General features: G+C 51.3%; 1 protein-coding gene across 3 annotated transcripts; it reads left to right on the top strand.

Moving 5' to 3' along the window:
- Positions 1-31,424: 31,424 nt before the first annotated feature.
- On the top strand, positions 31,425-127,120 carry HDAC4 (histone deacetylase 4). 3 transcript variants are annotated; one of them, XM_049782541.1, is made up of 27 exons: positions 31,425-31,525; positions 48,397-48,585; positions 79,998-80,069; positions 87,446-87,690; positions 89,697-89,847; positions 91,701-91,821; positions 91,921-92,042; positions 95,217-95,348; positions 96,391-96,503; positions 97,446-97,562; positions 97,698-97,869; positions 98,357-98,577; positions 98,966-99,223; positions 100,553-100,739; positions 101,212-101,345; positions 103,379-103,499; positions 106,848-106,894; positions 108,594-108,701; positions 112,425-112,480; positions 113,398-113,485; positions 113,884-114,003; positions 115,097-115,194; positions 118,246-118,364; positions 119,055-119,188; positions 123,514-123,598; positions 123,773-123,914; positions 123,987-127,120. In XM_049782541.1, the coding sequence occupies exons 2-27, from the start codon at positions 48,480-48,482 to the stop codon at positions 124,024-124,026; spliced, it is 3,309 nt and encodes a 1,102-aa protein (XP_049638498.1). In that variant the 5' UTR covers positions 31,425-31,525; positions 48,397-48,479; the 3' UTR covers positions 124,027-127,120. The 3 variants fall into 3 exon arrangements, with proteins under 3 accessions (XP_049638498.1, XP_049638499.1, XP_049638497.1); XM_049782542.1 differs by lacking the exon at positions 31,425-31,525 and adding an exon at positions 31,997-32,244 and having other exon boundaries at positions 103,379-103,484; XM_049782540.1 differs by lacking the exon at positions 31,425-31,525 and adding an exon at positions 31,997-32,244.
- The last annotated feature ends 15,291 nt before the right edge of the window (positions 127,121-142,411 follow it).

Below are 142,411 nucleotides of genomic sequence, written 5' to 3'. Positions count from 1 at the left end.
AAAAAAGAAGATGGGAGGCAACTCCTTCCCCAACTTTAAATTGTTATATAAAGCAATAGTCATTAAACTAGCAAGATATAGAATAAAGACAAACCCTCTGTCTATCAGTAAAGTATACTTGAATATTTGAGACATACCCACAGGTATATGATCAATTAATCTTTGATAAAGGGGGAAGAAATACAAAGTGGAGCAAAGAAAGTATCTTTAACAAGAGTAGTGTTGGGAAAACTGGTCAACTGCATGCAAAAAAGTGAACTCAGACTTCTTTTTAATACCATTCATAAAGGTCAAATCAAAATGGATTAAAGACCTTGATATCAGACCTGAAACCAGAAGGTACATAGAGGAAAATGTAGGCAGAACACTTCATGATATTGAAGTTAAAGGCATCTTCAAAGATGCAACACTACTGTCCAAGCAATTGGAAGCAAGTATAAACAAATGGGACTACATTAAACTAAGAAGCATCTGTACCTCAAAGGAGATACAAAGACTACCCACAGAATGTAACTATTCACTAGTACCCATCAAATAAGGGGTTAATATCTAAGATGTACAAGGCACTGATAGACCTTAATAAGAAGAAAAAACATCTTACACCATCCAGAAATGAAGAGAAGAAATAAACAAACACTTCCTCAAAGAAGAAATACAGATGGCCAAAAAGCACATGAAAAAATGCTCCACATCACTAATCATCAGGGAGATGCAAATCAAAACAACAATGAGGTATCATCTCACATCACAGAGACTGGTACATATCACAGAGAACAAGAACAACCAGTGCTGGCACAGATGTGGGAGAAAGGAACTCTTATTCGCTGGGAATGCCAACTGGTCCAGTCTTTTTTGAAAACAAAATATGAAAAAATTTTCCCAAAAAACTAGAAGTTGATCTTTCAGCTCAATTTTTCCAGCAATACCATTCCTACAGATATACCCTAGGAACCCAAAATCACTATACATAAAAACCCTCTGTATTCCTATGTTCATTGCAACACTATTTACAATAGCCAGAATATGGAAACAACTCAGGAGTCCAACAACTGAGTGGTTAAAGAAACTGTGGTACATCTACACAGTGGAATATGATGCAACTGTTAGAAAAAATGAAGTCATGAATTTGTTTATATGTGGATGGATATGGAGATTATTTTGCTGAGTTAAATGAGTCAGGGGGAAAGGAATAGATATAAAATAATTTACTCATTGTGTTATATAAGAAAAATAAAAGAGGACCGAAGAAATAGTATGGAGGTGGGGCATTTGCCTTTGCATGCAGAAGGGTGGTTCGAATCCTGGCATCCCATATGGTCCCCCAAGCCTGCCAGGAGCGATTTCTGAGCATAGAGCCAGGAGTAATCCCTGAGCACTGCCGGATGTGACCCCCCCAAAAAAAATAAAAAGAAAAGAAAAGATAGTATGATAATAATATCCAGAGACAATAGAGATGAATATCAGGAGGATGCTTGCCACAAAGAGTGATAAATGCAGTTAGAGTAGTGACTGGTCCATTTTTTTTTGTTTTTGTTTTTTTTTTGTTTGTTTGTTTTTGGGCCACACCCGGCAGTGCTCAGGGGTTACTCCTGGCTGTCTGCTCAGAAATAGCTCCTGGCAGGCACGGGGGACCATATGGGACACCGGGATTCGAACCAACCACCTTTGGTCCTGGATCGGCTGCTTGCAAGGCAAACGCCACTGTGCTATCTCTCTGGGCCCGACTGGTCCATTTTGACAATGATAGTTGGAATTAATCACTCTGGACAAAACTGGGTGATAAAAGGGGATAAAGTAATATGCATGGAACCCTTTCATTAACAATAGTGAAAATCATAGTGTCAGAAAAGAAGAGAGAGAGAGGGGCCCGGAGAGATAGCACAGCGGTGTTTGCCTTGCAAGCAGCCGATCCAGGACCAAAGGTGGTTGGTTTGAATCCCGGTGTCCCATATGGTCCCCCGTGCCTGCCAGGAGCTATTTCTGAGCAGCCAGCCAGGAGTAACCCCTGAGCACCACCGGGTGTGGCCCAAAACTAAAAAACAAACAAACAAACAAACAAACAAAAGAAGAGAGAGAAAGAGAGAAGTAAAATGTAAAAAGTAAAAGTAAACACTAAGGGGCCAGTGAGGTGGCGCTAGAGGTAAAGTGTCTGCCTTGCAAGCGCTAGCCAAGGAAGGACCGCGGTTCGATCCCCCAGCGTGCTATATGGTCCCCCCAAGCCAGGGGCAATTTCTGAGCGCTTAGCCAGGAGTAACCCCTGAGCATCAAATGGGTGTGGCCCGAAAAACCAAAAAACAAACAAACAAAAAAAAGTAAATACTAAAAAAGGAGAAAAAGACGGGTTTTCTTCCTTCAAGGGAAGGAGGATGAGAGGAAACTGGGAACACTGGTGGTGGGAAATTTGCACTGGTGAAGGGTGGTGTACATTCTATGACTGAGATTCAACCATGGTTCTTAAATAAAATAATTATATTAAAAATAGGCCTTATTGATAGATTGCTTTCTTTTGTTATGCTATGTGGGCTACCCCCGGCTATTTTCATAGGTTACCTGTGACTCTGCACTCAATTCTGACAGGTCTCGGGATTCCTTTGAGATGACAGGGATCAAACCCTAGTAGGCCATATGCAAGGCAAGTGCCCCCCTCCCCACACTGTACTATCACTTTGACCCCAAGGATAGATTTTTAAACCAAACCAAGGCTGGAGAGATAGGCTGTACAGGGTTAACACTCTTCCTTTGCTCATATAGACACCTGTCTGGTTCCTATCACAAGCATTTCTGGGAGCAGGACAGAGCCAGAAGTAGGCTCTGAGTAGTGCTGGGTGTATCCTCAACTTCCTCTCCTCAAAAAACAAACAAACAAAAAACCTAAATAGCTGGACTTCATGACAGCTTAAAAAGCAAAGCAGCAAAAATATAAATACCTAAAATAAAGTATGAAGCCCAAAGGAAAATAAAGGAGAATTTCAGATTTATGGAGAATTAAATTAGAAATGTAACACACATCACGTTTAAACACTAAAAAAGGAGAAAAAGACAGATTTTCTTTAACCAATAAAAGGCATTGACTGATGACTCACAAAGCTTATTAAGCTCCAAAGGAGATAAATAAAATGTAAATCAAAGCCAGTGACTTCACCCTAAACATGCCGAAACACAGATAAGAAAAATCATTTTAGAAACAACCAGAGGGGAGAGAAAAATGTCTCAAAGAAGCACAGCTCAGGTTTTTGGACTGAGGCAAAGGCCACGCACAAAGAGATCCCGGTCATCCAAGTAAGCACTGAGTTGTAGTGGGAACCTTTCAAAAATGGGAATGGGGGGCTGGAGCTGTAGCACAGTGGGGAGGACACTTGCTTAACACTCAGTGACCTGAGTTCAATTCCAACATCCCATATGGTTCCCTGAGCACCACCAGGAGTGATCCTCTGAGCATCACCAGGTGTGACCTAAATACAAAACAAAAACAAAAGTGGGGAAGGACATGGCCAGAGGCTGGTAGCCATAAACACCCAGACGCCTCCTCACTGCCAAGCCTGAGGAAACCAGGAGAGCTGGAAGTGTGGGTGGACAAAGATCAGCTTTGTGTGAGTGTGTGAGTGTGAGACAGACCATGTGGAGAGCCATGAGAACATCACACACACACACATACACACACACACACACACACACACACACACACACACTGCAGGGGTTGGTGAGCGCAGGAGAAGGCAGTGTCATGGGCAAGGGAGCCCAGTCCTAGGAGACAACCTCATGCACCTGCTAAGCTTGTTCCTACAAATGTCTCCTACACTTGCAAGTGCTCATTGTTAAATGTTCCTGAACTAGGACCCCCCTCACCTCCCAGCTCCCTCTGGAGGGTCTTGTTTTTAGCTTCAGCTCCAGAGAAGATGTACCTGGGCAAGAGTGTCACATAAAAACTAACCCACACATGCCACTGAGAGCCACACAGAAGTGGAGTTGGAAACTGCACCAAAAGGCACCAGACATGGCCATTACTGCCCCAGAAGTGCCAGGTGAGAAGAACTGAAGTTCAAACGTGAAGCTTCCTTTAATGCTCAGGAAGTGACATGTGCCCATGTCTGGGCCTAAGGACTCAGAGACACCCAACCTGATGTCGTGCTCCACATGACAATACAGTGACAGAACAGATAAGTTCTATGAATGAAGCCAGGTGTGGCCCCAAGCTCCCCCTACCATACTGGATTAAAAAGGCCCAACCACTCCATCAAGCTTCACAAAAAAACAATGTCCATCTCTCAGGTAGTCTGGTCCAGGTTGATCCCTCTGAGACATTCTCAGAATGTGTGGAGGCAAATTCCCCTTTCTACATGGATCACAGCAGCTTAATGCCACCCTGACACTCTCAGACAGAAATGGCCCAGTTCCACCACTGAACTCAATAACATGAATAGGTCTTCTCAGGTGGGACCAGGCTACAGGGCTTGTTTCCAGAAAATGGATGGGCCAAGCCTCCTCATACCCACTATCAGAAAATCCAGTAGCCCCTGCTCACACCCACCATCTTCCCAGCATAAAAAGTGTCCAGCTTTCTACCAAACTCTAAGAGAAAATAATGACCACTGACTCTTCCCAGGTAGTCCGTATAAGATGACATTTTTGCGGCCTTCTCAGAAAGGGTTGGGGACAGATTCCCCTTTTTGCATGAAACACACCAGCCCAGTACCACTCCTGACACCACTGACAGAAACAGCCCAGTTCTTTAACTTAACCTTATCAAACTACCAAGCTACCAAAATTGTTTCAGATTTTTAGATCTTGGATCATGTGGCCACAATAGTAGATTACAATATTAATAGAAGATTGGGTTTTTTTTGGCTTTTTGGGCCACACCAGGTGTCTCAGGGGTTACTCCTGGCTAAGAACTCAGAAATCACTCCTGGCTTGGGGGACCATATTGGGCGCCGGGGGATCAAACCACAGTTTGTCCTAAATTAACACATGAAAAGCAAATGCCCTACCACTTGCGCCACTGCTCTGGAGCCAATAGTAAAATATTTTTAATTTGCTTCTTTCCTTAAGAGACCAACAAATTAGGTCAGTATCAGTAGGTTTATACAATAAAAAGAAGAGAGTGAAGGAGTAGGCCTTCCAGAGAGTGTCTTTCTTACAGTGCACCCAATTCAGTTTATAAAAAATCTGACCAAGTGCTAGGTTCCATTACAAGGCCTGATTTACAAAGGGAATATTCTCCATTCAAGAAATTAAGTTACAAAGGCAATGGCAGAAAGGTAATTCCAAGTCTTCCAGAACATGGACATGGGGCGCTTAAAACAAGAACATGCATGTCTCCCATAGAGATAGACACACCAGTGTCAGGCTCCCAACAGAACTGAGCCATGTCTAGTTCTTGACACCTCCTTCCTGGCTTCCTCTGGTTGGCAGGATTTGCCTGCTGCACCCCAGGAAGGAAGGAGGAATAAGGAAGGAAGGAAGGAAGGAAGGAAGGAAGAAAGGAAGGAAGGAAGGAGGGAAGGAAGAAAGGAAGGAAGAAAGGAAGGAAGGAGGAAGGAAGGAAGGAAGGAAGGAAGGAAGGAAAAGAAAGAGAGAGAGAGAGAAAGAAAGAAAGAAAGAAAGAAAGAAAGAGAGAGAGAGAGAGAAAGAAAAAAGAAAGAAAGAAAGAAAGGAAGGAAGGAAGGAAGGAAGGAAGGAGGAAGGAAGGAAGGAAGGAAGAGAAAGAGAGAGAAAGAAAGAAAGGAAGGAAGAAAAAAAAGAAAGAAAGGAAGGAAGGAAGAAAGAAAGAAAGAAAGAAAGAAAGAAAGAAAGAAAGAAAGAAAGAAAGAAAGAAAGAAAGAAAGAAAGAAAGAAAGGGGCCCGGAGAGATAGCACAGCGGCGTTTGCCAAAGGTGGTTGGTTCGAATCCCGGTGTCCCATATGGTCCCCCGTGCCTGCCAGGAGCTATTTCTGAGCAGACAGCCAGGAGTAACCCCTGAGCACCGCCGGGTGTGGCCCAAAAACGAAAGAAAAGAAAGAAAGAAAGAAAGAAAGAAAGAAAGAAAGAAAGAAAGAAAGAAAGAAAGAAAAGAAAGAAAGAAAAGAAAGAAAGAAAGAAAGAAAAAGAAAGAAAGAAAGAAAGAAAGAAAAGAAAGAAGAAGAAGAAGAAAGAAAGAGAAGAAAGAAAGAAAGAAAGAAAGAAAGAAAGAAAGAAGAAAGAAAGAAAGAAAGAAAGAAAGAAAGAAAGAAAGAAAGAAGAAAGAAAGAAAAGAAAGAAAGAAAGAAAGAAAGAAAGAAAGAAAAAGAAAGAAAAGAAAGAAAGAAGAAAGAAAGAGAGAAGAAGAAAGAAAAGAAAGAAAGAAAGAAGAAAGAAGAAAGAAGAAGAAAGAAAAAGAAAGAAAGAAAGAAAGAAAGAAGAAAAGAAAGAAAAGAAAAGAAAGAAAGAAAAAAGAGAAAGAAAGAAGAAGAAAGAAAAAGAAAGAAAGAAAAGAAAAAAGAAAGAAAGAAAGAAAAGAAAGAAGAAAAAAGAAAGAAGAAAAAGATAAGTCACTGAGTCCAGGATTGGGTGGGAAACTGAGTGGTAGAGTTTGCTGGACCATAAACAGTTTCTGATCAGCACAGTGGGGGAAGGGTCTGAACTCCTATTCCTAGAGGGTCCCCCAGTTCAGGCCTTTGGCTCCTGCCTATTGTCCACTACATAGTCCTTGCAACCCGCACTTGCGCCACATTTAGAAACCACATGCACTGTGAGGCTGAGAGTTCACTCAAAAGAGGTGCCCCCACTGGCTCCCTGCAGTCAGCCTACTGGGCCCCCCACTCACTGCTTCCAGTGATGACAGGGTAACTCATGCCATATTCATCACGGCAACCCTGCTGCCATCTTTAAGAGCACCAGGGAGGAGGGCAGTGACCCAGGTCCTGGGATGACATGTCCTGACTGGCTGTTTGGGGATGCTGGAGCAGCCCAAGGTGGAAGGGCAGAAAGTGTTTCTCCTGGTTCTACATGCAGGTGGGTATATGCTTTGGGCGACACAGAACAGACCCACTTGGAAGCTCTTTTGTCTAGGGACTGACCCAGCACAGTGCTTGGCAGAATGTGTTGAAAGAATTCAGGACCAGAAATGGGAAAGATGGGGTGTGGCTTGGGGGGAGGGGGACAGGACAGGCAGTGAGAGTAACTTCTGGTGCGTGCCATTCTCGGCAGGTCCAGCCATACCAGGACTAAGCAAATTGGGGTTTGGGGTCACTCCTTGGAGAACTTCTCCAGGAAGGAAAGGTGGCTGCATTCCATGTTGCTGCAGCCACAAGGGGTGTTGCGAGTGGGAGTGAAAGCCTTGCATTGCTGGAGGATGGAAGGAAGCAGCAGAGAGAGGATGGGGCAGAAGAGGAACGGGGCAGGAGTGGATGGGCTAAGGAGAGACAGGAGGAGACAGTGAAGAAAAGGGACAGGATTGCCAAAGGAGAAAGGGCAGGTAGGAGTGGATAGGACGAGGACAGATGGAATAGGATGGGATAGTTGCTGAAGAAAATGGATGGAAGACACAGAGCAGAGAGGACAGGGCAGGAGTGGGTGGAAGTGATGGAACGGGTGGAGAAAAGCTAAGACAGGACAGGACGAATGGAGGAGAGATGGAACGGGCCCCTTATCTGTGCTGGGGACACTACAGAATGGGAGCATCGCTCAGGTCTGGCACTTGGCTGGCAGTGGGCAGCCCAAGGTGGAGGGGTGCTACCCCTCCCCCAACTTTCTGCCTATCTCACCTGGATGGTGAGACTCTCCCACACACAGCTGGGCGGGGTTTAAGGTTGGCAGGGGAGAAAGACTCAGCAAGGGGAGAGATCAGACCTAGGATGGATGCAGAGAGGCTGCTTAGCTTAGAGGCCATGTGAAAAAAAAACACATGGCGATTAGGACCTTGGAGTAAAGCTGAATTTCTCCTGAAACTTCATCTGACTGCTGTGGATTATTTTTTCTCTAACACCCTGCACTTAAGACCCGCTGGCTGAAGGGGCTCCAGACAGGCGCCGGGCTGAGCTGAGAAAGGCCTCACCATCCATCCACGCTAGAACTCATTAATTTATAATTAATGCAACAGAGGGGCACCAACTTCCCAGGGACAGGACTAAGGGGCTCTGTGCCCAAGCGGCTGTTTTCACAGGTGCCGGAAGCCTGGGCCCTTCTACATGGATTGGCATCCTCCAAGAGTCGCCCAAGGAAAGAGTCCCTGCCAACTCCCTGTGTGAGTGGTTGGTGGGCTGTCACAGACCCTGATGGGGGTACCCACAGACTTCCCCTGGGTGCCAGCAGAGCTATAGTGGGACTAAGGCCTATAGCTGCCCACAAGCTATGTATGTTTCCTCCCCGGTCTGGCACCGAGAATCCGGGCCCCATCTACTCCATCCTGCAGACACGGCTATAGTGAGCACTGGTGTTGGGCACCGTTCCTGCCCACCCCTCAGTCCCCCTCCTTTTCCCCACATGGGGGAGGTGTCCTCAGCCCGTTTAGTAAGAGGGCTGCCTCTAGCTTTAGGAAGAGTGGGCTCTTTTCCTCCTCCCCCCAACCTGCCTTAAAGTCCAGAGACACCCTCACAGGACAGTCTTGGTGTCACTTGCACACCGGTCTCAGTTTCCCTTTAAGGCCCACCTCGGCCTATTCTTGCATGGGGGGGGGGGGGACAGGCATCTAAAGCTTGCCTTGGTTCTCTTCTCTGAGGAACCCTGGGCAAAAAAAGAGACTCTATTTTCTACCCAAAGAATGTGCGAGAGTTTGAGCAGCCACAGAAGTGAATGCTCCAGCTGCCTGCCTCTCTGTTCTGTATTGGGTTTATCCTCATGGTCACAAGAGAGACAAGGGTCTCTAGCTCGTTCACCCACATTTCAGAAAGAAAGTTGAAAGATTGAAACTGTTCTGAGTAGGTCTTAGATGTGATTCAGGGCTGTAGGGGTGGCTCAGGTTTCACATGGCTCCCACTCTCTCCAATTACTCTTGTGAGGAAAGATTCCTGCCGAGAGACAGGGTGTGGAGGGAGGCACACAGGATCAGGTACAGGCTGCTTACAGGGTTCACAGTGCTGGGCAGTGTCTGCTTCCTGCCCTCTGTGATCCTGCGTTCACCCTGTAAATCCTCAGCATTATTCTCCAAGAACCACAGACTGTTCAGTGGTCTGAGGGAAGGAGAGATAGTGTCCTGGGCCCAAGATTTCGGATTGTCTCGAAAAAAACGGGAGAGTGGGGCCTGAGCAGTGGCGCAGCGGTAGGGCATTTGCCTTGCAAGCAGCTGACCTAGGACTGACAGCAGTTCGATCCCCCGAGTACTATATGGCCCCCCAAGCCAGGAGCAATTTCTGAGTGTATAGCCAGGGGTAACCCTTGAGCGTCACTGGGTGTGGCCCCAAAACAAACAAACAAAAAAAACCAGGAGAAGCGGGCCCTCAGACTTTAAGAGCTGGCACAGAGGCCCCTCGCTGCCTCACTCACCCTCCATCACCCCACAAGGCTGTGCCCTACCATCCTGGTAGTTGCTCTGAAGCTTTGGGGTTCCACAGGCACCCTTGGGTCCTCAGGGTATCTGCAGGACATTGGGGGTGCAAATTGTTCTGACGTGAGGGCAGACACCTTTTAAGGCCAGCCTGGGAGGGGAGTCAGGGGTCTTGTGTGGTCTCAAACCCCCCAAACTCACTTCCGCCTAGCAGTGGCAGCTTGTGGCCTCTTGTCAAAGCTCTTCATTCTAAGTGCTCATGTTGGTTTTCCTTCCTTGCATCAGTTGCAAAGGAGAATTTACAGAAATAGTGGAAGCCTGACTGTGACACACCACAACTGACAGACAGATGGAGGGAGTAAGCCAGATTGGAATGGGGTTGTCCAAGGACCCCTGGACAACAAACTTGGCCTTGTAGCTTCTCTGTTTTCTTTGTGTTTATATTTCAAGATCCAGAATTGTGCACAGTCAGCTTTTCCCCTGCTAGACACTCCCTGGAATATGATAAAGACACACACTCTCTCTCTTCCTTTTTTTTTCTCTCCCTCTCTCTCTTTCTCTTTCTCTCTCTCACAAGGAAGGAAGACAGTTTCTAAGAATTAATTTGTCCAATCCTGTTCAACAATACCTGTTAAAATTACTTTATAACTGTACAAAGGGTTTTATTTTTACCCATGGTTTTTGATCCATGGAGAGTGTTACTTTGTGCCATTGGAAAATTAAAAAAATGTATTTTTACATAAGCAAACACCAACATGACAGAATATTATTAGGTAACATGGAATTAAATGCATTATTATGCCTTAAGGGGGTAACATCTTACCTATAATGTTCTAATGATCTGCCCTGCTCCTGTCCAGTACTTGCTGGACAAAGAATCATGAAACAGAAAAATTTAGCTAGATGATAATCCTTACTGCAGATAAGAGAGGCCATTCTGCAGTGGATTTCAATAAGTACAGTTCAATTGAACTATATGCCATTTCCCATATATAATCCCAATATATCTGCATATTGAACTTGTGACTTGAGAAAGAGTGTGCAGGGGGCTGAAAGAGGCTTTACAGGATCATTTGGCAGTGGGACAGTCTCATCTGTCCTCAGCTTTCATGAGTCTGAGTCTATCCAGCAAACGCCTTATGAAAATTTGGAGCCCAGGTTTGTCAAAGGAGACAAGTCTGTCCACATCACAGAGGCTGGTAGGCTTCCTGGGGCTCATTCCTAAAAGTGGCTCAGTACAAGAGAGTTCGTTGGGGCGGCCAAGAGAACAAAGCACCCCATTTCCTCCTGTTGTCTCAGAAAACTGTCAGGGCTTGTGCCATGAGGAGCTAAGAAGCTCGAACTAAAGTTTTCTGGGAGAGTCAGAACTTCTCTGCTCACCAGCTTAGAGTTCGTTTTCTGTGTGCCAGGAGGAATTTGAGGGAGGGTGAGCCTCTGAGGCAGGAGCAGCTCTGATCCTTGCCTGTGCCCACAGCTCACCAATGCCCCTTGTGGAAGCCCTTCACTTGTGGTAGCAACCCAGGGCTGACCTCCTTATGGAAGCTTTGGAGGAGAGCATGTGGCCTGAGCACAGAACAGAACAGTGAGGGACCCCTCCTCCGATCTAGGACCCTGGCTGTGTGTCCCCCAGGTGGGTGCAATGCCCTGCAAGAATGCCTGGCAGCAGGGTCCCTGCTCTCTGGGGTTTCATGGGAAGCCCCAATAGTGAAGCCCTGGGGTCTCTGGGAGCACCCAGGTTAAGTGTTCTGAGGTGGAGGGAAGGCAGGAGGCAGCCTGGTGCCCCTGGGGGCAGCCTGCCTAGCATCCAATTAGATGGCTGGTGCCACTCTTGACCCTCCTTCCTCCCCATCACCCTATTCCATGTGGACTCTCCCCTTCTATTCCCCTGTCCTCCCCCCCGTCCCTCCTTCCTCTCCTTCCTCTTCCTCCATGCCTCACTCCTCCCTTCTCTGCTCCTCCCTCCTCCTTTCTCCCTCTTCAACTTTCTCCCTCTCCTCCCACCCTTCCCTCCTCCTTCATATTCTTCCTTTCTTCCCCTCAAACCTCCCTCCACCGTTTTCCTCCTCATTTCCCCTCCCACCTCCCCAAGTCTCCTCCGCTCTCTTCTTCCTCTTCTCTGCTTCGTCTTTTCCACCCTCCCTTCCTCCCTCTTCTTCCTTTTCCCCTCCCTCTCCTTCTCACCTCCTTCCTTTCTCCTCCTCTTTCCTCCTCCCTTCCCTCCTCTTCATTACTCTTCTTACTTTCTCCTCCTCCCTCTCTCCCGGTCACTACACCTTCCTTTCTCTCTTCCCTCCATCCTTCTCCTCCTCACTCCTCCCCTTCCTCTTCTCTTCCCTCCATCTTCCCTTTGTCTCCCCTCCTCCCTTTTCCTCCTTTCTCCCCCTCTCTGATTCTGATTCTATGGCTTCTTTGCTGAGGGAACTTGAGCCCCTCCCCAGGCATTTGCATAAAAATGTTTGCATGTATGAGATATTTTTCCTTGCACTCTCTTCTGTTCTACCAATCTACTCCTCTAAATCAGGGGAGGAAATAAAAAAAAAAAAAGAAGAAGCTAAACAAAACACAAACATGAGAGAGGAAATATTTGAGAATCCCACATCCAGCAAAGGATTTGTATGCAGAGTATATAAAGAATATTCAAAATTCCACAGTGAGAAAATAATTCGAACTTTTTGTGGGCAAAGAACTTAAAGGTTTGCCAAGAAGAAGATGTGTGGGTGAAGAAGTGGGCACATAAGTGCTACAACATTCCCACAGGGGAAGTATCGAGGAAACGTACTTCAAACACATAATGAGGGGCTGGAGCAATAGGACAGCAGGTGGGACACTTGCCTTGCATGCGGCTGACCAGGTTCAATCTCCGGCATCACATATAGTCCCTGAGCCCTGCCAGGAGTGATTCCTGACTGCAGAGCCAAGAGGAAGCCCTGAGCCCCAACAACTGTTGCTCCCCACCAAAAAAAATAATCCCAATGAGATTTTATTGACACCACACAATGGCAAGAATGAGTCAAGAATGAACATGGGATCTGGAGTAAGAACAGGGTGAACCTGAGCTGTGCACACAGCTGGCCTGGTCCCAGTTCTGGCATCTTACCCCCTGAGTCTCCCCAGCTGTGAGCAGCGCCCCCTCTCAGGGCCTCACAATGCCTGCTTGGCAAAGAATCACCAGGAGGAGCCTAAAGTGGAAGCATTCTGCCCCAATCCCTTGGGACTAGCCACCAGGGGGGGTCTGGAAGCAAACACCAATACAGGAAATAATCCACACAAGATTGAAGGGAATAAAACAGGCTCGGGAAATTTCCACCACAAGCTTTCTGCTCACTAGCAAGAGATACTGGCAGGTAGATATAAGCTAGCACAGTAGCTTCTCCCTGTGACCCAAGGTCTTTATTGGGAAGAGAAAGACCACCCCCTTGGGTGGAGAACAGGTTGGGGTAAGGGACTAATCCAGGGGTACTTCTAGTCCATGAGTGACAAGCACAAGCAAAGACGAATATCCTAAGTAGAATGAAAACTGGTTACTCCAACAGAGCTCCTAACAATAAAGATTAAATTAGCAGCCTTGGCAGGCCCCAGGGACAAAGAAGTGCTGGGGGTTTTCGGGTTGTGCAGAAACACCCCAGGAAGATACAGAAACATTTCATATTGTAGGCGCAGATTGCCCAGAGACGGCCCTGAGAACTTTAGCTCATGGCCTCGTGGCCGCTACACTGGCTCCAGGAGCCTCCTCCTACCACAGTGTGCACCATGAAGAGGAGGAAGAGGCAGATTCAGCCACAGGCTGGCTCTCAGGGCTCAGTGGGGGTGCCCCCAAAGCAAGCACACAATGGCTGGGAATCTTCCAGGGAGACCAAGTGTGTAGGCCCTGAAATCAGTGCAGTTGTCAAAGAAGAGTGACTCTAAATAGCCCCTGACTGACTACAGGGAAAATGGAAGGAGATGCCTCTGCAGAAGAAAGGAACCCCTCACCCCCCATACACACAACTTCAAGACTCTGCTGAGCAGGGCACCCCAGAAACAAAGATCACCAGGCAGACATGCGAGCAGAACCACATATGCAAGAACCAGTGGAACAGATCCCAGGACAGACATAGGGACTGAACTGCTGAACTCAGCAGAGCCTGAGTCTAGGGGTTCACTGAAAGACAAGTTCTGGGTCTCCAGTATAGAAAGGAGACACGTGCTGGGTGTGTGGTCCTTAGTGCAAAAGATGTAAGTTGGGTTTCCTGGTTCAGGGGTTGCTGGGCTCTGAGGTCCATGAGAGGAAACCCTGAAACAGTCTGGTTTCTTGTGCGGCCTGTGCCAGGAAGAATTTTGCTTTGCAGTGTTGTTCAATGCACAGGGATTCATTAAACTGGAAATGTGTTTGAGGCATACTTTTCCTTCATATTACATATATAGGGGGAAAATTAAAGTTAAATAGATCATGGTCAAAGAGTCTTTCTCCAAGTAATCCAGGTGATTCACTATTTGAAAAAAAACTATCAGTATAATTCTCTATAATAATAGTTAATGGAGAAAATAATCCCAATATTTGCCAAACAAAGGGGGTTGGTGAATTAAGAACACATGTGCATGATTGAAAACAAAACCCTCAAGAAACCCAGAATAAAGTAAAATCGTCTTGACTCAACAGAAAGCTTTGAGGCCAGGCCCAAGGCAATGGCTACGAGTCTGCAAAAGAGCCAGACACAGTGCTGGGTTCAAATGTCAGCGTCTTCCTGAAGCCACCCAAAGGTTTGGAGAGGAGCATGCACAGAACAGCTCTGGCACACGAGTGGCCATCTGGGTACACAGGCTGGGACTGCACAGAGCTCAGGAGAGCCCCGAGTTCCAGCAGGGACACTCCACTCAGCTACCATGTACAGACAGAGGTGCGTCGTCCCTGCATGTGTGAACAGGTATGATACACAGAGGCCATATCCATGTAAGCATGAGTAGAAGAAACAAAAATCCAGGACGCAGATGTGTAGGTGTCCCCCAGACACCATAAGCACCTAGAATGAATGACAGGGTAGGATGCTTCCCTAGTACAGCAGGAACCAGGAGCACCCAAAGCAGACCCCAAGATGTTGGGGGGTTGGGTATAATGGGACCCAAAGGCAAAGCATCACACCACAGAGGAAAAAACTCCGTAAGACCCCAACTCTCCTCTAAATCAGTCTAAAACTTCAGGGAAATTCTCGTCAAAGTCCCACCACTATTCACCTCACCCCCATAAGTCTCTGCCTGCAGTGCTCTATAGAAATAAACACGAGGCCGCTGGACTTGGTGGGGCATTGGGCTGACATGTGAGACCCGGGTGGTATCCAGCAACTTGAATACTTCCAGGATCTCTGAAGGGGTCGCCAATACCTCTGGGGATGGTTCCGGAACTTCAATAAAAACAAAACAAAACAGAATGAGTGTGAACATGGGGGAGATTTGGAAACAGCAAAGTAGCATAGCTGAACTCTGCTGGGCCACCACCAGGGTAGACCCATCACTCCAGAGTGGACAGAATGTGGCAAGGACACCACAGACTAGGTGTGGCTAGAGATAGGGTCCGATGAGTTCCCCAGAGCAGGGTGTAGGAGCAGGAGAGGTTTGGTGATGCTACTTCATCATGCAAAGGTACTCGTGTCATGGATAAAAGAAAAGTGATTGAGGGGAGTAAACCATAAATAAAGGGGATGGGGAGAAATGGGGCACAGGATTCGTTGTCGTCCTAAAGATGTTCTGGGATTTCATACTTCCAGGTTCCATCTCTGCTCAAGCTGCTTCTCTGCTACAGGGAAACACACCTCACCTGAGGGTGTTTGTACCATGGGGCCCCTGTGGTACTGAGTACCATATCTGAAGCCTCCATTTCCACACTGCCTCCCAGTCCCCAAAATTGTCCCCAGGAGCACTCCTCACTCCTCTGGGCTCCTTACCATCCCATAGCTCCCGCCCCTCCCAGTGCCCAGAGCACAGCCGTCCCAGTGCAACACCGTTTATGGCAGGTGGTGGATTGGACCATGGGACCTTTCTGCTTGGGTGGCCTCACTGCTTGCTGCTGGATTACCTGGCTGTGGGTGTGGGCACAGCTCCTGTGGGTCTGTTCTATGGGTGACTTGTCCCCCCTGTCTTGCTGAGCCTACAGTGACTCTGAGCTTGTTTCCAGTCGAATTGCCAGGTTAGTTCCATCAACAGTTTGTGGTTATAAGTGAACCCCCAAGTTCACAATTTGGGGGGGAGGGGGCACACCCGGCAGCACTCAGGGGTTACTCCTGGCTCTCTGCTCAGAAATTGCTCCTGGCAGGCATGATGGACCATATGGGATGCCAGGATTCCAACCACCATCCGTCCTGGATCGGCTGTGTGCTATCTCTGCAGCCCCCAAACTCACAATTTTGGGGATGTGTACTTTGTTCAAGTACACATGGGGCCCACAGTACATTAGAAAGGAAAGAACTGGGGTCGGCATGCCAGCGCTAGCCTAGGACGGACCGCGGTTCAATTCCCCGGTGTCCCATATGGTCCCCCAAGTCAGGAGCGACTTCTGAGCGCATAGCCAGGAGTAACCCCTGATCGTCACTGGGTGTGGCCCCAAAACCAAAAAAAAATAGAGAAAGGAAGGAAGGAAGGAAGGAAGGAAGGAAGGAAGGAAGGAAGGAAGGAAGGAAGGAAGGAGGGAAGGAAGGAGGGAAGGAAGGAAAGGAAGGAAGGAAGGAAGGAAGGAAGGAAGGAAGGAAGGAAGGAAGGAAGGAAGGAAGGAAGGAAGGAGGAAAGGAAGAAAGGAAAGGAAAGGAAGGAAGGAAGGAAGGAAGGAAGGAAGGAAGGAAGGAAGGAAAGGAAGGAAGGAAGGAAGGAAAGGAAGGAAGGAAAGGAAAGGAAGGAAAGAAGGAAGGAAAGGAAAGGAAGGAAGGAAGGAAGGAAAGGAAGGAAGGAAGGAAAGGAAGGAAGGAAGGAAGAAAAGGAAAGGAAGGAAGGGAAGGAAGGAAGGAAGGAAGGAAGGAAGGAAGGAAGGAAGGAAGGAAAGAGCTTATATATGTTCTGCAGCTGCAGCTCCCATTTGAAAAGGGAGAGTGGGTGCTCACAGATCGTGGAAGGTACCTGACGCAGGTGGGGGGGCTCCGTGGTCCTGGGCAGCCACATGGCCTCAGAAGCTGTCCTGGCACTGTGGGAAGCCACCCCAGGGTCCCCAGAATCAGAGCACAGCCACTCTACTCCGCCTGTTCTTATGTTCAGCTACAAGCCCCAGAGGAAATGCTCAGCTCTCAGCTGCTGGAGAACGAAGGACTCATCGTGGACATGTCATGCCATGTACATTCCCACAGTCGCCTGTGCCCACTTGAGTCACATCCACAGAGCCCCCAGTGCCCAAGTGAAGCCAGAGGAAAGGTGACTTGACACGAAACCTGAAACCTCAGGATCTGCACCAGAGGGCGGTGCTGGTGCCTGGGAGTGTGCTCAGCCGCAGCTGCTGCATGATGTTTGTTTACTCTGGGGAGAAATGGGCCTTTGAAATCCAGGACCAAAATAAACAGTGGCTGTGGGCGGGAGTGGGAAGTGAGCAGGCAAGAGTGGGGAGGCCTGGTCACAGGGTGCTGCTGTGGCAATGCAGCCACCAACCAACCTGTGCCTTCAACGCATTCCTGGCTCCTTGGGACACTTGGAGGTGACGGGGGCTGGGTGGGGATGTGGGGGTGGAGCTTGCAGGGTGAGGAGGCTGTACCCAGGCAAAAACAAAAAGTTGCTTGAAAGGTACAGAATATGAATGAAAAGGGGAGCCCCCAAGAGGTATCCCCAAGAGCAGGATCTTTGAGAAATCCATCCTGGGGACCATTCAGGCCTCTGAGGTGTCCCCATTTGTGTGGGGCACAGCAAGGAATGGGAAACAGAACCAGCTCAGAGAATGACCAGGAAATCTCTGGCCATGGAAGAGAAGTTCCAGGGATCGTGGGTTTTGGTGAGTAAGCCTCAGTGACCACAGATGAAAATATACATATTCACTGAATTAGAACAGAAAAATTTTTATAAGCCCCACATCAACTCTAACCAAAAATCAATCGGCAAAGTAAAAATGAAGTCAGTCTCAGGGGAATCCAGGCTTTGAGGGCACAACAGATGGAAGGAGGCATTTCAGAGCCACCACACACCTTTTTTCAGGATCCTGGGAAGATTTTAGGAAAACCATTTGAAATTCCATTTCAAAGGAATGTGGTTAAAAAAGAAATCACATTTGAACCACTGGCGTTTGTGGCCCAATCTGAGATAATGAAATTACGGAGCTGACAGAGCTTTCCCTTTTATTGTGATAGAAACCACTCCATGGGTGAGGAGCTACTTACAAAGACGCCTTGCATTAAAATCTCTGTTTCCAAGAGATGGAGTCCTCGGTGGTCCCATTATTCGCAGAGGTAATGACCCGGAGAAAGTGATTGGTGTTTGCTCCCTTCCCACCTGAAACACACCAAGGGGTGGGAAGGAAATGCTAGAGACACAGAAACAGAGAGGCAAAGAGACAGAGACAGAGAGACGGAGAGAGGTAAACAGACAGAGAGATGGAGAGAAACAAAGAGACAGAGACAGAGAGATGGAGAGAGACAAAGAAACAGAGACAGAGAGAGTCAGAGACACACACAAAAAGACAGACAGGCAGAGAGAAACAGAGAGACAGAGATAGACACAGAGATAGAGAGACAGAGACAGACAGAAACAGAAAGAAACAGATAGAGAGATACACACAGAGAAAGACAGGCAGGCAGAGAGAGAGAGAGAGAGAGAGAGAGAGAGAGAGAGAGAGAGAGAGAGAGAGAGAAGTACTGGCCTGATTGGGTGCCTGGTTCTGCAAGAAGGGGACAGAAGTGGCTGTGGACAGGAGACTTTGTCCTTTGATTTCCCGGGTGACCAAGAGCCATATAGAGAGGGAGTCCGTCCACTCACTGCTGCCGCCTCACGGAAGGGGCGTTGGGCTTCTTCCCAGGGATCCTCCCAGATGATACAGTCTTGGGCACAGGGTCTGGCCCTGGTAGAGTGATGTCTCTGTCCCTGAAGGTCATGTTTGATGGGAGAGAGATGCATGCCTGGACCTGCATTTGTCTGAAAGTCCCTTAGCCCAGGTCTAGGTGGCACTGGCAGGCAGACTTGAGGCACCCACACAGTCCCACCCACCAGCCAGCAGGGGAAGATAAACTTGCTTGAACCAGGCCTGCCTCTCTGTGCAGCGGGCTTGTGCAACTGAACTTGCAGAGCAAGCAGACCTGCAGGAGGGGCTCAGCCTCAGTGTCCCTCCCTGGTTTCCCTATCCCCGGCTCCAGCAGCCTGCGGCCTCCCATCACACACCCGCTCTGGTCTTAAGAAACAGAGCTGGATGTGAGGAGAGGGAACCGCTTGACAAAAGTTCTGGGCTTCCTTCCCAGGCTGAGAAGGGTGTCCCTTCGGGCCCAGAACTGGTCTAGAGGCCTCTGGGACCTGGGTGAGCCGGGGGGCTGCACCAGAAGCGGGACAGGGTGGGGGTCGGGGCTTGGGGCTGAGGTGTGCGAGGCAGTGGACCGGCCCCCTGGTTCCCTTGCTGACCCAGGCAGACCCAACTGCTCTGGTTCTGCAAAATCAGCCTCACTGTCCTGGCAGGAGGGGGTGGCCCAGGTGCCACTTGGCTCTAGGCGGGCATCCGGCGGCCCTCCAGGAACCTCTGCAAGACATGAACGGAGAGGCCGAAGCGGTGGCGCAAGCGGTAGGGCGTGTGTCTTGCACGGACCACGGTTCGATCCCCGGTATCCCATATGGTCCCCCAAGCCAGGAGCAAATTCTGAGCGTATAGCCAGGAGTAACCCTGAGCGTCACCGGTGTGGCCCAAAAAACAAACAAACAAAAAAGACCTGAACTGGGCTGAGAAGTGGCCTCAGGGCCGGGCTTGGGGGACCTGCGGGGCTCCGGTTCTCTGCGCTGGAAGGGCAGGTAGGAGCGCGCCCTCTGTCGGCAGAGCGCGGAACGTCCAGCAGAGAGGCCCGGAGGCCAACCCCACAGCCAGGGAGCAAACCCCACTGGGAGGCTGAAAGGAGCAGAGGAGGCGGGACTGCGGATACCACATGGATTTCCAATTTGCACCAAGTCGAATGTGGGCGGCAACCCCTGGGAGACGATCACAGCTTAGGGTCTATGCCTCAGGGACGCCCGCAGCACCGACCACTTGGGCCCCGGCTCTGTCCTACACCTGCCTCCAGCCCAGCTGATATGATGTCCTGCCAAGCCACCTTCCCAGACACTGGCTCCCAGGGCTCTGGTCCACAGGGTGAGGTAGGCTCCTGACTCGGCCTACTCTCAGCAAGAAAACAGCGTTCCTGTGGAAGCTCACCGCCCTCGTGGAACTGACCCTCTCGGCCTACTCTCAGCAAGAAAACAGCGTTCCTGTGGAAGCTCACCGCCCTCGTGGAACTGACCCTGGGCTCCTGTGCCCAGCACTCAGAGCCTGGCCACACGTGTGGGGTGCCTCGTCTCTTTGCTGCTGAGTTCAGCTCCTGATGTCTCATTTCCTCTGCTCTCCAGAGAGAATAAGAGAGATGGAGAGGAGATGCAGCAAGGCGCATGCCTTGCACATGGCCTACTCTGGTTCAATTCCTGGCACCCCATATAATCCACTGAATGACCCAGCCAGGGGTGATTCCTGAGCACAGAGCCAGGTATAAGCCCTGAGCACCAAAATAAAAGGGGGGTGATTTCAGGGACTTCAGAGTAGTATAAAATGCCCCAAATTGGGTACTGGGGAGAGGATGAATGAGCACAGGCCTCTGGGAAACCTTGAGTGTTCCTGGTGCCCTATGTCCTGCCAGGCCCCACTGGCCCCACACTCCGGCTCTAATAGCACCAAGAGTCACCCTACAAACACCAGAATAAGTATGTGAAGGACAAGGCGTTGGCCTCACACGAATCAACCACGGAGAGCATTAGAACCCGGGTTCTCACTCTTGCTCCTGAATGAAACAGGCCTCTCCCTAGGGGGCGGGGCAGAGGGGCCCCTCCAGCTTTCCCAAGTAGCCCCTCACTCTACCTCCCACATGACCTCCTGGAAAGAGAGTGAGAGGTGAGAGCCCCCTGGCTGAAATGGAAATCCAGGCCATGAAAGGACTTGGGAAGTGGAGTGGTGGGACCACTGGGGTGGGAGTGTCTGGGATGGTCAGGTGGCTAGGCCCAAACAGACCCTGGACTCTTAGTCCTGGGCGTCAACCCTGCCACCCCCCACGCCCAGGGCACGGCCTGCACCCACATCCTCCTCCTTTGTCAGGCTTGCCGTCACCCTCAGAAGCCCTGGGGGTTTCCTTACTCACCTCTCACCACCAGCCTGCCCTGATGATCCTTGATGTGTTTCCAGCATGACTCACTGGGGATGTGGGGGGCAGGGGTGTGTGAACTGGGGGGATGATACCACTGGGGAGGGCCTGAACAGGACAATAGGAATGACTGTGTGGGGGCAGTGAGGCTTTACCCCACCAGGAAACAGCAGGGTGTGGAGAGGGAGGGTGCCAGTATCCCCCAAAGACACAAGGATTTTTTGGGGGTGTGCAGGGAGCTAAGAAGCCTGAGCTGGAGAAGTCTGGACTGGGCCAAAGGGGTGGTGGCACCCCAGAGCTGTGCATGTCCATTTGTGTGAGTTTTTTGAGTTGGATTCAAAATAAGTTCTGGACAGTCCCCTAAACCATCAGTGGCACCCCAAATTTAGAGTCCCTGGGGGTCGGGCAGAGGTCCTGGCACCTTTCCTGGTTTGATCTCTAGAAGCATGTGTGCAACTGGCCTTGTCTTTTTGCAATAAGCCCTGAGGGCCACGGTCAGATTGTGTCAAGCCAAGCGGCTAACAGAAACCTGGCTCACCCAGTCTTTTTTGTTTTGGGCTTATACCTGGTGATGCTCAGGATTTATTCCTGGCTCTGCACTCAGGAATCACTCCTGGTGGGTTCAGGGGATAAACCCAAGTCAGCTGCACACAGGGCAAGTGCCCTAACCACCATGCCCTAACCTGTTACCCAAGTCTTATGGGGCTGGCATTGCACTTCGAAGGAAGCTGACCTGCACGCAGCTCACTACAGCCAGTCCTGCCTCTCCAAAGCAGGGACATGGCTAGGACAGGACAATGGGGGGCCTTTGTGAGAATAAATTGGCTATCAAGGCCTTAGTGGCTCTGTGAGAAGAAAAGAATGGTCAGAACTCAAGGTCCATCCTGGAAGCTGGAATAAGTCTCAGCCCTGCCTGAGTGTGGCGAGCAGCCCAGTGCTCGGGAGGAGTGAATTGTTGCTGAGAGGGCGTGAGTTTGCAGACAAAGCGCCAGTCTTTGAGGGCAGAGCCAGGATTTGTAGGCAGGACGCAGCTATTCTGAGACTCCTCGATAAAGATATATACCCTGAACAAAAGGTAAGTATTTCACTCGGGTCTATGAAAGCCTGTGAAATTTATTTTTCACAAGCTTTTACAGCCCATGGCCTTCCCATTCAATCTTGAATAATAGCGCTGAATTGAGCTGTAAAAGCTTCCGAAGTTTGAAGCCTTTTGACAAGTTAATTTAGCAGTATGGTAAAAAGTTTTTCCCTAAGACAGAATAAAGCCATCACATCATGAATGTAGCAGCATCCTGAGGAAAGAAAACACCATTAGGCTCAGAAATGATGTGCTTTATGGAGAGAGTTTGTGGTTTCGTGTAATCCACTATCAATATTTCAAGAGAAAGACGTTCTGCTCATCAGTCAGATGCGAGTCAATATCTCCACTTAGAACCAACACCCAAGGGCCAGATCACATCTTTCTTTTATTGGAAAAATAGCATTCTCTAGGCCCCTTTCCTTTCCGCAGCTCTGTAGATTCTAATTGTGGGGTGCATGTGTGTGCGTGTTTGTGGGAGAGACAAAGAGGTCTCTCTTTTTTTTTCTTCTTCTAGGAACAAACAAAGAACAGAAAGCAGCAATATTTTCTTTGTCCCCCACCCCCCCCTCCACACACACACATAAATCTCCCACCCACACTCCCCGCACGGCTGGAAGCTGTTTTCATGCCCATTCAAAGTGCAGGAAAATGAGCTCAACCCTTTCTTCAGATAAGATGGAAAAACCGGGGAGAGATATTTTCCTTGTTCTTTGGGATTTTTTTTTTTAAATTAAAGTCGGCCAATGACTCAGGACACCTGATTGAGGTGGCTTCTCCATGGGATAATATGCAGCTGAGAAGAGCAGCGCTGGGGAAGGCCCCTCTCCACCTATAAATAGGGTGAATGGTACCGATCTGGCTTTGTCATGATGGAGGGGAAAAAAAGCCAAGAAAAATTAATTATATTTCACAAAGAAATGTTTCAGATGCCATTTGGTCTTGTGCCCTGAATATAAATCTCCAAATGTTTCTCACTTGAATATTTTAGTGGGGAAAAAGAAAATTAAAATTGAAAAGCAGATGCCCTATTATTGTGTTTATCTCCCGTTTGCACGGGCAGCTTTGAGCCTCCTGCTCAGTCATGGCTGCTGCAGGGCTCAGGGATGAGGCTCCGGAGTAGGGGTGAGGTGTGGGGACAGGGAGAAGCTGCCTTTGGCCAGTTGCAATCCCAGCCTCACTCGGGTGGGTCAGGACACTGCTCCCAGCCCATTGGACTCTCAGTGTGTGGCACAGTGAACCAGTGACTTTTGTAAAGCCCATCATCTTTTATCACCAAAGGTGATTTTATTTCCTGACTCCACTTGAACTCTCCTCAGAAGAACATACCTGGTGGGAGGGAGAAAGATCAAAACACGTGCCATTGAACCAAGCCTCATGGCGAGTACTCGCCTACGCCTGGGTCCAGATTTTCTCACTACCCTTTCCAAATGTGTCAGGGGCAATTCCCTCAGCAGATGGGGCAGGCAGGATTGTACATCAGGGAGGGCACTTGCCTTGCGTGAAGCCAACCCAGGTTTCATCCCTAGCACCACATCTAGTGCTCCAAGCACCATCAGGAGTGATCCCTGAGCAGGATCTGTGTGGATCCCAATCTCGCATATTCCCTAATGAATTCATGCAGTGGAGGCTCTCCAAGTGTCTAGCGTATGCTGGGTAGTGAGCAGAGTTGTGTGTGTGGGCTATAGCAGCGCCTGTGGAATGGATGGTCTCAGTGTCTGTCTGTCCTCAGGCAGAGTCTCCATGTCCCATGTGTACAGTGATCAGTGCAAGCAGCAACCTTGTAGAGTTCCAATGATCAGGGCGAAGAAGGGAAGGACAGGGTTGGGATGGGGGAGTCATTTGTGTCAGAGCTATGGTAATAGCGGGGAGGGGGGATGTCAAGAAGATTCAAAGAACAATCAAGAACATTTTCCCCTAAAATGAAATTGTGACATAACACAGTCTCTCATAGTAACTTTCTTCCATCGACTCAAAAATGCAGACACTGAAGTGAGGTGTTTCCCCCCCACCCACTGTGTATCTCTTTCTAGAACTGTGCACAATAATCCCTGGGAATTTCTGTGTGTCTGATCAGGAGTGGAGACATGCACTTTGGTTTTCACAAGGGAATAAATAACAGCCACCAACACTGCCTGGAATTGAACATTTGCCATGACTGAGTCATGCATGGAGATTGCACAGTGTAAGGTGCTCTCAGCATGTCTTTAATGGAGCACAGATGCTGTCGAGGCCCAGGGACAGTGTGAGGTGGACCCTGCACAAAGAACAAGAGCTAGAGCTCCAAAATGTTCGGTGGGAGAGATCAGGGATGACCCCGATCCCACCCAATAGAGGCTGACCAACTAAAGACCAACTAACTTCACTAACAAAAAGGGTTTATTCTGGAACCACAGAGTTGGTTCATGGCTCTCTCTGCCTCTGTCTCTGTCTGTCTGTCTCTCTCATGGGCCGTGCTGTTGTCAAGCGAAGCCTCCTTCCTTCTCTTAAAGCCCAATCAGATGCAGGAAAGCTTAGAAAGTTGCTTCTGCAATTGCCCCACGGTGTTAGTATGAGAACCCATTTTACCATGGTTTCTGGCTGTTTTCATGTTTTATTTTGCACAACTCTGTTGTGTTTCAAGGTGGAAGGAGTAATGAATGAGAGTATGCATGTTCCCATGCCTGTCGTATGTATGCACAATGGTGGACTGTCCTTTGTGGCTGTGGATTATTCCATTGCATGTGTTGTACAGCTGCTTGCTTAGCGATCTGGTCTTTGAAAGATCTGGGATGGCTATGAATGGAACTACTCCCATCATTACTGTCCTGGCTTCTCCATACCTCCTGGGACACAGAATACTGAACTTGGGACTCAGGCAAGCTGGGCCATATGGCAAATGAGAGTTTATGTTTGGGAAGAACCACTTGTCAGAGCAGATGCACCACTTCCATGTCCAGTAGCCAGAGTGGTGCAGTGCCACTGTGCATCCGGGCCACTGTCTTCCTCTCGCTGCCCTCCTGTTGTTACTCCTCAGACAGGTGTGAAGAGGCAGCTCATGTGGTCTAATTTGCATTTCCCTAATAGCTGATGATGTTAAACAAAGCTGTCAGTTTTGCTAATATTTTCCCTTACGGTTTATGCCTTTTATGTTTTATAGAAGAAATCCTTATATGGTGCTTCAAATGTTCCGTTCACACTCCTTTCGGAAACATATAGGCTTTGTTTTTCATTTACAGATATTTCTGTTACCTTTGTGTGTTAGGTGTGAGATAGAAACTTGACTTTATATTATACAATATGGTTAACCAGTTGTCCAAACATCAATTATTTAGTATTTCTTTTTCACTGCTCTGTCATTCAATCGCTGTCATAGATCAAGTTTCCTTCTATGTGTCTCTGTCTGGACTCGATTACACTGCAATAGCAGCCTCACACTGATCCACGTGTTGAGATCCCTACAGCCTGGATGAAATCTTGATATTTGAATCATCTCCCCTCACACACCTTCCTCTCACCTCCCCCTCTCCCCACACCAAGTCTTTATTAAAACAATTATTTATCAAAACACCAACTTTAGACTCCACTGGGCTCTTTCTTAAGTAGTAAATGTTTTGTTTTTTTTTGTTTTTTTTTTTCAGCAGCAACTTGTTGAAAACTGCCTTCGAGTCATAAACATGACTTTACAAGAGTGAGAAGAACCAGCTTTCTCATTTGGAGTCTGTCCATCATTGTTTTGGTTTTCATGCCATTGTACTCAGGATGGGACTGAGTGGAAGCACTCACAATGATATAAAGAATGTAAAAGGCGGACTAAACCTGATGTCTGTTCTCTGCTATAATGCTAAACAGCAGCATTCTGAGACGATCTGATTTCCAAGATGTGGAAAAAGTGTGTGTGTGTGTGTGTGTGTGTGTGTGTGTGTGTGTGTGTAGGGAAGGTGGGGAGCATGCTTTGGAATCACGAATTTGGTGTTGCATCTCCCATTACTCATCTCTTTTGAGGACGTCTCTCAAGAAAACTCCACAAGTAATTCAGACAGCTTATTTTGATCCATCTAACTATCACATCTGCCTTATAAATGGCCACCATCTTTACAACTTTTGAGTATAGGGACACAGTGAGAGGATGGATCTTCTCCTGCTTCTCTGGCATTGCCTGTGGTATTCTCAGAGTCATCTTTGTGTGGTGGCTTTCTAATTTCATCCAGTTTGGATCTAAAAAGGCAATCTGCAATGGTGCCTGTCAGTTCCTTAAAACATGCTGTGGTCCACCTTCTTGTTTGATCTGGTGCTGTTCTGCAAAGTGGGGGTGTCCAGTGAGGACTGCAGGTAGAAATCTTCTGGGGAGCACATGGCTGTGAGCAAAGCAGTCTCATTCTCCAAATCTTGGTTTTGATTTTGGGGACCACACCTGGCAGTGCTCAGGACTCACTCCTGGCTCAGGTATCACACCAGTGGTACTTAGGGGACCAAATGGGGACCCAGGGATTTGAACATGGGTGGCCACATATGAGGCAGGCGCTCTCCCTGTTGTACTATCTCTTTGGTCTTCATTCTTCACCTCTTATCTATCAGTTATTGAAAGACTAAAGTGTCCACTTTTATAGGTTTAAATGAAAACCATCTGGGGTTGTGGATCTGTAGGGGTATTCTTTTTTTTTTTGGGGGGGGGGGTCACACCTGGCAGTGCTCTGGGGTTACTCCTGGCTCTACACTCAGAAATCGCTCCTGGCAGGCTCGGGTGACCATATGGGATGCCGGGATTTGAACCAATGACCTTCGCCTTACCTCCATGCTATCTCTCCGGCCCCCTGTGGGGGTATTCTTACCAGTGTTTACTTGTTTGGATCTCTGCCTGTGCTGACCTGGGAACATTCTCCATTATCTTTCTTCTTTGGAAGGCCTCTTGCTGATGAAGTAGATGGATCTTTTATAAACCATGAGGAAAATGTTTTCCCATTTTTAATTTCTCTTGTGCTTTTAGTGCACCAACAAGTTTCACTGGTTATCCACCAAATTGGGGTGGTCGCTGTCTCTAACACTGCCTTTTGAGGTAGAGTCCCCCAGGGCAAGATTCAGCTCTTGGAGTCAGTGGGTTTTGAGTACTGTTTATCCTTGTGTTTATCCTCCACCAGGTTGAGCTGAATGTCATCTCAGCACAGGGGAATCCTCAATTGCCCTTGTCAACATCCCCCTCTCCAGTATAGCAGCAGAAAGACTCACGCCCATACATTCCCCCTGCCCAGGCCTACTGTCCTATACATATGCTTTGGTCTGGGACTTTCCACAGGTGTTGGATACTCAGCTGTATCTATGCTTCATCCTCTTTATTCTGAGCCAGATTCTTTTTTTTTTTGGGTCACACCCAACAGTGCTCAGAGTTATTCCTGGCTCTGTTCTCAGAAATCACTCTTGGCAGGCTCAGGGGACCATATGGGATGCCAGGATTCGAACCACTGTCCATCCTGGTTCGGCTGCTTGCAAGGCAAACAAATGCCCTACCGCTGTGCTATCTCTCCGCCCCCGAGCCAGATTCTTTTGAATGAGTATGTGACAACTAGAGTCTGTCGTTTTGTTGTTGTTTATTTGAGCCACATTGGTAGTGCTCAGGGAACCATATGAAATTCTAGGGATTGAACCCAGGTCAGCCACATGAAAATCAAGAGCCAGATCTTCTGTACTACTGCTCCAGTCCCAAGTGGGTTGTTTTTTTTTTTTTCCCCTGGAAACAGGATCCCAGACTTCTATTATTGTCGAATTCGAAAGCATTTTCCTTTACAATTGCTAATGGAATCCTTCCTACACCATCACCCAGAAGAGATGCTGACCACCACATTTTACTTAATATTTCTGTGATTCATTATTTTTGCACATAAATCTTCACTCACCAGTTGTATTCAAGTGCAGTTGGGTGCTCATCTCTAGCTGATGTCTGTCTCCCCACATTGGTTCTACACTGAATTTAAAAACTGCTTTTTATTCTATATTTGATTATACCCAGAACACATCAAAATACTTAATAGCCCCAGCACAGGTGTGCCTGGAAGGATGGCTGCCAAGAGCCTGTGTGAATGACAGACAGGACACCTGCAGGCTGGGTAGTTGAGGAGGCTAGATATCTATCTGGTTAGGGCTGTTTCTTTATTTTCCATCATTTCCCATAGATAGGGGCCATGCCATATTGTTTTCATTTTGGAGCCCAGATAATCTGTTTTGTTGTCTGGGTGCATACTTTCTTCTTCATTATTCTTCTCTTTGACAGCTTTGAAATGTTTATTCTCCCAAATGGACAAGTCAACCATTCTTGCCAATTCCCCTGAAATTGCATGCGAATTCAATGCTACATTTAGGTGTTTAAAATGTCCTTTTTGCTGATTGATTAGGAATATTCCATTATAGAACAGGCTTTGCATGAAGGCTTCCACAAAGCAAGTAAATGCTCAGAAAATGTTTCCATTGATATCTTATCTATTGGTTACTGGTTATGTATGAGTGCCTGAAGGTCAAGATGATGAGGGTTCTTAAAAACATACCTTTATTTTGTAGTTAGCCACCTTGCTGACGGAATTCAGGATTTTAAAACGTGAGCCACTGGAGCTGTCTTCAGTTCTGAGCAAAGGATCTTGCTTATTCTGAACAGTGGATTCTCCCCCTTCCCCCAATATTGGAGACTGATGCATATTTAAATATAACCCAAGCAGTGGTAGCCAGAGGTGGACTCCCCTCCTCGACTTCCTACTCTTCTCCAGGTTATAGCAACTTCTACCTGGTTGGCCCCCCAACATACCATTCCCAAGGCCTGCTCTCACCTGCTACTCAGTGTCCAGGCTCCTCTGTGTGCAGAAGCCAGGAGGCCACCTTCCTTTCTGTGCCTGGGCTCTCAGTCTGTCTCTGGGAAGCAAACCTGGCTCATGCTCTGTTGGACACCTTCTCATTATTGTCCATGTTCCATAGCCTGCAATCATGCCTCATGTCTATAAGCACCTGGTGGGTATCCCCCACAGTTTACTCCTCTATAGCTTTATTTGCAATATATTAGCTTTTATTTACAATTTGCTTTAGTTTGTGGGAGGGATTTCTTCTGAGATCACCAGTTTTCCTGTTATTGCATAAATTTAAAAATTTGTAATTTTTTGAAAATTGTATACTTTCACATAGAAAATTATATATACACACATTGTTTATGCCACATCTGGCAGTGCTCAGGACTTATTCCTGGCTCTGTGCTCCTAGGCTCTGTGTTCAAGACTCCTAGCAGTCTTGGGGGACATTATAGGATGCTAGAAATGCTACAGATTGAACCTGGGTTGGTTGTTTGCAAGGCAAGCACCTTACCCTCTATACTATCCCTCCAGCCCATATATACATATTTAATCCACATAGCTATATATTTTGCCCAAGATTTGTCAATGGAAAACAATAAAAAATAATCCTTTCTCATGTTTGAGAAGAACCTACACATACCAGCATCCCCACTGGTCTACTTTTGGCCTGATCATGTAAAGGACATCTGAATGTGGCTCTCTACATACCAAGGGTGACCTAATGTAGCTGGAGAGATAATGCAGGGGTTAAGGCACTTGCCTTTGGGTGGCTAGCCTCTGTTCAAATCCCCTGAACACTTCCAGAAATGACCTCTGACCACAGAGCCACAAATAAGCTCTGAGTGCTGCCAGGCATCACCCAAACTAACCTTTTCCCCTCTCTCCCATTCAGCAAAAAAAAAAAACAAAAAAAACAACAAGACACCCAAAAAACAGACCATCTAAGATTGATTAAACGAATCTGCTTTCTAACTTTATTTTTTATTTTTGGCTGCAACGGGTATGCTCAAGAGTAATCCCAGCTCTGCATTCAGGAATTACTCCTGCTGGTGCTAGGGGACTATACGGGATGCTGGGGATTGAACTGAGGTTGGCTACATGTGAGCCAATCATCCTACCTGCTGTAAAATCACTCTAGCCCCTCTTTCTTTCTTTTAAATTCTGAACTGTTGGGGAAAATTTCCTTATCACAAAATAAATTTAAATAGTACTTTAGTAAATAGTACATCAGTGAGTAGTCAATCAGCAAATAGTCAATTCAAATAGCACATAGTTAGCTTAAATAATAGTAGTAAAATGCAGGGGGCCTGAGAGATAACACAAAGGTAGGGCGTTTGCCTTGCACGTGGCCCACCTGGGAGGGACCCCCTTCTATTCCTGGCACCCCATATGGTTCCCTAGCCTGTCAGGGGCGGGTTTCTGGGTGCAGAGCCAGGGGTGACCCCTGAGTGTTGCTGGGTGTGGCTCAAAAATCGAGCAATCAAGTTAAAAAAAAATACAATGCAGTGATTTTAATGGAAACTTGTTTTCCTGGGAAAAGCTTCCATTAACCGCTAAGTGATGGAGGTGACATTAGTTGGGAGATTCTGGTCTCTTGTTACTAAGACCTCCTCAATCCGAGTTGCTCCTTTCTTTCTCCAGGACCCCATGTTCCTGCAGGCATAGGAGGCTCTGCTGCTGGCTGGGCTCAGTGGCAATCAGCAGATAACACAGATCCTCCGTAATTCCATGCTGGGTGGGACGGACAGCGTAGCCCTAGAGTGCAGGTTCTTTTGGTGGAGGTGAGGGTGTGTGAGACACTCCCAAGTAGTACCAGAAGCCCCTTTTGGAGAGACTCCTCAGCCAACTTGACTGACTGCTAGGCTCAACACTCAGGACCAGCAGTGCCTGAGATTGGTCTCCTGCAATCCTTGACCCTTTTCTTCAATGATTCTGAATCTTGCTGCCTGGAGCCACGCATCTACTTTAAAGCCAATAAAGTTTGCAAGAGTAGATGATGCCAAGGGCTCAAAGATTTGGAGCAATGATCACCTATACTCGTGGAACCACCTATAAGGGTTTTCCAAGTATCCTGCGAAGGCCTAAAACTTTTGATTGGGGGGGGGCACACACTCCCTAGTGGTGCTGGCACTGGTGGATGCCAAGGGCCTGAACCCAGGTCCCCCTCTTCCATCTGCATAAAGTGTTCCCGGCAGGGATAGTATTTTAGGGAAGCAAATTAATGGTGCGAGTCTTGTAAAATGTAGACTCCAAACCGCACTGCTCAAGATTCTGTGCTCCCAAAGCTTAGGGTTGGTTCCTGTGGGCCTGAGGACGGGCACTCCAGCACTGCTCAAAGAAATATCTTGCATCCAGGCACAGAGCACACCCGGCTGAGGCGCTACTGGGTTGCCTGAAGCTGAGAAGTTGTGGGGGAGTGTACCGTTACCCCGGGAGTTTCGGGGTCCAGCGCACGTGGGTTGGTTGGGTCCAGGCAGCCCAGCCTTCCTCCAGCCCAGGCAGCATTCCCGCTGCGAGGCAGGGCGGGGCCTTCGCGCCTGCGCACCGAGCTCCGCGCCTGCGCACTGGCCGCCGCGACGGCCCCGCGTCTCCGGGCACCGCGCGCGGCACGTGACCGGCTGCCAGTATCCAACATGGAAGCCGCGGTCGGGCCTGCTCAGCTCCCTGCCCGGCCTCGCGCCCTAGCGGGCACCCACCGGCGGCTGGACCGGCGCGGAGCGTTTCTCCGTGACTACCGAGCCGAGCTGGCAAGGACCAGAGCCGGACCTTTTCACTCACTCCCCTCCCCACAACCTCAGCGCTGGCTCAACCATGAAGCTGGCCCAGCGACTGGCGCCTGAAGCGTCCTTTTGGTCGCTCCGCCTTGCGAGATTGACAGCCCCAGCAGCCAATGAGATCCCAGATGTAGGCGAGGAGGCAGGAGAAAGCGGAGAGCTGGCAGCCGCAGCAGCCAATGGGATCCCAGATACAGGCGGGGAGGTGGGAGAAAGCGTCTTGCCGCGGCCCTTCCTGGCCCCTTCGGGCTCAGCGATTAGCTAAAGTGAAGCGAAGGGGCGGGAGCAGACGGGGCGGAACTCGGATCCCAGCGGGCCAATGGGGAGACTCGCCGGGCTCCTGAGGAGGAGGAGGAGGAGGAGGGCGGGGCCGAGCCGTAATTGACGAGGCCCTTCATTAGAAACCAGCCGGGAAAGGAGGAGCCGCGCGGGGGGTGGGTGGGCGGGACGCGAGCCTTGACTCAGCGAATGAGCGCCGAGTTTTCAGCTGAGGGCGGGGCCCGGGCGGTTGACGGACGGCTCGGCGGGCCAATCGGCGGCCGGCGGCGTGTGGCGAGGGGGGGGAGCAGCATCATGGTTCAACGTGGGTCAATTTTTTGTGAATGAGGAGGGGAAGGTTGTGGGGCCGCCGCCGCCCGAGCCCGAGCTGAGCCTGAGCCCGAGTCGGAGCCCGAGCCTGGGCCCGCGCGCCCGCCTCAGCCGCCGCCTCAGCCGCCTCCTCCGTCGTCTCAGCCGCCTCGGCCGCCTCAGTCGCCTCAGTCGCTGCTGCCGCTGCTGCTGCTGAAGGCGGCGCAGGCTGAGGCGATGCGGCTCGGAGCGCCCGCCCGCCGCCCGCCCAGCGCCGCCGTGGTAAGCTCCGGCCCCCCAAGAGCCATTGTCCGCCCGCCCGGCAGGTGGACGCTGCTGGCCGGATCCCCGGCTTGGCCAGGCTCGGCCAGGCCCGGCCCGGCCCAGGCCTTGCGCGGCTCCCCGGCCCGCAGCCCAGCCAGCCCCGCACGGTGGGCCCGGGAGCCCGGGAGCCGGCCGGGGTCGGCCTCGCCGTTTATGTAACTTTGTCCGGGGCTGTGAGTTTGCAGAAAAAGGACAAATACAAAACCCGCCTTGCTCCCGGGCTCCTCGTAGCCGCGAGGCCCCTGGAGCCTGCGATCGCTCGAGCGAGCTTGGAGCTTGGAGCGAGCGATCGCGGCCCGCCCGCCTGCAGCGAGCGAGCTGAGCGTCAGCGAATTCGAATTCTCTGCTATTTTACTGACAGTCGGCGAAGGAGTTCTTTGACTGAGACTCTCTGCAGATCGGGAGACCCCGCCGAGCCGCCGCCGCCGCCGTCGCAGCAGCAGCAGCGGAGGCCCCGGGGGTGGCAGGAACCCCGAATATTAGACTCCTTTGGAACGCACCTCCAAAAAAAAAATCCCGAATAACTTGCATGCACCAGCCGCCCAGAGCAGCGATTTCTGTGATGGCCCAGTCAGTGGACCTGCTGCGGTGGCCACTGGCTTTGCGTCGTCGAGATGACACTCGAGTTATTTATTTGAAAACGCATCACTTTCTTTTTTTTCTTGTTTTTGGGTCACACCGGCAGTGTTCACAGGGATTTACAACTGGCTCTGTGCTCAGAAATCGCTGCTCCTGGCAGGCTCAAGGTGGGGGGGGGGGACGGGACCCTATGGGATGTCCGGATTCGAACCACCGTCCTTGTGCGTGCAAGGCAAAGGCCCCACCTCCGTGCTATCTCTCCGGCTCTCACGAATCACTTTCTTAAACCCAATTCCTAATCGCAAGGCCTTGGAGAGACCCGCCTTAATGGCTGACTGCTGCTGCTGCCCCTCCACGGGGGTCTCGGGTCTCCCCCTGCCCGGCAATAGATAGAATAGAGCAGGTGAGGGCCCAGTGCTTTTTGCTCCTCCACACTCAGGGCTTTTTGCTGGTTTATTCCCACAAACCACTTAAGCTGGGTAGGGACTGGGAGACGACAGTAAACAGCTCTCTCTCCCAGCCTTGCAAGGAAGCGGGTGGCTGGCAGCTGGGATGAGGGGTGGTGAGGTGGGGTGGGGTGGGGTGGTCCCTCGACCTGGTTTCTCCTTTTCTTGAGTGATTCTGAGCAGCATTGTCGCCGCCCGTAGTTTTTTTAAATCGGTCCTGCTGGTGATTCTGAGCATGATTTTCAGAGGCATCCTGTGGATATACTGGGGTGGCGGTTGTAGAATCCGCCCAGAGAGGTGTTGACTGGGGAGAGGGAAGAGATTGAATTAAGGAAACTCAGCTGCTTGTACACAAATAAACACTCGGGCAATTACAGGCAACAAAAGTTATTGCAGAATTTTGCAGTCACTATGGCAACACAATTACCCTATTATAATTGGAAACGCAGAATGCCGCCTTTTAGAAGTTTCCTGGGAACGGGCATGGGGTGTCACAGAGCTGGGTCTCCTGTCTCTCTCTCTCTCTCTCTCTCTTTTTTTTCCAGGCACTCCCTGAGAATTCTAGAATCTGCCCAGGGATCTGTTTGTGAGTCAGGCTCTCCTCAGCTCTTGCGGCCTTGGGATCTGTGGCTTCTTGCTGACCGTGTTTTTGGTAGTGGTGGTGGTGGTGGGGCGGCTTTGTGCCTATCTTAAGCCCACACCCTGGGCTTTTATTTCCAAGATGCTCTGGGTTCTGGGCTTTTATTTCACAGACCCAACACTTGGAGCGAGCTCAGAGGCTCTGATGTCTCAGAAGCTGTGGGGCTCGGAGCTGGCAGATGGAACCGGCCTGCTTTAGGGGGCGCCCGGGTGGGGGCTTGGAGCAATGTGTGGGTGATTGGGGAGGGCCTTGACTGAGGACAGATGTGGCCTAAGCAGCTCTGCTGAGCCAGAGAGAATGCTGTGTGGTCAGCAGCTTCTCAGCAACCTGGAAATCTGCAGATGCCCCATTCTCCCAGGTCTCGGCTGCTGTGCGGCCCTGCAGCGGGCATGCACATCTGGCTGGGCAGTGGTCAGATCTCTGCTCTCGAGCCCGGCCTCTCTTGATGTTTACCAGGAGGACTCTGGTTCTGGAAGTTTCCACACATTGTGGGGTGGCTGCAGTGTAATTTCGTTATAAGTCCTTCCTTTTAACTGCTGCATATTTATGCTTAGTAATCGACTTGCATTTTCCAGCTTCATTGTGAGGTTTCAGAGCAGCATGAATGGCTTTGAACCTCCGCTTTTGATGTCGGGGGTGGCACCCAAGGAAAGCTAACTTTCTGCCGTCTTAATTGCCAAAGTAGCAGAAACAGTTCATCGCTCCCATGGAAGCCGATTGGAAACGGCTGGGCTGGCGCTGAGGGCTCAGAGAGATTTGGACCTGCGGGAGCAGCCGGTGGTGCTGCAAACTCGCCACTGCTGGCCACCGGCCACCAGTGAGGGGATGGACACTCAGCTGGGTCCCGAGTCTGCCCAGCTGATCCTGAGCCCTTGCCCGTCCCCCAGTTGGATGTAGCATTTTCTTCCACATCCCTGCGTGTCCTGGGGTGGCAGGGGAGTAGTTTTGGAGATGCAGATGCCCCAGGAGCCAGTTTTGGAGGGTCTCCTGTTTATTTACTTACTCCTGGCATGTGTGGTGTTTAGGATACACTGGCATCTGGCCCTGACTTCATGGAGCTTCTGGTCCTATTTGGCCTCCATGAGGGGCCGGGGGTGTGGTGTGTTCCGAGTGTCCAGTTCTGTATTCAGCTTCCTTCTGGGCTCTGTGAATGGGACAGCCCGTGGGAGGGGGCTGAGCGACTGTTTGGGGGTTGGTGCCTTTTGGCTGCACCCACATAGGCAGTCTGATAGCTTGAATTCATGTTCCTGATTACTTGGTGGAAGGGAACATCTTCCTGAGCACTGTCTGGAGTGCCTGTGCTGTGGCCTATCACTGTAGTTCTCTCTCCCATATCCCATAGTGCCCTGCCTCCTATGGCCCCTTCTTCTGTGGCCCCCTTTCCTGTTGACCCCTCCCCCTCCCATGGTACCTCATCTCCCATGAACTCTCATGGCCCCTACCCTGTGGCCCTCCTTTTTCATTTCCCTCACTCCTGTTGCTCCCCCTATCTAATGGCCCCCCTTTTCTCATGGCTTCCCTATCTCTATGGTCCTTGCCTTGACCCTCAGAGTTCCCTGTGTGCAGGTGTTTGGGCTCCAGAGTGACCCGTTCCCAAGAGGCAGGGGTTAAGGAGTGTGGGGCTGTCTGTGGACTTGTTCTTCCATCCCTCAATCTGGATAGTACCTCCTCTGTACCAGGCCCCAAACTTGGCCTATGTCCCTTTTTCAGAACTATAGCGTCCTGTGGGAACCTGCCTTTTTTAAGGGAACCAATACCAAGTTCCCCTCACTTGCACTGCAGGCCCCTTGGATTCCTGCCCCTTTGGTTCTGCATCTCAGGTGTACATAGGGGGTAGTAGCACCCCCTTTGGGGAACTTTGAATCTAGTCATGAGTGAGAGAAGGGGGACTTTGCTTGCTGAACCCTGTGCTGTGTTGAGGTTGAATTTGAAGGTTCCCTGCATTGTTATGGGGTCTGCAGGGTCTATCTTTGGGGTGCCATATGTAGGGGGAATCTGATGGTCAGACTGCCAGAACCTGAAGTCTCACAGTTCTGGGGACTGGGCCTGGGTCGTCTTGGGGGTTGCTTGGGACTTGACATGGTGACCTTGGGTGTCTGGCCTAACCACGGTGTGGTGGAGGGAGTATCCGAGGGTTCCGACTGAAAACGGCCCATTTCGTCTCTCTCCTGATGCCAAATTGGGACCTGTAGAAGTGGCCAGACTTTGGAGGTCAAAGGAAGATCCTCTAGTAGTGAGACTTGCCAGCCGTGGGGCGGGGGGGAACCTCAGCACAACTCATTCCCCCCTGAAGAAGGCTGTATCTCCCCATGTGGATCTTGAGTGGCACAATGTTGGGAAAACTTCAGGCAGAGATGGGCCACTAAGGCCCATGTCCACCTGTGTCCATGTATACTTGTGTCTGCATGCTCATGAATGTGTGTGCCTATGTACACATGCATGCCAGTGCATGTCTTTATCTGTACACATGTGCATACATCTGCACATGTACCTGCACATATGTGCACCCACCCATGTCTGCACCCATGTGTTATCTGTATCTGAACAGTACATGTTCATGCCTATACATATCTGGACATATCCATGTGTGACTGTCTGCACCTATGTATGCCTGCACACTTGTATTCATGTCTTCACATAGACATGTGAGTGCATTCCCATGTGCGTTTGCACATGTGTGCATACCTATGCATGTCTGCACACATGGATGAGTTCATACCTATACACACCTGCGCCTGCACACTTGCATGTGTGTGCATGCCTGTGTGTCTGTACAATGTGTCCATGGCTGAACACACATGTATTGCATGCGTACCCATGCAATACACCCATGCATGTTGGCATGAATGTGTGCATGCCTTGCATGTCTGCACCTGAGTGTGTCTGTGGGGATCTGGTCACTGGTCATGCTGGTTCCCAGGCTTCACTCCTGAAGAGTCAGTTCTATTTTGGAGCTCTCCGTGGTGCCCAGGAGGCCTGGGGCCTCTTCCAGTGATTCTTGGCCAACTGGGCCAGACCAGTGCTTAGAACCTCCAGTGCTTGGCCTCGGGGATCAAACTCAGGACCTTGAGCATCAAGGCAAATGTCTCTGTTGACATTAGAAATTGTCCTTCCTTGTTCCAACCATTCCTGCCAGAGGGCAGAGGACTGATCTTTAGGAAAGGGGGTGCCTGGGGCAGTCCCCAGATCCAGGGGCTCCAAAGGTAGTTATGAGTCATACACTGAATGCTTTCAGTCCTATGGGACCACTCCCCAACACTCAGCTGGGCATAGTGTGCAGCATGGTAGTAAGTGACCCTAAGCAGTGTCCAGGGCTCTCTGAAGTAGTAGAGTGGCCCTTGGAATGAGCCTGTGTTGGGTCTGTGGGTGCATCTGGGTTTCTGGGCAAGCCCTTACTCTGTAATGTGATGCCAGGTTTCAGGAGATTGCTGGCAGAGTTAGCACCGAGGGAGGGAGGATGCTGGCCTTGCCACGTGGCCCACCTGCTTTGATCCCCAGCACCCCATATGGTCTCCTGAGACCCACCAGGTTGATCTCTGAGCACCATTAGGTATGATCTCTCCTTCCCCATGGTTCTGCTAGAGAAATGGACTCTTACTCTGTCTTACAGATGGAAGCAAGGGCGTGGGTGGTTGATTAACGAGTGTTCTGAGCCTTCAAGGTTTGGATTCGATTCTCGAGAGCAGTGAGTCTCAGAGCGGCCCCTGTGGACCCCCAGGTATTTCAAGGAGGGCACAGCATGAGACGGGTGACACAGCATGCCACTGGGGGCACCTGGCTAGCTGGGCTACAAGAAGGAAACAGGGTAGGTGGAAGGGTGAAGAAACCCCATCCAATTTCTTTTCCAAGGGTGCTATCAACCATTGCCCCTGCCTGGGCCTTGAGCTCACCCCAATGAGCTCCCAAGGAGCACCCCTACTACCATGCCAGTTCAGCCTGTGTCCTGGGCTGGTCCTGCTCCGTGTTCCTGTGGGCCTGTGTCTCAGCCTCACAGCTCCTGTTGGCCCCAGGGCTTTTGTATGTGTTTTTGCAGCCAGAGCTGACTGCACCCCATTTTCACTCCTGTCTCCAGCCCTGTGCTCCTTCCTGTGCTGGGCTTTTTCATCCCAGGACTTGTGCCATTTTAGAGGCTCCTGCCACTGCAGACTTGCTTGATGGGTGGTCCATGGAGTTAGGGTCCAGTGGATCTCACATCTGTTTAATGCCTACAAATAAACGAGAGGGATGGACAGGGCCTGAGCACCCACCAGTTCTCAACTCAGAAATTACTTGCTTCATCCCCTCTTGGGTAGGAGGGCTCAGCCTGCAGGTTGTGTAGGTGATCATGTTGGAAGAAGGCACCTCTGGACATTGGCAGTCATGGCAGAGAGGAGGCTATGGGCACAGCTAGATGTGGGCAGTAACACTGAAGAGAGGCCATGGACACTGCTGGACAAGGCGGGGGCATTTGCTGGACTGTGGAGCCATATTTCTTCTCAGCTTCCCTTCTGGAATTATACCAGCTGGTGGTATCTGACATGAGTTTGATTTTTCTGGTGCCTGTTCCCCCTTTGGTGCCTGTCTCCCCATCTGTGGTCCCTGTTCTTCCCATTCCTGGAGTCCAGCCCTGTGCCCAGGGTCTAGCTGGGTGACGCTGAGGCTGGAGCCTGAAGCCATCATGTGTGTGTGTGTGTGTGTGTGTGTGTGTGTGTTGGGTGACGCTGAGGCTGGAGCCTGAAGCCATCATGTGTGTGTGTGTGTGTGTGTGTGTGTGTGTGTGTGTGTGTGTGTGTGTGTGTGTGTGTGTGTTGGGTGTGGGGGACTGAAGAGCTACTTGCCAGAGGATAGGGCGCCCCCCTGTGGGTGGAGAAGGGGCTGCTGAGTGCTGGGACTCGCTTTCTCACTGCGGGTAGATGGGGATCCTGGCAGAAGGATGTTCCTGAAAGTTCTTCACTGATTTCTTACTCATCTGTACCCAGCCCTTGTATGAGTGGGCAGAGCTATTCTGTGGCCTCATGTGGAGTCTGGTTCCGCCTGTGTGATGCTGCGCGGTTTATGTGCTGGGGTGGAACACCCATAGGTGTGCAGGCTGGTAGGGCCTTCCGAGTTGGAGCTTCTGGTGAAATGAGGGTCGTCTGACTGGAAGTGGGGCCCAGCCAGTGTCCCTCTGCAGGACCAGGGCCAGGTTGAGTGAGGAACCCCACCCTTCTGTGCAAGGGGTCACTTTGTGGCCCAGGAGAGCTTGCTCTATACACAGGGAAAGGAGGAACTTACCAGAAGGGACTAGAACCTGTAGTTGGTACAGTCTGCCCTCCTGTGCCCCATCCCTGCTTTCATCTGTACTCCATCTCTGCCTTCCCCTCTCCCCTATCCCTGCCTTCATGCTGATCCCCATCTTTCCCTTTGCCCCTATACACCTGGAGTGGTATTGCCTGGCCTCTTGTGCCTTTGGATGACTGCCCTGCTCATGCCCACTGCCAGTCTCAGCACTTCCTCATACTGGCAGGTGTATGCCTGTATGTGTATGTGTGTGTGGGGTCAGAGGTGGGAGGTCACAGGCTGGTGCAGCACTGCCCCACCCCACAGTGACCTGGCTGGACATTCTGTCCCTAAAAGGCTGGGCCCCCCAGGTCTCCCAGCCCAGTGGGGGTAGGTGCTGGCCATGGGTTCTGACATTGTGAACAGCTCCGCTGGGGTCTCTGCTGTCAGGTAGTAAGGTGGTGTGCTGGGTGGGGACTCCTGGCTAGCCTGCAGTGCCTGAACCCTACCCACGGCTCTGAGGACACGGCATCCTTGCTGGAATTGTCACAGTGCAGGGCATGCACTGGTGAGCCAGGGCCAGTCAGCCAGGACCATTCCTGTCCTCACCCTGTCTCTCTCTCTATGCTGTCCCTTGACCCTGCCTGGTCCTGCTTCACGCCTTCCTCTGACCCCGCCCCATCCCTCCTGACCCTGCCCATTCCTCTCCTGAGCCCACCCCTTTTCTCTTCCTCTGTTGTTCTCAGCCCCTACCCTGTGTACAGTCCTGCCCAGCCACACTCAGCCTGTTTTTACTGTACACCCAGTGCCCAGCAGCCCTTGATATTTCTCATTTAGAACCTTAATGCTCGTACCCTCTGGACTCAGGTCAGTGAGGTGGGTGGTGCAGACTGAGGTGTGACACATAAGTAAGGTGTCCTCAGCCTAATGGGCAGTGTGGAGTCAGCAAGAAGGCGAAGACAGGAGTCCCCACCACTGCCCATCTCCTGCCATCCTTGGCCCCACCAGCAGGTCCCACACTCAGGTTGTTCAGGTGTATGTCCCCGCCATACACCCACATTTCCTCTGTGTACCTTTAGGGGCACGGAACACATAGCTGTGGGGTACGTGTTTGGTGGGGTGGCAGCAGGGACTCAGTGAGAGGCTGCTGAGCAGTGAACACCCGTGTGAAGCATGGCATCCCTGGGCTATGGTGTTCCACATCCATAGTGTTCCTTGACCATGGTGTCCCGTGATCATGTTGTCTCCTGGCCAGGTGTCTCCTGACCACGGTGTCCCGCGATCATGATCCCCAACCATGGTGTCCCCATGAGCATGGTTTCCTCAAGTGTCCCTGTACCTCTCCCTACTCCACCCTTGAGATGCTGTCCTGCTGTGATCCATCTGCCCCAGGTATAATGTGCTGCCTGCCGCCTGCCTGGTCAGGTCCATGTGGGGACTTGAGTCTGGGTGCGGCCCCAGGCTTCCATTCATCCTAGGCTGAGATGTGGTCACTGTCCACCAGAACCCACAGGCACCAGACCTATTAGGCTTTCTGGGCATGACATTCAGAACCTGAGCCAGCCTCAACCACTTGGATGTCCCTTCCCTGTGTCACTGCCAGCTCCAGGCCTGAAATGATCCCCCTTTATTTCTTGCTAAGGGTCCTGCTTCCTTTTCAGTCTTTTGCTGCTGCTGTGGCTGAAAAATGCTCAGAGGCAGCTGTGGAATTTTGGTCCCTGGGTCCCCGTGTCCCCTCCTGGGGGCTGTGTTTTGATGTGGGCTCTAGGGGACTTGCTGGGTCGCCAGGCTTGAATGGAACGACTTCCATTTATGCCATTTCTTTGTGTTTCGTGTGTGTGTGTGTGTGTGTGTGTGTGTGTGTGTGTGTGTGTGTGTGTGTGTGTGTGTGTGTACATTTTGACTGACTGGTGAGTTTCCTACCCTGGCCTTTTTCAAGCATGAGCAACCTGTACTTGGCGCTGATTCTCTGATGCTACTAGGCACAGCCCCACACCCACATGGCCCTGTTGGGATGCAGAACTGTTTCCTCACATCAATTCTGTTGGAGTTTTTAGAGGCGATGGTTCCTCTGAGGCATGGAGGTTCTGTGTGTGGTGTTGGCGGACTGTCTGTATTAGGCGAGGTGCGGCAAGGGTGTTTTCTGTGGGTCAGGGGAGTCACATGTCTGGGGTCAAGGGGCTATGTGTTGTCTGTGTGTTGGGAGTCATGTGATATCTATAGGGTTGGGGGTCATGTGTTGTTTGTAGAATTGGTAAAGTCACTGTCATCTGTGGGGTTGGGGGGGTCACATGTCATGTGTGGTTAGGGGAGTCTCATTGGGCTGGGGAGTCTGTGTAAAGGAGTCAGTATGTCATTTGCGTGACAGAGTCATGCACGGTCTGTGGCCCCTCACCTCAGCCCCCACACCTTCTTCCTCTTAGCTCCTGTCTGAGGAATGGGACAGACCTGTTCCCCCCAGCCTGACGTCCAGATCCATTGACCCCATTGTGTCCCCCAAGGTCCCTGGAAGGGCCTGTGTAGGTCTTTGGAATGGAGGCCAAATCTGGGCTGATGAAGGGAGAGCCCTTCGGCGGCTGGGCTTCACATTCTCCCTGGGGAATCTTTCAGGGCCAAGTGCTCCATCTGCCCTGAGTATGGGGGACCCTGCACCCCTCTGCTTGGAGAGCCTGAGCAGATGGAGCTGGGAGCAGGGAACCCTCCGTGCTGCTCCTCAGTCACCCAGGCCCTGTGGGTGCACCCTCAGGGCTGAGTCCTCCCTGTGGGGTGAGTGGGAGGGCAAATGTGCACATGTAAATGTGAGAGTGAGGTTCGATCCCTGGCCTCCCCTATTGTCCCCTCTGCATTACTAGGAGTGATAACTAGGAGTGATCACTGAGCTGTTGGTTATGAAGTGAATGTAGAAAGTGGAGTGTCGGGGCCTCCTGAACTGTACTGTAGGCCCTATAGCGGTTGATTATCAGCACCCTCTGCAGGCCTGTTCTGAGGACATGTTGGTTTCAGGGTTGAGACCCGTGGGATAAATGACTAAACTGTATGCTAACTGGGCACCCTGTGACTCCTCCTGGTTTTCCTGCCTTGGTTTCCCGATGTTCCGAGGACACATTGATGTTGGTGATCCTGGTTTTGGTGAGTCTTGTGGGATAAGGGACTAACTTGCATGCTGGTTCAGCCAGCCAAGAGCCTTGTGTCTCCTCCTGGCCACCCGCCTTGGTTTTTCTTTTCTTTTTTCTTTTTACATTTTATTTATTTATTGATTCATTTTAATTTAGACATCATGGTTATGGGGCCAGAGAAATAGCATGGACGTAAGGCGTTTGCCTTGCATGCAGAAGCACAGTGGTTCGAATCCCGGCATCCCATATAGTCCCCCGTGCCTGCCAGGAGCGATTTCTGAGAGCCAGGAGTAACCTGTGAGCGCTGCCAAGTGTGACCCAAAAACCAAAAAAAAAAAAAAAAATAAATAAATAAATAAATAAATAAATAAATAAAAAGCCACCATGCTTACAAGGTTGTTCATACTACAGTTTTTTTCACATATAAAGTTGTTCATGATTGAGTTACAGCCATATTTTGTTCCTTCAGCAGTGCGCACTTCCCACCACCAATGCCAACAGTTTCCCTCTCACCCTTTCTGATGCCCTCTTCCCTCCCACCCACTGTCCCCCTTTCTTCTGGGGCAGGCATTTGTTTACCTCTCTCTCTCTCTCTCTCTCTCTCTCTCTCTCTCTCTCTCTCTCTCTCGCCCTCGCTCGCCTCCCTTTTTTGACACTGTGATTTGCACTACTGTTAATTAAGGGGTGCCATGAATGTCCCTTTTTTTTTTTTTTTTTTTTTTTGGTGGTTTTTGGGTCACACCCGGCAGTGCTCAGGGGAAACTCCTGGCTCCATGCTCAGAAATAATTGCTCCTGGCAGTCATGGGGGACCATATGGGATGAACTGATGACCTGCATGAAAGGCAAACGCCTTACCTTCATGCTATCTCTCCGGCCCCGAATGTCCCTTTTCATAGTAGACCTTTTCTTCTTTTTTTTTTTTTTTGGTTTTTGGGCCACACCCATTTGAAGCTCAGGGGTTACTCCTGGCTATGCGCTCAGAAATCACCCCTAGCTTGGGGGGACCATATGGGACACCGCGGGATCGAACCACGGTTCATCCGCTTGCAAGGCAGACACCTAACCTGTAGCGCCACCTTCCCGGCCCAGTAGACCTTTTCTTACTCTAACTGCATTTTCTGCTCTTTGTGCAAGTTTCCTATACCATAGACTGGTCCTTCTAATCTTCATCTCTATTGTCATTGGATATCTTTCCCACACTGTCTTATTTTCCTTATCTCCCACAGATGAGTGAGAGGGATTATTGTTTGCCCCTCTCCCTCTAACTCATTTCACTCAGCATAATAATCTCCATGTCGATCCATGTATAAACATATTTCATGACTTTATTTTTCCTAATGACTGCATAGTATTCCATTGTGTAGATGTACTACAGTTTTCTAAGCCACTCAGCTATTGTCAGGCATCTGGGTTGCTTTCCGATTCTGGCTATTATAAATAGTGCTGTGATGAACATAGGTGTTCATAGGGCATTTTTGTATTATGTTTTTGTGTTTGTAGGGTATATCCCTAGGACTGGTATTGCTGGATCATAAGGAACCTCAATTTAAGCTTCTTAAGGAATATCCAAATTGTTTTCCAGAAAGGCTCTACTAGACAGCATTTCCACCAGCAGTGAATGAGAATTCCTTTCTACCCACATCTGCACCAGCACTGGTTGTTCTTGTTCTTTGTGATGTGTGCCAGTCTCTGTGCAGTGAAATGATACCTAATTGTTGTTTTGATTTGCCCCTCCCCAATGATTAGTGTTGTGGAGCATTTTTCATGTGCCTTTTGGCCATCTGTATTTCTTCTTTGATGAACATTTCTACTCTCCACTTTTTGATGGGATTAGATGTTTTCTTCTTGCTCAGTTCTGCCAGTACCTTATATCTCAGATATTAACTCTTTATCAGGTGGATATTGGGTGAATAGTTTCTCCCATTCCATGGATAGTCTTTGTATCCTAGTCACTATTTCCTTTGAAATGCAGAAGTTTCTCAGTTTAATGTAGTCCCATTTGTTTATCTCTACTTCCACTTGCTTGGACGGTGTTGTTTCCTCTATGTACCTTATGATTTCAGGTCTGATATCAAGGTCTTTAATCCATTTTGATTCGACTTTTGTCATGGTGTTAAAGAGAGGTTGATTTTTTTGTATGTAGTTGACCAGTTTTCCCAGCACCACTTGTTGAAGAGGCTTTCCTTGTTCCACTTCATATTTCTTGCCCCTTTTTCGAAAATTTATTGGTTGTATACCTGGGGGTCAGTTTCAAGAATACTTAAGTCTATTTCATTGATCTGAGGGTCTGTCTTTGTTCTAATACCATGCTGTTTTAATGACTTTTTTAAATTTTTTATTTATTTATGTTTTGGGCCACACCCGTTTGATGCTCAGGGGTTACTCCTGGCTAAGCGCTCAGAAATTGCCCCTGGCTTGGGGGACCATATGGGACACTGGGGATCGAACCACCGACCTTCCTTGGCTAGTGCTTGCAAGGCAGACACCTTACCTCTAGCTCCACCTCACCAGCCCCAATGACTATTGTTTTATAGTACAATTTAAAGTTGGGGAAGGGGATGCCTCCCATCTTCTTTTTCCCAATGATTGCTTTAGCTATTTGTGAATGAATTTCAGGAGTATTTAATCCACTTTTTTGAAAAATGTCATTGGTATTTTTAGAGGGATTGTGTTAAATCTGTACAGTGCTTTGGGAAGTATTGCCATTTAATGATGTTAATACTCCCAATCCATGAGCAGTGTATATGTCTCCATCATCCTTGTGTTCTCTTTAATTTTTCTTGAAGCAGTGTTTTGTAGTTTTCTTTCTTTTCTTTTTTTTTGGGGGGGGGGGAGGTCACGCCCAGCAGCACTCAGGGTTACTCCTGGCTCTACGCTCAGAAATCGCTTCTGATAGACACAGGAGACCATATGGGATGCCAGGATTCAAACCATCATCTGTCCTGAATAGGCTGCATGCAAGGCAAACGCCTTACCACTGTGCTGTCTCCAGCTCCGATAGTTGATATTTTTAGATACTGTTTTATTTATTTTTATTTTTTTGTTTATTTTTGGGCCAGACCCGGCAGCACTCACAGGTTACTCCTGGTTCTATACTCAGAAATCACTACTGGCATGCTCCGGGGACCATATGGGATGCCGGGATTCGAACCACTGTCCTTCTGTATGCAAGGCAAATGCCCTACCTCCATGCTTTCTCTCCAGCCCATTTTGCAGTTTTTTTCTGTATAGGTCTTTTACCTCTTTAGTTAAGTTGACTCCAAGATACTTGATTTTCTGCAACACAGTTGTGAATCAGATTATTTTCTTTTAATGTCTCTTTCTTTTCTTTCATTCTTTGTATATAAGGATATCATGGATTTTTGTGTGTTAATTTTGTAGCCTGCAACTTTACTATACAAATCTATTGTTTCTAGAAGCTTTTTGGTTGAGTCGTTAGGATTCTCTAAATATAGTAACATGTCATCTGCAAACAGTGCAAGCTTGACTTCTTCCTTTCCTATCTGGATGACCTTTCTACTTCAGTTTTTGTGGTCTGTGGTGCCAAGTTCAAGTTTCTTACCCTTCTCCCTGCCCTGAGCTGGAGTGTTCAGTGGTTCCCACCCACCCTGCTGGAATGCAGAAGCTGTCTGCCGGGTCTGGGGCCGGACCCCGACTCAAAGAAGGCCTGTTCCATGCTTGTTTCCACATATCCAAGATAATGGGGAGTGTTGATGGGGCAGAAACAAAGTCATCTGAGGGCCAAGATGGAGCCAGGAGCAACCTTGGGGCACTTGGGATGACTTGCTGTCATTCCTATTGAAGCAGAGAAACAGGGAGCCTGGGGCTGGCAGTGCCACACAGGGCCTGGGGCCCTCATTGCCAGTGTCCCAGGATGGGGGCCCAGGATTGTATCTGTTCAATGAACTGCAGTTTCCTGTACCCTGAACAAGTCCTGTGGTACTATTGGGGAGCACTTTAGCCATCTGAATACACAAGGGACCTGCGGCTGGGGTGGACAAAAAGCCAGTGGTGGGGTCTTGAGGAGGAGCCATGTGGGATGGCTATAGCGTGAGTGGGTGTGTGGGTGATCCTGGCTGTAACAAGGGGTTAGTATGGGTGCAGCGAGGACCTGTGGGGATCAGGGATGCATGTCATTCCATTGCAGAAGGAGGGGGGCATGCATCCTGGTTGGGTTGACCCCGGTAAAACAGGGCAGGGCTTAGCCCATGCAGACACCCTCTGCACCTCCTCTCTGGCTCTGTGTCCAACATTCATACCGGTGAGATCCCCTTCCCCTACATCTCTGCCCACCTGTGTATGCTGGCTCTCAGCAGATCATTGGGCATCTGTCACAGGCCTGTCAGCATCACTGGCATTTTGGTTGTCTTGTGTCTGTGTAGCACTTTCCTTGCTCACTGTGTTTGGGGTGGCAGTGGCCCTGTGTTGCCCTGGGGCCACCCTGATTGCCCTGTCTTGTGCTTTCCTTTCCCTCACCCTCCCTGCTCCTGCTCGTCTGCATCAGTGTCTGCCTCAAAGAATTTCGTCATTTTAGACTTCAGGCTCTTCTGGGAACCTCCATAGCTGGTTTCAGTTTCGTCATTTTGACTTTTGGATCATACCTGTTGGTGCTCAGGGCTGACTCCTGGCTATACTCCTGGCTGTGCTCAGGTGGCCATTTGGGATGCCAAGGATCGAACCTAGGTCTGCTGCATATAAGGCCAGTGCTGCACCCCTGTGCCAGTCTCCAGCCTCTGTAGCTGGTTCCTAGTCTAACTTCACCCAGCACATGTCTTGACCTTTGTGTTCTTTGCATCTGGTTTGAGCTGGTATTGGTGCATCTGCTTGTTTTGTTGTGAAAGCATTGTCAGCCCTTGCACTCATCTGGGTATGTCCTTCCATGCCTGTGGGTGCTGCTGCATGTGGGTGTTCCCAGCCACATGGGTGTGTACGCATGGGTATTCCTGACCACATGGGGCATGTGCACGTGGGTGCTCCTGGCCATGTGGGATGTGCACATGTATGAGGGTGCTTCTGACCACGTGGGACATATGCAGTCAGTACATGTCATGGCTGCATAGGGCTGGTATGTCAGGCACTGCCTGGCCCTGGGCTGTTGTGTGTGGTGAGAGTGGTGCCTGTGTCCCCATCCCTTCTTGGGGCCAGGGAAGATGTCTTCCCTCTTAGCATACTTGGTGCCTGTGCCCATAGCCTCCTCACAGGCAGCATGTACTCAGTGGTGGCATGTTCACTCCTGAGGGATATTTCTTCCTGGCCTGAGGGGGAGCTCTGGGGTGCTTCTCTGGGTGAGCCTGGGCCTTTGCATCGCTAGGTCTTGTGTGCTGCTCTGGTTATGCTTCTTCCTGCCTTCACATAGCTCCAGCACGTTTAGGTGTGTACTGCTGCTGCTCTGTGTGGGGAGACCAGGGGCTCCCCACACCTCAAAGAGCAGCCTTCCTGCTCTCCAACCGGCCTCTGATTGAGGGTAGAGCCTGCTTGCACTCTTCCTGGCACATGTGAACTGGCTTTGCTGGTCCCTGAGACCCCTGAGAAGCCCCTTTTTGCTTGCCTGGTGCTGCTGGGTGCTGCAGTCTGTGAACCTTTGTGGGAATGGTTCAGGTGGGGGTGTTTTTTCTCTGGGACTCCTGAGAGAAACATCCTTGGGAGTTTCTCTTCTGGGCACTCAGTCCTCCCAGAGTTGCTTTGCTCCTCCCACCAATTCTTCTCATCTTCTGGTTGGGCTTGTTGGTGTTGGCATGGTTCCTCTGGGGATGTAGAGGGTCTGTCCTCACAGTAGGGCTTGCATCCCCCAGCATAGCCACTGGAGGTATTCAGGCCTAATAGGATAGCTGAAAGCATCTCGGTCTCTTTGGGGGGTCAGTGCCCTACATGCCCAATGGCCTCTACAATAGATGGGTTCTAGTGGACAGTCTCCCAATGGCCGGGCTGTCCTCAGTGGGCAGGCTTTTTTCAGAGGGTGGGCTTTCAGGGGATGGGCTCTTCTTCATGGGCGGGCTCCCAGTGGGAGTGTGGGTACCTTGAACCCTGCCCTAGAAGCTTCCCCTTTGGGGCTGCCCTGACCTTGCTCATCTTTTCTTGTCCCACCCCCAGGTCTGCTCCTGAGCCCTCAGCCCCAGGCTCTTCTGTTGCTGCTCCAGAGACCAGCCGGGTCCCCTCTTCACTGCTGCCTGCGCATGTGCCGGGGGGACCCAGGAGCCCCCGTTCACCAGCACGTCATCAGCCCTTTCCTGCCCAGGATCGGGGTGCACGTAGCCACCATGAGCTCGCAGAGCCACCCAGGTAAGCAGCTTGCATTTAGGATTTAGGTGTGGTTGCACATGTTGTCTGGGCCCAAGGCTGGGCTTCCTTCACATGAGGCTGCCCGGGGGCCTTCCCTCAGCACCCTGAGTTTGGTGGGTGCCTAGGGAGGGTGCTAGGGGTTGGTTCAGTTCACAGGACTGGAGGATTGAGTGGGGCTGAGGAGAGCAGAGCATATCCAGGGAGAGCAGTGCTGGGCTGGGAAAACAGGGCAGGGAGGACCGAGCCATAGGCTGGGGAGTGTGTGTCTAACTCTCAGTAGAGAGAGGATCTGTTGGCTGCATTTTGGTCCCCACTATCCTGGAAGAGCCCCAGAGCTTGGGTGGTGGCCGGTGGGTGAGTGACCCTATGTCCTGTGATTGTCTTTGGGACCCTGAGATTGTCCCACCTGAGATTGGCACCTCCTGGGATGGACTGTCAGGGCCACCTGGTAAACTTGGATAGGTTCTTCTGCAGGGGCAGATGTGGCCTGTGGGCTGTTTCAATATGCTCCAGTATCAACACATGCAGCATAGATACACCTATACCTGCTTTCTCTGATGCTCGTGAGAGCGAACACAGCCTCTTCTTGGTGATATTCTCTATAGTTAAAATGCACGGGCAGGGAGCGATGACACTTGTGTAGAGAGCGATAGAGACACATGCAGGGTGTGATGGGGCACTTGGCAGTATGTGATGGAGCACATGGGCCAGAGCACACGTGCAGAAACCGATGGAGGGAGCGATGGAGGGCAGGGAGTGATGGAGCAACACGGGGAGCAATAGAGCATGTACAGGAAGTGACGGAGCACTCATGTAGGGAGTGGTAGAGCATACGGCAGAGAGTAATGGAGCATATGGTCAGGATGGGAGGGAGCACATGGGCTGAGAGATGGAACATGTGCAGGGAACGATCGAGCATATGTAAAGAGCAATGGAACACACAGAGAAGTGATGAGCAGTGCACACAGGCACGAAGCGATGGAGCATGTATGCAGTGAGTGATGGAGAACGTGGGCAGGGAGTCATGGAGCACACGGGAAGGGAGTGCTAGAGTGCTCATGCAGGGCATGATGGAGCATACGGGTAAGGGTAAGGAGTAATGGAGCGCCTGGGCAGGGAGCAATGGACTACCCGTGCAGGGAGCGATGGCACACGTGCCAAGAGTGATAGAGACGTGTACAGAGAGCAAGAGACATGGGCAAAGAGCGATTGAGCTGACATACAGGAGCAATGGAGCACATGGGCAAGGAGTGGTGGAGCACACAGGAAGGGAATGATGGAGCTCACGTGCAGGAGTGATGAAACATATGGGTAAGGAGAGATGGAGTGCATCGGCAGGAAGTGATGGAGCACTTGTAGGGAGTGATGGGAGCTTGAGCCAAGAGTACACCTGTAGGGAGCGATGAAGCATGAGCAGAGTGATGGAACATGCAGGGAGCAATGGAGCATACAGGTAGGGAGCGTATGGGCAGAGAGCAGGATGTAGTTGTAAGGCAATTGCTTAAATGTGCTGATAGCCATTGAGCATGCTAGCCGATACATTGTAGGTGCAGATGTTTACAGTGTAGGCGCATGCACTGTGCCGAAAGATTGTATGTGCAGTGATACAGTGTCTGTAGATACAATGTGTGCAGATAGAAAGGACAGTGTCTACAAATAGTGTGTGTGTGTGTGTGTGTGCATGCAGAGATACACTGTGTATGAAGATACAATATAATTCTGATTGTATGTGTGCAGATAGATTCAGTGTGAAGATTGTGTCGATAGATTCAGTGTATGCACTGACTGTATATAGTGTGTTCAGATACAGTGTGTGCAGAGACAGTGTTTGTAAATAAATATAGTGTATGCAGATACAGTTATGGGTAGACACAGTATGTAGATAGATACAGGTTGTGCAATAGATATTGTGTGTGATATAGTGTGTGTGCATGGATAGATAGTATGTGCAGATAGATAAGTGTGTACAGATAATAGTGTGTATGCAGCTATAGCGTGTATGTGTGGATAGCTACTGTGCATTTAGACGGACTGAGTGTAATTGCAGAGATAGTTTGTGTTCAGCTAGAGATGTGGTACATGGCCAGGTTGAGCACTTCACAGACTCGTGTCTCATGGTTTTTTAGGAGATCCCTGCTCTCGTTGGCAGCCGTGCCCAGGCACCCTGGGGTGGGCTCAGCACAGGAACTGCGGATGCTGCTGGTCTGTGCTCCCAAGTTCCTGGTCTGCTCCCTCAGGCCTGTGCAGTATCCTCAGGGCTGTGCTTCAGCCCAGCCGCCCTGCACTGACCACTGAGGTGTTTCCTCCTTATGAGGGAAGAAGTGGAGGGTGCAGGATTTTGTGGGCTCCCTGCCTGCCACCCTTTGCGGACAGAGACCTGCATAGCCCAACTGGCTGGCAGAAGTGCTTGGGGATCACCTCCTACCTTCTGCCCCCAGACTCAGGGCTTCTTGGCTCTTGGCCCGCAGCAGAGCTGGCTGTGCCCCGAGATATGCCTGCTCCCTGAAGTGTCCTATTCTCTTGCTCTCTCCCCGACCCTCCCTCTGCTGCAGGGCGAGGCCTGTGAGCTCTGTTTATGGCTGAACTTTGCCAGAGCCCGCCCGGCCTCTGACGTCAAAGCCCTGAACTGTTGGGCTTTTATTGCTGTGGAGAAACAGGGTGATGTGAACAGCCGGGCGGGCCTGGACTCGGGAGCCTGAACCCGCCTTTGAGGGGAAGAATCACCAAAAGTCTGCAAGGGCTGCAGGGCTCTGCGCTCCAGGTCTCTGCGGGTGGGGGGGCTCGGCGAGTTGTGTGGGCGCCAGGCCTCCTCCTGGCTTGCTTCTCAGGGATGGTGGGGGCTCAGACTTGCTTGGGGGTGCTTGGTTAATTAAGTATGGGGGCGCCGGCCCTCCTTGCAGGAATGAGGGCTGGGTTCTGGAGAGGATGTGGGCCTGCTGACTGTGGATGACAGCAGATGCTCTTGGCACTGGGCCTGCTTGCCGCCCACCACTGCCCTGCCCTGTCCAGTGTCCTGAGCTGTGCACATGGGCTTTTCCGTGGTAGTCATGGCACCGTCTGAGCAGTTCAGCCACTGTGCTTCCGGAGCCTGCCGCCTGCCTGCCTTCAAGCCCACATTGGTTATGTGTGTTGGGTCTGGCCAGGCGGGCACGTTTCCTCCCGCTTGGCCCCAGGCCTGTGCTCCAAGGGGCTCCTGCCCAACCTCTTGTTGCTCTTTGAGTAGGTGCAAGCGGTCACTGGGCCGTGTCCATGTCACAGGGCTGCTGTGTGGGGGTAGGGAGGACCAAGATTCTAGGTTCAACTGGGACCTGTGGGAGACCCCAGTGGGGCAGTGGCACTAAGTGGGATGGCCAGGGGAGAGCAGCTTGGCGGCCTCTGATGCATGAGAGTCCCCAAAGGGAGGTGGCTGGGAGTCTGGAGCAGGGGAGCCGGAGCTGGAGACTTAGGTCCCAAATCTGAGGGCTGGGGACCTTAGGGTGCCCAACTCTATCTGTGGACATCACTCTGTCTCCCATCTTCATGTCCCTGGCCATGACTTAGAGTGCTGGCTGTTGCATGCTGCCCCCTGCCCCCACCCCCACCCCCCACTCTGCACCCTCTTTCCCCAGGTCCGTAATCAGACGTGGTTTGTTCTGGAAATCATGGAGATGCAGCCACTTCTCTTTCAGCCTTTTTAATTTTTTTTCCTTCAAATCCTCAAATTGTGTTTTGTCTTTGAAAACTCACAAATGCTCGCTGCTTCTGAAGAGTAGAGAGGATCCGCATCAGACGGAGCATTGATGATCTGTTTTGGCAATTCTCTGAACATTCTCTTACAGTTGGTGGAATATTTGCATTAGGTCCTTTTTCTCAAAGCCCCATTGTAGAAATGCAAATGTCTGAGTTCTGAGATGTTGAATGTCGGATGATTAATGATATTGAAATTTAAGAGTGAATTCCTGGTAGGCATTTGGCAGGAATACTCTCGGCTGGAGAGTCATCAGGAGCCATTGATGGGGCAGAGCAGGGGGTGGGGTGGTTAGGGGTTTGGTGGGTGTGTGGATCCCAGAGGTGGGTTGCAGGACAGGGGTGCTCTAGGCACAGACCACCAGGTCCTGGGTCCTGTCATCTTTTGTGAGGTGTGCAGATGGGGTGTAGTGTTACTTTTTGTGTTTGAACCCAGGTTGGCCATCTTGCACATCTGTCTTATTTGTTGTCCTTGGAACTGTGTGTTCCATAGTTCTGTTGGGACCATGTGCCCATCTTTTTTTCATTGTCCTTTGGGATTATATGTCCATCTTTGCTCAGTTTCTTGTTGGGACCAGAACGTGTCCCCTTTGGAAGTGCCCATCCATGTCAGATCAGCTGTTCACATCACCTGGCTTTGCTTTTTTACTGGTGTCATTTGTCACTTCTTTTGGCATCTTTTGGCCCCACTGTCTGCATCCAAGTCAGCTGAACATCCAGCTTATTTTTCCAGTGTCTTGTGGAGGATCTGCTATTTTTTGTTTGTTTTTACTAGATTCTTTTTCCTTTTCTTTTCTTTTTGGTTATTGGTCACACCCAGTGGCGCTCAGGGGTTACTCCTGGCTCTAGGCTCAGAAATCGCTCCGGGAAAGCTCGGGGGGCTATATGGGATTCCAGGATTTGAACCACCGTCCTTCTGCATGAAAGACAAACACCCTACCTCCATGCTATCTCTCCAGCCCCTGTTTTCACTAAATTCTTTAATTGAAACACCATGAGATACATGTTTCTAAGTTCTTTATGATTGAATTTCAGTCATACAATGTCCAACACCTTCACCAGTATACATTTCCCTCTACCAATGTCCCCGCTTTCTGTCCCATCTCCCGGTCCTCTCTCCACACTGCCTCTATGGCAGATATTTTCCTTTTCTCCTCTTGCTCTTCTACCTTTCTCTCTGTCTCTCTTTCTTTTTGTCTTCTTACTCTTGCCTTTATTCCTTTTAGACATTATGGTTTGCTTACTGTTATTGCAATGGGTATCATGCATATCACTTTGTCCCCTTTCAGCACCCAGTTCTTGTCCAGTGATCATTTCCAACTATCTTTGTCACATAGTGGTCCCTTCTCTGCTCTAACTTCACTCCCCTGCTCTTTGTGGCAAGCTTCCAACCATATACTGGTCCCCTGGCTCTCGTCTCTGTTGTCTTTTTTGTTTGTTTGAGCCACACCCAATGGCACTCAGGGGTTACTCCTGGCTCTGTGTTCAGAAATCACTTCTGGCAACTCGGAGGACCATATGGGATGCCAGGGATTGAGCCTGGGCAGGCTCCAGTCAGCTGCGTGCAAGGCAAACACCCTACAGCTGTGTTATCGCTCCGGCCCTCTACTGTCTTTGGATATTATTACCTGACTTTTCTTTTTAATATTTCACAGATGAGCACAATCATTTTATGTCTACCCCTCTCCCTCTGACTCATTTCATCCAGCATAATACTCTCCATATCCATCCATATCTAAGCAGGTTTCATGACTTCATATTTCCCAACAGCTGCATAGTATTCCATTATGTAGATGTACCACTGTTTCTTTATCTATTTATCTGTTCTTGGGCACTTGGGCTGTTTCTAGATTCTGGATATTGTGAATAGTACTGCATTCAATATAGGAGTACAGCGAGCTTTTCTGCATTGTAAATTTTAAGCCCTTAGGATAGGACTGGTATTGCTGAGTTATATAGAGGCTCAATTTCTAGTTTTTGAGCAATATCCTTATTTTATTTTCCCAAAAGGCTGGCCCAGTCAGCATTCCCACCAGTAGTGAATGAGAGTCCCTTTCTCCCTGCATCTGCGCCAGCACTGGTTGTTCTTGTTCTTTGTGATGTGTGCCAGTTTCTGTGGTGTGAGATGTTATCTCATTGTTGTTTTGATTTGCATCTCCCTGATGATTAATGATGCGGAACGTTTTTTCATGTGCCTTTTGGCAATCTGTATTTTTTCTTTGAGGAAGTTTCTGTTCTTCTCTTCCCATTTTTGGATGGCGTTAGATAGATTTGTTTTCTTGTTAATTTCTACTAGTGCCTTATATATTACCTCCTTATCAGGTGGTTATTGGGTGAATAGCTTCTCCCATTCTTTGTGGCCTGGTCACTGTTTCCTTTGAGGTGCAGAAACTTTTTAGTTTAATGCAGAAAAAAGAACACAGAAGCTTCTTTATCTTTGCTTCCACTTGCTTGTTCAATGGTGTTTCGTCCTTGAAGATGCCTTTTGCTCCGAAGTCATGAGTGTTCTGCCTACTTTTTCCTCTGTATACCTTCTGGTTTCAGTTCTGGAATCAAGGTCTTTCTCCATTTTGATTTGACTTTTGGGCATGGTGTCAAAGAGAGGTCTGAATTCACTTTTTTTACATGTAGCTGATCAGTTTTCCTAACACCACTTGTTTAAGAGGTGTTCTTTGCTCCACTTCCTATTTCTTGCTCCTTTATCAAAGATTAATTGATCATGTACCTGAAAGTCAGTTTCAGGATATTCAAATCTATTGCATTGAGCTGAGGGTCTTTCTTTTTACTAATACATGCTTTTTTAATGATGACCACTTTATAGTGTAGTCTGAAGTCAAGGACCTGCTATTCTTTTTTTGGGGGGGGGTCACACCCCACAGCGCTCAGGGGTTACTCCTGGCTCTGCGCTCAGAAATCACTCTTAGCAGCTCAGGGGACCATATGGGATGTCATGGATTGAACCTGGGTTCATCCCGGCTCCACCACGTGCAAGGCAAACTCCATGCCGCTGTGCTATTGCTCTGGCCCCAGGACCTGCTATTCTCGGTGGTTTTTCATTGTTAGTGTTTTTGTTTGTTTGGTTTTGGGTTTTGGTCCACACTCAGCAGTGCTCAAGGGTTACTTCTGGCTCTGCACTCAGAAATTGCTCCTGCCAGGCTGTGGGGACCAATTCTGTCAGGTCTGCCTTTGGATCTCTGTTGCTGCTTATTTCCCTTCATTTTTTTTGTCTCGCGCTCAGACGATTCGAGTCAGCACGTTTCCTCTTGGTGGGGATCCACGTGTGGCCTCAGTGCTCTCAGCTTTTAGAGGTCACTGTCTGTTGCCAGTGCCTGGTTTCTGTTTTTGCTAATTTAAAATCTTTTTTTGCCTTTCTCTGTGTGGTTGCCTCATTGGGGCTGTCACTCAAACTCAGCCCTGGTGTCACCTTGTGTGGTGTGTTTGCCCCAGGAAAGCACAATGGGAAGGACAGACTTCACAGGGCTCAGACCTTATTGAAGCAGCTTCTCCACAGTTGGGGAAGGTCTCAGGAAACTCATGCATATTCATGAGGGGGAGTGGCAGGCATGTGCCTTCAAGGAACACACCATGAACATATGCAGCGTGGGCAGAAGATGCAGAGAAATGCCATCCAATGTGCGTTCAGTGCCATGATGAAAAGCAAGGAGGCTAGAGGTGAGAAAGGGCCCCATTGCATTGTACAGTGTGCCTGCTTACCTGGGTCCTGGTCTGGGCAGAAGTGTCTTAAGGTAAAGTTCTGGCCCATCTGAGTCACAAGGGGTGGGGACCTACTAAGCAAGGGGCTGCTTCTCCAGGAAGAGGTGGTCACAGGGCAGCCTGTTTTAGCTTTTCCAAAATCCAGAGAACCCTCCATTTTCAAGGGGGAGATAAAAGGGATAAAGTTGCTGAAACTTTGACAAGTGGCATGAAGATTTTTCCACATTCATAGCTTTGTGTTCTATGAAATTTTCTGTGGGTTTTATGTAAATAATCTTTCCCAGATTAATTTGATTCTTTTTTCAGGGGTTACTCCTGGCTCTGCACTCAGAAATCTCTCCTGGCAGGCATGGGGGACCATATGGGATGCCGGGATTCCAACCACCGTCTGTTTTGGATCTGCTGCGTGCAAGGCAAACGCCCTACCACCGTGCTATCTCTCTGCCCCTTAATTTGGCTAATTTTTTGTTTGTTTTTGTTTTGTTTCTTTGGGCCACATCAAGTGACGCTCAGGGATTACTCTTGACTATTCACTCAGAAATCGCTCCTGCTTGGGGGACCATATGGGATCATATGCTGGAGATCGAACCGCTGTCCATGCTAGGCTAGTGCTTGCAAGGCCTTACCTCTAGTGCCACACTCTGGCCCTTAATTTGGTTCTTTTTTGTTCTTCATCTACAGGTTTTTCTCATGAGATGTTGAACTAGGTGGAACAATGTGATATTTGATCTTTTTTAGTTTTTTCCAAAGTTATTAATTCTTTTTATGCAGCTTATCTTTTTCTTCTTGGTTAATGTGATAAATTTTTGTCAATAAATCTAACTTGGTTAAGTGCATTCTTATTCTTGGACTTCTGGATTTATGTTTTTTATATTTGGCTTACGTTTTTTTGCGGAGGTGGTATTTGGGGCACATCTGATGGTGGCCAAGGCTCACTATACAACTGCAGAGTTGGTTTTTACTTCTGGCTCTGTTTGCAGGGGTCATGTCTGACAGTGCTTGGGTGACCCTACTTGATGCTGGAATAGAACTGAATTTGAAAAAAAAAAAACTGTATTTGATTGCCCATGTCCTCTCTCAGACCCACACTTCCATACTTCGATTAGTTTTTTTTTTTTTTTTTTTTTTTTTTGGTTTTTGAGCCACACCCGTTTGATGCTCAGGGGTTACTCCTGGCTAAGTGCTCAGAAATTGCCCCTGGCTTGGGGGGACCATATGGGACGCCGGGGGATCGAACCGCGGTCCGTTCCTTGGCTAGCGCTTACAAGGCAGACACCTTATCTTTAGCGCCACCTTCCCGGCCCCTCGATTAGTTTTTGTTGTTGCTGGGGGTTATTTATTTCTTCGTTCTCGGACCATGCTCAGCAGTGCTCAGGACTACTCTTGGCTTCGCTGAGGGACCACTCCTGGCAGGGTACGGGGGACCTTGGCAGTGATGGAGATAGAGCCCTCCCTGCTGTGCCCTTGCTCTGACCATCTAGATTCCGTTTTATTCCATCTGAATTTGAGGTTAACCTTTGATTTTTCTTTATTGAATTGTCTTTATTGGTTTTCATGTTCATGGTCAGGTTCTGCTGGTCTCTTGAAATGCAATAAGTTTCCCCCCTTTAATCCTGACCAGGTTGGGGAGAAAAGGGCTGTGTGCCCTGTGGGGTTCTTGCTCCTAACAGCCTTTGAGGATGCTCAGGCCACTGGCTCTGGGACCATGACAATGTCTTGTTCAATCCGTGGCTGTGCAACCCCCACCATGGGTCCCCCCACCACCACCACCATGCTGTGACGGGGTAGCATGTGGCCCTGTAAAGTATTATTGATCTATATTGTCTGTCACGTGTGGCAGGAAGTGGTGCCCTCCCCACCCTCTGCCCATTGGTCCTGGTGGGGTGGTGCAGCCTTCCTGTCAGTGTTGATAGGTGCATCTCCTGCACCTTCCTGGACCCCTTCACCAACGGCTTCCTCCGAATGAACAGAGAATCAGCTAATTCCTGATTTAACTGAGGAAGGCCCCACACTGCCTTTTCCTCCATCCATGCCTCTGCTGAACACCTTTGATCTCCCCATGGAGCAATGTGTCTCCCCTACCCCCAGCAGCCAGGGCTGGTCAATGCTTCCTGGGAGGAGGGAGTGGCAGGGTGGGACGAGGGTCACTCAGGCAAATACCCCTTTTCTAAGCTGAGCCAATCTGTGCTGAGAGTGTTGTGTTGTGCATGGTCACATAGGTTTGCTGACCGGGTTCTGAGTCACTGACACACCTTTTAAGGTGTTCTTTTTCCCACGGCCACCCTGAAGTTGTTCCCAGTGTTGCAGCTGAAGGAATAGTGCTTTTGCTGTCCAGAACCTTCTCTCAGACAATGGAACAAGCACTGTCCATCTGCTGACAAGCAGCTTAGCTTAGTGTCTGTTCCTGTGGCATGTGGGGGCTCTTGGGGAACTGACAGGGCACACTGTCCCCATCCTACCCAGAGCCTGTGTGGTCCCAGCGGCTCCTCCTGGCACAAGTTTACTCTGCCCTGCAGAAGAGGCTCCTCTGTCTGCCCAGCAAGGTGTTCACCTTGGTTTTGGGCTGTGAGAGACAGTGTTAGGCCTGTCCCAGCACCCTGGGGATAGTTACTGCTGGGGTGTAGCTGCTGTGTGTATCCTGTAGCTACCTTATTTGTTCCCATGTAGAAAGCTCCAGAGTGGAGAATAGGTGAGCCAGTGGCTGGGGTGTGCTTGACTCTGGGTCCTCCCAATATGCAGCACCAGAAGAGGTCCAGAGATGCTCCTTTTTATGGTAGGGGTGGCACCACCTGGGTCTGCATGTCCACCCTGATTCTAGCATGGGGAGGCGCTCGGGTGTGTCATCTGGGGAGTGTCATTGTCAGCTCATCTTGCTTGGGCCTGAGAACAGCTGCCCCTGTTTCTGCAGACGTGGGTGGGTCCTGGTCTCAAGCCCCCCCTGGGTGAGGCCCAGACCCTCGCTGCCCTCATTCTTTGGCTCTGTGACCGGAACTTTAGGATGTGGCTTCTGAGAAATGGGCTCCGAGGGTCCTGGTGGGGAAGATGCCCACAGAGCTGGCCAGCTGGCTTAGTCCCAGCGACTGGCTACGTTTGGGCCTTGCAGTGGGTCCCCTGGCCCTGACTGCTGGGCCTGAGCTGGCCTGGACGCGGAGCTCAGCTTACACTCTGCCCTCTGGGCCTGGCTGCCCTGCCAAGTGGTTTCTAACAAAGCCTTCGTCCTCCCTGGATTAATTCCTGGCACGCAGTGCCTGGCGCTCTTGCGTCAGTGACTCGTCACAGCCTGGCTGTCTGGATGAGACGTAAACAGGAGGCTGGAGTCCTGGACAGTGCTGGCTGCCCCAAGCAGTGGGCTGGGCTCAGAGATCAAGCTGCCAGGCGTGTCCTGTCTGTGACGCAGCCTGGCCGGGGTCGAGGGACATTGTGCTCCGGGGGGTGGTGCCATGCACAGATGGAGCTGGCTGCTGCCAGACCATTCTGTTTTGTCCTGTGTCCTATCATGTTTCTCTTCCCCCTTCCTCCTCACTGTCTTCCTCATACCTAGGGCCTAGTACAGGCCCTTGGAACCCTCCTGAGAGAGTTGGGCTAGAGAAAGCCTTGCTCAGGCATCTGTACATACCTTCTGGAAGGCCCTGTCTCTGCACTTCCTATTCATCCTCACTCCACAGTCTCACCTTGGTACTCCACTTTCTGCATACCTTCCCCATGGGGCCTCTGCTTAGGGCTCCCGCCCTCCTCTTTCAGAAGAGGCAGAAACCAGCAGCCTCCTGCTGGGTCCCACACAGCCTGTTCCCAGTTTGGCCTGAAGCAGGCCCAGCCCTGTCCCAACTGTGCAGCCTTGCTTTGGGGGGCTGCTGGCATCCTTGGTTCCTGTGTCCACCCGGAGTCTGGACTTTCTGGCTGCTGGAGGGTTGGGACAGTGGAACCAACAACAGAGCCTGGGCCCGGGCACCAGTACCAGCAGCAGAACCTGGACTGTCCTGTAGTCAGAGCCTGTCAGTGCTGGAGCCACGGCCTTTTGGCTTGCTCCAGTTCTGGCTTCTGTTGGACACAGTACTAGTGGGGGAGGGGGGACCCTGCCAGGATCCTCCGTCTGACCCTGTCCTGTGAACCTGGTATGGTCTTCAAGCTAACACTCAACTTCAGGGCTGCCTCTTTGTGGGGCTTCCTGTTCACAGTTCTGAAAATTGCAGGACCGAGAGTGCAAGATAGTCACAGTCTGTGCACAGACACTGACAACATCCAGAATGCTCCAGAACTCACAGAAGAAGGGCATGGAGCGCAGTGGGTGTGCCTGAGCACCCGGGCCAGAGACGGGAGGGGGCACAGCTGGGTCTGAGTAGGAAGGAGAGTACCTGGGCCAGTAGAGGGAGAGTACCTGTATCCAAGAGCAGAAGGGGAGCATCTGGCCAGAGCAGGAAGGGCAACACCCAGATCAGAGTAGAAGGGGAAACACCCAGGTTTGAGCAGGAGCAGAAGCACTTCTGTCAGAGCAGGAAGGAGAGCACCTCGCTTCAAGTGGGAAGGGGAGCACCCAGGCCTGAGAGCAGGAGGGGAGCACAGTTCTCCCAACAGCAAGAGGGAGAGTCAGCCTGGTGGGAGCATCAGTCAGCCTTGTGGTCCCTGGTACCCTCCTTCCCTGGGACAAGCCACCTTGGGGTACACGATTCCCTGAGTTCTGTTTCTGAGGTGCTGGGGAGGTGAAGGCACAGTGGGCTGAGTGGGTTGGGTTCCAACCCGGGGGTGCTGTGGGGACCCTGAATCATGGGCTGAGGTTGCTGATTTGTTCTCACTCAGCCTGACTGCAGTGTGGATCCTGACTGTGGTGTAGACAATCCCCCACTATTGTGTAGATCAAGGGTCTCAAACTCAATTTACCTGGGGGCCGCAAACAGCCCGCAGGCCATGAGTTTGAGACCCCTGGTGTAGATCATTCCTGACTGAGATGCAGATGAACCCCCTGACTTCGGTGTAGGTAACCACCTGACTATGGTGTGGATGATCTCCTGACTCCTCTCTGCTTTTCCATGCTGATAGATTGTCTGACCCAGACGTGGATGTTTTGACTTCTTTTTTTTTTTTTTTGGGAGGGGGGCCAAACCCGTTTGATGCTCAGGGGTTACTCCTGGCTATGTGCTCAGAAATCGCCCCTGGCTTGGGGGGGACCATATGGGACGCTGGGGGATCGAACTGCGGTTCGTCCTACGCTAGCGATTGCAAGGCAGACACCTTACCTCTAGCGCCACCTTCCCGGCCCCAGCTTCTTTTTTAAAGGTGCACTTTAGCCCGTGTAAGTACATGCAGAGCAGTATGTACTCGCACCACCACTTTCTGGAATATTTTCACCTCTGCAGAGTCTCGAGCCCCATGGTACATCAACCCCTTGGGGCTTACCAAAGGTGTGACAGGTCTGGATAGAATCAGGCTACTGTAGGTGCTATACTGCAGGTAGATACTGGCCTTGGTGGGGAGTGACTGGTTCCATGTGCCCCTGTTTCTTCCCACCACTGCTCCCCCCAGTCTCATGCTCTATGTGCCCTGTTAACCCCCATTCCCTCTCAGTTTCACAGTCGCGGGTATGGCAGACTCTGTTGATCACATCCATGCCGATTTCTGGTCTTGGACAGCTGCCTCTCGGCTGGGTCCTGTGTCATTCTCTTGTGCATTTGGAACCTGCTAGACTGTTCTCCCAGCGGCAGCTTGGGTCCCCCTCTCACCCCATCCCCCCCCCCCCCACCCACACTTATGCTCTGGTGCGGTGCAGGTGGCGTCTGATCCGGGTTATGTTTGTATTTCCAGTGACTAATGCCCTGAGCATCTCCTTCTCTGGGGCTTGTCTCAGGTTTCTGCCTCCACTGGAGAAATGGCTGCTCAGGTCCAGGACTGGTTTTAGTGGCTCTTGGGATTTTCAGAGAGCAGCCATGCTTAGGTTCTCTCCGGCCTGTGTTCTGACCCCTCATGCTCTGCCGGAGTGTTTCACTGGCGAAATTCCCTCACTCGGACTTCTGTGTTCATCCACTTGGCCTCAGGAACCCAGGGCTGTGCCTGATCTTGGTCCAGGTTTCCGGCTTTTCCCTTTGTGGTTGTGGTTCTGCCTGGAGGTAATTATGGCCTGTGCTGGGAGATCTGGACCCTGGTGCATGTCTGAGTGTGAACCATGTACAGGGTCCTGAGTTCAGTTCTGGATGAAAGTGCATGGCCTGTGTGTGGGCTGTATGCAGAAGAATCCTGAGCTCTGTTCCAGATCTGGGTGCCAACCGTATCTGTGCTCTGGCCCAGCTTGGGAGACTTGAAGCAGGGCTGGATGTTACCAAGGAGGTCAGACTCAGTGGGAGGGAACTTTGAAAGTGCTGCACTCAGTGATGCTCCCCCACGGGAGCTGGGTCCAGGACTCATGGCCCCTGGCATCTTGGGCCACCACTTCTGTGCAGTGGCTGGCACTGAGAGCCCACACCCTGCCACAGTCCCCACAGCTTGCCAGCACATTCTGAACATACCATGGCCCAGCTTCTAGAAACTTGGTATATCACAAGACTTAGGTACAAGATACAGGTACCTATTGATTTTGTTTGGGTTGGGGTCCACCTCTGGCAGCGCTCAGAAGTTAGCCTGACTCTGCGCTGGGAATCTGCAGTTCCACAGTTGGAATCTGCAGCTTCCTCCTGCCAAGCCCTGCTTCCCTAGGGCTGAGCTGTTCTCAGAAGTGTGGGGGAAATAGGGGTACAGGGCCCTGGGCAGACTGTGGGTTTCCCTGGGGGATTAATGGGGGCCCTGGGGAGCCCTCACCAGACAGTTTCCTCACCCAGAAGTCTGACTTGATGGCCTATACAGATGGTGGCTCCACGGACATTGCTGGCCCCTATGTCTCTTCCAGTTGCAGTCATTGGACAGAAGTCACAGCTGCCAGTGCTGGGGCCGAAGTCAGGGAGCCAGCAGGGCGGGCTGTGATGGGCACTCTTGCCATGTGTGTCTGTGGCCTCTCATCTGGGGTGGGGCTTGGCAGCTGGGGGCGTGTCTGTCTCTGGGCGGCTGGGCTGCATCTTCTGCTGGGCCCTGGAGAGAGCCGAGAGCCTGGTAGCTGCACTTGTCACGGCCTGTGTGTGATGTGCCAGAGTGGCTGAAACTGGAACCAGATGTCTCTGGCCCTGCACCTGCCAGCACGGCGTGTGTACGATTCAATCAGGACTTAGAGCAGGCACTGGCTGGGTGGTGTAGCGGATGCTGGAGGTAAAAGTTTCAGGTGCACGTGATCGCCCCGTTCGAACCTGGTGGGTGCCTAGCAGGGCTTGGGGCCTGCAGTCTGGGGTTGGTGTCGGGCACTCAGGAGGCAGCTGGGCCTGCTCTGGGTTTCTTTTCATTTCCTTTCTGTCACCCCTCTTCCACCCCCCGTGAAGCTGCTCATCTGAAGCCACCCATTTTGGACACCTACTCTGCTTGGATAATGGTGGAGCCTGAGCCTAGCCTAGACTGCATGGGCTAGGTGTGGACTCCAGGGTACTGGTCCCCTCCAGGACGCCTCATGGGCAGATCGATAGGCCCACCTGAGCTGGGCTGTCCTGCCCTCAGCCTCCAGGCTTTGAGGTTTCACTGGCATCTGCTGGGCTAAATTCAGTTTAGGGACTGAATAGGAGGCAGGTAGCTCCAAGTGCCATAACAAAGGGATTCTACCGGGGCACCTGGCCCCTTTGGGGTGTCTGGGCTGCACCACCATCGCTGGCTAGGACCTAAGCTGGTGTTGGGGGAACTTGAAATGGACAGAGGGACTGTAGTGTTAACGGTTGGGTTGAAGGTGCTAGACGTCAAGTGCAGAGCCAGGACATGGAATGTGGCCCCTAGGGACACATGGGCCTCATGCCCTGGCTCCTCCCTGCCCAGACCTCACCCTCCAGCTTGCCCAGTGCTGCTACCCATTTTTGTGCTTGGGAGCTGGTTCTCGACTCTGAACAGCTGTCAGGGCTTGGCAGAAAAAGGATGCCCTGTGTGTCTGCATACACACTGTTGAACTGCTTCTGTGTGTGCCTGTCTGTGTGTGTTCATGCATGTGTGTACCCATCCACATGTGCGTGTGTGCCTGTTCATGCATGCCTTCACCCATCCATGTGCTTCTCTGTGTGGGCACACACCCATCCATGTGTTTGTCTACATATGTGCACACCCCATTAGTCTCTCAGTGCATATGCACATGTCCAGGCATGCACATCTGTGTGTCCATCTGTGTGTGAGCATTCATTCGTCCATGTGACCATGAGCCCATGTGTGTGCATGTCCATGCCAAGACACTGACTGGCTACAAACTGGCCATTCAGGGGTTGGGACTGGGCTGAGAACAAACTCAGTCTTCGGTTGCATGCAAGGCTGGAAATTTACAGAATGTATTTGTACCATCTTTTGATGGTAGTTTCTGAAAAAGCAGGACTGGCTGTAGAGAAAAGGAGCAAAGGATGGAAGGTGGGAAAGCCATGCTGTCTGGCAGACTAGGATATGGCTACCTAGTCCTGGGACATGGCTAGTGTGTGTGTGAGGGGGGTGTGCAGCTTTGCCCGCACATGCACACTTACAGGGATCTGGCTAGGCTGAGTCCTGTGTAGACAGCATGGAAGTTCCAGAGAATGCGGGAGCAGAAGGACCTACGGGTGGGTCTTCGCCTGCTTGTGTGTTTTGTGGATGAGCTGATTCTGCTCAAGTCTTTCCTCTGGACTGGGGCCAAGATCCTGTGCACCAGTTATTCTGGGTTTGAAGAGCACCCTCCTTGGGTACCCTCAGCCCTCTGTCTTTGGAGTTTACTTCGAGCCTGGCAATGCCAGAGGATGTTGCGTTCACATCCTTGTACCCCTCTCACAGGTCTGAGTAGATCTTGTCCTGGGCATCTGGCATCAGCATTAGGAGAGTATGGGACGTTTGTGCCCTGTGGGATTCTGAGCTTCTCCAGCCCCGGATATTCTGTATGAATGGTGCACCGAGTCCTGGGGCACAGTCAAAGAGGGGGTGTTGATGGGATTCAGAAGAAGTCCTGGGTGGGTGGGGACCGTGTCCTGCCACTGGCTGCCCCTTTGAAGCTGCTTGTCCCTATCTGGCCCCCTGTGACTCCCATCTCTGTTTCCCATCTTTGTTTGCTAGGCTTTGGCACTTCTGCCTGTCCCTCTTGAGTTACCACGCAACGAGCAGGTGGCATGGGGGAGGGCTGGGCACACATGTGGACCTGGGCGTGGGGTGTGCCCACTTGAGGCATCTGGCACACGAGGCTGCCACAGACCTGCCTGTGCTGGCGACACCCCTGTTGTCCTGAGCCTCTCGCCGGCTCAGTTAAATATTTGCTCCCCCTGCCCTATGTTCCCCCTGCCCTATGATTCTCTGCTAACTTGGGTTGTGGACCTGCCTAAGGGCCCGATACCCAAACAAGCATGTGGGTGGTATCCAGGATCAAGCTCAGGGCCACCCAACTTGCCTGTAGATGTCCACAAGACTCACCTCAGCCTGCCATTAACACAAAAATTTTGAAGGGGGAGCTCAAGAGGACCCAGGAGGTCAGTCCCAGCAGCATGCAGCTCACCAGGCTGGGCACCTTGCTGCTCGGGCCCTGAGTTCTGGGTGCCACCACATTTGCTCCTGAGGATACCAGGGGCAGGTGTCAGCAGGACTTGACCTTGGGTCCTGCTACCAAGCTGCCTGCCAGTCTGTCATTAACCTCTAAGTCTGAGTGCAGCCTTGCTGTGCACTTGGGTTATGGCCCCCTTGCTACGCTGCCCACACTTCTGGTTTCTGCCCTCGAAGTGCCCAAGCTGGGACACAGGCCTGTGGAAACCATGAGGTGCCGCTGCCAGCTGGAGGGAGCCCTGGGCTGCTCCGACAACATTCCCTGGACAGGGACCCTCAGGGCCTGGGAACTGGTCTGGGGCTGTTTTCTGTTCTCTACAGTAGGATGCTAATGGACTGCTGAAGCCTCTGGGTGAACGAGCAAGCCAACACTCTCTTGGCATGTGCCACTTCCTGTCCTCAGAACCAGCCGTACACTGTGCTGTGTTCTATCTGTGCTGGACACAGGGAGACAGTTAGCTCCAGGTGCCCATGCCCACAGGGTGCTGTGGTGTGGGGAACTCACACAGAGCACTGGGCTAAAGAGCAGGTTGTCAGGGGATCATTCCCTGCCCACTGCTGGGCACCTCCCATCCCTTTGCCCTGTCACCATGTTCCTCCCACCCTGTGTCCCCCCACCCTGTGTCCCTCTTACCCTGTGCCTACTGGCCTGTGTCCCTCCCAACCTGGTGTACCCACACCCATCCTTGTTCCCCCACCCCCATTCATCTCTATTGCCTGGTCACCTTGCAAGGCCACCTTGCTGGTACTGTGGAAGTACTGAAGGTCTTGTGCCTGGAACCTCCACTTCAGTGCCAGTCTCTGCATCATTCATCAGGTCCTTAAGTCTCTACCCTTACCTTGCTACCCCCACCCATTGTGCCCTGTGGGCTTTCACCTAAGTGCTGGTTTGGGATCATCAGGTTTGTTGTATGTTCAGTGATGGTGCCTGTACATGGCCAGGTCTATGGGGCAAGGTATGGCTAGGGTGATGGGTGGGTTTATGGCAGTGGGTGGGGCCATTGTCATGGGCGGGGCTTTGACAATGGGTGGGGCTAGGGTGATGGAAAGACTTAGGATAGTAGGCGGGGTTTAGACAATGGGTGGGGCTAGGGTGATGGACAGACTTAGGACAGTAGGTGGGGCTTTGACAATGGGTGGGGCCAGGGTGATGGACAGACTTAGGGCAGTAGGCGGGGCTTTGGATAGTGGGAGGGGCCAGGAGATGGGTGGGTTTATGAAAGTGGGTGGGATTGGGAAGGCTGCAGAGTCGGGGGTGGGTGGTGGGTGGGCTTTAAACAGTGGGTGGGGCCAGGGTGATGGGCAGATTTGGACAGTGGCTAGGCCTGTGGGTGGGACCTTGGGTTCCTTTCCTCTAAGTTTCCTGTCCATCATCCACCTTCTCTGGGCTCAGTAACCTTGTGGGGGTTCCTGAAGGCCTGACCCTCTGATCCTGAGGGCCTCTGCAGAGATGTACCTGGCCCTCTAGGGTTGGTGGACGTGTATAGGGAAGGTGCTGCTTATTTGGGGAGCAGGTTCCGTGGAGATCAGTGCAACTAGAACAGTCAGCATGGTAGTGTGACCAGTGTGGTGATAATTCATGTGGTCAGTGCAGCCAGTATGTTAGTCTGTGTGATCAATGTGGCCAGCTTTGGTCAGTGTGGTCAGTGTAGCCATGTGGCAGGTATAGTTTGTGTGGTCATTGTGGCCAGCATGGCCTTCCTGGCTCCGTGGAACCCCAAGTATCTGCACATTCTAACTTTCTAGCCCCACGCATGCCTGCCCTCTGCCTCCCAGACATTCCTCTCCAGTCTGGGGGTCAGTGCCCTGCTACAAGGTCAGCTGCCTGCACCTTGTGCTTGGAAGGTGTAGGCCTGGGAGATAGTCTGGCCTTTAGGATCTTTCTATCAGCACGTAATGAGAAGCAACATAGAGTAGAAGGTGGGTGGGTGGCTGTGGAACACCCACATGGCCCTACACAACCCCACACAGTAAAGTAGCTGCTCCTAGTACTGAGACTCACAGTGTGTCTGCAGCACATGTGTGTGCAGCCCTCTGAGCTCTGACTTGGCACCAGGCATGGCTGGCTCATCTATTCTTTCCTTCTTGGGACCTAACCTGGTCCCTGCTTTGATGGCAAGTGGAGATTCCAGGACATTCCAGGCTTCTTCCAGGCACAACTGTGACCATCTCAGATAGCAAATGACCCCTATGGCTTCTTGTATGCTCTCTGCATGCTTTATGATATCAACTTGTTCACTTGTGTGTTGTCAGTTTCTACTCTTGTATGTCGGTTTGTACACTTGTGTGCCATTGGTTTGCACACTTGTATGTCACGCAGGTTTGCATGCTTATATGCCATTGTTGGCTTGCAGGCCTGTATGTCATTGTTAGTTTGTATGCTTGTTTGTTGTCAATGTGCACACTTGCATGTCATTGTTGATTTGTACACTTGTATGTTATATTTGGTTTGCACACTTGCATGCCATTGTTGCTTTGCATGCTTGTATATCATTGTCTGTATACTTCCAGTGGGGGCAGTTCTTACTCTGGGGTGTGTTTTGAAGCCATGGCCCTTTTCTGCTGTGCCCGGCTTCACAACCTTTCCAGAGAAGGGGGGTTGTCTGCAGCTCCCTCTGTGATGTCGAAATGAACCTATACTGGAAAGGTAATTAATTGTCCTGTGTTCATTGCAGTTTGTTTATGACAACCACTTTCATGGGTGATGGTGTGCCCAGAACCTGGGGTCCCCAGCTGCTCTCCTGATCCACCTGCTCAGCATTGAGGCACAGTCAGCACAGTGCTTGTCCACCAATGTCCCCCTGTGGCCACCGGCCCTCCACCTTGCCTGGCTGGCCTGAGGGGAGCAGCTGAACCTGGTGTATTTCCAAGGGGGTTGTTAGACCTGGGAGGACATATGTGAGTAGGGACTGTCCCTGCCTTGTGCTTGTGTCCCCTGGCCGCTCCCTCCCCATATCTGCCTTTCCATCCTTCCAGCAGTTTCTCTGGTACCTTACTTGCCCACTCTCCCACTCAGCCACGCACTCACCCACCTGCTCATCTCCCATTCACACACTCACCCACCTTCTTGCTCATCCACCTACTTGCAACTCATCTAATTACCTGCCCACCCATCCAGTCACTCAGCCACTTACCCACTCATCCACCCATTCACATACCCACCCACTCGCCCATCCACCCACTCATCACCCACTACCCACACCCCACCCACTCCTCTCCTCACCAGCCTACTCACCCACCCTCCTATTCATCCACTCACTCAATTACGTACTCATCTACTCATATACCCACCCACTCATCCACTCACTCACCCATGCACCCACACTCACTCATCCACCCACCCACCCACCCAATCACTCACACACTCAACCATTCCTCCACTCATCTACTCACTTACCCACCCATGCACCCACCCACCTACTAACCCCTACTCCTCTGCCTACTCACCCCCTCTAACTCCCTAGCCTGTCTACAGCCTATGTGGAACATTCAACTTCAGTGTCTCTGTCCATTTCTGGAGCAATGCCAGATGCCACTGCCCTACCCTCCCTGCCCCGCACAGAGCTGCAGTCACAGGGTGTTCTCTGCAGTGCTGTACCCATGGGTTGATGGCTGAGGGGGTGATGTGGCTATGTCTGCTGTGTCCACAATGCATGCACAATGGCCGGTGGGGTGAATATTGAGAGTGACGTGCATGTGGCATATGTGGGCTATGTATCGTGTGTGCACGCATGTATGTGCTTACTCTGGCCTGTAGCCCCCATGCATGTGCACACATGCACACACACACTGGCTCAGAGACCTGCACTCACACATGCATATGCTTGCACGAACACTCTCACACCCACCGCAGTGCGTCCTGGCCCATGGGCCATCCCTGGCATCTCCTCCAACTCAAGTGAGCCTCTGCTGGGCACTGAGGAACCACCCACCCTCTCTTTGCGTCAGTCTGACCACATGTGAGACAGCCCCAGGTGTGGGCCCTGCTTAGGCCTGGCCTCAGTGCCAGGATTGTGCCGGCCAGCTCTGAGCTCCTTCTCAAAGCCGTGGGGTTCTGCTAGGCAGCCCGGGGTGATTGCGGCGTAGTCATGGCCGCCCCAATCTCCCTCCTGCTCTAATCTCCTGGGTCCTGCTCTTCACCACCAGAAAGCACGTCCAGAAGGCTCAGCTTGTCCATGCACAGCTGAAGAGGTGGGGCCAGAGCTGGCTGGAGGCGCTGAGTCTGCTTCAGGGCAGCGCCACCCTGATCAGGAGCCCCCTAAGATTTGGGGAGGAGGGGAATTTGTTCCTGTAAGGGACTTCACAGGCCATAGTTTGGTAGTCTAGATGGGCAAGAGCCTCCCAGGAATCCCCAATCCCCCAAAGCCAGAAGCTGGAGAATTCTAGACTGCATGCTTGACTAAGGTGTCCAGGTCACCCCCGTGGTGCTGAAAGATGCCATCAGCTACTCATTTCCGGGGTTTCGTTCCTGGGTGCTCTTGGTGCCCTCATGACTCTGGCTGGGTTCCTTGTCTCCTGTTTCTGCACTATTCTGGGGGCTGTGGAGCCATCCCCTCCCCCCGCCCCCCAGGAAGCTGGTTCTGCTTTGTGATTGCATGAGCCTCTGTAGAGGCTGGTCCGGCTTGAGACTCCACGGGAGAGCCAGGGCTTTGCTCTCCCCACCCCACGTGAGCTCCAGAACCTTCGAAGACAGCAGGTTGGGGCCCTGAAAGTAATGAGCCTATCTGAGAGCCCAGTGGGGAGTGGAAAGTGCTTCCCCAGCTTGACCTGGAAAGGGAGTATCAGGTCAAGAAGGGACACCAGGGCACTTCACTCCCCCTTGCCTGAAGGAGGAGGAACTGTCTGGTCTGCTGCTGGTGCCTGTCCCTGGGTGGGGAGGCTCGTGGACAGTGTGTTTAGTATTGGACCACACACTCGGGCCAGTGTGGATCCTGCCATGAGGGGAAGATGCATGGACTCTTCCTGAAATTTTGAGCTGGGAGCTGTGTCCTGTGGGGCTTCCTCTGTGCTAAACCCCGCATTCCCTACAGGGCCTCTTAGCAGCCCCCAATAGACAGGAACCTCATGTCCCACCCCTCAGCATCCTGCACAACAGGGGACCACAACACTCTTGCCTCTACCCCTGCCCCAGCTGCTACTTGCTGATGCCCGCCCTGCCCGGCTGCCTCTGTGCTGGTGCCCTCATGCTTTGGACATTCCCCTCCCAAGTTCTCTGCTGCACTGACATCATTCTGTTTGCAGACAGGGCTTCACTTGTTCGTTCACTGTGGGGTTTGAGGTCGAAGCTGGGGGTGCTTGGGCTATGCTGAGGGGGTCTCCAGAGTCTGGAGGCCTGGCTACCCTGGCGCTGCTTTGATAGTTGGGTTGCCTCATTCCAGCACCTGGCTCATGAGAGGTATGAACCCAGAATCAGAGCAAATGTGAAAAGTGTGCGAGTGACTCCAGGTTGTTCTGCTGCACTTTTATGTCCACATAGGGAGCTGTTAGGGTGCAGGGGGCTGCCTGTCTGTGGGGGCTGTTGGGGTGCAGGGAATGGACCCACAAGCCCATTTGGGCTATTGCTCCCTCCAGTGGCCCTTGATATGCAGTGTGTAGGCAGATTCGGAGTAGGTCTGGTTTTGTGCGTATGGCTGGTTCCAGGCCCCTCCTGTGTCAACAGCTATGCTTTCAGTTGTCCGAAGTCCCTTGGGTTCTGCGATGCTGGTGACCGATGTCTTGGAATGCAGAGAACTGTGCTCTGAGGCTGCGCCTGAGTGTTTAGGAGCATTGCCTGAGCTGGGCAGCTCTGGGACACTTCCTGGACCTGCGTGTTCCAGGGCCAAGGACTTTCTGCCCACTTGGGGCACCACTGAGGTCACCTGCACATCCCTTCTCACCCTGTGGTGCTGAGGCCAGCAAAGGCAGAAGAACCCTTTGTCCATTAGGATGGAGACATAGCAATTCTGCCTGCATCAAGCCAGTGGGAAGCTGGGGTAGAGAGTGTGGTCTCTGGGTATGCCTCACCCTTCACGAGTCGGGTCGCACTGGTCAGGAAATTCTGGGCCCAATGAATCAGTTTCCTGTCTCTCAAAGACCTGCTGGTTGGGTGCAGAGTTCTTGTGGGCAGCAGGCCTCTGTGTGGACAGTGGGCACCTGTGTTGGCACTGAGCATCCTGTGTGGGCTATGAGCACCTATGTGGGCAGTGGTACCTGTGTTGGTAGTGGTTTCATTCCCTGTGCCCAGGGCTCCAGGCCGGGACCCCTATCTCCCTGCATCTCTGCTCCATGCCTAGATCCTGTCTCCCTGCATCCCTGCTGCATGACTACCTATCTCCTAGCATCCCTGCTCCATGCAGACTCCCATTTCCCTGCATCTCTGATCAAAGTCTGGTCCCCAGTCTTGGGGACCCTCATCTCTCTGCATTCCTGCCCCATGCTTGGACACTGTTTCCATGCATCCCAGTCCATGCCAGGACACCTGGGACACCCATCTCCCCAATTCCCTGCTCCATGCCAGGACACCCGTCTCCTTGCATCCCACTCCATGCTGGGATGCTCAGGACACCCATCTCTAAGCATCCCTGTATCCTTGCTCCATGCCTGGACTTTCGTCTCTCCTCGTACCTACTCCATGCCTGGGCCCTCACCCACTGTGTCTCTGCTTCATGCCTGCAATCCTTCCCTCCATGTCTCTACACCATTGCTGTACCCCGAGTCCCTATGACACTGCTCTGGGCCTGGACCCATGCCCCAAATCTCAACCCCCCTGAGACAGGCTAGTTGTTGCTCTGCTTTGTTCAAGTGTATGTAGAGGTGTTTGGTCCTGGGCTGGGTTTGTTGTTCCTCCAAAGGGCATGGGCATGTTCAGGGGCTTTCCCAATCAAGGACATGTGAGGGGCCTTCTGGACCACAGATTCGAGTTATCATGCTGCCTACTTCAGGATGGTACCAAGACGGGCAGGTTCAGGGCACAGAGTGACCAGGGGCACAAAGGGGCCCTACCCACACAAGCATCAGTGTCTGTTCTGAGCATCCTGTACTTCTTGTGCACTGTCGGACTGCCCGCTGCCAGCCTCTGCCAGCCCTGTGCAGAATTGTGCCCTCTGGAACCTCCTGTACTTACTCTCATCCCCTGCCTTGTGAAAGATTGAGCCCACTCAACTCTCTCATCCCTTGCTCCTTACCCCCTCTCTGGCACAGACAATTGCTGTCCTCCTCTCTTGGCTGCTGTGACATTCAGGTTTTCTTGCTTGACCTTTGGCTCTGGTGAAGACTGAGGAAGTTTGGGCTCCTGGGAAGTTGAGGGCAAGTGATGGTTGTCTCATTGCTCATTGTCCCTCTACATCTTGTCTTTCATTTCTCTTTCCCTTTAGTGTCTTAGTCAGGCTGAGTCCCAGACACTGGTGTTAGGCTGCAGATTCTGCTGTGGACATGTTGGGCATGCCTCCATCTCTGCTTCCTTGCTGCTGTCAGGGGGTCCTGGCGGTATTCCAAGAGTGAACTCTTGAATCTCATCAACCAGGCTGATCTCTACAGAGCCAGCTTTTTCTCCCTGTTCTTTGCTTATGGAATGACACACCCATGGCTAAAAGCACATTCAGCACACCATGGCCTCTTCATTCAGAGATCTATTTTGGGGGTATGGAGACTGAAACTGGGGTGGCCTTCACCCTTGCTGTGTGTCCTGGAAGAACACCTTGCCTTTCCTCTGGACTGAGCCCACAAGTAGCCATCCCTTGTCCTGGCCATGATTTTGGACTCAGATATCTCTTACTGGTCTGCGACCTTATTTCTCCTTCCAGCTTTTGAGATGGGGCAGTGCCAATGATCTCAGGAAAGTTGGGGCACATCTCCTGCTCCCTGAGTGATTCTGGATCTTTTTCACTGGACTGTTCTAGAATATTCTGGGAAGCCTTGGCAGGCACCACTCACACCTTTGTTTCTCGGCATTCTGTGATTGTGGTCAAGGACTGTCCCAGAGACCCTGCTCTGGCCCTGCTGCACCTGTGCCTGACTCATAACTGACTGTTTTCTTGATCTTTTCTAAAAACACTATTTTTGACTTGTGATTCTTTTATTTAAAAAAAAAATCACTTCTATTTCATTAGATTTTGTTTTTCGTTTTTATTATTTTCTTCAGTTTTATTAAACTCTGCATGCAAATAAACCTGAAATCCATGCCTGTTAAGGCCACTTTCTCATTTTTGTGACTTCTGTTTTCCTGGCTGTTCACTATGAGGAAACAAGATATTTTGCCCTATTTTCCTTTTATGGCACTTTGTCTCAGAAGCAGACTCAGTTTACCCATCAGTTGTGAGCCTCAGAACATGCTGCATTGAAACCAAACTCATCCTTTAATTGGAGGGAAAGAAAGACTGTGGGTCTCTGGGGAAACTAGCCAGTTTGAAAAGAAATTACAACCTAAGTTAATATTAAAGGTTATTAGAAGCTCCTGCCTATTATTGTAAGAATTATTCATCCAAGAATGTCTTTTGGAATTTTAAAAAAGTTTACATAATCATTAATATTTATGTTATTCATGTTATGAGATCAAGTTGTTTCTTGCTTGGATCGAGATTTGGGGGTTGAATATATTAGGAATGGCCGTTTTCCATCCTCCTTCCCTATCTGCTTTGTAGGACCTTGAAAAAAAATTTTTTTTTTATTTTTTGGGCCTCACTTGGTGATCCTCAGGGGTTACTCCTGGCTATGCACTCAGAAATCACTCCTGGCTTAGGGGGCCATATGGGACACGGGGGATCGAATCACAGTTCATCCTGGATTAGCTGCTTGCAAGGCAAACACCCTACTGTTGCGCCATCACTCCAGCCCTGGATCTTTGAAATTTTTATAGGATTTCATTATCCACTCACCCACACATCCATCCTCCTATCCATCCATCCATCCATCCATCCATCCATCCATCCATCCATCCATCCATCCATCCATCCTTTTGTCCACCCACCTATCCATCCATCCCCCCCACCCCCCCACCCCCCCACCAACCCATCCATCCATCCATCCATCCATCCATCCATCCATCCATCCATCCTTCTACTTACTATAGAGGAAGCTTTATATCCTCATCCCAGGGGGGTTGGGGAAACATGGATCTGGAAGCAACGCCAACACAGGAAATTATCCACATAGGTTAGGGAGATAGCCTAACCTTCAGGAACTTCTACCATAAGCTTTGCAAGCAGGCAAAATGCACCAGCAGGCAGAGAGACTAGCTGTAAAACCCAAACCAGTGGAAGTCTCTCTGACGCAGGTCTTTATTGGGAAGAGTAGGACAACCCCCTTGGGTGGAGAGCAGGTAGGGGCAGAGGACCAGTCCAGAGGTTCTTCCCGCACAGGTGGGACAGCATATGCAAAGCAGAAATATCCTGATTAGGGTAAAAATGGGTAGCTCCAACAACTTACCATCCGTCCCTCTTCCCACTGATCCACTCTTCCATCTATGCATTCTTTTACGTACTACCCATCTATTCATCATCTATCCTTTATCCATCTACCCATCCATCTTCAACCATGCATTATCCATCCACCATTCACCTATTTATCATCATTCATCACTCCATTATCATTCATTCATCCATCAGCCATTCACTCAGCTATCATTCATCACACCAATTTTTTTTTGTGGGTGTTTTTTTTTTTTTTTGGTCACACCCAGCAGTGCTCAGGGGTTATTCCTGGCTCCAGGCTCAGAAATTGCTCCTGGCAGGCCCGGGGGACCATATGGGACGCTGGGATTCGAACCGATGACCTACTGCATGAAAGGCAAACACCTTACGTCCATGCTATCTCTCTGGCCCCATCACACCAATTTCTATCCATCCACAAATCTACCCATCAATTCACCCATCCATTATCCAATGATCCATCCATCCGTCCATTATCCAACCATCATCATCCATCCTCCCATTGATCCACCCATACATCTACCCATTCTTCTAGTACTACTCATCTATCCATCATTTATCCTCCATTCATCATTATCATTTATCTACCATCATTCATCCATCCATCATCCATCCATCTCTCCTCGCACTGATCTGCCCATACATCTACTCATCCACCCATCATCAAATGATCATCCATCCGTCATCCATCTATCAATCCATCATCCACCAGTCCATCCGTCCATCCACCATCCATCCACCCACCCACCCTCCCACCCATCATCCATCTATCCATCATTGGTCCACCATCTGTTCATCATTTATCTACCTGTCTACCTATCAGCCATCTATCATTGTAAAATAAATCCCTATGCAGTATTTCCAACCCTGAGAGAACAGGTCTGAAGCAGGGTCACCACATGAATTAATAAACCAAGCTAGTGATGAGAAAGAATCATGGAGACAGGTGGCTTCTTGCCTTGTGGTCTTTCTGGGCCCACCAAATCAACAACTGTCTTTATTTACCAGTTCAAATTCAACTTGGAGAGGGAGGGTCGAGTGAGAGATAAAAGTCCAGGTGGACTTTTCTTTCCTGGGTTTTCTTTTTTTTTTTTTTTTTTTTGGAGTCACATCTGGTGGCACTCAATGGTTACTCCTGGCTCTGGCACTTAGGGGGTTGCTGCTGCCTCTGCGCTCAGAAATCAGCCCTGGCAGGCTCAAGGGAAACATATGGGATGCTGGAATCAAATCACCATCTGTCCTGGGTTGGCCGGGTCAAGGCAAATACCCTACCACTGTGCTATCTCTCTGGCCCCTCCAGGTGGACTTTTACTATAAAGGGGTTAGTGAAAAGAAAGAAGTTGGGGGAAAGCCTTTGTTTTGGGTAAAAGCAGAATGTTATCAAACATATCATCCATCCATCATTCATCCATCTATCATCCACCCACTCATTCACTCATTTTTTTTTTTTTTTACTTACCACTCATCCTATTCTTGCTATGCTGTTGCTGCTCTTGGCATTGGTTATATGTCTGGACACAAAAACTAAGGTGATTTTGTGGCTTTCTGGAGCTCTTGACCATGTGTGAGGGGACAGTTGCTGTCAGGAGGTGGATGGTCCTCCTGACACCTTCACTGTCCCTGACTCCTGCATAGGGTACACAGTGTTGGGTTGAGGGCCAGACTGAACAGAGCCAGCTCAGTCAAGCCTTGGAGTGCTAACTTCCTCCCATTTCTCTTCTGACATCTGTACTCTCCCCACAGAGGGAACACAGAGAAGAGGAATTCTCATTCTCTCCTGACTCTTTCAGAAGGAAAATCTCTCATACAAAGTCAGATTCTTCAGAACAAGTTCCGGAATTCGTTCTTGGATTTGTCTTCCCCTTGTGTGGAAGGAAAAGACCCCCAGCCCCCACATGCCTGAGCTGCCGTGACTCCGGCTCTGAAAACCTGTGTCTGAGTCTGAACTGCAGCTGGAAAACACTTGAGCCACTCAGCACAAAGTACAAAGTGGCCGCCTCGACTGTGCACAAGCAGATGCTGTTTGCATTCAAACAAAAGACAAACATAATATTTGCATTAATAAAGTCTTTGCAGAAGTATTTGCATAAAGCGCTTCAGCCCCTCCCCAGAGCGGGTAGCTTTGAAGTAATCTCTGTGCATAGCAGAGGAGACTCAATCTCCTGTTGATTATTTTGCACAAAGACTCGATGCTGCACAAGCGCAGCTGATTTTTGAGGAGGCCTCTGACATGTGGATGCAACGATCCTGCTAGGACGCCATGGGACGTGGTGTTGGTCCTGGGGTGGGGTGGGGGTAGGGGAATCCCTGTTTCCTGAGACCCAAAGGCAGGGCCAACTTCTGGCCATCACTAAGATTGATGGGTTGATGTGTGGGTTTTTGACACCCTCACATATTATCTGTCACTCACACACACCCTCACTCATGTCCTCACTGTGCTCACTCAGTCACATACCCATGTACGTGCTCAGACGCTTACACGTGACCACTCACACATGCCTGTACATACCTTCACTTATACACTCACACACCCTCACACATGATCACATGCCTTCTTTGTATACATACCTTCACTCACATACTCTCTCACACAGAGATGCCCCTCACACTCATACATCATCACAGACACCTTCACATGTCCTGCACTCACACCTGCTCACTCATATGATGCCACACAGATACTCTCACACACATGTTCGCACACTCATAATGTTCTCACACTCAAACACATACAGAGACACATTCACATATTTGTGTATGCACATATTCTAACAATTTTACACACATGCACACAGATATACTCATAGTCACACATATACCCTTATATTCAGACATTCAAATACATGCACCCACATTCATTCAAATCACAGACAGCCTCAGACATTCACACTCTCAGACATTTATGCAAACGTAGGCTCACAATTACACACATTCACTCATATATGCACATGCTTCATTCACATACACTCACATCCACCCACAATAAACACAGGCACACCCTCAGAGATTCACACACTCATACACAGACATTCATACATGATCACACATGCTCACATATCCTGTTGACCTGTCATCCCATTTGGGCACAGAGCCCCACAGTGGGCATTCCGGCAAATGCACATGGGTCTGTCTCCGGCCTGCATTCAGCAGGGTTGTGGATCTGAGGTGAGCTCTGAGGGTCCCATTGGTGCTTGGGACAGGGACCACAGCACCTTTGTATTTGCCTCTTCTTCTTCTTTTTTTTTTTTTTTTTGGTTTTTGGTTTTTGGGTCATACCCGGCAATGCTCAGGGGTTCCTCCTGGCTCTGTGCTCAGAAATTGCTCCTGGTAGGCTCGGGGACCATATGGAATGCCGGGATTTGAACTGGGGTCTGTCCTGTGTTGACCGTGTGCAAGGCAAACACCTTACCACTGTGCTATCACTCCAGCCCCATCGTTTGCCTCTTCTTTACAGACTTGGGGGTCCCAGGTGATGCCATGGTCCCAGTCTTGGTCCTCTCTTGCTCTCTGGGTAGGGTCAATGTTTTCTGGAATGCTCCATGTCTTAATCTCTTAGGAGGGAAGCATCTTCCGATTTTTCTGTATCAGAACAAGGTTCCTGTTTCCTGAGGACCAGTTTGACTGGGCAGGGCTCTAGGTGGTTGTGTGCTTGGTCTTTGCAATTTAGAGGGTTTTGTTGTTCCTTTGTCTTCTGTTTTCTCTTGTTACTGAAACATGGCCCATGAGTCTCAGATAATGTCTTTGCTTTTGGGTGCTTAGAGGACTAATTGGACACTGGGTTGTATGTAAGTGTGGATTTTTTGTTCTTTTGCCTTTAGATCTGTGGCATATTCCCACCACCTATTTGAATATTGTGTCTGCTTTTTCTCCATCTTTATGTTCTTTTCCAGGAAGAATCCCATTATTTATTTATTTATTTAAACTTAAAAAAATTTTTTTGGGCCACACCTGGTTCTGCTCAGGGGTTATTCCTGGCTCTGCACTCAGGATCACTCTGGTGGTACTCGGGGGAGGTGGGGGCCTAAGGGATCCCGGGGATCGAACTCAGGTTGGCTGCATGCAAGGCAAGGCTGTCATTCATGATTTCTTTCATACCTCTCTCCTTCATTTTGTTGTCCACTTTCGGGCCTTTTCTTAGGTGATTGTCTGCATCTGTCCAGCTCGCTATCTCAGTGTGCACTTGAGCAGGACAGACCTGCAGCTGGCCCATCTCAGGCCTCATCCTCTTAACACCAGCTTCCTGAGCCATTTCACCTGGAAGTCTGTGAGGAGAGTAGATGGTGGGCATGGTGGGGACCCCAGAAATCAGGGAGGCCCCTGCAGTGTGCCACAGGCAGCAGGCTGCTAGTGGCCCCATGCCAGCTTCCGTCACACTGGGGCAACTTCCCCACCCCGATGATGCTGTGCCCAAAGAGCAATGAGTGGCCTAGATGACCACAGCTGATGGAAAGACTGAGGGTGTCACTGCCCTGGTTCGCCCCACTGCGGAATGCCAGGATGGAGTGAAGGCTGGACTGGGTGGAGACTGATGCACTGAATATGCTTCCCAAACCCTGGGCTCTGCAGGGTGTACTCCTATCCCAAGGTCCAGCGGCTGTGGATATGGGCAGCAGCAAGCCTTCTACCATGGGAGAGTGTGGGGGCAGGGACATGGGAGGGACAGTATGGCTGGGTCAGTGGGACAGGTAGGGGGACGGGACAAGGGGGTCAGCAGAGCCTGTGTCAGGTGTCAGAGTCAGCTGGGGCCTGAGTCAAATGTGAGGAGTAAGGGGTCAGCTGTCTTGCCTCAGGGTGCAGGCTCCCACCCTCCTTGGCATTTCTCTTCTCCCTGAAACCCCCTGGTCCCCATAGCCTTGTCTGGGGGGCATGAGCCTCCCTGTGGCATCTCTTGGGCTCAGGGCTATGCCGTGAGGTCCTGGGCTGGGTTAGACTGTGGGGGTCCTACGGGCATCTCTGAGCCGCCCTATCTCTCCACAGACGGACTCTCCGGCCGGGACCAGCCAGTGGAGCTCCTGAGCCCTGCCCACATGGGCCACATGCCCAGTTCCGGTGAGTGATGCAGGCAGCACCTGGGGGTGCTCCATCTCCTCAGGGATGCTTCATCCTCAAGGGTGTATCCTGTCCCCCCTCTCAGTTCTGGGTCAGTGAAGAGATCACAAGCATGACTGACATCTGTGTTTTACACAGCGACAGCCATACTGTTGTGCTGGGTACAATACTTCCCCAAGAAGGTCCCCTGGGATTTTTTGATACCTCTTAATGAAGTGGAAGCCTCATGCCCCAATCCGGAGGAATTGGGTGCTCAGGTCTGGAAGCAGATGCCAATACTGGAAATAATGCACACAGATTGAAGCAAATAAAACAGATTCAGGAAAATCCCACCACAAGCCTTCTGTTCACTAGCAAGAGATACCAACAAGCAGATAGACCAGCTGTGGAAAACCAAAACTGAAAAGAGTTTCTCCGAGACCTGAGGTTTTTATTGGAAAGAGAAAGACCACTCCATTAGGTGGATACAGGTAGGGTAAGGGACCTATCCAGAGGTGCTTCAAGTCCATGAGAGACTATCACCAGCATGCAAGAATTATCCTGAATAGAATGAAAACCGGTTACTCTAACATCTTGTGTCACCTGCTGGGAACAAGGCATCACCCATTCGTCAGTGCTTGTTCCCTTCCCCCATACCCACCATTGTCTGCTGTTGCTTTTTCCCTGGATCACCTCAGAGCCCAGTGTGTCCCCTTATGGCTGGACTCATCTCTACCCTGGGCATCGTTCTGGTAGAGTGTTAACTGGACATAAGACCTCAATCAGAAGAAATGGTTTCCAGGAGCAAACTTGGGTCCTCATACTCCTATCCCCATGCCCATTCTACCCTCGTTCCCTCTTTTCCTCGCCCTTTGTCTGAGCTTCAGGTAGCTATTTAGGGCTCATCTGCTGGACCCTCTAGGCTGATGGGGTTGGGAGGACTCTTATGTCCATTGCTCCCTCCAGTGGAACTACACTGATAAGCTGAGAAGGGGCATCAGGGTATGTTCTGTCTGAATGTGCCACCCTTTTCAGGGTCCTCACCCTGGGTGGTGATCAGGGAGTGGCTCAAGCCTCTCAATGGGCCATAGCCCTCGGGCCCTTATGCCCATCCACACCTCGGAAGCAACCAGAAGCTTTGAGGGCACATCTTAGGACAATGGGAGGGACCCAGGTTCTGAGTACCCTGGCAGGATGGTCAAGGCTGGACACATGCAGGGTGTCCTAGACTGGGTTCTGCCCAGGCTCCAATCCCCTGCTGTCACTGCCCACTTTGACATGCGCTCTACAGAGCAGCTGTGTCACTGGCCCGACCTTGTGCCCTGCATCCTCTGGCCCAGCACACACCCCCCGCACCTGCCCCTGCCACTGTAAGTAAGGAGGTTGTCAGTTCCCTGCCTCCCCACATGTCCTGAGCCACATCCCTCTATACTAGCCACAAATCTGTTTCTTTCTGTTTGTTGTTGTTGTTGTTGTTCCAATGCTGCTTAGCTCACTCCAGGCTCTTTGTGCAGGGATCATTCCTGGTCTGTACTTAGGAATTACTTCCTGGCTTGGCTCTGTGCCAAAGAATCACTCCTGGATCTTTGCTCAGGAGTCACTCCTAGAGTGGTCTGGGGACTATATGGGGTGCTCGGGTCAAGGGTCAGATGCATGCAAAGCAGATAGCCTCCTCATGGATCTAGTGCTCGGCCACTCTGTCCTGATTCCCATCCTAAGTGGCCGGAGTCCCTTTAAGAGGGGAAAAGGACTCTCGGGCTTTTGCCTTCTGCTTGAGTATGGGTGCAGGTGACAAGTGTGCCATGCTAGGTGGTCAAGGACAGAGTGGGTGCTGCCCTGTGTTGCAGAGCCCCTCATACCACCGACTGCACCTGCTCCTGGCTGAGATGGCTCCCTTTGGGGTCTGTGGAGGAGCCATAACTTCCAGGATGCTGGGCAGACCCTGCTTCCCCCTGGCAGGCCCCCGCAGAGCAGGCCCAGCAGCAGTGGCTCCGCAGAATCAGAGGCACTGTCTAGTGCCTGCTTCATCGGGTACCCACACTGTGAAACTTAAGTAGTTGCCTAGCGCAATGGCTGCCACTGGGAGAAGCTGCAGCCCCTCAGGAACACGTCTAAACTTGTACAAATCGGGGTGTGTCTGGCCTGGGATGCCAGCCCCCTGTTGGTGTTGAGCCATCTGATGTCAAGGGGGCATTGAATTGGGGAGTCGGCATTGGGGGCCCCCTGAGGGCAGCTGCCAGCAGGAGGGGTGGGTCCTAGGCTGAGTCTCAGTACCACTGCCTCTGTGTAGTTTCTGCTATCAGGCATGGTGGTCCAGGCTGCATACTCCCACACTGTGCCTCCCTTTGGTGGTTTTTCTGAACGGGGGGCAGGAAAGGCATCGAAGATGAAAGTGGAGCCTGGCACTTGGGGAAGCTATCATACCACCTTGCAGCTGCCTCTCTCCCCACTCAAGGACAGTGGCACCATCCCTCTCATCCTCTCTACCTCTCACGGATAGTAGCTGTCATGTCAATCACCTTCTCCCCAACAGTGGCCACTGTCCCGGTCACCCTCCTGCCCCTTCAGCTAGTGCTCCCATCATTGGGAGGTCTTACGCCGAGGGGCTTGACAGGGTGGGAGTGTCTGATGGCAGAACAGGGACCAGCCTGGAATGTGTCCCCCATGGATGGCCCATGATCACGGAGAAGGGACTTATTTGTCAGTTACTTTCCTGGAAGAGAGAGATGCCACCTGGAAGACATGTCTCTTGTCCCTGCAGAACCCTTCAAGGCCTCACGGTGGCAGCAGTACTGGTGGGAGGGGGGAGACAGGAAGGGGACAGTGGGGGACCAGCTGGAGCCACAAGTAGGCAGTGTGGGGGGAGCAGGCATAGTGGGTGCTGCCACTGTGAGCCATGTATCTACCCCTTTTCTTTCTGGGGGACTCACTGGTGCTTCTGCATGCCAGGGTGTCATGCTGTATCCTGGAGGCTCAAGTCTCATCCAGTATGTCCAGAGCAGAATTCGACTGCCTGCACAGGCACAGAGTCCATTGCTCTACTGGAGGCTCTTGACTAGGGGTTCTGCCTGGGATGAAACCAGTGAAGTTTCTGAGCACACCCGTGAGCCTGGTGGCAGTGGCCTTTCTAGGGACCTGGGGTGGGGCCTTGGAGACATGGTTCTCCTGTGAAAGGCCACAGGAAGGGGCCACAAGAGCAGGAAGGACCACAAGAGCAGAGAGTTCAGAAGGTTCGACTGGACCTGAAGCTTTGCACACAGATGCCACTAGCACCAAGGTGAGCACTGCCCATAGCTGGGTTCTGCAGCCTCAGTGATAGTGCTAAGAAGGTCATGGTCAGCCCTAGGAGCACTCATTCAGTCCTTCGTTCACTCTCATTCATTCACTTACTCATTCATCTGTTCATTTACTCATGCAGTTATTCCTCTACTCATCTATTTTATTCATTTATTTGTTCATTCACTCCTTCATTAGTTCCCTCAGTTATATACTCACTCCCCTGTTATTTAGTGCTTGTGCATTCATTCACCCCTGTCCTGGTCCCCAGGCTTCCTCTGACTTGGACTCAAGTGCAGGTCATGTTTATGGATCCCAGTGCAGGAAGGGTTCCGCAGGAGTGATGGGCAGGGCAGCAGATGGGGGCTCGTTCTGTCAGTTTAGCCACATGCTGAGCCCATTCTGTCAGCTTAGCTCCTCTGAGTCTCTCCATGGTCCCAAAATAGGAAGCACCTGGGAAATTCAGCCATTACCCTCAGTACTGATGCTTTCTGTTCTACCTGGAGCTGCCGGCCCAGCCTGTGCAGGGAGTGGGGGGTATGGATTGAGTCGGCGTGTGCAGGGGGAGATGTGTATGAGGAAGATGCAGGGGGAGGCATGTGCGGGGGAAGATGCAGGGGGAGGTATGTGCGGAGGGAGATGTAGGGAGTTTAATGTGTGTGGGGAGATGCAGAGGGAGTTATGTGTGTGGGGGAGAGGCAGGGGGAGGTATGTATGAAGGGAGATAGTGAGGGGGCATGTATGGGGGAGATGTCTTCACATCATTTTCTCCCACTCTTTGGGTTTGATGAGGGGCCTGGACTGGAGCAGCTGCTGTGCCTTTCCAAGGGACATCAGTGAGGCACTGCTGCATCTGAGGTCATGGGTGATTTGACAGGGTCTCCTCTGTGCCACTTGGTCACCTGCTTGGTGGCTTGAGCAGGGTCTGGTCATTGCCCACCTCCCCAAATGCAGGGCCCAGATGGATCTTTGTCAGCAGCATGGGACCACTTCAGGTGTTCCTGACTGGCTGTGCAGAGTCCCGCATATTGTAGTCTAGTCCCCCTTCCTGACGCTTACTCAGCTTGCTAGTAGCTTAATTGGGAATTTTCTGGCCGTATTCATGGCTGGGGCGGTTCTTTTTCTTTTTCCTTTTCTGGCTTTGATAATGAGTTTTACATGGGCCTCATGGAATGAGCTCAGAAGTACGCTTCTTTTTCTGTTCTTCAAAGTTTTTGTTTCATACTGAATGCTCAGTTAGTTCAAAGTTTGATGGTATTGTCTCTAAAAGATCATCTTTGTGGAAGATTTGATTTCGAAAATGTATTGACTCAGTTTAGTTTGTGATTTTAGGTCGTTCTGTTTTTATTTTTAGTTGGCTCAGGAAATATTTTTCTAGAGCTGTGTCAGTTTTGTGTTTATTCTTAAAGATGATAAGACCTTTTAGTACTTTCTTATGTTTGAAATCCTCTGTCTCTGAAGTTAGTGGCCTTCTCAGTGGCCAGAATTCTGAATTTGTGCATTTTCTCTCATTTTCTAAATGCCTCTGACAGAAGTTTTTCTATTTTGTTGGTCTCCACAAAGAACTGAGTTTTCATTGTGTTGGTTGGAATGAACATACGTCAGTGAATCTTTGACGTTTCATTTATATATTTGTTATTTCTTCCATCTGTTCTGATTTGCTGTGGTGTTCTCATGTCTTAAAGTTAAATCTAGTTTATTTACTTGTATCTCCTCATCCTTGGGTACAAACATCTAAACCTGCCTGTTTTCTGCTCAATGTGAGCGTGGGTTTGCGTGTCTGGTGCACACTCTGTAGTCTTTGCATAGTCTATATGTAAGGGGTTTGCTGGAATTTCATCTTTGGCCCTGAAGGTTTTCAGAAAGGGGATTGAAAATGTCTGTCTCTTCATTTTGGTTTTTCTGTCTTCTCACCCCAGCTTGTCACCAGAGACTTGGTCCATTGTGGGGATCCCACATACTAGCTCTTAATTTCAGCTAGCAGCCAGGCAAAGCATACCCCTGAGCTCAGTGAGAGGGACCCCCTTTTCCTGCCCCCTGCAGCCACATTGCCACAGTATCCCTGATGTCACACAGAGTTGGAACAGTGCCTTCCCGGGTGCTGGGTACTGAGACTCTGCTTGGCTCTGGGGATGTGACCTCTGTGTCCTGTGGCCTCTGTGTCCTGCCTGCGGTGCACTCTGTGTCTTGAATCCTCCTTTGTTCGTGCTGATGCCAAGCCTGATTGTCTTTGGGTTCTGGGGCCCATGGGGACAGACGCCTCTGTCTGGGCCCCATGTTCTGGGACCAGAGCAGGCTTCTTGTTTGAGAAGTGCCCTGGGTCAGCAGTCCCTGCCCTGCCCACAGCCATAGCCTGTCAGACCAGGCCAGACAGAAATAGTCACAGCATCATGGTGACGCACCACAGTGGCCGCTGGGTCAGTGGGGATAGGGCTGTCCCTTCCAGCCCCCCATGCTAGCCTCCCAGGCTCCTCAGCCACTTCGCTCTAGGGTCTGCTTTTTCATCTCCCCACAAACACAACTGCATGCTTGTTCCGAGTGGCCTTGCTGTGGCCCTGGTCACCCTAATGCACCGTATCCAGGACCTCAGACTTCTAGCCATGGTGCTGGGGGTTTCAGCACTGTTACCTGTTACTCCGGTTCTCCATTCTTTGGCCTTGCCCTGACCCTGTCCAGGTACCTCTATGTGCCACTGCCTTCTAGGGATCTGAGAGACGTTTGATAAGGCAAAACTTAAACACCTTTTTTCTCTAGCTGTGCTGACCTGGGGATGTCCTTGGCTTGGTGTCTTAGCACCCCATGGTTTGACCTATACCTACCCGCTAATCCCATGTTGGGGTGTATCCCTGGAGACCTCCCAGCAGCCCTGTGCCCGTCTCTTCTCAAGGCATCTATTGCTGCCACGACTGTTCCAGGAGCGGGTTGGGCTCCTGATGTGACACCAGTCTTGCTGCCTCAGCACTCCGAAACCTCAGGGCCTGAAAAGGTTTCTTGAGGGTCTCTGTGAGCTTGCTCTCACCTTTCCCTGTTGTGCCTGAGCTTTAATGGTCACCCTGATTAGGGCCCCATATGTGGCCAGGAACAGTGGGAGCCAGTCCCCTTCTCCCTCACACCACCCTCCCTCACACCACCCGTTCTTTGTTCCCTGGCTTTAGGAAGCCCCCTAAAGGGGTTTTTTTGATGCCATGGTTGAACCCTGCCCTAGGGTGGGGCACCCGGCATCTTCAGAGGGGTTCTGCCTCTTCCTCTCCTCCCACCAAGTTCCCACAATGATTGGGTCCCTGGAAGTTGGAGCACCCCTCCGGGGTTTGTTCTAAGCACCCCATTTCCACTTCGCTGTGCTTTATGGCGAACCCTCTTGGGGGAGACGACAAGAGTAAAAGCCTTGGGGCCAAAGAGAAAGTACAGCAGTAGGGCATTTGCCTTGCACTCAGCCAATCCAGGACAGACAGTAGTTCAAATCCCGGCATCCCATCTGGTCCCCCAAACCTGCCAGAAGCGATTTCTGAATGTAGAGCCAGGAGTAACCTCTGAACTCTGCTGGGTATGGTCCAAAAACAAAAACAAAAGAGTAAAAGCCTTAACTAGCCTGTGGGGCTGCAGAGTTCATGTACATGGAAACAGCATCTCAGGGTATCAGAGCCCCCTTCCCATGCAAGACTGGCATCCATAGCCTCCCAAGGCGGGATGTCTGTCACAGCACAGTTTAAGAAAAATAGGGGAGTCTATTTGGCCAAGCTGGCAGCTGCCTGGAGAGGCTAGTGGAATCCATGATTCAAGCTGCCTTCCAAGGGTTTTAGGCCATGGGAATTGCTATGCCTGGTCTCAGGCAGGGGATCCAACCATTTGCTTATGCCCCCCTCCCCCAAGCCCAAGGAGGTCCCTGTTGTGTCTGTGCTGGTCTGTATGTCTGTCTGTCTGTCTAAATGGGGCAGAGCCACACATTTCCTGGACCTGGCTTCCAGGAAAGGGGCAGCCTCTGGGGGTCAACGGAGGGCACCCTTGGTACCACTTCAGCCTGGCACCCTGTCAGGTACACAGGCACATGAGCCTTGAGTGAGGAGGTCCTGGGGACAGGCAGGCCGGGCCCTCAGTGATCAGTGCGTGTGGACTCTCCGCAGTGGACGTGGCGTCGGCGCTGCCCTTGCAGGTGGCCCCCTCGGCTGTGCCCTTGAACCTGCGCCTGGATCACCCATTCTCGCTGCCTGTGGCAGAGCCTGGCCTTCGGGAGCAGCAGCTGCAGCAGGAGCTTCTGGCACTGAAGCAGAAGCAGCAACTGCAGCGGCAGATCCTCATCGCGGAATTCCAGCGGCAGCACGAGCAGCTGTCACGGCAGCATGAGGCCCAGCTGCACGAGCATATCAAGGTGAGCACACCTGCCAGCACACCGAGCCATGCACAAGCCTGGAAGCATGGGCATGCACATATGTATGTAGTATCATGTACTCTCACAGTACTGTAGACACAGGTACAACCTTAGTTGTACAGAGGGCCATGGACACATGCAAGGCCATAAATGGTGCAGGGGCTGTACACATCTGTGCAGGGCCTCACAAAAGGAAGACCATGTGTACACACAGGAACACACAGGGCTGTACACTCATGTCGGACAACACTGCACTGGGCACGCAACTCCAGATCCCTGTGACCACCTGTTGGGTACCTATGTGGAGAGTTAGTGCCGGCTTCCTCTTGTCTGACAGCAGAAACTCGGCCGCACGAGGAGGGGCAGGGAAGGAACAGGTAGAGGTCACGCCAGCTTGTCCCATAGCACCCCCACTCCTTATTTTTGTCCTCAACTCTCGCTCTTCCACAGACTGGGAATCACCTTGTGTTTACTCTGAGAAGGAAATGCAGGCAAATTCCTGTACTTGACTCATAGGCTGAATCTGACCTGGGCTGTGAAGTGAACCAACTGAGATGCCGGTGGTGGTGGCAGCACCTGTCCCCAGGTGTCCCTCCCCTGCTCCTGACCTGTGGTGAAGGCTGTCACCTTCACAACACACAACTCAGGATGTTCTAACAGCCACATTCAGGCAAGAGAAATGGCCCATCCACTATGCCCAGAGAGCCTGAGCCCACAACATGATCACACTAGGGAGCGGGGGTCATTCAGATCACTACTTTGGGGCTCAGGTGATCGTGGGGAGTCAGTTATATGCTTGATAGGATGTCCCCTCACCCAGTGTGTGGGCCTAGGACAAGCCTCCTCCTGCCCAGTCCTGTGCCCACAACAGGTAGACCCCAGGCATAGGGCTCTGATGAGTTCATATGATGATCTCCTGGCCTCATATGTTTACCTGAGGCTCCCCATGGTCAGTGTTTCCTGCCCTCAACCCTGGCCCTGGTGGCCCCACCCAGCCTGGCCTCAGGCTCTGCCTGGGCTTGGTCACTTTCACCAAGAAGAACATGAGGCTCTGAGGAGTAAATAGACTGAGGTGTGTGGGTACTGCTGCCCAAGGCCCAGACGGGCTCAGCCAGGGTTGGGAGTCATCAAGTGACCACTGTCTACCTGGGTCGATGGTGGAGCCCTCCAGAGTGCCTGAGGCCTGGCACTTCATCTGAGCACTTCGGGTCCATCTCTCACTGGTCCTGCTGTCCCAGCGGGCATTGGCCCTGCCTGTGTCAGTCAGTATCTGACACTGCCTGTGTCTTGTCCTGAAGCAGTGACAGGAAATGCCCAGCACACTGCAGCCTTGATGGTGCTGCCCCAGCTCTGGGGTCTCCAGGCCACTGTCTCACCCTCAGTGCAGCTGTGATGCATACTAAAGGATAGTGGCCCTGGGTGTGACCCTGCATGCCATCTCAGGCAGGCAAGGTTCATGGGAGGACAGCTGCAAGCATGTACATCCCCTACACCATCGAGACCTGAGTTCGGGCCTCTCCAGCTACCAGGTAGCATGGCCACAGCAGCTGATGTCACGTGGGCTTGAGTTATATCCTGTCCAGCAACTGCAGATCCAGGGGCTCTGTCATGCTGCAAGAGGCAGCCTGGATGTTTCCATAGTCACACCTGACTCTGGGGACTCTTTGTGCCCCAAGAGGGGCCTGCAAGTGGGGAGTCCTGGAGTGATGAGGATATGGCAACACAACTGCAGGTTTAGTCTTCATGCATGGAGTGCCAAACTTTTGGGGGGCATGTTGCTCATAGCACCCCTTCAGCCCTCCAGGCCCCCAGCTGGTATATGTCCCTGTTCGTGCAGATTTCACTCTCAGTGGACTAGGGCAGAAACTAGAGCTTGAGGAGGCAGCTGCAGGTTCATCAGGTCCTGGCCATGCACATGGAGACTAAGCTGGTATGCACCATCTGATGCTGGTGGCCTGCCCATCCCTGCCAGTGAGTGACCTTTGACCATGACTTCCTGCCCACAGCAACAGCAGGAGCTGCTTGCACTGAAGCATCAGCAGGAGCTGCTTGAGCACCAGCGGAAGCTGGAGCGACACCGCCAGGAGCAGGAGCTGGAGAAGCAACACCGAGAGCAAAAGCTGCAGCAGCTGAAGAACAAGGAGAAAGGCAAAGAGAGTGAGTGTGCCCATGCAGCCAGCCTTGTACCCCAAAGACTTGGGCCTACTGGCCCTGTCCTTTCTGCATTCCTGTCACCCTGCTACTTCCATCATCCCCTTGTAGCCCTGCCATCATCCACTGATTCCCTGGTGGCCTCTCTCATCATCTCTCTCCCCCCGCGTTGTGTCCCCTTCAGGCTGATGCTTAACTATACCTCTGAGGCTGCTCAAGCACAGCCTTGGACTGGCATAAGGCTGAGCCTCATATTGCTTTTAAAACCCCCCACTCCACAAACACACAGAGCAACCCTGAGCTCACATCCTTGCACCCCAGATGGGCGATATCTGTCCCAGACCCAAAGACCACCCTCTTCCCAGGTGTGTGACCGTAGGGTCCCCTCCACTCTGTGATTGGGTGACAGTGTTCACTCCCAGATGCAGAGCAGCCGTGGAGAAAGGCCATGCCTCTTGGTTCTGCCCCTGGACCCCTTAGGTATAGGCCGTGGGTTTAAACCAGGCGTCTTCATACTCCTCTGAACCTGGCCTGGGCTAGAGAGCATAACTGTAGCCCTGCCATTCCCTACCGGATCTACTCAGTGTTTGCGTGGCCTTGCAGGGCTCTGTCAGTGTGGGTGCATTAGAACACTCTCATCTGCACACAGTGACAGTTGGTGTTTATGGTTTATAAAGATCCAGGTCACACAGACCTGGGGGAACTGGGAACCAGGACATGGCGCTGTGGACATGGCCCATTCCCTGTCACTTGCCTGGTCTGCATCTATCAGCATCATTTGCCGGTAGGCTGTGACCTATTTCTTGGGGACAGGATTGATCCCAGACCCCGAACAGAGCCCATGCACTGAGGGACCCTTTTGGAACCATAGGGGCCCTATGCTGTCCCTGTGTGAGTCCAGGCCACTGCCCCATGTGGGAGACCCTGGGAAAGACATTGGTAGGTGTGAGAGGAACAGACAGGGCCATCATAGTTCGTCGAGGTGTGAATTGGGGTGCACTAAGGACTTGTCCTGCATCTGCAATTGTGCCGTGCTGGGCAGTTAGCGTGAGTGAATAGTCAGAACCACAGGATACCCAGGGCTGCACAAAACTGGCACTTGTGTTCAAGTCCCCCAATCTCCAAAGCTCATGGGAGCAGGGCTAATGAGAAGCTGTGCTCCTCCCCCAAGCCGGGCTGCCTCTCCGGTGTCTCTGTTGGCATCTGCCCCTGCCCACGGGCCTGAGGGACGGGATGGTGTGGGATTGGCAAACTGTCACCCTTAATTACAGTTGGGAGTTTGGGGTCCCCAACCAGAAACAACAGCTGGGCCACATGGTGACCCCAACATGTGCCTGTGAAAGACTCTTAGAACCTGAGGCTGAGAGTGGACGAGGTCAGAAGCCAGTGTGCTAGCAGCCCTCTTGTGGTGTCTGGAGCCGGGCATATCCTTTGCTTTCTACAGATGGCCCGGCCTGATCTCCCCATGCTCTTCTGTTCCCCAGCTCACTCCTGTGCCCTGGAGTGGGCAGATTGGAGCCGGCTGCCACATCTCAGGGCAGGGCAGCACTTAGACTATGATGGAAATCTGAGGCTTCCTCTAAGAGGCCGTAAGAATACCACAGTGCCCATCTCTCCGGGTCCAGCCTAGATATAGCCCAAGGCAGACAAACTGGGATGTCACTGTGTCCTCGCTGGGCTGGCCCCTTGGCAGAGGTGGCAGATGCCATGGGGCATGTGGGTTGGGAGATGAGCACTGTGCTCCAGGCCTCCTGGCAGGCATTGGCTTCTATTTGCTTACCCCATACCCCTGTGGAAGGGGTGCCTGGGTGCCTGTCCTGCCCCACTCTATTCCATCCATCAATGTCTTTTGGCCATAGGTGCCGTGGCCAGCACCGAGGTGAAGATGAAGCTTCAGGAGTTTGTCCTGAACAAGAAGAAGGCACTGGCCCAGCGGAACCTGAACCACTGCATCACCAGTGACCCGCGCTACTGGTATGGGTAAGTGAACAGGATCACTCCACTGGACCTCTAGGCCCTAATCCCTGCCCCAGCCCTCCAGGCCACAGGATGGGCCCATTCACCCTTTTTCCCCTTCAGGAAGACCCAGCACAGCTCCCTGGACCAGAGCTCCCCGCCACAGAGCGGGGCCTCTGCCTCTTACAACCCCCCAGTTCTGGGCATGTACGACGCCAAAGACGACTTTCCATTGCGCAAAACAGGTCAGTAGTGGGGACTTGCAGTCAGGGACATGGAGTTGGGGTATGGCAGTGCAGTTCAGTGGACAGGGAAATGACCCAGAGGCAGAACATACATCACAGGGCAGGGCCATGGGGTCATATGGCACGGGGAAGTGGACACATAGGACATGGGAGTCAAACAGTACAGGCCACAGGGGCAGGAATATGAGGATCATGGGAAAGGGGGAAACATAGGTCACGGGGCAGGACAGTTCGGGGCTAGCCAGAGTGTTTTTTTTGTTTGTTTGTTTGTTTTTTTATTTTTATTGTGACCAAAGTGCATTACAAACTTTTCACTGCATTATTTATGGTACATAGTGACAATGAATGAGGGGCATTCCCACCACCAGTGCTGTCCTCCCTTCACCCCTGTTCCCAATATGCATCCCATATATCCCTTCTCAACCCCCCAGTATGCTAGTGCAACTGGTCTCCAATTTACAGCTTGTTGTAAATTGAGCATCTATTCCACTGTCATTGGAGATAAGGATAAGAAAAAGGGGAGAAAAAAATTTGGTGACAACTACCAAAAAAAGAAAGAAGAGAGAGAGGGAAAAAAAAAAAAGAAAAGAAAAATGGAAGAAAAAAGAAAAAAAATGGACCCGGCAAATAAAAATAAATCTCTAAATAATAACCACAAGAGTGAAAAAGAATGAGAAAAGTGGAAGAAAAAAGAGAAGGATAATAAAGTCAAAAACTAACAAATCAAAACAAAACAAGAAAAAGTATGGGTGCTGGAGTGGTAGGGTTTGGCGTTCCCCCCACTTTTTTTTTGTTTTTTTTTGCATAGGCACAGTAAGCATTGGGGAAGAAAGGGAATTCCTGTGGCCTAAGAGATTCAGGGTTTCTCCATCCTTGAAGCATACCATCATGGGATCAACCCCTTAGCCAGAGTGTTTTTTTTTTTTTTTTTTTTTGGTTTTTGGGCCACACCCTGTGACGCTCAGGGGTTACTCCTGGCTATGAGCTCAGAAGTTGCTCCTGGCTTCTTGGGGGACCATATGGGATGCCGGGGGAGCCGGGGGATCGAACCGCGGTCCGTCCTAGGCTAGCGCAGGCAAGGCAGGCACCTTACCCCTAGCGCCACCGCCCGGCCCCTAGCCAGAGTGTTTTGATGCCACCTCGGCAAGTGCATCGTGTCTGAGGGTCCTCTCTGCACTCCTCCTTGAGCCCTAAGGACATAGCCGTGGACACAGCTGTTTGGACACAGCCAAACAGCTGCTTCGTCCAGGCCTCCCTTTACCCAGCCTGGCTGACCTGAGGCTGTGGGTCTTTGGAGGTCATTCAGTCTTTACTGGCCCTGAGACGTGTCCTGCCATGAGGGCTGCCTGGAGCTGTGTGGCCCCTCCTGGGTGCCTCCAGGGTGCTCCTGCTCAGCAGGAGGAGGTACCCACCAGGTGGGTAGGATCATGGTCATAGTGTCTGGCTCTGCCCGGGTCCCCCTCCCTGTCACTCACAGCTAACTAGGGGCACAGTAGAGTTCAGGAGCTGGGTCGGGGCTGGCAGCTGAGGTGGGGATGCTATTTGGGGTCTCAGCCAGCATCTTTCTCCTGGATCCCTTTTCCTGCACACCACTGTGATCACACTGTTTAGTGAAGCCCAAACAGGGTGAGACCCCCCCCAGCCCTGAGCCCCATCTCCCTTTGCTTTGGATGCTGGAAGAATTGGGGTCACAAGGCATCAGATCTGGTGGTGTTAGGCAGTGCAAGGGGTAAGGCAGTGTGCAGTTGGTCCAGTTCAGTCTTTGGCTTCACATCTGGTCCCCTGAGCTCTGCCAGGAATAAGCCTGAGCACCTCTAGGTCTGATTCCAAAACAGGTAAATAAACATATCCACCCTGGAGCCTGGTGGTTCCAAGGGTCTCGCCCCTTTCACTCGAGGGACTGGCTGTGGCCCTTCTGTGTCCTCAAGAAGCTCCTCCACTTGTGCACTTAACTGCAATTCTGTCCCTTGTCTTGGCTGCCAGGAGACCTGACCTCTGTGGCCAGGCATGGAGTTCCCAGGAAGCAAGCTGCTTGGGATGGGGGCACTATCTCCCCACCCATACCCCCGTAACAGGACCCCGGGTTACAGGACCACCTGCTCTGTCCAACACCACGACCTGCCAGCAGCCCTTGGGGTCAGGCCCCCGCAGTACCCAGTGCTTCATAACTTCACAGTCTGGGGACGCTTGGTCAGGCATGGTCCTAGATGGAAGGGACTGAGGGGACACTGGGGGCTCTGTCCTCTCTCAGCCTGGCCCTGATGCTGCTCACATAGGACTCACACACTGTGGGAGGAGCCTCAGGACAGCCGTGTGGGGACTTGGAGCCAGTCACTTCCCACAAGCATCCAGATTCTCCCACATTGTTCCTGCTGGATGGTTGCTGCCGAATTGCTGGAGAAACTGTTTGCCGGACTCTCTGCCCTGCTGCCTTTTGCTTTCTCTCCTCCTGTTATCTTTGTCTGGTTGTTTCCCTGGCTGAGTCCTTGCCCGGTCCCGTCCTTGTCCCACTCCGTCTCTTGGTTTAGGGGGCTGGCCGTAAGGCCCCTGGCCTCCCTACTTTACCCCTGTTCATTAAATCCTGTTTCTAACCCTCTCTTATGGGATTTTGATTGGTCCTGACATACAGCCCCCAAATTCCTCTGTGTACCTCCTGATTCTCCATGTGTACCATCAGATTCCCTTATGTGTAAACCCATATCCTTGTGTGTACCTCAGACCTCTCTGTGTGCACCCCAGGTCCCTGCCCACATGTACCCCGCATTCTCCACCTTATATGCACCCTCAGATACCCCATGTGCACCCCAGACTCCCACCCCACTTTGTTCCTTCTGGAAGGGGATTCTAGCCAGGGGTTGTAGAAACCCTTTGAGCCCCTGGAATAGCCCGGAGGGACCCAGGTGAAAAATGAGTCAGTGGGGGGATGATTGAGGTACCATCATGGGTGTCCAGTGGCCAGTGAGGGAGGCTAGAACCAGGGGACAGAGATGGGGCCGCATGAGGAAATGCTCCTCCTGGAAGGCCTCACTACTGTCTGCTCCAGAGCCAGTCTCTGTGCTGCTGCACAGAGGCTATGATGAGCTCCCTGCTGCCCAGAGTGGACGAAAAGACAGGAGGCTGGGTAGAGGGCCCTGGAGCTGACACAATGCTCTGACCACATGTCCCCCCGCACAGCCTCCGAGCCCAACCTGAAACTGCGGTCCCGGCTAAAGCAGAAGGTAGCTGAGAGACGGAGCAGTCCGCTACTGCGCAGGAAGGATGGGCCCATAGCCACGGCACTCAAGAAGCGGCCTCTGGATGTGCCAGGTGAGTGCACCAGTCCCCATGTACTGAAAGTGGCCCAGAAAGGGGCTCTACACTGTGTCCAGGGTCATTGGTTTGTGTTGTCTGAGGGCTCACTGGGCCTGTCTGTGCTTGCCTTTCCCCTCCCTCTGACCTGACCGGTAGCCGGCAGGAGGAACAGAACAGCTGTTCTGGGCAGTGCTGTGCTGTTGGACCCCCTCTGGTGGCAGAGAGGCAGAAGCACACTCCCTGCCTGGGCATATCCCCCTCTTCCCAGGAGTGACAGTCACTCCAAGGGTCCCTTATTTCCCAGCACAATTCCTCTGACTCTGAAGTTACATGCAGGACATGGTGTTTGCAGGTGGGATACCCAGCTGCTGTCTAGAAGGGAGGCCTTGGGACCAGGGATGACCTGGGCAGAGTTTGGTTATTGCCCCCATTTCCACATTGAATCTCTTTGGGCTCCTGCAGCTGCCTTGCATCAGCCACTTTCTCCCACTGAACAGCCACACATGGCAGCTTCCTGGCTGTGTGTGTTGGATGTGGGACAGTGTCAGGGCTCCATGGCTTTGGGGTACAAGTGGTGTTGGGCCCACGTATGGCTCATCACATGCATACAGCATGGTGGTTCCTATTGATGCTCCTTGGGTGTTTGCGGGTGAGGGAAGCAGAGGTTGGGATTCAGGCAGGCACATGGGGGAAGGCTTCCCACTCAAAGCCTCTTGGTGGTGTCCAGGTCCTTTTCATTCAAGTCTTGTCTTACTGGACTTGAAGTTCAGGAAGCTTGACATTGACAGTAGCACCACAAGAGCCCTGGAGAGACCTTGTGGGTCCAGAGGGTGCCGGTAGTTCCGCTGCAGGAAGTATAACAAACTCGGCCATGGGCAATATGACCGGCTCAGCTGTAGGGACTGGGGGGGGGGGGCAGTTCAGTTCTGGGTACTATGACCAGTCCTACCACAGACACCTTGGGTGACTCAGTGCTACAATGAGTCTCCTGGTGGTTTCTGGGCTGAGTTGCAGACATCTGCTGGGTGCAACAGCCTCCTGGCTCTTCTCCCTGCAGACTCAGCCTGCAGCAGCGCCCCTGGCTCAGGACCCAGCTCCCCCAACAACAGCTCGGGCAACGTTAGCTCGGAGAATGGCATCACACCTGCCGTGCCCAGTGTTCCAGCTGAGGTCAGTACCCCACGTCCTGCTGTGCTCATGGGATACAGCTTGGGCCACTCGAATCTGGACTGGAATCTGGGGTTGGGAGGGTACCTGGGGAGGCTGTATGCTCCTCTTCCTGTGTCTCACACTCTGCTGCTCAGCTGCCTGGCAACAAGTGCCCACATACCCCATATCCTATACATGGGCTCCCATATGTGGAAGTATCTGGGGGATGGGTGACATAGAGTCACTGTCCCTCCAGCACAATCCTTGCAGTGACATCTGGTATCACTGTATCCCTGCAGTGTGGTCCCCACAGTGACAGCATCTGCCGCTGTGGGAGCCGACTCTGTCCCCTTCTGCCACCCCTGCCATCTTTTGCCACTATCTGTCCCTTATATTCTTGCTTCTTCTAGCCATGGAGCCACCCCGTAGGGGTCCAGTGGCTACTACTCATGTCCCTTTGGTGGCGGATGTTTTCCATGGTAGCTGAATGGCAGTTGCTCGGCCGTGGCCTTGCCTGTGTCCTAAGCTGCAGCCTAGGATTTTCGATCTTGTTTCTCTGACATCTTGTCACCTGTGATGCACGTTTCCAGGCCTCTCCAGGCTTTGTTTCAGTGCCCCAACTGCTGTGTATCTCAGGCCCTGTGTCCCTAATGGTGACCTTTGCCCACTGCAGCACTAGTTTTTTCTGCCTCTGCCATTAGCAGAGACACCAGGTGGACATCAGGAAGCTTGACATTAAAGGCCAGTCACACCTCAGGAGCTCTGAGGGTGCTGATAGTTCTGCTGCAGGGAATGTAACAGGCTAGGCTATCAGCATTGTGACCGGCAGTGTGGCCAGTCCCTCCGGCCCTCAGAGGGTTTCCCCTGACTCTGAGGATGGCAGGTTGGAAGACCCCAGGTCCCCACAGCCCTGCAGGGTTCCTGCACCACCTCCCAGGCATGACGGTCCTGCTCTCTCTGCAGACTGGCCTGGCACATAGACTGGTCGGGTGTGAGGCATCTGCAGCCCCCCTGCCACTCTACACGTCGCCCTCCCTGCCCAACATTACGCTGGGACTGCCTGCCACGGGCCCGTCAGTGGTGAGTGGGTTTCCAGCCAGGGCTGGGGTGGTGAGTGGGGTCAGAGCGGAAGAGGAGGACAGGTGAGTGGGTTTCAGAGCAGAACTGCGATGGATCCTTGTCCCAGCCCTTCTGCGCTCTTCCTGTGTCCTGCAGGGAACAGCAGGCCAGCAGGAGGTGGAGCGCCTGGCCTTGCCCAGTCTGCCTCAGCGTCTTTCCCTCTTCCCTGCCACGCATCTGCCCCCCTACCTGGGCACGGCACCTCTGGAACGGGATGGTGCCCACAACCCTCTCCTGCAGCACATGGTCCTCCTGGAGCCACCCGCAGGTGAGTGGGGTTGGCAGGGTCCCCATATCCTCCCAGCCAACCTTTAGGACTGGGTTCTGTACCTGCTTTGGGGGCGTGATGACTTCGAGCTGGACTGACTCGGTCTCTGAGGATACTGGAATGGGGTACACCAGGTCAGCCACAGTGGGTGGGCAGTCAGGCACAGTGGGCCAAGGATCCTGGAAGCTGGTCTGGATTCCCAAATGAGCAAGACAAAGCCCAGGAGTTCTGGGAGAGGCTGCAGGAGTTCCCTCCCTTCTGAGGCCCCTGCCCTGTCCTAGGGCAGACTCCAGTATGGGGGCACAGACTCCAGCCCAGGATACCGGGCTGTTTGCATTCCTGGGGATTTTCCTCTTGAAAAGCTTGTGGCCTGGGTACAGTGTCCTGGACTGGCCAGCACTTATACGCTATGGTGTGGGGAGGGCTGGCCAGGGATTGCAGCCAGCCTGGTCTCTCTCCCCATGAGCATTCTCCTGCTGTCTTGCAGGCCTGGGCACACTGCCCCTGCATGCACAGTCCCTGGTGAGTGCTGAGCGCGTGTCTCCATCCATGCACAAGTTGCGGCAGCATCGGCCACTAGGCCGCACACAGTCGGCGCCACTGCCCCAGAATGCTCAGGCCCTACAGCAGCTGGTGGTGCAGCAGCAGCATCAGCACTTCCTGGAGAAGCAGAAGCAGCATTTTCAGCAGCAGCTGCACCTTAGCAAGGTGGGTGCTGGGCAGGACCACGGCCGTGTCCCATAAACCTGCTGTTACCTCTCCATTCATTCTCACCACCACCAGCACAGCCACCAGGCCCCCCACCCCAATATGCTGTCAACGTGCAGAGTCCCTGCGGAGTGCCCATCCTGTGACTCGTTCTCAGACCTTTGAACAACACACTGTAGTCAGCCCACCAACCCGCTCTTCCCTACCACGTTCTCTACAGCCCCTGTGGACAGAATCTTGGCATAGGTCCCTTGTGCCTTCAGGCTGGTGCCAACTTCTCTGCTCTCTCTGGCCTGGCCTCCAGAGGGCAGCTCCTTCCCACTTGCGGCGTGGGGTCCTGGCCAGGCCTGCCTGGGACATGCGTTGCCCACACCTATCCCTCCTACAGATGATCTCGAAGCCCACCGAGCCAGCCCGGCAGCCCGAGAGCCACCCTGAGGAGACAGAGGAGGAGCTCCGTGAGCACCAGGTCCTGCCTGAGGAGCCTTACCTGGACCGGCTCGCAGGCCACAAGGAGGCACATGCTCTAGCTGGGGTGCAGGTGAAGCAGGAGCCCATCGAGAGTGACGAGGAGGAGGCAGAGCCCCCGCGGGACATGGAGCCCAGCCAACACCAGGCTAATGAGCAGGAGCTGCTCTTCAGACAGGTGAGGTGCCTAGGGTGGAATTGGGCAGGGTTGGAGGGAGAGAAGGGGGAGAAGCAGCATGGGGTTAGGGCCTGGGGCAAAGGCAAAAAGTGGGGGTGTCAAAGCATGGGAGGGGCAGTCTGGGAGCTGAGGAGTAGGTCTTCGGTCAGGGCTGAGTGGGAGGGTAGGGATAGTCCTGGTTAGGGTCAGAGAGGGAAGGAGTGGGGGCTGTCCAGGGGCAGGGTGATAGGCCTAGGTGGGGTCAGTATGTGGGGTCGGGGGCTGGGAGATCACAGCGTGAGAGGTTAGAGGAACAGTGTTTGCAGGGAGGACCACTGAGCAAGCCCCCCATGGGAGCAGGTCTCTACATCCCAGGTCGGGCTCTTCCTGTGCCTCTCTCAAGCCCTGGCATCTTCCTGGCAGTGGCAGTGGAGGAGGCGGCTCCCTCACATCTCTTGGATTGTTCCCTAGTTGGGCACTTTCAGGGCTTCTTCTCAGCACCTGCCAAGAGCAGCTCCAAGCCCTGGGTGTTGGGGGGCACAGGAGCAGAGTCATCGGCTGACCCTGGGTGCAGGTGTAGCTGGTCCCTTAGGAGATGATGGGGTCTCTCTTGTGTTTTTGGATCTAAAGCAGTAGTGAGTGCTGGGTCCCTGAGAGGCCCAGAAAAATTCAACTCCCACTGCCCAAGCCAGAAGCTTCTGGCACTGGCACATGGAGAACAGAGCAGAACTGTAGTGAAGGGGCTGCCAGGGCACAGCCCTGGAGTTAGGGAGCATGGCAGGCATGTTGACTGAGTGCCCACAGCAGCTCGTCTGCTTGGGGGCAAGTGGAGAGAGAGACCCCAAGGTAGAGAGAGGAGCAGAGCATAGGAGTCCTCTCCTTGCCTCCGACCCCCAGGTTCCTGGCCCTGATACCATGTAGGACAGAGTTTAGGACCCTGTGGTAAGACCCAGTGCCTGAGACTCAAAAGGCCCCTCGCCTGGTTGCTGCTGCCTCCTCAACACTTCTCTTGGTCTCCCGACTTGTTTATAGCCCAGCCCTTACCGCACCATCTCTAACAGTGCCAAGTCCCGTGAGGAGCTCTGCTTTCTCTGTAGCTCTCTCAGGCTGGGACCCCTTACTGGTATCATGGCCCCTCCTTTGTCGGCCTTGAGGAGTCAGGGAAAGAGGATGAATGAGTGGGTGGGAGAAGGAACTTGGAGGAATGAGGTGATGGAGGGAGGAAGTACAGGGATGGTACCTGGTGGAGGGCAGGAAGGGGTTCAAGAGGGAATGGTGGTGACTGGGTAGGGGGCAGGAGAGTGATGCTGAGAGGAATGACCCCTGGAAACTCGTCTTCTGTCCCCCCAGCAAGCTCTGCTCCTGGAGCAGCAGCGAATCCACCAGCTGCGGAACTACCAGGCATCCATGGAGGCCGCTGGTATCCCCGTGTCCTTTGGTGGCCACCGGCCTCTGTCCCGAGCACAGTCTTCCCCAGCGTCTGCAACCTTCCCCATGTCTGTGCAGGAGCCCCCCACGAAGCCGAGGTTCACCACAGGTGAAGAGCCGGGCCGGCAGGGGGAACCACGGTAGAGGGCACGCAACTGAGTCAGGCAGTGCTTTGGAGCCCTGTGAGCAGTTGGCCAGAGCAGGTGGCTCAAAGGGAACAGACCCATGCTCATCAGACTTGCTTTGGGGTTAGAGTCTCTCTGCCTACTCATATGTTGTCCCACTCTGTGACCATCTCCCCTTCCCAGTAACCAGGAAATGGTCCTTCAGGGAACGTGTCACCTGGGCCTCAGGTCAGCATCTGCTACCTTCCCCACCACATTCGCCCCTGACCATAACTCAGGCTGCGATGCTCAGCGGGGTGTGTTCATGCCTGCCGGGCTCCTGAGTTCTCTGGCCTGCTCACCTCCTCAGCATGTGCTGAGGGCATGAGCCAGGCCCATGCTTGGCCTTGGTGCTACTGCTGAGTGCTTAGGACCATTCCCAGGTGCAGATTCCTTTTTGACTGATCTATCCCACAGGTCTTGTGTATGACACACTGATGCTGAAGCACCAGTGTGCCTGCGGGAGCAGCAGCAACCACCCTGAGCACGCAGGCCGCATCCAGAGCATCTGGTCCCGGCTGCAGGAGACAGGCCTACGCAGCAAGTGTGAGGTAAGCTGGTAAGACCTGACTGACGCCCTTCACTAGGACCCTCTGGCCTGCACCCTTGCTCATATCCTCTGATTCACACAACTCAGGACCCTCTGACCTGGAATCTTCTGATCTGCATTCCTCACCCAGGAGCCTTTGATCCACACCCCTCTCCCAGCAACCTCTGACCCAGGACACTGGCCCGGGACCCTCTGACCTGCACCCCTCACCCAGGATCCTCTGACCTGAAGCCCTTTGACCAAATCCTTCACCTAGGACCATCTCCTGTACCCCTGACTTTAACCTCTGATCCACGCCCCTCACCTGTACCCTCTGATTAATACCCCTGACTTGTGCCCTAATCTGTGCTCCTACCCATGCCTCCTGCGTGCTGGGTTCACCATGCATGTGGGAGTGGATCTGCCTCAACTCTCCTCATGCAGTCCCAATGGCCCCAGATTCTTCTTGCCCATCTGCCTGTAGGGCCATTGGTGGTGGTGGGGGCTCTGTGCAGGGGAACAGATCTGAAAGCCATCTATACCTCCATCCTGTGTGCACCTTCCACTGTACAGTACAGCCGGCCAGAAAAGACCCGATAATGATTCTAATTCCTGGCACTCCCTGGTTCCCCTCCTTATCCCCAATTCAAGAACCACCTGGAGACTGGACATGGGTCCCTGAATCTCCTACTGCCCCCGGTGAGGGGGCAGAGTGGGAGCATGGCTGGGCAGTAAGGGGTGGTAAAGGCACCTCTTAGGTAGCTGAGACCATGCCTCTAGGGGGCAGCATCTCCCCAAGACAGGATAGTGAGCTTCTGCCTCTGGCTGGCATCACCTGCTGCTCCCCCACAGCAGCTGAGATCCCTGTGACCTCCCTGACCCCAATGATCGGTCCAGGTGGCTCTGACAACCTCTCAGCAGCAGCAGCCCAGGCAACAATCCCCACAGTTACCACAGGGGTCTCAGGACTCAGGAGGACACAGATATGGGATTTCTGCTCCTATTGGAACCGCTGGGTAATGAACAGGAGATTTGGGTGAGGACAGGAGAGAGGGAAGAGGACAGAATCAGGAGAGGAGGGAGAGTTCAGAAAAAGGAGTGGACAGAAGAGAGGGATGAAGACAAGGGAGGGGCTGGGGATATGGGCATACCCCCATAGATTCCCCCTCATTAACCTCTGGTAGCTGGGCCAGGATTTAGTGCTGGTTAATACCCCCTCCATCTCCTGATTAGACCAACTACCTTTGAGTCCAATTGCTCAACGGTCTTGAACCTGGGGTTCAACCAGGTCTTGAACCTGGGGAACCTGGGGGTGCTCCCGCAGCAGCACCTTCCTCTCTGCCCCTGGATGGGGCCTCTGCTGCAGGCAGTCCCCATGCTCTCAGTACCCAGAGCTCGAAGGAGAAGATCTCCAGGCTGGTGAATTGAAGGGGTGCAAGAAAGAGCCAAAACAGACCCTGCCCGCAGCCACAGATGTCCCCTTCCTGCTCCCTGCATTGTGTGTTCTTCTCAGGGCCTGAGGCACACACCTTCTTTACTGGAACACAGGCCTTGGGCTCCACCTCCCACCCATCACCATCACACTGTCCTTGCAGTGTGGACCTGAGCCTTCTCCCTGCTGGGGACTGTGATCTACCTGGGGCCTCAGGGCCTCCAAACCTGGGTAGAGTCAGGGTGTACATACAGGGTCATAGTGTGGGTATGTGGAGTTAGGGTTTGTGCGTGAGGGAGGTAAAGGTGCATGAATATGCTCTTGTGGGCTGCTTTGCTCTTTCCTCCCATTGGGGCTGATCTGTAAACAATCCAAGCTCAAGCTTCCCCTGGGGGAGCCCCAACAGCAACCCCGTTTCCCACACAGCTCTAGCAGTAAGACAAATGTGAAGTAGATGAGCTTGGCTGGTCTAGGAAGGTCAGGGTGAGCAGTGATGCGTGATGTCCCATGTGCCGGGCGATGTGGGGTGAGGATACACTTCCACATATACCCGACACACATACTTGCACACTCACTCTCTTCTGAGCCTATGTGGGCGGTTGTGACTGTGCTTTTCTTCGCAGTGTATCCGGGGCCGCAAGGCCACTCTGGAGGAGCTGCAGACAGTGCATTCCGAGGCACACACCCTGCTGTATGGCACCAACCCTCTCAACCGGCAGAAACTGGACAGTAAGAAACTTCTAGGTACTCCATGGCCTTCCCTTCCCCTACCCACTGCTCCTGCTGCAGAACAGGATGCGAGCGGCCTTGTTCACAGGGCACTTCATTCACAAAGGTGGCAGGTTCCCAAAGAGTGGGCCTTGGGTGGCAAAGGGACTGGCCAGGGCTCTCTCAGCCTGCTGTGCCAGCCTGGAGTCTGCCAGGGCTTCACTTTAGGACATCTTGGGAAAAGGTGCTGTGAGTTGGGGTCCCTGGGCTCCCCAGGTCCCCCAAAGAGCCTGGGGGGTCTCCACCTATGGAAAGAACTTCACTGCCTGACCTATCCCTGGCAGCAGTGCTCCCCACAAGACACAGACCTGTGTAGTAACCTACAACTTAGCCCAAGGGGTGGGGGAGTGGGGCCAATCTTCAGAGAGAGGGGGGGCAATCTTTTGAGAGAGAGAGAGAGAGAGAGAGAGAGAGAGAGAGAGAGAGATCACTCTGGGGCCAATCTTCCGAGGCCTGTAGCTCCTGGATTTGAGATAGAGAAGGAGAGAGAGAGGCTGAGCAAATTGCATCTTGCTGATGCTTTGCATCAAGCCTGGCCAAGGGAGCCCTGGATTTCTGGCTCTCCTCCAATAATGCTAGGCCCTACCTTTTTATAGTAGGGCAGTTGTCAGTTAGGCATGTCCCAAGCCAATTGCTGTTTCAGGGGGTGCGCATCATCACCCCTTAAAGGTACAGTGATTAATTCCCTTAAATACATCAACAGTCCTGACCTCCCTTCCTGCTTCATTCCTGCTAACCGCCTATCACTCTGTCCCCTGGCCAGAGGTTTACCTGGCACTTTGTCCTCCGTGACCAGAACTAGCAGGGCTGCCTGTCACTCTGTCTCCTGGGGCTGGGCCAGGAGGCTTACCTGTCCCTCTCTCTTTCCCCTGGAGTCTGGGCCAGGAGTGTTTTTCTTTTTTTTTTTTTTTGGTTTTTGGGCCACACCCTGTAATGCTCAGGGGTTACTCCTGGCAATGTGCTCAGAAGTTGCTCCTGGCTTGGGGGACCATATGGGACACCGGGGGATCGAACCGCGGTCCGTCCAAGGCTAGCGCAGGCAAGGCAGGCACCTTACCTTTAGCGCCACCGCCCGGCCCAGGAGTGTTTTTCATCACTCTGTCCTCCCGAGCCTGCCCTGTACCCCACTGCTGCTCCTGAACCATGACCACAGTAGGTGGGGCACAGCCTGTAGCATTAGAGAACTCCCTGGCTCAGTATGGCTCATCCTGGCACCTGGGACCCCATAGAGTTTCATCTCTCCCTTCTGCATGTGTGACGACTCACTCTTTACACCTACCTTCCCACACTTACACTTATCCTCACACCCACACTTACACTCCTCCAAACACTCACTCATGCTCTCACTCACTCACTTTTTTTCTTTTTTGATTTTTGGGCCACACCTGGTAGTGCTCAGGGTGTTACTCTTGGCTCTGCACTCAGAAATCACTCCTGGCAGGCTCAGAAGACTATGTGGGATGCCAGGAATCAAACCCAAGTTCGCCCCAGGTCGGCCACAGTCAAGGCAAATGCCGTACCGCAACACTGTGCTATTGTTTCAGCCCCTCTCACTCACTTTCTTGCTCACACACACTCGAGTGGACAGGTTGAAGCCAGAGTTGACTTGGACAATACTGTGAGTTGCAGGCTCCTCAGTGGGGCCTTAGGCCTCAGCTCAGCTAGGCTGGGCCCCTAGAGCCCTGCTATGTATTGTCAGTGTCCTTCCTATTGAATAAAGTCCTCAGGTTCAAACACCAGAACACTGGAGAGACACAGGTCTGAAAGCGGATGGTGGGCTGAAGAATAACACACATACACAGAGACACGGATACATACGTACAGGGAGAAGGATTTTCAGGAGTTTCCCCACATTTGCCCTTAGCTCCTAGAAAGCAGCCAGCTCCAAGGAGGTCCAGAAACTAAAGAGGGTGACTTCCTTTCCATCTGATTATTTAATCTGAGGGAAAATGGCCACACCTGGAGGGTGGGACCAGATAGTCTCAACACCAATCCAAGGTGCTATGTTCAAAGATGATTCCAGCCAATGAGTAACAAGGTGGATACTGAGTGAGATAGAAACAGATCAATTCCAGTAAGCCCACAGTGTCCCAGACTGGCTCCTCCCCAGGGTCAGCCTACCACTAAGGCATGTGAGCTGTGGCCTCGTTTAGGAGGTGTGTGCACAATAGCCATACTTGTGATTGAAATCCTGCTGGAAGTTTACAGACTTGGTTGTATAGGTATGTGTGTTAATAGAGCTCATTCTACTACACATGGTGAGTGCCTGAACTTGTGAAGCTCATGGTGGTACAGGGTGTGTGTATTAGCAGGGTTTGTCACTGTACAGCACATGGCACGTATGTGTGTTTGCTGACTGTGTGGTTGTGTGTGTTAATCAAGTGCGTGCCAGTTGTGTGTTGTACAGTGTATACATTAGCTGAGTGTACTGCTATAGTATGGTGTGTGGTGTGTATTTGAGCCAGCTGCAGTTGTATATTGTGTGTGCCATTTATGTATTTATACAATGTGTCATCTGAGTGTGTGGTTATATAGTTTGTGTGTGAGAGCCAAGTGTGGAGTTATATTGTGTGTGCCAAGTGTGCAGTTGAAATGTCTATATGTATATTAACCAAGTGCATGGTTGTAACTTCTGCATGTGTGTTAGCAAGTGTGAGGTTGTAATGTCTGTGTCTGTTAACCCAGTATGTAGTGGTGTGTATGTATGTTAGCCAAATATGTGGTTATAATGTCTGTGTGTGTTAGCCAAGCATGCAGTCGTAATGTCTGTTAGCTAAGCATACAGATGTGCACGTATGTGTATGAGTTGTACAGAATGTGTGTGTGATACCGAATCTGTGGTAGTTTAGTGTTGGGGAGTGCACAATCATCTCTGCTCCTTCTTTCCTGCTGAACTTGGTGTTAGAAGTTGTTCAAGGCTATAGGCCCTGTGGACTCTTCTATAGGGTCTGTGGGTTTTGGGGGTGCCCTGTCAGCACCCTACTTGTCACTGTGAGCGCCCAGGTGCTTGGCTTCTCCCCTTCTGCTCTCTCTGGCACCATGTATGCCCTGGGTGGCCACTGCCTGGCAGAGGGGCACATGACCTCAGACATGGTCTGAGCAGGAAGGGCCAGAGATGGGGTCCTGAAGGCCTGGCAGACTGTTCCACGCACACCAGCCGGGCCTGCACCACCAGGTAACCTTGCACTCCAGGACAGCCCCATGCAGCTCCACTCCACCAGTTCCCCAAGCACACATGTGGATTCTGTTGTGGGGTCCCCACGTGGAACCCAGAGCCCTAGAGAAGGCCTTACAGTTGATCCTACATCTGGTTCTCTCCCATAGGCTCACTGACCTCCGTGTTTGTCAGACTGCCCTGTGGTGGTGTTGGGGTGAGTAGTTGAATGTGTATGCCCCATGATCCCCCCGAAACCTGATGAGACCCTGGCAGGTGAGGTGCTTGGCAGACCTGATATCCCAATCCTGAGCTTTGGGGCTGAGGTTTCTGTACTCACAGATGTGAGAGGGAGGCAGAGGCAGATGGTGCCCATACGATCACTTGCAGGTCACAGGGGAGGTAACATAGCAGACTGGCCTGAGGTCTCAGCTTTCTTCCTGAGTCCGAGCAGACTCTGAAAAGGATCCTGTCAAAGTGTAAACGGGGCTTATCCATGCCACCCCAAACCTAGGGTTCCGTGTCTAGCTCCAAAACTGTGCTGCAATCCCTTTGTTCTGGCCCACTATCAGGCAAGATTTAGGGTTTGGGTTTACAGAACCAGATTGTCCTCTACAGAGCAGGACATGCTCCTCTATCCAGGTGGAATGGCCATGAGGGGAGGGATATACAGGAATTAGCCCTGATAATCCTGCTCCTGGGGGCCCTCCTGGCCCATCCTGACATGGACACAGGCTTCCCAGGAGTCTCCAGGCTGCCCTTCCAAGGGCAGACACTCACCCCATCATCTATCTTTAAAGCTTTCTAGGGTCCCTATTGCCCCGCAGGTGGTAACTGCCAAGATAGCTCTGCTATAAAGCCTAGTTCCCTTCCTGGGGCTTCAGGGGCTGTGGCAGGTCACAGTGCTACCCCTCAGTTTGAGCTGCACCTAATACCCCTCAGTTTGAGCTGCACCTAAGATCCCCAGAGGGTGCACTGTGAGCCACATGTTCCCACCTATTTGGGGAACAGTTCCCAGGTACCTCCTCCCCACAACACACTTCGGGGAAGCTCCTAGTGTTACCCCACTTCCACAAGCAGAGCTCCAGCACTGGTGCCCGAGACCTCAGGCCAGCCTACCAACCAAATCCCCTAGCAGCATTCAACAGACATGCAGATCTTTAGAATGGTTTACCACACAGGCTGCTATGTGGCTATTGAAAGCGTTGCAGGCTGGTGCCTCTGGAAATGGCTTGAACCCTTGTCAATGATCCCATAGAGTCTGGCTTTGGAGATGCAGCCTCAGGACCTGTTAAAAGCCCTGGCAGCAGGCATGACTGGCACAGTCTGGCAGGCTCCTGCATCCCTCAGCTCTGGGAGTTCTCATGGGGAAAGGAGACCTGCAGAGGCCCAGCTCACTCTCCTTGGTTCCCCTCACTTGGGCCTCTGCACTACTGGTGCATGAGGAGCTGATTCTCTACAGAGCCACCTCGTCAACCCTTTAGAAGTCAGCGACTCTGGGAACAGCTATGGGGCCTCTCGCAAGACAAATGCCACCAGAGCTGCCATGTTTGTGGATCCTCTGGGCATGCCTGGATCCTGGTCCTTGACACCCCATTCCTCCCCACACCTCACTCCAGTTCAAATGCTGTTGATAGTCTTGAGGGTCCTAAAGAAATGCAGCACTAGCAGCTCCCAACTGGAACCCCACAGTAAGAGGCAAGAGAAGGAACAACAGGTCCAGCCAGGACTGTGGCTCATTAGCTCATGAACTAATGGACTCATTGGCTCTAGGCTCATGGGCTTGTTGACTCATTAGCTCATTGGCTCCTTAGCACCTGCAGCTCTCGACCTGTCCTTCCAGAGACTTGACTGAGGGGGTCTTATAGAATCCCTGCCAGGAGCCAGACCTCACTGTGCTGCCTTTCCCCCCACAGGTGGACAGTGACACCATCTGGAACGAGGTGCACTCGTCTGGTGCTGCCCGCCTGGCTGTGGGATGCGTCATCGAGCTCGTCTTCAAGGTGGCCACAGGAGAGTTGAAGGTCAGTGCACTGGGAGCTAGGAAGAGCATGCCTGGGCAGGTAGGCTCAGGTGGGCTTTGCAGCCCCTAATGCTGCCTGTCAGTGGAGAGAATGAAAAGCAGGAGGTCAGGTAGAGATGGGCAAAGGGGTGGGGGTTGCCATAGGGTATGTGGGGAGAAGGGCAGCTGCGTGGAACCAAGGGTTCCCCTCTTTACTCTTTCTGGGACACAGGGACATGGGAGGGACTTAGTGGGTGACCTTCAGTTCTGCCATGTTCACTTTCCTGGGTTGTTTGTTCCTTCTGGGGTGCCCAATACTAGTTCAGGGCACTGCTGTGCCATGATGTCTGGTTTCCAGAGTTAGAACACTTGGAAGTTAGTGTTCTGGGAACTGGATAAATATGAACCCCCATTCAGATACCTGTTCTGGGCTGTACCTGATCTGTACCTATACCTGTGCAGGTACCTGGTCTGGGAAGCCCGTGCCCTACCCATCTGTGACTCGGGTCCCCTTGATGTTTGGAGAGAAGGAGCTGAGCCTTCTGCTCTCAGACCATGCTGCTGGATCTTTCCAGTGGTATTACTGCAGTGCCCGGGGGCCCCTAGGCTCTTGTAGCCTAGGCTCCCAGAACCACTTAATCATGCCCATGTGCAGGAGTGATGCACCCCTGTCTGGTTTCCAATCTGCAAACCACACACACACCCCCTCCTGCAAGCTGTAGAGGTGTTACAGGATTTGTGGGGACTGGTTTCAGTAAGCCTCAGGGGCTCCATGGACAGGGATTCTGGGAGTTCTATGGGCAGAGGGTCTAGGGCTTCCTTAAACAGGGATTCTAGGGGTCCTATGTGTCTATAGGACTTCTAGGAGTCACATGGACAGACGATATGGAGGTTCCATGGACAGGGATTTTGGTGGTCCCATGTATGGGGTCCTGGGGAGCACCCAGTCCTACTGTCTATGAAATTGGGGTCCTCAGGTGGCTGCTTACAAAGGGACTCAAAGTCTATTGACAAGAACTTTCCTTTTTTTTTTTTTTTGGTTTTATTGTTGTTGCTGTTGTTTTCATTTTTTTGTGCTTTGTTTTTTTTATTGTAAGAATTTATTCAAGAGACAAAATTGATTAATATAATGAGGTAAACTAATATAATATAGTAACATAACATAACATACAATTAATATAATAATACATGTAAGTCAAAGAAAGTTTCTAATTAAAACACAAATTTTTTTTTCATAATGGCTTACGTATCTTTTACAGTATTATTTTAGGTACATATTAACATTGAATCAGGGGAATACCCATCACCAAATATGTCCTCCCCCCATCCCAGTTCCCTTTATACAACCATATGCTCCACCATCACCCCTCGGGCTGCTAGAGTAGGTGGACCCCTCTTTGTCTGGCTTACTATTAGTGATCATATATCTGTTTGGTCCTGGAACCCTCCCTTGTTTCCCCCTCTATTTAAGAGGCAGAGCTAGATAAATCGAGGTATGTGGTTTTGTTTGAAGGAAAGAAAAGCAATAGATTGGGGTACAAAATAAGAGAAAAAAAATAAGTCAAATACACTGAAAATGGGTGGAGTCCCTCTAGAGCCTTCCAACCTCAGTTTGAGAGAGGATGTGAAAAAGGTAATTGAAACACCACAACAATACAGAAAGAAATATCAAATTAAATAACCAGTGAGCACTACAGCAATAAAGACAAGCACCACACATTAGTCTCGGTTCTGAAATCAAATCATGCTCGAGTGCAAAAAGAAAGAGAAAGATAAGATAAAATAAAATAAAATAATATTGGAGATATCAACTTCAATCTCTACACCAAAATAAAGAAGTCAAAAAAGTCGATCAATTGATAAATAAATATGTGGAAAAATGATTGTTTTGTGCTTTTTTTTTTTTTCTTTTCTTTTCCCCCCTGCATAGACACAGTAACTATTGGGGATTTCTCCACCCCTGAAGTATACTGTCATAGGATTAACTATAGACTCCTTGCATGATCATTTACTCTCCCTTTGTTGCTTTCATGGTGTATGGAAGACTTTTGCTTTGTCTTGGATGGTAAAATCAGACCTCTGTATCTAGAGATCTTGGTGGCTGTGCAGCTCAAGGAATGGAGCTTAGTCTTTGTGGTTCTAGCAGTTATGCTTCTTCAGTGTCATTTTAATCCATCTTCTGTAGTTGGTGGTCTTGGTCATTATGTTGCTCCTAGGAAGGAGCCTGGGATAAAGTCTTTCATTATGTTTCCGGAAGACCTGTTCAGTTGCGGTTGTCTCAGTCAGACCTCTGGAATTTGAGATCTTGTTTGTTTATCAGACCAAAAGCTAGGCTAGAGCTTTTTGTTGCTATTGTTGTTGCTGTTGGTTCCTGGATGCATATTGTCCAGTCTTGGTTGCAACAACCAGTCATTTGTATATAGTGATCTTGGCTTTTGCACTGATCAAAGGGTGACATGTTTTCTGATTTTGTCTTATCGATAGCTGATGAGGAAGGACAACTTGCTCTTAGATCAAGTTGTTCCCATTTCCTCATTGTCAGGTTATCAATTTAGAACTGGCGCATGTTGGTGTCAGAGCTGCATTGTAAATGCCCTGGAGGGGATTTGGTTCTTGGAGCTATTGTGGAGAACTCTGTCTGGGATCCAGGAGTCAAGGCTGGACCGTCAGTGTCTAGTTCCCTGGAGCCTAAGTTGTTTCCACATGACATACATTCAGGGTGGGAGATGTCCCTGTGTTGTAAACAAGTATGAGTTTTTATCCCTAGTAGATAAGAGCTTGTTTTTATACGTACAATTTCCCCTTTGTTTAATATGTCTTTGCAGGAGGAAGTGGTGCTACATTATATTGCTGGTGGATTTGGGGGGTGGAGAGAAAAGAAAACAGACTCCCGACAAAAACTAAGAATATATATGCTCACACATATCTAAAGAAAAAAAAGTTTCTTAAAAAAAAAAAAAAAGATTAAATAATAGACGTAATTAAAGGGATAAAGTGGGGCCAGGAGAGATAGCATGAAGACCAGGCGTCTGTCCTTCCTGTAGAAGGACGTTGGCTCAGAACCCAGCATCTCATATGGTCTCCCGTGCCCACCAGGGACGTTCTCCAAGCATAGAGCCAGGAGCGACCCAAAAGAAGCAAAAACAAATCAAATAACAAAAAACTAAAAAAAAAAAAACCAAACAAAAGAAACTAACAAGAATAAAAAAGAAAAGAAAAAAGAAAAATTAACAAAGAAAAAGGGAGAACGTGATACAGGAGATCACTTTACATTTGGGGAGAAACAGGATAGGAAGTAGTGTTATATAGGTCTAAACTTATGATGAAAGTATAGGCTTCTCCACTGTCTTTTGAGATTTCCTTGTGAGGTGTGGGGTCCAGGCAGGGAGATCTTGGGTAGAGGACAAGAACTTTTCCTTTAACCACTGTGCCTCTACATTGGGGGCTCCTTGTTTCTTGCAGTGGGGAAAGACTCCTGCAGGGACATGGTCAAGGGTGACCAGCATGTTGGGGGCTAGAACCTTTTCCTCTCCCAGATTCCTGAGTTACACAGGCCCGGCCAGCAGTTGCTGGAAATGGATTCTCTTCTCATGTTGTCCTGGGGAGCCCACTGGCTGGGCCCGAGTGTCTGCCACCCGTCCCATGTCGCCATGTGTCATGAGTTGTAGACAGCTCCTGCCGCAAATTTCTTCTTCTAAATCTTCTTCCTCTCACCCCTCTCCTTGCCACTTTGTGGTGCGTGTAGAATGGCTTTGCTGTGGTCCGCCCCCCGGGACATCATGCTGAGGAGAGCACCCCCATGTAAGTAGCCACAGACCACTTCGTGGGGCCATCCTTGAGACATGGGCAGAGGGGCGTCCACTTGTCCCACACACCCTCCCATGACCTGTAGCTCCCACATGTCCTGTGTGTACATGTGGAGTGAATCTTAAGCCTTAGAGACACTTGTGAATTGGGCTAGTCAGGGCTGGAAAGAAGCCAAATTGTGGGGCATGTTAGTCTGAGGGGCTGGGGCATCTCAAAAGGGTGGAGCCAGAGGGTGGGGCCATGTCAGTCAGAAGGCAGAGCCTTGTCAGTCAGAGGAGAGAGGTCACATCAGTCAGATGGGCTTAGTCTTGTCAGAAGGGCACGCCTTGTCAGTCAGAGTGGAGCCAGTTAGCCATGTGGGAGAGATAGTGCAAGAGGGGGCGCTGCATGCCAGAGTATCAGGGTTATGTCAGGGTGTGTTTTACTGGCCTAGCGTTGCTGCCATACTTCCTCACATGTTCTGGAACCTTCAAGGCCAGACCCTGACTTGCTGGAGGTTCTCTTGATGAACCCCAGAACCAAGGCTGCTGCTACTTGAAGCCCCTTGGGTATTGGGGAAAACTATGGCAGTCCCCACTCCAGAACTGCTGGGGGCCCCATGACCATGCAGTTTTTCTTGCTCTGCTTGGGGATATCAGTGTCCTCTCTGGGGTGACCAGATCCCCCTACACAAACTTCAGAATGTGGAAAGCAGCTGCAACAAGTACTCTGTGTCTTATGGACCAAGGGTCCCTAAGAGGTCAGCAAGTCCTGTGCAGTTCTAGGGAACCCCACAGGGTTCCTCCTAAATTCTCAGGAAGGACACACTAGCCAGAGCCCTCTGAGGTGCTTCTGGAGGTTCTCCAGATCCTTCTGTGGCCAGTGTGTGACCTGCTGCTGACCCCATGTCTATCCTCCCAACGCTCCCTTAGGGGCTTCTGCTACTTCAACTCTGTGGCCATTGCAGCCAAGCTCCTCCAGCAGCGGCTGAGTGTGAGCAAGACACTCATCGTGGACTGGGTACGTGGGCCAGAATGTGGGCTGGGCATGGACTGGGACATGGGCCAGGAGACACAGGTTGGGATGTGGGCGTGGCTTTTGCCACTGGCTCTGACAGGTAAGCAACTGCTCTCTCCATTGTCAGTGATGCTGAGTCACGCTCCCTGGGGCCTGGGGCCTGCAGTGGCTGAAAAGAAAGTTGGGGAGTGAGGCTGAGGCTTTGCATCCTCAGACAATGGGACACTCACAGTCTTGCTGGGACAGTCCAAGCTGCTTTGGGCACCATCCTCATCTTCCCACACAGGCATTCCCCCATCCCAATGAGGCATCCCAGGGTGCCTCAGTGTCACCTCTGTCTGAGCCCCCAACCTGGAAGCGTGCCACACCTGCCTCATTGAGCCAATTCCCCTGTCCTCCAGGATGTGCACCATGGTAATGGCACCCAGCAGGCCTTTTACAGTGACCCCAGTGTGCTGTATGTGTCTCTGCACCGCTATGATGACGGCAACTTCTTCCCAGGCAGTGGCGCACCTGATGAGGTGATTTGGGCCCTGAGGAGGTGGGTGGGGATGTGGCATGGTCCTGAGGAGGTACTGTGACTAGGAGGGCTGTGACTAGGGTGCTGAGGACGTGGGCAGGGCTGTGACTTGGGTGCTGGGGTGGAAGGGGGGCCTAGGCTAGAGCCAGATTAGGCAGTGGAAGCTTAGGGTATGAGAGAAGGGACCTACTTCAAGCCTCCTGCTTGGTCCAGTTTTATACACCTATGACAGTTTCAGCAACTTGATAATGACCTGGCACTTCCCATCTGACAGTGGTGCCTCTGGTCAAAGTGAGGGCTGTGTAGAGGTCCTGAGGCTCTGACCTCTGGAGATCTTTCTGGGTCTCTGTCTTGGGATCTATCCTTCAAGGATCTGTCCTAAGGATCTATTCTCTGGGAATCTGTCCTGGGGCTCTGATATGGGAATCTGGCCTAGAGCTCTGTCCTCTGGGAATCTGTCCTGGGGATCTGTCCCCTGGGGTTTCTTAGGTTCTATCCTAGGTATTTGTCCTGGGACTTTGTCCTATGGATCTGTCATAGGGTTCTGTTCTGGGGATCTGACCTGGGGCTCTGTCCTCTGGGGATTTCTTGGGGATCTGTCTAGGGATTCTCTGGGGATCTCTCCTCCGGGAATCTGTCCTTGGAATCCATTTTGGGGCTCGTTCCTGGGAATCTGCCCTACAGGAATCTGACCTGAGGCTCTGTCTTCTGGGCTTTGACTTGGGGTTCTGTTCTGATGCAGGCTCTGATCTGGGCCCTGCCCATTGTTTGCTTCCTAGAACAAATGTCTAATCTGTTACAACTGTGCACCCCCAGGTACACTCCCCACCCCATGATAGCACATAGGAGGGTCACAGACTTCTGCAGAGTCCTCCCTCCTTATACAAATGAGCCTTCAGTTCCCGAAAGGGACCCTCAAATTCCTCATTCCCCCAGGGCCCCTGAGTATGGTCAGCCCAAACCTGCTGAGATGAAACCCTGGTGCACCTGCCGCTTCCTGTAGCCACAGGATGTGACAACCCCTGCAATGCAAAGCTTGCCCTACAGGTCTTATGAGGCCTCTGCTGAGACTGTATCCACTTATCTGCCCACAGGTTGGCACAGGGCCAGGTGTGGGCTTCAACGTGAACATGGCCTTTACTGGGGGCCTGGATCCCCCCATGGGCGATGCTGAGTACCTGGCGGCCTTCAGGTGAGTGCCCCTTATTCTCTACTGTCCTTCGGCTCTCATTCCTGCTACACTGGCCTTGTCCTTGGGCTCAGTCAGAGCATAGGAAGGGACTGCAAAAGAGGGAAACAGGCTGCAAGTGGAGGCTGCTGGTGCCTGCAGACTCCAGGGGTGTCAGAGTGGCTATATCTAACCCTGGAGGCATGTTTTTTTTTTTTGTTTGTTTTTTTATCCTGGAGTATTACTTCTTCACCCTGGCCCAGCTCCTGCCTCTTCCTGGGGAGATGCCGCCAGTCTCTCAGGAGGGTCAGGTGGTCATTTCACAGGGTTTGGCACTGAGTGAGGGGATTCCTGCTCTCAGGGCAGACACCTGTCCCCACATGTCCCAGACCTATCAGTCTTCACCTTCTTTGTACAGATTTGGGATCAGCAGAGTGCATGCAGGTATCTGGGCACTGGGCTGGGCATGCTGGCATGGACCGTGTGTGCAGGAGCTAGGAGGGCAATGCTGGGCCACTTGCCCATATGTCAGCACTATGTGCATGCATTCAGCACCCGGGGGCCCTGCCACATAAATTAGGTGTCAGGAAGTTTTATGACAGATGTCTTTCCCTCAACTTGGCCCCAGGAAACGTGACCCTGCAGAGTGTCAGAGTTCAGCACCCCCCAAGGCTGCTTGTTTCAGCCCCAATTTTAGCCCAGGACCCCTCTCTTTTGTCTTGTGCATCTTCCATTTCACTGAAAGTGGTATCCCTTTGAGAACTTGTGTCTGTTAAGAGGACAGACACCCTAGAACAGGGGCAGCTGCAGATAGCGGGGTAGGGACCCCTCTGTTCTGCGTTCTGGTGTGACTCCAGGCTACGAGGTGTCTAGCCCCAGCAAGAAGGCTCTTTGTAGGCCCTGCCTGACCCTAGGAGGAACCTGCATTTTACGCATTCTGCTCTGGTTTCATCTGCTGCCAAGTATGCAAGTGATGAGACCTTATCACATGAGCTTTGAGAACTACAGGTACTTTTACAACTACAGAACTTTCAGAACTTTTAGGGCTACAGGAATCTCCTTTGAAAGGGAAAATTATTTCAGGCATTTTTTTAAAGTTTCATTTCAATGTAAATTTGTGCTTTGAAGTTTACAATTTATGGCTCCCTGGGCATCACCGAGGAGGAAGAAGGTTCGAATCCCCTTCTCTGTTCCTCCCACCAGGGCCTGAGGGACAATGCATGCCTCAAGCAGTGCCTCGTTATTCCCAGCCCTGCCAGGTTTCATTTCAGGAGATCAAGCCACAGATGAGGAAGAGATAAGAAATGGCTCTAATGAAAGCCAGAGCCCCTACTTCTTCCAGATCAGAAAAGTGCAGGGAGGGCCCTTAATTCAAACCAGTCCCAGGCCAGACAGGCTTTGAAGTCAGAAGAGGGCCGGGAGCTGGTCTTTGGGGTGGTGGGCACACACGGTCTTGCTCTCGTCCCCCACTGTGACAGTGCCCTCATCTGGGCAGTTTTGCATTCTGACCCATCGTGGGAATGGGAGCATGCCTGTTTCCGTTATCCCCCGAAAGTGGTTTTTGGGGACTCTGTGAACACCCTTCTCTCTGGTATGGGCATTCTGGAAGCTGCATTTGTGGGTGGGAAATGGGGGATCTGGAATCTGCAGCTTGTGGGGTCTGTGATGCTGCCCTCAGAGGATCCTTGAGTACAGGCCCCAACAGACGGGGCCTTCCCTCCAGAGAGGATGCTTTCAGGACAGGCCTGCATGGGTTCCTGACACCCATCCATCTGGCTCTTTGTTCCCAGGGATTCAGAGTATTGGGCAAGTGGGGAGCTTTGCATTAGTGCAGGAGGACAGCAGGGTCCATGTGCCACCAGCCATAAGCTCCTGGGTGAGAGCAGAGCTCGGGCCATTTTAGCTTTGTCCTATGGGGCTCCTTTTCCTCAATTCACTTACTGGTTGGGCAAGCACTCCAGCACCTAGTCTGCGTCCTGAGGAGGGAGACTCTGGGGTCCTAGTGCTGTCAGAATACATGACCATTTGTGACCTGACCAACTCATGGGACACCCCTCGCTGTCCTGTGTGCAGTGGCCACATACAGCAGTGGCAGGAAGGAACAAACAGTTGAGGGCCCTACATGGTGCCATGCACCTTGGACAGGAGGCCACGGGGACCTGCATGTGGAGGCTGTTCTCGGGCATAGGGGGAGCTAGAGTAGGATACTGCAGCCCTAAACCCTGTGTTAGAAGAGACTGGCTGGGCCCCCAGGAGGCCTCATGAGCCGATGGCCAGGACAGACCAGAAGAGGCAGGTGCCCATGAGAGTGGCTGCATGGAGCAGGTCAGAGAACATTCTAGAAAAGGGGAGCCTGCAGACACTTGTTCTTGCCTTAGGATCACAGTGGCTCAGATGATCACATCTGTGCAGGTAACCTGGTGCTGACTAGCAGATTACCAGGTGCCTCCTAACTCACTTGGCAGTCCGGATGCCGGCAGGGACCTGACCTCTTCCATGCCCAGCCTGTGGGCGTGTGGGGGACTGAGCCCCCTGTATTCACGGTGAATGCCCCGCCCCCTGCACGCAAGAATAGGCCTGTCAGTGGGGACCCTGGCTCTCCCAGTGCGGTAGGGATCTGAGCCTGGAGGGGTGGTCTCACTCGGGGTGAAGCCAACTTCCAGGGAGGCTGAGGAAAACAGGACCCAGCCTGCCCAGATTCCCAGAGACACTATAGAGAATGTTCACATGTGCTTTCTCTAATGAAAGCTCTGAAACACAGGGACTGGGGGCAGGTTTCACCAGCCTGGGTCCCCTGGGGCACATAGCAGGGTGGGCAGGTCACGTGTCTGGGGAGAGACCTGGCAAGGCAACTGGGCATCATACTTCCCATAAGGGAGCAGGGTGAGGGGATGTGGCCTGAGGCGTGTCCAGGTCAGGTCCACTCTCTCATGGTACGGGTTCCATGTCTCCTCCTGGCTTGCTCTTCCTGCGGCCTGGGATTCATGTTCTAGCCAGGCCCATCTCTCTATGGCCTGGGTTCTATGTCCCAGCCAGACCTGGCTTCCTATCCAGACTCATCCTTCTATCCCACAGGACTGTGGTGATGCCCATCGCCAGCGAGTTTGCCCCAGACGTGGTCCTAGTATCATCTGGCTTTGATGCCGTGGAAGGTCACCCCACACCATTGGGAGGCTACAACCTATCAGCCAGATGTGAGTGAGGCCTGTGGGGTGCCTGGAGCATACCCATACCCATACCCACACTTGAGGCAGCAGCATTGGAAACCAGGGGGGGCCCTCCAGCCTGTCCCGGGAGCCAAAACAGGGCAGGTGCCTGGTGAGCTGCACCATGGCCAGTTTGTGCTGCTACTCTGCATACTCCCCAGCATATACCAGGCTATTCCCTGGGGTCCCTGTCACTCCTGAGAGGAATGTGGGCCCCAGGGGATGGTCAGTAGAAGCCACATGGTGGGAGGCCTCCTAAAGGGCACCGTATGTGCACCTACCTGCCTTCAGGTGTGCACAGGTGATGTGTGTGCCCATGAGTGCACATTTGCATGTGTGCCAGTTCACCAACTAACCAGAGCCCTGTCTTCTGGATAGAAGGGGTCCCTGCCCTTGTGGCAGATAAAGCTGTGGTAGCCAGCTGCCCTTAACTCAAGAGTGGGGTATGGTTCCCCCCCATTTCCTGAGATCTCCCCACCCCCTGACAAGATGATCTGCTGCATTCTAGAATGAAAACCTGGAAACCATCATTCCTACTCTCCGACACATCAAAAGAACCCTAGGGAGAGACTCGGGGGAATTTATTACCATCCAGCCTGGCTCCCATTACACGCTGTAGCCTGGCTCCCTGGGGCTTGGATCCCTCTGCCGTCACCTCTCACCTCTTCGTTCCGACAGGTTTTGGGTACCTCACGCGGCAGCTGATGGGCTTGGCTGGTGGCCGCATAGTGCTGGCCCTAGAGGGTGGACATGATCTCACAGCCATCTGCGACGCCTCAGAAGCATGTGTGTCAGCTCTGCTGGGGAACGAGGTAGGAGGCTGGGGGTGGGGTGCTCTTTTTTTCCAGCCTAGCAGCCTGTTCTTAGGACCACAATGGATCCTAAGAAGCCACCCACCAGTGGCTACCTAGCTCTCTCCACTCCTGTTCCCCTTCTCAGGGGAAGTTCCTGGTGTGTCAGGCTACCTGTGGCCCCACTATTGTTCTCAGAGGACCAAGTTAAGATCCTAAAATGGTCGGCACTGAGACATCAGGGATACTGGAGGATAGGTGCACAGTATGGTGTGGGGCTCAGTGCTCCCTCTATCCACCCAGTGCTGAATACACAGAAAGCTGGGTCCCTCCCTTTCTCGTGCTCTCTGTAGAGAAGTGCAGTCACCCATGGGGATACTCCCAGGTCCAATTACAGCTAGACCTCTGAGTGCTGAGACCCCACTATACCCCTTCGCCAGCAATGCTGGCTCCAACTACAGAACCATCAGCTCAGGAAATGAAACATGGACTCACACTGCAAGAAAGTGTATCTTGGTGTGCCCAGTCCTCAAATTCTGATAGAAGGGCCCAGAGTTCTGATAGAGGAGGGACTTCGAGTTTTGATAAAGAATATCCAAGTTTTGTTAGAGGGGGAGCCCTGAGTTCTGATAGAAGAAGGACCCTGAATTCTGATAGAGGAGGCCCCAAGTTCGTTTTTTGGGGGGGCCACACCCAGAGGTGCTCAGGGATTACTCCTGGCTCTGTGCTCAGAAATCGCACCTGGCAGGCTCAGGATCATAGGAGATACTGGAGATTGAACCCACATCCGTCTGTCCTGGGTCTGCCGTGTGCAAGGCAAACACTCTACCACTGTGTTATCACTCCAGCCCCAGGCCCCAAGTTCTGATAGAGGATGCCCTGTGTTCTGATAGAAGTAGTGAGTTCTTATAGGAGGAGGTCCCACTGTTCTGATAGAGGGGTTCCGAGTTTTGATAGAAGGGTCCCAAGTTCTGATACAAGAAGGGCCTGAGATCAGATAGAGGAGGCCCTTGAGTTCTAATAGAAGGGTCCCGAGTTAGGAGAGAAGAGGACCTTGAATTCTGATAGAAGGGGCCCTGTCTTATAGAGGAAGTCCTTATAGAAAATGGGTCCTGAGTTCAGCAGAGGAGGAGTCTTGAGTTTTGGTAGAAGAAAGACCCGAGTTCTGATAAAAGAGGGTTTCCGAGTTCTGTTAGGAGATGCCCAGTGTTACCAAAATAGGGCCTTACGTTATGATAGAAGAGGCCTCAAGTTACGACAGAAAAGGCCCAAGTTCTGATAGAGGAAGAGCCAAAGCTCTCATAAAAGGTTTCTGAGTTCTGCGAGAAGGAGGTAACGGTTTTTGATAGAAGGGCCCAGGTTCTAATAGAGGAGGCCCTGACTTCTGATAGTGGAGAGCCAAGTTTTGATAGAGGTGAGACCCTGAGTTCTGAAAAAGGAGGTTTTGATAGAGGAGTTTTTGAGATATGATCCAATTGGGCCTCCCAAGGTATGGTAGAAGATGGGCCCTGAGTACTGATGGAGGCAGGCCCTGAATTTTGATAGAGTGTCCCTATTTCTGATACAGGAGGCCCCAAATAGCGCCCCCTACCCCTAGGGCAGCACCTGGTGTGGATCAGAGGTAGGTCACAGTGTGGGGGTGGAGCATGGTGTGGGATGGACAGGGGAACAGGCCATGTCGACCAGCAGTACCATGCCTGCTGCCCTTGAAGTCGTGAGAACCTTGGCTGCTGTTTCATCCTTGATTGGGGGCATAGAGCTGTGGTGAGCGGTGGGTCCCCCACTCAGGCCTCCCTTCCCCACTCAATTCACTCCAGCCAACCTCCAATGTGCCACCTCCTGCCCCACCTGGAGCAGAGCATTGAGGCCTCGGGGGATTCTTGGAACTCCGGAGCAGGTTGCTGCTCAGAGCTCTCAACTGGCTGCTCCTCCACTTACCCACCTGCACTTCTCAGTGCACGTGATGGGCCTGCCTGGCTTCTCCTGCCTTCTGGCTCGGTGGGACTGAGTGTCTTGACCGTCAGGCTGAGCCCAGGGTCCCGTTCCAGGACTAAACTCCACATGCAGTTCCAGGGTTGAGTCCACTAATCCAGGGCTGAGGCCAAGTTTGTTTGATGACAGGCTACTGTGCAGTCCCTGTTTGAAGTTCCGGCCTTGTGCCTGAATCTCAGGTTCGCACTGGCCTCCTTATGATCTGCATCTTCCTCCTGCACTTGGAACTCCCCCATGCACAGGTGACTGTACCCTGCTCCACAGCCACCAGTCTGCACCAGCAGAGGGGGTGGGGAAGGATGTACCACCTCGACTCAGCCTGTCTCAGCTAGGCCTCTCCTTTCTAACCCTCATTCCCCCTTGGTGCTGACCCCCGTCCTCCTCTCTGACCTTGACCAATTACTGCCTGTTCCAGACCCCTGTGGCAATGCCCCCTGGCCTGTGTCTGACCCAACCCCAAGAAATAGTGCCCAGGGGCTGGAGAGATAGCATGGAGGTAAGGCGTTTGCCTTTCATGCAGAAGGACGGTGGTTCAAATCCTGGCATCCCATATGGTCCCCCGTGCCTGCAAGGGGCGATTTCTGAGCATGGAGCCAGAAATAACCCCTGAGCGCTGCTGGGTGTGACCCAAAAAACAAAAAAAAAAAAAAAAAAAGGAAATAGTCCCCAGGACTCCCAGCCCCACATGTCCCTTCCAGGGCTGGGAATAGCCACTGGACATTGGTGGTCACTTGTCCTATATTCAGGATATGGTGGACCAAAGAGGAGGTGACTCTAGCTCCAAATGCTGTGCCCTGTGTGGACATTGTCAGTGCCTGGCAGTTTTGCACCTCTCCCTGTCCCCACAACATTTGGCTGCCAGGAGAGGCCTCAGAGAGTCTGTGGGCCAGAATGGCTATGACAGTGTTAGCTCCTCCCAGAACCCGGCTGGGGGCTCCCCTAGCCCTGGATCCAGCCCCTTAGCCCTGCCCTGGCAAAAGGAAGCCCACAACTGGCTGCTCTCTGGGTATCCTCTGCTGTACAGATAGACTCTTCACACTGGGAGGACCAGCCTGTCTGTGTTCTAGTGACCATTGGGTTTCTCAGATCTTTCCATCCCAGTGCCCACAGCCCATCTATGCTCTGCTTCCATGCCTCCCTAGGTTTCATGCCACATTCTGGGGTCTTTCTTTCCTTGGCACCCTTGCTTGCCACCTCTGGGCTGGGCGACTGGAATTTATGATTCTGCATTTCTCAGAACTTTTACTTGTCATGACCCCACCTGCCTGCCTAGCTTCCATCATGGTTTTCTCAGTGCTGGCACTAAGTTTGCACCCTCCACGCTGCCAGCCTGTGCCCTCCACCCCAGGACCACCAGCTCCCCTTCTGCGCCTGCGCAGCCCACCAAGCCTTCTGCTCAGATGAGCTGAGTTCTCTTTCAGAACAGCTTCGGTGAAAGCTCAGTGGCCACGAGTGATTTCTTAGGGAGCTGGGACATTTGATTAGAGCCCTGGAGGTCAGGATAGTGTGGGGGTTGGACCCCTTCATCAGCCCAGGTTTCTATGCCTGCGGACTCAGAGTTGTGTCTTGGCTTCCCACTGCCCCTGTGTGTCCCTTTGCCAATTCCTGCATCCCCAAAGCTCTGGGGAAACTTAAAACAAACTGGAGGACTTGTACCCAGGGCTACTCTCAGTCCTGCAGCTTATGAGGGTATCAGCAGGCACAGAGTCCCTGAAATACGAAGGCCAAGGCAGGCATGTTTTCCTGCCCCCAATGGGGAGCCCCAGCATCAGTACACTTGCCTCTTGGTGCCAACTGTTTGCAGATGCTCCAGTCAGAAACAGTTTTGTGGGTCACACCTGTGACCCACCCTTGACAACCCCTGTGCAAGAGTCAGGCTGCACTTAGGGTTATACTGCCCAGGCAGGTCTGGCCGCCTCCTTTGTGTCGTGCACCCATCCCATCCCTCTGGTTAAGTGCTGCATCCCGCCTGCCTCCATCTGCCTGTCAGCCCTTATACTGCCGTAGTCAGCCACCCACATGCCTGATCATCCCCAAGAAAAGCCCATAGGAAAACAGGAGTCTATTGCTAGAATTTTCTGAAGTAGTCTCAGACTCAGCAGTGCTCCTCACCCACGCCTGGTGATGGTGTGTGCGTGCAGTCAACCCTGGTACTCACTTCACCCCGCCTCACCCCGTCTCACCCCAGCTCAACCCGCTCACCCCGCCTCACCCCGCCTCACTCTTCTTCATTCCATCTCAGCCTGTTCAGTCCCCCACCTGTCTCATTCTCTTCACCCCTACCCACTTCATCTCCCACTCTTCCCTCTGTCCCTCCCCACTTTCGGCTCAGTCTGCTGCGTGTCTCGCTGCAGCTCGATCCACTCCCGGAAAAGGTCCTGGAGCAGCGGCCCAACGCCAACGCCGTTCGATCCATGGAGAAGGTCATCGGCATCCACAGTGAGTGGGGCGCTGGGAGGTGCCATTCACCTGGTGCTCAGGATTTGTAGGCAGGGAACAGCAGGTGGCCCCCCAAGAGCCTGAGGAAGTATTGGGGGACTTCTGGGGGGGGACTGGGGGTGTGGTGGAAGCTTTCCTGGGCCTGGCACTCTCCTGAGCCCCCCTGCCCCCTAGGCCAGTACTGGCGCTCCCTGCAGCGTCTCTCCTCCACGGCGGGCTACACACTGCTTGAGGCGCAGAAGTGCGAGAACGAGGAGGCCGAGACGGTGACGGCCATGGCATCGTTGTCCGTGGGCGTGACGTCTGCTGAGAAGCGGTGAGTTGTCCCGGCCTCGCCCTGCCACCCTGGGGTGTTGGCGGACATGGGCCTGAGCCTTGTTCTCCGCAGGATGGACGAGGAGCCCATGGAGCAGGAGCCACCCTTGTAGCCTGCAGCCTCAGCCAGTCTCGTGTCTGTCTGTCTTGAAGCTCAGCCAAGAAGACGCGGCCCTGCGTTCGGCCGGCCCTGATGGGAAGCGGCTCAGGGAGCCCCTTCTGCCGTCCAGCCCTTGGGGCCCCAGATGGACACCGCCCCAGGATGAGTGGACACACGGACTCGGGGAAGCAGTGCCCCAGTTCCCAGGCTGTGGGGTTAGAAGCCCACGACAGCTTGGCTTGTGTGTCTTCTGCTTGGGTTGACACCGGAAAACTCGACCCAAGCCCCGATATCACAAACCCACTTGATCCAACTGGTGCTGGACGTTTGCTCCTACCCACGTCTCTGTGTGGACCCTCGACGCGGCTTGTAGCTTCTTTTCTTGCGAAGACGGCGTTGGCTCTGTCCTCTGCAGTAGACCTGGCTGTGGGCACAGGGTGAGCAACGGTAGGGATTGCCCTGCAGAAAGACTGGGCGGAAATGGGGGTGCCACGGGCACCCCAGAAGCCATGGGGAGATGCGAGTTTGTGCCTTTCTTTTATTGCTCGGATGGACGTGGGGCTGGGTTTTCTGAAGTCTGAGGAACGATGCCTTAAAGAAAAATCAGCGGTAGGAATGGGGGACGGGGGGGCCAACCCCCAGTTCTGCCTTCTTGCTGTTTGGGGGAACAGAGGTGGCTCTAGCCAAGTGGCAGATACCATGGGGGCATTCAGGTCACCCCATTTTCAACAAATCCAAAGTGTTCTTTTTCCCCCGTCAGCTGACGCCCACTGGTGTGGTGAAGCATGTCCAGACACACTCAGTGTCGTCGACCGGAATGCTTTTTATGAAAAGCAAGTAGCATGAAGTATTGCTTAAATTTTAGGTATAAATAAATATATATATGTATAATATAGATTCCAATGTATTCCAAGCTAAGAAACTTGATTCTTATGAAATCTTGATAAAATATTTATAATGCATTTATAGAAAAAGTATATATATATAAATATATATATCTAATAAATGCAGATGGCAAAGGTCCCCGATGAACGAATGACTTGTGGATTCGATACAAAGGTGCTTTGGGAAAGGGGCCTTATGTGGGCTCGAACCCGTGGGGCCCAGGTCAAAGAGCTTTCAGAGCCTCCCACCCCGGGATCTGTGCTCAGATTTGAATTATTTCCTCACGGCCCTTCCCACTCCGAGCCTCATGCACAATATGTTACTGAGTTTTTCTAGCCACGAGTCTCCATCTGCTGTTGGTTTTTTGTATGACTTTTTCACAAAGGGCCACGGTCCGCATTATTTTGTGAGTTTCACATTTGTTCTCTCCGCCAAGCGGTTTTTCTGGGTGGAACCTTGTCGTGCCCTCTTTTCTTCTGAATTCTCACTTGGATACTTGGTTTTTTACTTTCATCTGTGTTTTTGATTACCCTGGTTGTCGTTCTGTTTTGTACAGTGACCCGTTCCGCGCGGGGAGTGTGGCTGCAGGGCCCCTGACCCCCACCACCACCGCTGGTGCTTTCGGGTCTTGTGTTCAAATTTCACTGGCCATACTGTTGTGGGGAGAATTTTGACGAGTTTTCCAAAGACCTTTTTCACACACCAGTGAGGCGTGGGGCTGTCCCAGTTTCCCACAGTGATTCCCCTGCCCCCCTTTAGCCTGGCCCCTGGGTGCAGCTTGCAGCACCCCGGAAAGGGAGCCCCGATTTTGTGGCACCCACCAGCCAGGTAGACCCTGAGCAGGCCCGCCCGCCTTTGCTGTTCCAAGGGCCACTGACTCTTTTTCTTGCTTCCTTGTTTTCTATCACAGGAAGCCCCTGACTGCCTCCCCTCAGGCACGACTGGCCTTGGGGCCCACAGGGCTGTCACTTTGGTGACAGGCATTTTGAACCCCATGCATGCAGCTCTGGGGTGTCCCAGAAAGGCCTGGACTTGCCCTATATTCTTCTCCTTCCTGGCCACATGCTCTGAACCCCAGGCACCACTTCCAGAGTCCTTTTTTAGGGGCTCCCCACACCCACATCTGCATGGCTCCAGGAGGGGGGCCAGCCTAGCCATCTGGTGGCCCCTTGAGCTTCGGGCAGTGGAGGCCTGGTTGTGTGGCCTTTGCACTGAGTACATGCTGGGCTGGGTCTGACGCGTCCCCTGTCCCCTCTCGGCATGTGGTCCTGGCTTCTCTGGTGGCAGGTGGGCATCAAGGCAGCACTTTATTCCCTTTGCAGCAATCCCTGCGGTGACCCAGCAGGAGGCCGGCCTGGCACCTGCCAGTGTTTCTGATTTTCCTGTTTTCTTTCCTGGAGAGTCGCGCTGTGGTGCTTGCAGGGGCGCCCGCTGCAGCCAGCACGTGCTCTTCCCTGCCCTGCCGTGCTCACTCCGTTCTTTTTTGAACGCAGAGAACCTGGACCTCTGTGTTTTCGGGCGTTGATACACATAGAAATCTCTATATAAATACACACGAATCTATTTTTTTAAGTTTCCTACTCCTGAAGTTGCATGGGCGACCACGCATGTCTCTCTATCTAGACAGTTTTGCACGCCTCTCTCGGCAGCTCGGGAAAGAATAAATGCCTTTTGTCCCCTTCTCCCGACATTTGCAGACGCAAAAGGTGGAGATTTTTTTCTGTAAAGCAAAACGCTGGGGAAGGAGCGAATGGGAGGGGGAGCGTTTGTGTCTTTACTGAATTTAACTCTTGAGAAATTGTACTTTTTATTGTAAGGAAAATAAAAAGGACTACTTAAAACATTTGTCCTATTAAGAAAAAAAGTTTATCTAGCTTTTGTGACTACGATCATAGTTTATTGTATTTCTGTGGAACCCGTGCTTGTGGGGGCTCTGGGGGCTCCATGCCAGACAAGTGTCATTGTTTGTCACCCTCACAGTGCTGTGACCCGGATTCCACGCCCCACCCCCAGCCCCCTGGGCCACGCTGACTTTCTCTTTTTCAGCCACGGGGTGGGCCAGGATTCACTCTGCCTCTCAGCAGGCAGTCTGCGGTACCGCGGTTTAAAAAGCAGACTTTTCACTGAACGAAACCATTTCCTCCTTGTAATGAAGCAAGCTGGTGCCCAGCCCAGCCCTTGTTGTCTCTGACCTGATTAAAAGTCTCCTATTGAAAGAAAAAGCTGCTGACGTTGTGTGTGTCTCCGGCCCGTGTGCTGCATGGGGAGGGGCACCTTGCCCACAGACATCCCCAGTCTCTGCAAGGATGGCCCCTGTACTGTCCGTAATGTCTGCCCACTGCAAGGCCTCATGTGAGTGCTTGTCCCTGAGGTCCCAGGTTACCTGTTCTCCCTACCCCAGCTTCTTTAGAATCGTGGACTAGCCACCACCCATCCCCAGGACAGTGACAGGGAGACCCCCACTTGAGCCCACAGAGCTAAATTGTGTGACTTCATCCCCAAATGCTGAGCTGAAATGATCTGGGCACCCCACAATAATACCCCTCCTCTCACTGAAGACCCTTCCTTTGCCAGGTACCCAGATCCTGGAGCATATGGATTCACTTGGGGGTATCAAGACTGGCTGGGCCAACTCATGACAACTTTGGGAATACTGGATGATGGAGTGGGGTGGAGGGCTCCCCTCTACTGACCTTATCCTTTCTCAGCCACACCCCAAGGCCCCAGTGTACCCCAAACTCCATCCTGTTTCATGGAAGCTAGACCTGCCCCCTGTGGTGACAGCCTTAGATCCCAGTAGCTGCTCTCCTGCACCCCAGTGCCTTTCCCGCTCTCCCAACAGGTTCCCGCACCCCTCAGAGTTACCTTTCAGCTGAAAATCGTGTCCAGCTCTGATAGTTTTCCCCTATGGAGCTGAATTGTGGTGACGCAGAGGACTTGCTTCCCAGCACACGACCCCACAGGGATTAGGGGGTATTGTGTTAGAAGGTATTGGATTGGAGTGTTGGATTAGGAGTGTCAGTGTCAAATTAGGGGTTGGGGGATTTGGGCATTAGAGAGTGTTGGAATGGAGGTATTGGATTAAGAATTGTTTGGATTAAGGGTCTGTTCTATTAGTTTGTTGGATTAGAAGTAGGAGTTGTTCCCGGTATCAATGCCATCAGTCATTGGGGCCAGCCTATGGGGTGACCCAGGATGTGGGGTGCAGCCGGGTGGGACAAGCTGCCACATGTGTTTGTGGGCATTGCTCACTACCAGGACCCCTCCTTCTTGACTGTGGCCCCTCTGACCCAGATCCATGGTGGGACTCCCAGAGCAGCACCTTCTGACAGGACAGGAAAAGATAGAATAGGCAGGATTCTCCAGTCCTGAATCTGCAGAAGGGGCTGGGTGAGCCGATATGGAAGAGTATGAGGACATGCAGAGGACCGGAAAGCAGGAGACAAGGAGGAGTCACAGAGGAGTCACAGAGCCTCGCAGCTGCCCACTTGGACTTGGACTCAACTTTGACTCTGCAAATTGGACTGCAGTTTGGGGTTCAGGCTCCAGAGTTCCAATACTTGGGCCACAGCTCCGGGTGCTCACGTGTTTGGGGTCACCACTGGGCGTCCTCTCTCCACATCTTGCCCTTGCCCTGGGCCTTGCACCCAGTGCCCAGTTCTCTGGGGGCATGGTGGGGGCAGGCAGATGCCCTGGGGACACCCTGCGGAGCTGCTGCCATCTGGTGCTGGAGTGCAGAACTTCAGCTACACAGTCCCTTGCACTCTGACCTGTGATCCTGGCGCTGCCCTCACTTCGAAGGAACTAGAGGTGGCTGTGTTTTCACTGCCAGTTGATGGGCCCTCCCATCCCCCATCATGAACCCCTGGATTCTAGGTGCCAGGATCCAAACCCCTGGCTTAAGGTTTGGAGCATGTGCAGAGGGGGTTGGTGCTAGGAAACTTCCACAAGGAGGGATCTGGGGGCAGCAAGGGGAGGGGGATGCACGTTCCAGCATGGAGGTGGAGCTCTCATCATGACCACAGTCCTTGGGTATATTCCTGTCTCTCCTACTTGGATCACCCCCCTGTCCCAGGCTTCCTCCTCAGGTAAATCATGAGTCTGGACCCAGTGATGGCCTTGGACCTCAGAGCTGCAGCCTTGTGGCCATGTGGAGCTGTCGGGCAAGGGCTCCCCTTGGTCAAGGCAAACTAACCACTCAGCTGCTGGAGGGAGGTGGAGTGTGAGAAGCCAAGAAGTACTGGGATTGGGGCCCCATCTAGAAACCCCTAGAGCCCAGCCTCAGGTGCCCTCCACCCTCGAACATTCCACTTAATCCAAGCCAAAGTAAATGATAGTAGAATCAAGGGACCTAAACTTTAACAATCTAAACTCAAAGGGGCCTGTTACACTGGCAGGCCAGGGGCCAGAGGGTGGTGGTACAGGATGCACTCTGGGGCCATTGGCAGAAGGAGATTGACACTGGTGATGGGAAGGGCCCTGACTCACTGTATATCTGAAATTCAACAATGAAGGATTCTGTAGATCACAACTGTTGCAATTAAAAAAAAAAAAAAAAAAAGAATATCCCTGCTGAAGCCCAGCAGTCTCCCTTCCTTGTAGATGGAAGGTGGTGAGCCCCCAAGGGCTAGGAGGCCCCACCACTGAGTTTGGGCCACCTGGCTTTTGAGGAGACATGTTCCAGAGTGTATCTCCACTGCTCTGTGGACAGTGTACCCCAAAGTCACACTTGAGGAGCACTTCAGTTCCCCAGCCCTGTCCACTCATCCCCACCCCATGACTCATTCCATGTGAGTCATCCCAGCCCCCATTCAATGGCCCCCAGCCTGGGCCACTCCCAGATCCAGTCACCCCACCCCATCCCCATACTCCCCCTCTCTCTTGCCCAAGCCTAAGACAGCTGCCTGTCTTTGCCCACCCCTCACTGCAGCTCCTCTGAGGACTTGCTGATGAGTAGTTCTGTTTGAATTGGGGTGCTGACAGTGTTGGGGTTCAGACACAGTAAATATGGACGTGGGGATGGCTCTGTCCTTCGTCCCATCAGCTCCCTTCACTCATCTGCCCAGCCTCCCAGCTTGCCTTTTCCTACACCTACCTGTGGAGACACAGGGTACAGGCTGGGGTGGGCAGGGTCCGTCCATCCACTTCAGGGGCTTCATACCTGGGGCCCCAGGACAAAGGCTGAGTCAGAGCCAGTGCAGCAGGCACCCACCCTCGCTCCACCATCATTGATCACTTGGGAGGGCTGGAGTGGGGGCTGTGGCGTCACAATATAGGAAAGAGGTGAGTGGCTACAAGAGCAGGAAGGAGCTTAGTGGCCACGGAACAGGAAGGAGGTAGGTGGCCATGATGTCTCCTGGGGGTCTTTCCGGGAGCTGTGTGCTGCCCCACCCTGTCCCTTGCTCCATACTGGTGGCATCATGCTCCAAAGCTGCTCTGGATGGTGGTGAGAGGGACCTGCAGGGCTGTGAAGAGGGGCTGAGGTGTTGGGGTGCAAGCAAGGGATACCTACAAATCTCAAGTTCCACCCAGGCACTGTCTGGCCAGGTGTGACATGCAGAGAATGCTGGTGGTTTGGGGTGTCTGGGGCCTGTGGTGTTCCAGTAGGGGGGGTAGGAAATGGAACTGGGCAGGGCTCAGTGAGGCTATGACCCCACAGCCACCCCAACATTCCTGTAGAGACAATATCTAGAGCTGCCTCAGGGTTGAAGGAGACCCCAAGGAATCACGAGGACAGATACAAGCATTGGAGCCATGCCAGGGCACCCCAGGGTATCCCTGCTCCCTTCCCCACAGCCCAGTCACCCCTTTTCTCTGGCCCCTCTCTGCGATGGTTCCCGAGGTCCCCCAGCCTGGCCCCTGTAAATGATGATCTACTAGGGGATGTCTCAATATCCCATGAGATTCCTCCACCTTAGCCCCTCTTCCTTGCTGAGTCCCACATCTGTGCCTGCCCCCGCAGGCCCCAACACTCCACTCTCAAGGCCAACTTCAAGTCTCTAACTGAGACCCTGCCCACAGGTTCTGGGATCTCTGCTCACCCATGGCCCCCAGACCCTCCTCAGGCTGCAGCATCCCTATGGAGGGTAGGAAGTGGCAGAGGCGGCCACAGCCCCCTCAGCCAGGGCCAGTACCTGTAGGGGGTGGCAGGCAAGGTTCGGGGTTCTCCTCACGATTTTCCTGATGAGAGACCTCTGGTTTGTGGGCCAGAGCAAATGGCATAATGAGCTTGATTGGGGACTGGTGGAGGCTGTGATTATAATCATGTCCTCTGAAGCCCTACATATGCTCATCTGCGGGCTGCTCCCCAGTCTTTAATCAGCCAGAGCATGCCTGCCCGGACCCCAAACCCAGTCCTGGCCCTGTGCACGCAAGTAAGCACACACATGCACGTGTACATGCATGTGCACACACACAGAATCCAAGGGGCTTTGAGTCTGGATGCCCCTTCTGCCATGATGCGTTCCAAGCTCCTGGATCTGAAGGATGTCAGGGGCTGCTTAGATTGGGGCGCCTAGCCAACTCTGGATCCTGATTAGAAGCATCAGTTAGAGGGTTCAGACATGCACCCACTGACTTTTCTGAACTTGCTACCCCACCCCAGGGTGGGTTCACAGCCGGCCAACTGAGCAGTGCCCCAGCCGTAGTAGCGGAGGCTCACAAGGGACCCTGCGAAAACACAGGCTGGGCCCCAGAAGGGACAAAGGGGCACTGAAAATTTCGGGGGGCCCCTCTAATCAGCATCTCCTGATTGCTGCACTGGAGGTCCGTGGGCAGTGCTGTGAGCAGATGGAAGCTCGCAGGGGGGAGTGGCCGTGGTTTGGAGAGGAGGGAAGATGAAAGCTCTTTGCACAGAGCAGAATCTGCTGCCTTCAAATGGCGCCTAAGTACAGACCCGCTTACCTGAATTGCTTGGCTTGCAACGGGCCCTGTGCTTTCTGTGCAGGAAAATCGGCTCTTTTTCCATCCAAATGAAGGGGGCCTGGGGGCCAAGGTGCCCTTCCGAGCTCACTTTAATCAAGGCAGAGACCTGGCCGCGGGCTCCCTCAAACCTTTCATCTACGCTATTTAAAATGATTTTCCCCCTAAACCGAGTCCCACGCTCCAAAGCACTCGGCGCTTTCTTGGAAACCATGTGAAAAACATTTCAACAAATCTGGGGCTTTGAATAATCATCTTCCCCATCTTTGAGTCACATGCGGAGCCTGACTTAATTTTACAGCTAGAAACATATAAAGCAGTGGAGAAACCAGGTGGGCTGGTGGAGCAGGAGGCAGGGGCTGTTTTAGGGGCTGTTTGTTGTGTGTGAGACTAAAAGTGAGAGTGCACCCCCCACCCACCCCCAGGAGCCCCTCGGGATGCCTACAAGGTCACAGACAGCTGACCCGGGAGCTGCTATATCTCCAACTCAGACTTTAAGTAACCTCTTCAAACCCTGCTCGAGGTTCAACCCACAAATGCATAATGACCTGGTGACCACAGCCCCAAACAAGTGGATAGACTACTTAAGGCCCCCTTTACAGTTAGTGTCTAGCAGAGAGTGGCCTCTGCACCTGCACTATCCATGGATACCCCATCTGTACTGAGTCTTGCCCCCGGTGCGCCCCAGACCACCCAGAACCTTCCTGTAGGCACGGCCAGGTCCCTCAGGGCCCACATCATTTGTACAGAGGTAGAGATAGTCTGCTGCCATTATCCAGGTGATTCCTTCATGCCTTGGGGAATATTCTCTGAGATGGGTCCCTGGTCTGCAAGACCCTTCAGGCCACCACTGAGTTTCACATGGGGTCCAGAATTACCACCTTGGGGTAACGTTAACCAGACCCTCCCCCATGGGCCCAAGACAGCACTGTGGGAGCAGTACTTGCCCTGCATGTAACTCTGGGTCTATTCTTGGCACCCTAAATGATCTGAGCCCATCAGGAGTAATTCCTGAGCACAGAACCTGGAGTCAGCCTGGGACCCTTGGGGAGTGGCCCAAGAACAAACAAAGCAAAGAATCTAAGATGAATTTGTTAGAATTAAAGAGAATGTACTACTCAACCAAAGATTAATATCCCAAATGTAGAAAGAACCCAGGAAACTCAATCACAGAACTCCACAGAGCTGGAATGGGAAGTGGGCAGAGTTGCCTGACAAACACTGGGTTAAGATGGACAGAAGCGAACAGGCCCGAGAACCACAATCGTCCTTGTGGCCCTGGGAAACACAGACTTGAGGGTGCTGAGCTGTGACAGAGCCCTGGGATTGGGTTTGTTTATTCAGTGGGATACGAGTGCCTTCCCTGGTAAGCAGACACCCTTATGAACCACAGCTATAAGCCCTTCCAGTCTAGGGTCACCAAGATCACCCAGAGTAAATAAACCAAGGCATGAGACGAAAAATTTGGGTACACCCTGTCTGGGCTTAGTGAGAGTCACTGCAGCAGAGCTGAATGCCACCGGCCCACTGACCAGTTCTGCCACCAGTTCCTAGTCATCAGCTCCAAAGCATGAAATGCTATTTTCCAGCTAAATAAAACAGTCCGTGCAGGAAGACCTGTGTGGGGACCCCCACTGCTCTACAGACTTGAATTGACTAATTGAATTGAAACATTGAATAAAGCAAGAGCCATGTCTACACTCGAACCCAGGAGGGGTAGCTGGAGGGAATAGTCAGTGGCTAAGGTCATTTCTAGGGGCCATTTCACAGTCCAGCTCCACAACTGAACTCAAAAAACATGATAAATGGTAAAAAACTTCACAGGTGGGGCCATTCTCCAGGTCGAAAACTCTGAGTTATTTTCAAAGCCAAATCCCTCCACTCCTTACCCACCATTGGACCACTGAAAAACTCAGTAGTCCCCTCCCTACCTCTTTTGGTACATACCCACCATCTCCCCAGCAGAAAAGTGACTGAAGTAGAAGCCTCGTGCCCCCAATACCAGGGCACGTACTAGAGGTACGTGAGTCTGGAAGCAAACGCTAACACAGGAAAAAAATCAACACATAGTTAAGGAGATAAAACGGGTTCAGGATGGGGCTGGAGCGGTGGTGCAAGTGGTCAGGTGTTTTGGCTTGCAAGCGGTTAATCTAGGACAGACAGTGGTTCGATTCCCCCCGCCCCCGTTTCCATATGGTCCCCCAAGCCAGGAGTGATTTCTGAGTACATAGCCAGGTGTAACCCCTCAGCATCACCGGTACGGCCCCAAAAGCAAAACAAAACAAGAAACAGGTTCAGGAACTTCCACAGCAAATCTTCCATTCCTAACAAGCAGACAGCTCAGTCATGGAAAAACGGAAACTGCAAGCAGTTTCTCCCTGAGAACCAGGGCTTTATGGGAACTCAAAGACCATACCCAGCAGAGGAGAACAGGTGGTCTAAGGCCCAACTCAAAAGGTGCTTCAATAGAAAGGTGCTTCTATCCAATGAGTAATTAAGCATCAGCTAATAAGAAATATCCTCAAAAAAAAGGAAAGCAGTTCATCCAACAAGTGACCCAACTCCATTGTTGGATTACCTACCTTTTCTCCACCCAGAGTGTGGTCTGGTGTTTGGGTCTCTTGCATTCCCAGTTTTCTTCCACTAAGCTATCTGCTTCTCAGGAATGGAAGGCTTGTATGTTGGAGTTCCTGAGCTTGTTTTATCCCATTAACTATGTGTGGATTATTTCCTGTGATGGCATTTGCTTCATTGGCGTCTCTCCAATGTTCTGGTCCTGGGGCATGAGGTTTCCTCCACACTCCACTACTAAACTCCACAAGAACATGATGCTGCCGACTCTTCTCAGGTAGATGATCCAGGATGATACCAGAAAGGACATTTTTGCCTGAAGCCACAGCAGCCAACAGCCATATCCAACACCTTTGACAGGAAGGACCCAGTTCTACAATTTAACCTTAGCAAACTGCCAAGCCACTGTATTTGTTCCAGATTTAGAGAGCCTAAACACCTCAAAATTTTATAGTAGTCAGGGCCAGAGAGATAGCACAGTGGTAGGGCATTTGCCTTGCATGCAGACGAACCAGGATGGATGATGGTTTGATTCCCTACATCCCATATGGTCCCCTAGCCTACCAGGAGCAATTTCTGAGTGCAGATCCAGGATTAATCCCTGAGTGCCACCAGATGTGATCCAAAAACTAAATAAAATAAAATAAAATAAAAATTCATAGTAGTGTCAGCCTAGTAAGATCATAGTTACCTAATAGAAAAATTACAAAGACCAGCAAGCTCAGTGAGTCTAAACAGGAACACAGAAGACTCAACTGGTACCAACCACAGCCCATTCAATCCTCAGACACTGACTTTTGTAACATCTTGGAGAAATAGAACAATTGTTTTAAATTGACCCATATTGATATAAGTTTTAATAATTCCACTTGCCTTTATGTTTTATTTTCATTCATTCCATTACCATTTAGTTGTAATAAGCATTATAAAATAAATTATTTTGTGCCTGTAAGGGGAAAGATTTAAGAAGTGGAGGGAACCTGGGGACACTGGTGGAGGGAAGATCACTCTTGGTGGTAATATTAGTGTTGGGACAATGAATGTCAGACACAACTGTATTATGAGCAACTTTGTAAACCATGATGTTCAAATAACTTAGAAAAAAGTAATTCAAGGGGCCGGGCGGTGGCGCTAAAGGTAAGGTGCGCCTGCCTTGCCTTTGCTTGCCTTGGACGGACCGAGGTTCGATCCCCCGGTGTCCCATATGGTCCCCCAAGCCAGGAGCAACTTCTGAGCGCATAGCCAGGAGTAACCCCTGAGCGTTACCGGGTGTGGCCCAAAAACCAAAAAAAAAAAAAAAAAAAAAAGTAATTCAAGGGAAAGAGCGATATTTATTATAGCAAGACATGACAGAAGGGAAAGGCCTGTTAAGTAAAGGTAAAGATAAAGGTGCTCAGATGTGCACAGGTGTGCAGTACTTAGGTGTGCTCAGGTGCACTCAGTGCTCCAGCAACTGTGACAATAGGGAAACAATGCAGGCCTTCACCATACTTAGAGAATGAAGATGATAGCTCTGATGACCCAAAAAGTAACAGCCACCTATTGAATTTCTCAGATAAAGACTTTAGAGAAGAAATATGAAGAATGCTCATAGAACACAAAATACGAAACATAAATAAAAATCAAGAGGACATGTAAGTAGAAATGAGAAACTCCAAATGGAAATAACAGGACGGAGAAACTTGGTAGGTAAATTGGAAACCTCACTGGAAAGCCTCTCCAACAGTGTAACAGCAGCTGAGGAGAGAATCAGTGAGCTGGAAGATGAGATGGATAGCAACTCCATACAACAGAACAGGTGGGAAAAGAGCTTTAAAACAAATGATCAGGCAATGTAAAAAAAATCCTCAAAAAATGCGAACAGACAAAAACAGAAGTCTTTTTAAGAAACTCAACAGAAACAACATAAGAATCATTGGAGTCCCAGAGATAGGAAGAAAATCCCCATGAAGAATCAACAGTCAATGACATAATTGCACAGAAACTCCCTGAGCTAAAAAGTATGTGCAACCAATTCCTGCATTCCCAAAGAGTACTAGTCAAAGAAATTTAAAAAAATAAAAAGCACTCCAAGACACATCCTAGGCACAGTGACAGATAGAGATAGAACACAAAAAGAAAAGAGAAATTATATTAAAAGGGGCATCCTTAAGACTTACAGCAGATTAATTCTCAAGGTTTGAAGGCAGTGGTGGGATATAGTGACAAAACTCAACAAAGTGAGTTGCATCACCAAGAGTACTTCATCCAGAGAGACTTACATAAAATTTGAAGGAAGGATACACAGCTTCATGGATAAAAAACAGCTCAGACACTTTACAGACTCAAAACCAGTTTAAAAGAAGAACTAAAAGGTCTACTTTAAGGGCCCAGAGAGATAGCACAGCAGCGTTTGCCTTGCAAGCAGCTGATCCAGGACCAAAGGTGGTTGGTTTGAATCCCGGTGTCCCATATGGTCCCCCGAGCCTGTCAGGAGCTATTTCTGAGCAGACAGCCAGGAGTAACCCCTGAGCATCTCCAGGTGTGGCCCAAAAACCAAAAAAAAAAAAAAAAAGGTCTACTTTAAGACAAGACAGACCAACAGACACACCAAACTCCTACAAAAGATGACACTAAATCCTATCACAATTATCTCTCTCAATGGACTACATACACTAATAAGAGGAACATAGTGGGGTGCAAAATATATCAAAAAGCTGAATCCAACATTTTGCTGCCTCCAAGAAATACATCTGAATAATCACAACAAATATAGACTCAAAGGTTGGAGGACAATCATTCAAGCAAATAACTCCCCTAAAAAAGTTATATACTTATATCAGATAACACAGACCTTAGACTTAAAAAGTTATAAGGGGCCCGGAGAGATAGCACAGCGGTGTTTGCCTTGCAAGCAGCCGATCCAGGACCAAAGGTGGTTGGTTCGAATCCCGGTGTCCCATATGGTCCCCCGAGCCTGCCAGGAGCTATTTCTGAGCAGACAGCCAGGAGTAACCCCTGAGCACTGCCAGGTGTGGCCCCCCCCCCAAAAAAAAAGTTAGAAGGGACAGAAGTGAACATTTATTAATAATCAAGGGCTATAAGTACAGCAGGAATAATCACACTCCTAAACATCTGTATGCACCCATTGAGAGACCAGCAAGATATTTAAAACAATTGTTGACACATTTGAAGAAAGACATCAAAAACAACACAATAATAGTAGGAGACTTCAACACTACCCCATCACCTCTTGATAGGTCAACCAGGCCAAAACCTAACAAAAATATAGTGGCTCTGAAGGGAGAAATAGAAAAGTGGCTTAGTAGATTTAAATAGGGCTCTCCATCCCCAGAAAACTGGATACTCATTTTTCTCCAGAATAGACTACATTCTGACCCATAAAACATATATCCATAAAATCAAATTGTACTAACTACCTTCTCAGATCATAAACACTGAAATTAGAAGTGAATTATAAACAGACACAGAGGGAAAACACCTGGAAATCAAATAGTAGTTAAATACTGAACAACCAGTGGGTCAAAGACAAAATCAAAGAGGAAATAAAAAAATTCCTGGAAACAAATGAGAACGAGGACACAAATTATTAGAATTTGTAGGGCACAGCAAAAGCAGTACTAAGAGAAAAGTTTATATCTTTGCAAGCACTCATCAGGAAGGAAGAAGGGGCTTACATAAATAACTTAATGACACAGCTTATAAAATTGGAAAGTGATCAACAAAATGAAACAAAAATAGGAAGACAGAAGGAAATAATAAAGGGTAGAGCCGAAATCAATGAATTGAAAATCCAAAAGAAAAAAATAAACAATCAGAAAGATCAATGTGTGGGATTGATTTGTTTCTACCTCACTCAGTATACGACTTGTTACTCATTGCTTGGAATCATCTTTGAACTTAGCACTATGGATTGGTGTTGAGACTATCTGGTCCCACCCTCCAGGTGTGGCCATTTCCCCTCAGATTAAATACTCGGGTGGAGAGGAAAGTCACCCTCTTTCGTTTCCGGACCTCCTTGGAGTTGGTTGCTTTCTAGGAGCTAAGGGCAAACACAGAGAAACTTCTGAAAATCCTTTTCTCTCTCCGTGTGTGTGTGTGTGTGTGTGTGTGTGTGTGTGTGTGTGTGTGTGTGTGAATTATTTTCCAAAGCATCATCCGTCTCTCCAGTATTCTGGTGTTTGAACCTGAGGACTTCATTCAATAATCAATGAAAGCAATAATTGGTTCTTTGAAAAAATAAACAAGTTTGATAAACCACTAGCAAAACTCACAAAGAAATGGAGAGAGAGAAACTTAAAAAACTGAATTACAAATGAAAAGGGGGAGATTATTACAGGTACTACAGAAATTCAAAGGGTAATCAGAGATTACTTTGAGAAAATATATGTCACAAAACAAGAGAACCTGAAAATATGGATAAATTCTTGGACTCTTATAACCTTTCAGGTTGAGTCAAGATGATGCAGCATATCTGAACAGACTCATTACTCTTGAGAAAATTAAAATGGTGATTTAAAAAAAAAGTCTTCCCAAAAACAAAAGTCCAGGCCCAGATAGATTCAATAACAAATTATTTCAAACCTTTCTAGAGAACCTACTACCAATTCTTTTCAGGCTCTTCCAGAAAATTGAAGAAACAGAAACATTACCAATTAGTTTTTATGAAGCTAACATCACCGTGATACCAAAAGCAGACAGAGATGCCTACCCACCCCCACCCCACCTCCCACCCCCGCTGAAATAAGAACTACAGACCTCATGAATACAGATGCAAAGATCCTCAACAAAATCTTAGTAAAAAGAATCCAACGCTGCATCAAGAAGGCCATGACCATGACCAAGTAGTGTCATTCCAGAGATTCATGAATGGTTTAACATTTGCAAGTCAATCAATGTAATACACCATGAAAACGAAGCCTAAGTCTCCAAAACCAGGACATGGAGAGAAGTGGGTCTGGAACAATGCTGATGCAGGAAATAATCCATACAGTGAAAGGGATTAAAAATGGGTTTAAAATTCCAACATGCGAGCCAAGAATTCCAACACCAAGAATTCCAAGCCTTCTGCTCCTAAGAATCAAATAGCTAAGTGGGGAAGACCAGAGAATGAATGCAATGTCTTCCTGAGATCTGGCTTTTCATTAGCAAGAACCAGAAAACACCTTAGGGTGGAGAACATTTAAAAATTGAGTAAGGTGGAACCCAGTAATCTAATACCACATCACACCTTGGGGTGGAAAACGAATACTGAGTAGAGTAGGACCCAGTAATCAAACACTAGATCACACTCTGGGGTGGAGAATGAAGACCGAGTAGGGTAGGGCCCAGTTAATCCTATAATTCTATAAAAACTTAAGTTTTATAGAAGTAAAACATATTAAAACATAATTAATTAAAACATAAAGGGTTGCAAATATTTTGCATAGTGCAGCAAAAGTTGGAAAAATAGAAAGAAGATCCAGAGCAATAGCAACAGACTCAGGTTTGATCCCCAGCATCCCATATGGTCCCCTGAGCCTCCAGGAGTGATTTCTGAGTGCAGAGCCAGTACTGACCCCTGAGCACTGCTGGGTATAAGAAATTAAAAAAAAAAAAAAAGAAAAATAGAAAAATAGAAAGAAAAACCTTTTGGCCTACAAACAGGTCAGGAAGCATCCTGCCATAAGACCAAGGACAGTCTCCAGGCACACTAATTTGTCTAACCCCAAAGTCTTTCTTCAAGGTCCCAGAAAAGGTTCTCCTCAATTAAGGTTTTCACTGTCAGGTTTCAGTAATTGGAGACCTTGGTGTTAACACATATCCTATGTTGAAGTCAGGATGTCCTGAAGCATCTCCTGGTATCATCTCACCATTATGTGGCAAGGTGAGGAAATCTGCCTTCAAAGCAAGTTGTTGCTGATTTCTAAGCTGTAGTCAGGTTAGCGTGTTAGCCCTCCCGGGGGCATGTAAGTGCCAAGGTAATTCCATTCATTCCTGGATTATTTCCAGTTTCTCTAGGGCAAACCTCCTATATGGTCTCCCTGTCATGTCAGGATTACCCAAGCTTGGCTGATTTAAAGATGTGAAGGTCAAGTCAACATGATGAACTGGAAGGTGGCCTCTGTAGGAGTGCCCTGTTAGAAGGGGGTCTGGCCCATCCCTCTTCAGGATTAAGAAAGACTCTGAGGGGCCAAAGAGATAGCACAGAAATAAGGTGTTTGCCTTGCATGCAGCCAATCCAGGACTAACTGTGGTTCAAATCCCGGCATCCCATATGGTCCCCCGGGGCCTGCCAGGAGCAATTTCTGAGTACAGAGCCTGGAGTAACCCCTGAGCACTGCCAAGTGTAACCCAAAAAACAAAAACAAAAAATGAGAGAGAGACTCTGATCTCCGGAAATTTTCATTATGCTGAGAGCAGAGCCCAGGCTGTGGCCAGTAGGTGCAGATGCGAAGTCTGTCCTGATAGAAGGTCAATTCCTGGTGTATGTGCAGAAAACTGTGCTGAACTCAAAGAAAAGACCTAAGGTTCAGGGACAATTGACTGATGTCCAAGTGACTAAAGCCTAAGTCAAGTCACTATGGCAAATGTTCAGGGTGGAAGGTCCCCTGTAACAAGAAATTACTGAGCTCTCATCCCTAATGAATAATTCCCCTTAGTATCTAACATTTTTTATTTTAATGCACCCACACAAAAGAAACAGTGCCACAAGATACTATTGGGCCTAAGAGAAAGATAATAACAAACCAAATGATTCCTAACCTGGTTCCATCAAAAGCACAGAACTTCAAGGGTACTCTCTACTATAATCTAAGAATTCTTAGTAGAAAATCAAAAGAGAAGTGGGAAAGTTGTAACTACATAATGAAATATACAATAAAGAATATACATGTTGAAGAAATAGACTTAAGAATTATACAAAGGACATATACATATCCTCTATAAGTCTTTTGAAATAGTTTAAGGATTGGATAAATTCCGGATCACAACTTTACTCAGCAATATAGTCTTGTAGAGTCTGAAAATATGGCTTTCAGTCACAGATCGGGAAATGTTTGAGAGCCGTGAATCATTAAAAAGCTTAAACCAGTTGCAAACAATAGTCGATGTTGAAGGAAAGTGGTAAAAAAAAAAAGTGACTACAGGAACACATCACAATAGTGGTGGTGGCATCTTCTTCCTTGGGCAGAGATAAGAATCAGGCAGGAGGTTTGGTTCCCACCAGCAACAGGTGGGAAAGTGGTTCAGGAAGAGTTAAGAACTGAGTTTAAAAAGAGTTAACTAGGTAGAAATTATAAATCGGGGGTGAGAGAGTGAGAGAGAACAATAGAAAAGAAAGGGCTAAGTACAACAGAATAAAGGAATAACATACAACATAAACAGACATTACATACAAGAAATATTAAGTGAACATAGGGGTGGCCACCACACACACACACTCACACACAGACATGCCCAATATAAGGGGTCAAAGTGCTTTAAAATATAAAGCAGGCATGTCAGGTTCCTTGGAGTAATGTATATAGATGGAGGAAAACTTTGCTGAAAAAAATCTTCATGGTCTAGAATGAGTACATAACATTTCCAAAACAATCATAATTTTCAAGTCTAGAATATAAGCTAATGAGCACTGTAAAAGCAGTTTGCACTTTGGAGTATAGTATCACTTATTTTGAACATCCATGTTCCTTTTCTGAAAGCAAACTGAGAACAAAGGCTTAAGATATAGTTAGAAAACCTAGCAAGAATTAAAAATAAATTGCAAAAAGCATTCTCAATGATTGAGCACTGTAGCAAGAGTCCATGACATTAAGATGCCTCATTCAAGGGTCTCTGTGCAGAGAGATATTAGATCATACAAGCAGGTATAATCAAATGGAAAATGAGTAAATTAAAGCATTTGTTGGAGCCGGAGAGATAGCATGGAGGTAAGGCGTTTTCCTTGCATTGCAGAAGGTCGGTGATTTGAATCCCGAGTCCCATCTGGTCCCCTGAGCCTTCCAGGAATGATTTCTGAGTATAGAGCCGAGAGTAACCCC

This window comes from Suncus etruscus, chromosome 10 (genome assembly GCF_024139225.1).
Source record: "Suncus etruscus isolate mSunEtr1 chromosome 10, mSunEtr1.pri.cur, whole genome shotgun sequence".
Classification (NCBI taxonomy): Eukaryota; Metazoa; Chordata; class Mammalia; order Eulipotyphla; family Soricidae; genus Suncus; species Suncus etruscus.
Note: the sequence above shows the minus strand (reverse complement) of the source record. Positions and strands in the feature narration are given on the sequence as shown.

Bases quoted from the DNA above. Each gene is read 5' to 3' on its own strand.
- HDAC4 (XM_049782541.1), top strand. From the start codon at position 48,480: ATGTGCCGGGGGGACCCAGGAGCCCCCGTTCACCAGCACGTCATCAGC. The intron at 91,822-91,920 runs GTAAGTGAACAG...TTTCCCCTTCAG, and splicing joins GACCCGCGCTACTGGTATGG to GAAGACCCAGCACAGCTCCC. The intron at 96,504-97,445 runs GTCAGTACCCCA...CTCTCTCTGCAG, and splicing joins TGCCCAGTGTTCCAGCTGAG to ACTGGCCTGGCACATAGACT.